Source organism: Dama dama, chromosome 27 (assembly GCF_033118175.1).
Source record: "Dama dama isolate Ldn47 chromosome 27, ASM3311817v1, whole genome shotgun sequence".
Lineage (NCBI taxonomy): Eukaryota > Metazoa > Chordata > Mammalia > Artiodactyla > Cervidae > Dama > Dama dama.
This window is the reverse complement of record NC_083707.1, coordinates 7,407,287-7,551,465: the sequence shown is the minus strand read 5'-3', so window position 1 is coordinate 7,551,465 and position 144,179 is coordinate 7,407,287. Positions and strand designations below refer to the sequence as shown.

The 144,179-nt window shown below is 39.8% G+C and overlaps 1 protein-coding gene across 1 annotated transcript; it reads right to left on the bottom strand.

The window, feature by feature from the left end:
- Window positions 1–42,781: 42,781 nt before the first annotated feature.
- Window positions 42,782–143,592, bottom strand: NETO1 (neuropilin and tolloid like 1). The gene is made up of 11 exons (XM_061130796.1): window positions 143,350–143,592; window positions 141,296–141,349; window positions 140,921–141,058; window positions 136,363–136,611; window positions 85,362–85,403; window positions 85,116–85,243; window positions 73,950–74,178; window positions 48,753–48,866; window positions 45,463–46,021; window positions 44,419–44,493; window positions 42,782–43,560 (listed from the first exon to the last, which is right to left on the bottom strand). The coding sequence occupies exons 1-10, from the start codon at window positions 143,375–143,377 to the stop codon at window positions 44,433–44,435; spliced, it is 1,602 nt and encodes a 533-aa protein (XP_060986779.1). The 5' UTR covers window positions 143,378–143,592; the 3' UTR covers window positions 42,782–43,560; window positions 44,419–44,432.
- Window positions 143,593–144,179: the final 587 nt, after the last annotated feature.

Below are 144,179 nucleotides of genomic sequence, written 5' to 3'. Positions count from 1 at the left end.
AATTCTTCCAGAAAATTGCAGAAGAAGGTAAACTTCCAAACTCATTCTATGAGGCCACCATCACCCTAATACCAAAACTTAACAAAGATGCCACAAAAAAAGAAAACTACAGGCCAATATCACTGATGAACATAGATGCAAAAATCCTTAACAAAATTCTAGCAAACAGAATCCAACAACATATTAAAAAGATCATACATCATGACCAAGTGGGCTTTATCCCAGGGATGCAAGGATTCTTCAATATCTGCAAATTAATCAATATAATACACCACATGAACAAATTGAAAAATAAAAACTATATGATTATCTCAATAGATGCAGAGAAAGCCTTTGACAAAATCCAACATCCATTTATTATAAAAACCCTCCAGAAAGCAGGAATAGAAGGAACATACCTCAACATAATAAGAGCTATATATGACAAACCCTCAGCAAACATTATCCTCAATGGCGAAAAACTGAAAGCATTTCCCCTAAAGTCAGGAACAAGACAAGGGTGCCCACTCTCACCACTACTATTCAACGTAGTTTTGGAAGTTTTGGCCACAGCAATCATAGCAGAAAAGGAAATAAAAGGAGTCCAGATTGGAAAAGAAGAAGTGAAACTCTCACTGTTTGCAGATGACATGATCCTCTACATAGAAAACCCTAAAGACTCCACCAGAAAATTGCTAGAGCTAAGCAATGAATATAGTAAAGTTTCAGTATATAAAATTAATACACAGAAATTCCTTGCATTCCTATATACTAACAATGAGAAAACAGAGAAATTAAGGAAACAATTCCATTCACCATTGCAACAAAAAGAATAAAATACTTAGGAATATATCTACCTAAATAAACAAAAGACCTATATATAGAAAACTATAAAACACTTGTGAAAGAAATCAAAGAGGACACAAATAGATGGAGAAATATATCTTGTTCATGGATAGGAAGAATCAATATATTGAAAATGAGTATACTACCCAAAGCAATCTATAGATTCAATACAATCCCTATCAAGCTACCTACAGTATTTTTCACAGAACTAGAACAAATAATTTCACAATTTGTATGGAAATACAAAAAAAAACTCAAATAGCCAAAGCAATCTTGAGAAAGAAGAATGGAACTGGAGGAATCAACCTGCCTGACTTCAGGCTGTACTACAAAGCCACCGTCATCAAGACAATATGGTACTGGCACAAAGACAAAAATATAGATCAATGGAACAAAATAGAAAGCCCAGAGACAAATCCATGCACCTATGGACACCTTATTTTTGACAAAGGAGGCAAGAATATACAACGGAGAAAAGACAACTTCTTTAACAAATGGTGCTGGGGAAACTGGTCAACCACTTGTAAAAGAATGAAACCAGAACACTTTCTAACACCATACACAAAAATAAACTCAAAATGGATTAACGATGTAAACGTAAGACCAGAAACTATTAAACTCCTAGAGGAGAACATAGGCAAAACACTCTCCGACATAAATCACAGCAAGATCCTCTATGACCCACCTCCCAGAATATTGGAAATAAAAGCAAAACTAAATAAATGGGACCTAATGAAACTTAAAAGCTTTTGCACTACAAAGGAAACTATAATTAAGGTGAAAAGACAGCCCTCAGATTGGGAGAAAATAATAGCAAATGAAGAAACAGACAAAGGATTAATCTCAAAAATATACAAGCAACTCCTGAAGCTCAATTCCAGAAAAATAAATGACCCAATCAAAAAATGGGCCAAAGAACTAAACAGACATTTCTCCAAAGAAGACATACAGATGGCTAACAAACACATGAAAAGATGCTCAACATCACTCATTATTAGAGAAATGCAAATCAAAACCACAATGAGGTACCATTACACGCCAGTCAGGATGGCTGCTATCCAAAAGTCTACAAGCAATAAATGCTGGAGAGGGTGTGGAGAAAAGGGAACCCTCTTACACTGTTGGTGGGAATGCAAACTAGTACAGTCACTATGGAGAACAGTGTGGAGATTATTTTAAAAACTGGAAATAGAACTGCCATATGACCCAGCAATCCCACTCCTGGGCATACATACTGAGGAAACCAGAATCGAAAGAGACACATGCACCCCAATGTTCATCGCAGCACTGTTTATAAAAGCCAGGACATGGAAGCAACCTAGATGTCCATCAGCAGATGAATGGATAAGAAAGCTGTGGTACATATACACAGAGGAATATTACTCAGCCATTAAAAAGGATACATTTGAATCAGTTCTAATGAGGTGGATGAAACTGGAGCCTATTATACAGAGTGAAGTAAGCCAGAAAGAAAAACACCAATATAGTATACTAACACATATATATGGAATTTAGAAAGAAGGTAATGATAACCCTGTATTTGAGATAGCAAAAGAGACACAGATGTATTGAACAGTCTTTTAAGCTCTGGGGGAGAGGGCGAGGGTGGGATAATGTGGGAGAATGGCATTGAAACATGAAGATTATCATAGGTGAAACAGATTGCCAGTCCAGGTTCGATGCATGAGACAGGGTGCTCAGGGCTGGTGCCCTGGGATGACCCAGAGGGATGGGATGGGGAGGAAGGTGGGAGGGGGGTTCAGGATGCAGAACACATGTACACTCATGGTGGATTCAAGTCAATATATGGCAAAACCAATACAATATTGTAAAGTAAAATAAATAAATTAATTAATTTTAAAAAGAGAGATGTAGGTTTGACCCCTGGGTTGGGAAGATCCCTGAATAATTGAATGGCTACCTGCTTCAGTAGTTTTGCCTGGAGAATCCCAGGGTCAGAGTAGCCTGATGGGCTACAGGTCATGGGGTCACAAAGAGTTGGACACAACTGATGTGCCTTAGCACATCCCCATTTTATAGGAACGGCAACAAACTTGATAGAGGTTTAGTAAGAGAACTGAAATTAAACATCTGTGACTAGAAATGTAAAGTCAAGCCTGTATCACTCCCAAGTAAAACTCATTCTATTCTTTCTGCTACAGAGTAAAACTCTGCTTTAAAGCCTAAAATGTAGCAGATTGTCATATCTGAGTTTTTTACAGCTTTGTATTAGTATTCATCATGCATATTTGAGCTCAGAGATCAAATAATCTGTATGACAATCACATAACTATCTTGGGTTTAATAAACCTTTTTTTACTATTAAATTTTGAACTAATCTCCTCAGGAAATGAATATAAAAATAGGAGCTGACAATCTACCTTATCTTAGAGAAAGAGTTCAGATCCCATAAGAGCCCCTCAGCTCTAAAGCATAAAAAGCTTTATGATTTTACTTACTAAATGGCTTTCAAATCAGGTAAATAGAGTAGCATTTCTTTGAAAGTGTTCATCAGTTGTCAATTCTGCCCACTAATAAACCTTTATCAGTTCAGTTCAGTTGCTCAGTCATGTCCAACTCTTTGCAACCCCATGGACTGCAGCATGCCAGGCTTCCCTGTCCATCACCAAATCCTGTAATAAACCTTCATTAACAGTGTTAAAAAAGGAGCAGCAGGCACCAGGAACCACACATCTCTAGATAATGGCTATTGAATGGTAATGCACTAAAGCTAAATATTTGATTATTTTGTATGAAGCCAGTCTTCCTCTAGTATAAGATAATATTGATGCTAGCTATTTCAATGATGAAGATTCCAAGCTATATCAAACTTTCTTTGGTAAAGAGGTGCATGTGCATGCTTAATTGTTCAGTTGTGTATGACTCTTTGCAACCCCAAGGACTGTGGCCCTCCAGGCTCCTCTGTCCATGGGATTCTCCAGGCAAGAATACTGGAGTGGGTAGCCATGCCCTTCTCCCAGGGATCTTCCTGACTCAGGGATTGAATCCAGGTCTCCTGCATTGCAGGCAGATTCTTTACTGTCTGAACCACCAGGGAAGCCTGAATAAAAGAAGTGAGCTGAAACTGTTATGGTAAACACATTGTATGCTTCTGCTTTAAAGTGTGAAACAACATGCATTAAATCATTATCCAGAGAGAACAGCACAACAGAGTGTGATTCAGAGTGACTGTGGAAGCTGGATGTGTCATATGTAGACATACAGTTTTTGTTTGGTGCTGTTACTCAAAGTTACTCAAGGAAGTTACTTTGAAGTTACTCAAAGGAGTTCCAGAGACAAGTGGGAAATAGTCACAATATGATAACCAATCATGTCTTGATCAAAAAAGAATTATCCTCTACTAACCTTTTTAATTTTACTTGGGTCAGGTATATGTTCATGAAAGATTAGAATATTTGCAAGAGTGATATGAGTTTATTATTTTACATGTAACAGATCCCCAACTCATTTCCTCTGTGACTCAATTACTATCAATTCTTGTTGTTTCTTAGAAACATTACAAACTCAGGCTCTATAGGGCCTCACGCCCTGAGGTGGCGGGGGTGGGGGAGTGCCTCCATGATTTTTTTGGATTGTCAATGGCTAGGACTTTCTAATAAATTAATGGGGTGCCATACTTTGTATATACCTTTTAAAGGATCATATAGAGGACTCCTGTTTTGGTAAAGACGGGAGCAGAAGTACTGTTTCCCCCCTTTTCTTCCTGCTCATTATTAATAAAGCTCTGAACATTACGTGTAAAGCAAACATAAGAAGATTCTTAAAGGTGGAAAGAAAAGGCAGACCCAACAGTGACCTTGAAACCCAAAAAGGAGTTAATGGAGTTCCTAGGTTTTCTTTTGCCTCATACAGTCCAGACTTAGAGCTGAAGAATTCTGCTGGCAACCCAGAAACATGAATGAACACCGTCCAGAAAGTCCCAGCAAGGCCTGTTCTCTCTGGCTAAAAAATCTAGAAAGGTGCATCCTGGGAAAAAAGGATTATTTATTTATTTGAAGGATAATCGCTTTACAACGTTCTTCTGGTTTCCGCTGTAAAACAGTGTGGATGACCTGTCCCCTCAGGTCATGTCCCTGTCCCCTCACACATGTCCCCTCAGCTCGACCCTCCCACCCCATCCCTCCAGTCATCACAGAGCCAAGAGGCGCTCCCTGTGCTACCAGCAGCTTCCCAGCAGCTAGCTTGTCGTACACATGGTGGTGTCTATGTGCCCCCTCCCTCCTTTCCCCGCTGTGTCCACAGTCCTTTGTGTACCTCTGCATCTCTATTCCTGCCCTGCAAATAGGCTCATCAGTACCACTTTTCTAGATTCTGTATCTATGCACTAACATATGATGGTGGTCTTTTTTTCTTTCTGACATACTTCACTCCGTATAACAGGCTGTAGGTTCATCTCACAAATGACCCGATTTCATTCCAACCCCTCCGCTCCATCAGCAGAGAACAGCGGAGGAGCTGAAGCAAGACACCCTCGCCCCTCCAAGCCCCTGAGGGTCAAACAGGAACCAGGGCAAGGGGCATCCCCCTGCTCCGTGTTGACAGAGACTGAGTAGAAAACCTGGACCGCTCCCCACCCCCCAGCCGGCAGCAAGAAACCACTGTTCCCTCCTCTTGTCCAAGGCGGATAAGAGGGTGTGGACCAAAGCGAAGACTAAAATAGAGCCCTGGTTCAGCTGGAAGTCATTTGTCATGACAATAATTAAGAAAAAAAAATTATTAAAATGAGAAAATTAAAACAACAGACTCCAAACAGCAAAATGATACTGATACTAGAATTATCTGATAAGGGCTTTAAAGAAGCCACAAGAAAAATGCTTCAACATTATAAGCACAAACAAGTTTCAAGAAAGAAAATGGAGATATAAAGAACCAAATGGAGGTATTAGAACTATGAAATATAATAAGTGAAATAAAAAACCCACTGGATGTGGTCAACAAAAGAATACAGAAAGAGAAGAAAACAAGTGAACCTGCAGTTAGAATAGTATGTATCAGTGACTATGTGTCACAAGAAGCCAACACCTAGGTGGCTCAGTGATAAAGATGCCATCTGCCAAGCAGGAGATACGGGTTCAACCCCTGAGTTGGGAAGAGCCCTTGGAGGAGGGCACGGCAAGATTTCCCAGTGTTCTTGCCTGGAAAATCCCATGGACAGAGGAGCCTGGCAGACTGCAGTTCATGGGGTTGCAGAGTCAGACACGACTTAGCGACTAAACAGCAATAAATATGTAGAAAGGAGAGAAACGGACTGGAAAAGATGTACAGATCAGCAGAGGCCTGTGTGATTATAACACAAGATCTAAAATATGTGTCATGGGAGTCCTGGGTGAGGATGAGAACGAAGGCAGGACTGAAAACGGAGGCTAATAGTTACATAGTCCCCAAATTTGGCAAAAGACATGAATGCTTTTCAAGTGCAGGTGGCATATTTACCAAGATAGACTTTACCCTGGCTCAGAAAACGTATCTCCATAAATTTAAAACAAGTGAAGTCGTAAAGAATGTGTTCCTCAGCCACAGTGGAATTGAATTAGAAATCAATAACAGAAAGACAGGAGAAGTCCAGGCGCTAGGAAACTAACCAGTATGTTCCAAATAATCCTGAGGTCAAAGAGGAATTCTCCAGGGAAATAAAAGAAACAGTGAAGTGAATGAAAATACACTGAACTGAATATATTCATAGAATTTATGGATTAATTCCTAGAGGATTAAACAAAAGCCAATAATCTAGGATTTATAAGAGCAAGCTGAGGTTGAATTATTATCTCAGTCACATAATACCAGTTTCTTAGAATTATGATGTGATGGTACAATGTTTTAAATAATATTTTTTTCAGTAATTAGTAATAATAATCACCATTCAGTACTAGTATCTGTGGTGACATAAATTATTATCTGCATAAATAAGCTTGTAAATGGAAAGTCAATAAATATCTACTGTATTTAGAGAAGCGATTCAAATTGCAAAGTCCTTGTTAGATATTCTCAGTACCTAAGCTACTAAACGTGTTTACTTTCTGTAGCTTCAGAAATGGCTTTGCACACTTTGTGTGTGTGTGTGAAGAGCTTTATTGTTTAGAAAACCAACAGGGATTAATTCCACAATGTTGGTTTCAATAAGGACAATTTAGCTTCAAAGAGGAAAGGAAGACAGTTGATATACTTTCTCAACATCTGGCAGACCATTTTAAAGCACTGAGTTAACTGGTTGGGAAGGTTTTATAGAAGGTGTCTTTGTTGCATTTAATATCAGACGGGATAAATATGAGGTTGTCATTTTAAAGACAAAGTTCTGGCAAATTGCTGTGACGGTATGATCCAAACAGCTGCCACTGACCCACTGTAATAATATATTAGTTTGCATAATGGGTACCTTAAAACAAATAATTGTTACATAAGAAAAAAGAATGAATGTACCATCTGCTACTTTGAATGGCAGATGAACACCATGAGCTCTACTTAATGCTGTTGATGTAAAGTACAAGGCAGATGTTATAAAACTCACTGACAGGTATAAACACACTTCAAAACATGTACAAGATCAATCAATGCGATGCACAACTTTCACCAGCCAGCTGCTCCATGCAGATAAGACAACTGCAGAGTGCGGGCAGGAGCCATGCCAATAAAACACCTTCTCCAAGGACCCCTCTGCCAGGGGGTGACATTTCCTTCCCTAGCCTGCATCCTCAGTCCTCCAGTGAAGGTGCACCTTAATTCAGGTGAGAAAGTAGGGGAAGCGGAGAATGACTTTGAGTTATGTGAGCAATCAAGTCAGAAGTCGGTGCAGCAGATAAAATAATTAGTGCACACTTCGTGTGTCATTAATCTGAAGTGAGGGAATGGCAGAGAGAGGGGGGAAAGAGACCAAGAGAGAAAGGGACTGTTATTCAAGTGGCCTTAGGCAGTTTATTTACTGAAAAGTAGTTTATTGGAAAACTATAAACAATGTGATAATGCCTTCAGGCAGATATTTTTCCATTTGAAATATAAACTGAATTTTAGAGCTGGAAGGCGCCTTGGAAATCACTTCGTTGTTTATTTTACACATGGGGAAACCACAGAATTCAGCGCTTTACTCAAGGTTACCGCAAGTCAGAAACAGAGCTGATAATAGAAACTGCTTTTTCTAATTCTCTATTTATTTCTGACCAGATTGTTTTTATCCTCTTCTCAATTGCAAGTGTCAGAGTTTCAATTTTTTTTTCCTCAATTTTTATGCACAGGGCTACACTTCTGGGTGTGCTGCAGTCCATGGAGTCACAAAGCGCTGGACACAACTTAGCAGCTGAACACCACCACCAGAGCCCGGGCCTGCCCCACAAGCCAGGTCAGGATGTGCTGAGATGCGGATGCTGGGGAGAGACTGCGGGGCGGCGGGCGGTGGATGCTTGACCCTGGAGACCCTGGAGCCTCATTGTGCACTGAGGGAGCTCACCATCGTGTTGGAAACAGATTGTGCACTTGGGCCTTCCCTCTCCTATCAGCACGCGTGTCCGGGGAGAGAGACTGCGACAAAGCAGGTGGATGTCGTCATGGTTGCTGTTTGGTTGCTCAGTCGTGTCCGACTCTGCGACCCCATGGGCTGTAGCCCACCGCTCTCCTCTGTCCATGGGATTCTCCAGGCAAGAACACTGGAGTGGGTTGCCGTGCCCTTCGCCAGGGGCTCTTCCTGAACCAGGGATTGAACCTGGGTCTCCCACATTGCAGGCAGATTCTTTACTGTCTGAGTCACCAGTCTTTAGCTCTAAGGTCTTAGGTCTTTAGCTCTAAGCTTTAAACTGCTTCCCTATTCTGCCATCAAATCAGGTGGGGATACTCTGCAGGCTTTAGAGCCCCGTCACTGTAACAGGTATCTTGCAGAAGAAGCAAATCACTGAGTAGAATTTGGAGCCCTGGTTCTCAGGCTCATATTCTAATCCCAGAGCAGCCACTGACTAACTGCTTCCTCTTGTAGGTGTTTTAGGCTTCCCTGGTCCTCTGTGTTCCCAGGGGTAAATACTGTTAAGGATGTAATTCTGTAATATGTGAAAATGTATCCTAAACAGCTAAGTATGAAAACTCGCAGTTGCTGTTACCCTCATAGCACTTTCTGATTGGTTCCCACATATCCAAACTTTTCCAATTAAAAAAAATTTTTTTTAATTATTTGACAGCGCCATGCAGCATGGGAAATCTTAGTTCCCCAACCAGAGATCGAACCTGCGCCTCCTTCATTGAAAGTGCAGTGTCCTAACCACTGCACCACCAGGAAAGTCTCTGTGCTTTTCCAGGTCTTGACAGCACTATGAAGAGTTGGCAGAACCAGCATCACAGTCCACAGCCCTGCCTCTCTGATCTCTTACCACATTACTTCTCCTGCACCATCTTGCTTTTTCCCCCAACTGCCCACAAAGTCTAAAATCCCTTTGCATGGCTGCCAAGACCCTTCCCTGTCTGGAATGTGATGGGTGTGGTGGCCTCAACACAGTCACCCCCTTATCAACCGCATAACTTCCTGCACATTTTTTTTCCCCTCTACTGATCAGATCAGCCATTCCTTCCCTGTCCATCTGTGGAAAACCTCCACCTTTTGGTCTGTTCCCTGAAGCCTCGCTGACCTGATTGCCGAAACATTGTTGAACAGTGACATAGAAGCATCACTGACAATATTACACTCAGGGACCATGTTTGGGAACTACTTTGTAATTAAAATACATTAAACAGTGTTTTTTTTTTTTTTTTTTTACCATTTAAAAAATAATCTAGGACTTCCCTGGTGGTCCAGTGGGTAAGACTCCTCGCTCTCAATGCATGGGGCACAGGTTCAATCCCTGGTCAGGGAACTGAGATCCAGCATGGTGCAGGGTGCAGCCAAAATAAAATAAAATAATCTAATATAGTTTTCAAGATGGTTTCATTGAATAAATTCTGGAGAGTGGTAGCAACCAGCCTTCTTCTGATTAATATCATAAGTGTTTTGAGTTTTAGTGATAGGAAACTCAAGATTTAATAAAATTTAAATTTAACCAAAGACAAATCAGAAAATAGTTAGTCGAAATACAATAAAATTGGTCATTTGGTTCTTGTAAAAACTATTTTCTGGATTGCCTTTAAAATATTGTTTGATGTATATTGAATATTTGGGGGGCATGCCATTGCAGAAAGCAATGTATAGATGGTTGACTTAACATTATCAAGAGAGGTTCAGGTTCTGAAGCTGTCATGATACAACTAAATTTATTAGAAACTATAGTGATCAGTTTGAATTGATATTTCAGGGGGAAAAATTACACTTTGCCAAAAGTTTGGCACAGTTCTTATCTTTGAAAGAGAAGGCTTAATTTTGCATTGTGGGTGGTTCAACTAAATTAACATAAACCCAGTAATTCTCTTAAATATTAAAGCGATATCTGTATTATTATAGTAGTACTTTAAAAACTAAACATGAAATAATTAGTAAATATATCTGGAATAATAAGAATTATGACTTTAGCTTTTATGGATTATAAAAAATATTATAGATAGATGGATATGGATAGATATATCCCAGTGTCTCTTTTAGATTCAGCTCAGTCCTGTCCGACTCTTTGCAACCCCATGGACTGCAGCACTCCAGGCTTCCCTGTCCATCACCAACTCCTGGAGCTTACTTAAGTCCATCAAGTCAGTGATGCCATCCAACCATCTCTGTCCTCCCCTCTCCTCCTGCCTTCAATCTTTCCCAGAATCAGGATCTTTTCCAATGAGTCAGCTCTTCGCATCAGGTGGCCAAAGTATTGGAGTTTCATCTTCAGCATCAGTCCTTCCCATGAACACCCAGGACTGATCTCCTTTAGGATGGACTGGTTGGATCTCCTTGCAGTCCAAGGGACTCTCAAAAGTCTTCTACAACACCACAGTTCAAAAGCATCAATTCTTCAGCTCTCAGCTTTCTTTATAGTCCAACTCTCACATCCTTACATGACTACTGGAAAAACCATACCTTTGACTAGATGGACCTTTGTCAGCAAAGTAATGTCTCTGCTTTTTAATATTTTTTCAATTTAATTTATTTATTTTCAGCTGTGCTGGGTTATTGTTGCTGCTCGTGGGCTTTCTCTAGTTACATCAAGGGAGGGCTGCTCTCTAGTTGTGGTGTGACAGCTTCTCATTGTGGTGGCCTCTTGTTGCAGAGCATGGGCTCTAGGCATGCTGGATTTAGTAGTTGTGAAGGGGCTTATTTGCTCCTTGGCATGCGGGATCTTCCCAGATCAGGGATAGAACCTGTGCCCCAGTGCATTGGAAGGTGGATTCTTAACCACTGGACCACCAGGGAAGTCCCCATGGACAGAGGAGACTGGTGGTCTACAAACCAGCCTTTAAATGTAAATAATTTCGTTGTTGTTTAGTCACTAAGTCCTGTCTCTGTCCATGGATTTCCCAGACAAGAATACTGGAGCAGGCTGCCATTTCCTTCTCCAGGGGATCTTCCTGACCCAGGGATCAAACCTATATCTCTTCTGTCTCCCACATTGCAGGTGAATTATTTACCCAATGAGCCATAGGGGAAGCCCTGTGTGCTACAATCCCTCCACTTTTCCACTAAGCAAATATTCTTCTGGGACTTCCTTGGTGGTCCAGTGGTTAAAACTCTGCACTGACACTGCAGGAGGGCACAGGTTCGATCCCTGGTCAGGGAACAGAGATCCTGCAGGCTGTACTGCAAAGCAAACAAATGTACTTCCTGGAGCAGCCAGAGTGACCTTTCAAAGACAGCAATCTGATTATGTTGCCATATAGCTCGCCGTATCTTCTCACAGTTGTGTAGCAATGAGAAAAATTCTAATCTTTTTTTAAGTAAATGTTTTTATTTGGAAACAGTCTGAAGCTTTCAGAAAAAAAAAACTATAAATACAATATAAAGGAGTTTCTTTCCCACAATGCTTTTCAGAGAAATTGTCAATGTGTTGTCCATCATACTCAATATTAGAGTGTATATTTCCTATAAATAAGGACCTTCTCCTATATTGGGCTTCCTCAGTGGCTCAGATGGTAAAGAATCTGCTTGCAATTCAGGAGACCTGGGTTTGATCCCTGGTTCATGAAGATACCCTGGAGAAGGGAATGGCAACTCTCTCAGGTATTCTTGCCTGGAGAATTCCACGGACAGAAGAGCCTGATGGGCTACAGGCCACAGGGCCACAAAGAGTCAGACACGACTGAGCAACTATTAATTTTCACTTCACTTTTTTTATCTCCTATGTAATTGCAATAAGACCAACAGACATAAGAAATAAAAATGGGTACAGTTCTACAGTATCATCCTCAGATACCATTCAAGTTCTGCCAGTTTTCCCAGCAGCATTTTGTATAACAAAATGACCCACATCAAAACCATGCTTTAAAATTGGTTATGTCTTCTCAACCTTTCCTTGGCTTCATAACTTTGACACTTTTGAAGATTACAAGCCAGACATTTTCTAGAATGTGGTTTCATTTTGGTTTTTCTGATGTTTTTATAGGATTTGATTCAGGTTACACATCTTTGAAGCAAATATCACGAAAGTGACGATGTGTTCTTTTCATTACATCCTATCAAGTTTGATGTGTCTCGTTTCTCTGATGTTAACTTTGATTCCCTAATTAAAGTAGCACCCGCCAGACTTTTCTGGAAAGTTACACATCCGTGTAACCATCACCACACTTGAGAGTGAGAACATCACTGTCGCCCTATTCTTTTTCTCGATTGTTGCTACCGTGTTACCTAGAAACCAATCACCGGGTTTGTCTTCTCCCTTCTCCTCCTTCTTGCCATCCAATCCCAAACATTTAAGTACAGCAAGAAGAACAGTTTCACTGGGGGGACATGATAGTCTCCTGTTCAGTTCTATTAGAGGCGTCGGATTGGAGCCATGAGGGTGCAGGGTGAGTGTGGGGGCCTGATCTTAGAGGACAGAGCTGGCCTGGGAGCCGTTAGCATATAGATCTTAAAAAAAGGAAGAGAATGAGTGAAACCACTTGGGGGAAAATTATGGGACAAGGAGAGTGATGGGACAGGAGCAGAATCCTTAGAGACACTAGTATGGATGATATTGTCAGATGACAGGCAATTCAAGAGCAAATAAAGACGTTATAATTGCAAAGGTCCAGAGAGAGCCACAAGAATGAGAAGGTAGGTGGAAGTCTTTCAGAGCTTGATCAACAGCAGATGTACCCATGAAGCATTCAGTGGTGACTAGTCTTCGAAAGAAGTGAAAATAGAAATTTGACACATTTTCCTGGTTTTTTGGATAAAAATTTATGTTTTGCTTTGATAGAAAGGAACACACATTGGATACCTAATGTACATCAGTCATTAATTTCCTAGATGATGTAATCTTAAAATCGTCTTATTTAATAAACTCTTATGAGAAAAAAATATAAATAAGTATTATTATTCCATAATTTATAGTTCAAGCAATACTTGGTTGGCAAATGGTTTATTCAGACTGGAACTCAGGTACATATGAACCTCAGATCTACACTAGATCATGTATGCCAAGGAGAGTTTAAAATAAATTCAGATTTATATATATAGATAGATGAGAAAACTGATATTAGATCAGAGACAAGTGTTTCTGTTACCTTCTCTTCAGATGTTTACACAGCAAATTAAAAATTTTATTTTTGTGAGTTACAATTGTTTTGCAAGACTTTCTGAAGGACAGACCTTTCTGTACCTCATGTGCATGCATGGATACTGTCGTGTTCAGCTCTTTCCCACCCTGTGGACTGTAGGCCACCAGGTTCCTCTGCTAATGGAATTTTCCAGGCAGCAATACAGGAGCACATTGCCATTTCCTACTCCAGGGGATCCTCCTGATCCAGGGATCAAACCCACATCTGTTGCATCTCCTGCATTGGCAGGTGGATTCTTTACCACTTCTCCACCTAGTAAGCCCTTTATGTTGCTTATTAATGTCAAAAATCTAATGCAGACCCCATCAATGATTACTGGAAACAGACACTTAAGAAGAAGAATGTATACAGCAGAAATACCACATTTAATCAGCATATATTCAGTGAATGCTCGAATTGTTCCAAGCCCGCTTTTGGTTTTGAGAAGATGCCAAGGAGCCCCGTGTACACATTCCCTGATCTCACAGTTTCCCTTTACAGAGTGGATGAGAGATAACACACAAGCAAACACGATGTGCTGAGGGATCCTGATCACTCAGGAAAAATAAAGCAGGACAAAGGGATAAAGAGCGCCTGTGTGGGCAGAAAAGAACGGAGGTGGCTCTTCGGGATGGAGAGGTGGTGGATGTCATCTCTCAGGTGACAGCTGAGCAGAGAGCTGAAGTCTGTGAGCCATCCATGCGGCTGTGACAGGGAAGAGGTGATCAGGAAGGACAGAAGTGCTTTGTCAGTGGATTAATAGCCAGCAGCCTATTCCAAGATGGATTGTTAGGAATCTGGGGAAAGACCGAGTAGGAACTAGTAATAATGATGGCAAAATACACACAAATAACATTCAAGAGTAAATGGTCTGTTTTGGACCAATTAGCCCATTTTCTCTGGGTATTATGTTTCATTCTACTTGATTTCTACCAGAAAGCAGGGGCTAGTGCAGGTGTTCAAACTCGGTAAAGATCATGTCCTTAGAATGGAAGCAAACAGACCCATTAGCTCATGCCCTCCGCCCCTTCGGCAGTGCAGAGCAGAGGTTAAAGGATCCTCAGTAATAATCTACGACTTCAATAAGCTAAACCCATATGGTTAATCATTCACAACCTCCCACTACGGTATGTCTACATTACATACCTATGTATGTCTATGTTACAATTTCCATTTTCAGGATGGAGAACTGGAGTTGGTGATGAAGCAGAAGTCTCCTGAGAAAGTTATTTTCAAGCCTAGTTTAAATTTTCGGCTCACTAATTTTGTGATGATGTTATTAGACTGGAAAATCCCAAATCATTACTTGGAATAAATATGAAATCCACACGGCTTCTTCCACACAACAGCGCTTCACAGCTTCTAAGTCATGGAAGAGAGTTACTACCAGGACTCCTCTCCTGAGACTTTTCTATTCAACCAGACATGCAAGGATTTAAAGCAGAAAGGTCAGCCTCGTCACCTCACAAAGTCTGTGGTGGCATTTCTACAAAGCATATCATTTTGAATACAAAGTCAATGACGTGCCTCTATTGGGATTACATTATTAGAATCAAGGAGAAGTATTTTCAAATGTCATGCTCTTATCATATAAATTTCAGCACCTACTTTAAACATCATAAAGAAGAGTATTAGCCAGAAGCAGTTAGATAAAAGTCTTGTGTGATGAAAGAAATAAGGAAATAAAACCCTGGCAGGGTATTGTCAGAGAGCAACCATATTGTTAAGAATCTGAGCTGTTTAAATCTGAGCTGTTTATTCACAGATAAACAGCTGTGAATCTAATCCCAACCAAGTAACCTGTGGCAAGATTCTTCATCTTTCTAGGTTTCAGAGCTCTTATTTTTAAAATGGGCAAAGTATTAATACTTATTTCATTGGGCTGCTGTGGGTGTTAGAGAAGATAATGCCTTTAAACTGTTAAGCACAATTCCTGGCATATAGTAAGGAGTTAATAAATAATAGCTATTGGAAAAATATTTGAATAATTGTATTATTTTGTACATATCAGTATCACATTTATTAAATGTAATATGTTTTATTAATATTTAGTAAAATACATTAAAATCTAATAAAGTTATTAGATTTCTAATAGATTAGAAATATTAGATTTATAATAAATTAGAAAGTATTAGATTTATAATAAATTAGATTTGTAATAAAATGAAATCTAATATTGTAAAATTTGATACATTTTATTAAATGTATTAGACTCAATTTCAAACTTATTTAAAATTCTAAGACCTATAAAAGTCTCACATTTAGTTTTTTAAAAAGATCAATAAAATCATTCAATGTATTTTTTATGGTAGAAAATATACAGTGTCAGTTTTATACACACTAAAATTATTTTTAGTAAAACTTATTTCAAGAGGAATTCCTGGTTGCAAAAGTGGTCGATTATATCTGCACAATGTTGAATTATTTGCTTCCATCTAATGTTCAACCATCAAATATGCTTTTAAGAAATGTGATTTTAACATTTTAAGCAATTTTTTTTCTGTATGTTGTTTCAGCATTTTTCACCAGGATGAGAAAAAGACATTCTGCCTAGTGAAAGAACATTGATATAACCACAGAAATATGTGTTATTAATATTTATGTAAGGATATTTTAAATTCAAAATGGTTTCCTAAAAGATATACACCCTTTAAATAAAGGTAATCTGTATTTCAAGCCAAAATAATCAGGTAGTAAAGGAAAAAAAGGGAACTTACCTAATCAGAAGAGTACATAAGAATTTCAGGATGAAATTGGCATTTCCTTTTTTGCAAAAATTAGACATCATGAGAAACACCTGTGTGTGTGTGTGTGTGTCTGTGTGTGTGTGAGTTGCTCAGTTGTGTCTGACTCTTTGTGATCCCATGGACTGTAGCCAACCAGGCTCCTCTGTCCATAGAATTTTCCAGGCAAGAATACTGGAGCGGGTTACCATTCCCTTCTCCAGGGGATCTTCCTGACCCAGGTATCAAACCCATGTCTCCTGAGTCTTCTGTTTTGCAGGTGGATTATTTTACTGCTGAGCCATTGGGAAAGCCCTTCTCTCACTTTATCTACAGATAATTTCACTTGCCAAAAAATAAGGCCAGGGGCGTGTTTTAAAATGAGTCACCCTGAAGCCACACTTTAGTCAGGGTGCTGCTGCTACTGCTGCTAAGTCGCTTCAGTCATGTCCAACTCTTCGTCCCAAGGACTGCAGCCCGCCAGGCTCCTCTGTCCATGGGATTCTCCAGGCATGAGTACTGGATTGGGGTGCCTTTGCCTTCTCCGTAGTCAGGGTGCTAGTGGCCATGAATTAGTTGAGGAGTTTCCACATAAGATAATTCTATTTGAGTCTGTTTGAGAGTCTGTCTTACATTTTGCTTTATAATTTAGCTATAATCATCTTATAGAAACATGCTACTGAAAGGTGAAATTATCATTACCTGGAATAACAAGCTCATCTCCTGAATTAACTCTCAATATAACATATACTGAGAGGTAAAATTTTAAGGCAAACCACAATTATCAAGATTCAGAAGTCCTTTGGGTTTAAAAAAACATATGGACTTGACCTAAAACTAAGATTCATCATCTTTCTCAAAAGAAAACTATGGGATTTCCCTGCTAGTTCAGTGGTTGGGACACCTTGCTTCCACTGCAGGGGGTGTGGGTTCAATCTCTGTTTGGGGATCTAAGATTCCTCATGCCATATAGATAGGCCAAAACATAGAGGAAAAAAAGAAGGAAAATCAACTCTAGAATTTTACAACATTTCCTTGTTGTCTCAGGCAGGCTATGACAGAAGCTATATAATGACTGCAGTGTTACTATTTGTGTTTAACACATAAAATGTCAGAGAAATGCAGAAACAGCAATGGTTTACACAACAAAGAACAAGCAAATGTGGTCTGAGGTCCCACTCAATGCTTTTTCACAGTCTTCTGCAATTCTGTAGATATTTTAGGAGCCATTTATAAAGGCTGCATCTGCCCTTGGATGTAGAAATGTAGAAATGTAACTACTAAGGTCAACATAAATTGATATTTTTTGAAATGTAAAGCTAGGCATAAAACCATACTAGTATGTACACATAAACTGTTCCTTTATTTGTGAAACAATCCTTATGTTTTCACAACAGATACTGATATTCTACTTAGCAAAAGAATGAGATTTTTTCCTAAGAAATGTAAACAAGTAATATTTTAAGATAGTTTCAGTAGAAAGCCAGGCTTTCTGTTGGTATAATGACTTCAAAAATGAGGTCAAAATATTGCTCATGAGGTAAAGAGCAGGAATTGCTTTCAGGCTTTCAAAGAAAATGAAGTTACATAGAAACATCAAAGTGAAAACAGGGATGCAGAGAAGATCCCAGGGAGAAGAGGACTCTGGTCATTCTCAAGAAAATCTCCACTTTGTGGGATCCCAAAAGACAAAAACCTCTGCTGTGGATTTTTGAGTGTGTATTGGGGTTCAGCAATGTGAAATACTTCCTGGGATCTTTAGTTGAAATGTACTTGATTATTTAGTAAATTCTTCCTTACTCACAATTGCTTTGTGTGAGTTGATCTTGGATAGGCTTTCCAGGTGGCTCGGTGATAAAGAATCTGCCTACCCAATGCAGGAGGTGCACGAGATGCAAGTTCAATCCCTGGATTGGGAAGATCCCTGGAGAAGGAAATGGCAACCCACTCCAATATTCTTGCCTGTAAAATCCCATGGACAGAAGAGTTGGCAGGCCACAGTTCATGAGGATCACAAAGAATCAAACATGACTGAGCACACACTATTGTATTATATTATGCTGTGCTATGAGAAAGGTGAGAGGCTGATTTTTCATCTATATTTTCATGACAATGTGCAAACTCATGATCACATGCAAGGAAAAGTGATCCATAAAATATAAGACTTCTTTCTATTTAATTCACAAGAATATTCTAGGGAGATCTTAGGCACCATGGGGTTCAGGGTATGAACAAGTAGCTAATTTGCCAAACGAGGATCTGGTCCTTAGACACAGTGCCAGGCTAGAGAGGAGCCTGGATGCAGGAGGCCACCCCGTCTTGGACTCTGTCCACTTTTCTGCTCTGCTACTCTTTTTGTAGAGACTTTGTCCTTATCAAGGGGCTTCTCTGGTGGCTCAGACAGTAAAGAATCTGTCTGCAATAGGGGAGACCTGGGTTCAATCCCTGGATCAGGAAGATCCCCTGGAGAAGGGCATGGCTTCCCACTCCAGTATTCTTGCCTGGAGAATTTCATGGACAGAGGAGCCTGGCCGGCTACAGTCCACAGGGTCACAAATAGTCAGACGTGACTGAGCAACTATTACTTTCACTTTGCCCTTATGAAACCAAGATAACTACTTCAATTCATGTACCATGTATAGAATCCAAGTGGGAAGAGGAGGTAAAAGTTACGGGTCACCTGAGTTCTATTCTTTTGGGTCAGAAACAATCCATTTGCAGAATCCCCACGCAAAGACTTCTGTTGACACATCACCACCTTGAACTGGATCACAGGGCCACGTCTGGCCAGGGAGGTGGACGTGAAGCTGGGCACATCACTGGGTGAAACAGGGGCCACACTTCAAAGGCTGAGGAACTCTAGATGGTTTGGGGACATCATTCTTCTCTTAAAAACCAATGCTTGAAGAGCCAAAAGAGTCATAGAACTGCGAATCTGTCACTCTTCTTGCAATTTTAACAGCCCTCTAAATGCACCCCCATTCCTATCATAGAGTTAATTAATGCAAATGGTAGTTTCCTGGAATAGACTCATTAGGTAAATCCCAAATGGATCTCAGGCTGCCAGTTAGGAATAAAAAGAAGTAGGCTTGTGTACGGCTTCTGCATTAATTAGAACCCATCTGGTTTCATGAACGGACTCCAAACTCTCCACAAGCCAAAAGGATGTGTTTCATCTGCTGTGACAATAGCAACACCTAAGGCTCCATGTCGTCCCATCCGATAATTAGGACCGAAACTGGCCTGGCTGCAGGGTCCACTTTCAGCGGGGCCTCCCCAGGCCCCCCCACCCCCAGCCTGTGTCAAGAAATCACTGAATTCCAGAACGTGGTGACTACAGAGACCTAGTAAGTCATTTTCCTTGTTTAAAGAGACAGCATTTTCCCCTTTGAGGTTTTGTTAGTATCGAAGATGGTCTTGGAACATGGAGTCTACTTTCAGATATGGTGGGGTCTAGCTTGTTTCCTCCTGACGTAGTTCACCTCCGAGAGGAGTGGGCGTAGTTACGTTGGCAGCACCCAGGTGGCAGGGGAAGAGCAGGTCTGTGTTTTCAGATCTGTTGGGAGGCCTTAGGGAAGTCACTCATCCTCTCTGGTCCTCAGTTTGTCAACTATGGAAGAGTGGTTCACCCTGGATGACTCTGAAACCTTTCAGCTTGCACTCTCTCCCTCCACAGGGCGAGACCTTGATGATCCATTCTTCACTGTGTCTTTTAAAAAGCTCACATGTGCAGTAGTTAGATGATTTGATATGGTTTCCTTTACTTAGAGGGCAAAACAATGCATCCCCATCATTTTCTATCATCATCATTTGCAAAGAAGATGGAGAAGTTAGTGAGAATATACCTACTACCTACTACTATAGTTACTATAATTAATATTTGTTAACAATTTAGTTATTTAGGGAAACATTTTTTATGTAAATTCACTCTGTTATTCCTTCTGAAGGGTACAGCTTCAAACCCCAAATTCCAAAAGGGATAAAAATTCCACACCATCTACATCATCCTTGAGGAACTAACTCTTAAGACAGAAAAACCCATACTCCTGATCACTCCCACCCAAACAGTGGTGCAGTTCAGGTGGGTTAATTGACTTTTTAAAGTCTATTCATACATAATGCACACTAATTATTAATAAATGAAGAGTCATGTTTGAAGAATAATATAGGGAATCGTGACTAGAATACTTAGTAAAATGTTTTTTAAGACTAAAGTGAAGCAAGTTTTGTCGCTCTTAATACATAATAATTCGCTCATAAATTCTATAGACACTTGTTGGACATTCTCTACATCAGATGTTTTGCTGGATTCTAGTAAAAATGTGGGCTTCCCTGATGGTTCAGCAGTAAAGAATCCCCTTGCAATGCAGGAGATGAAGGAGACATGGGTTCGACCCCTGGGTCAGGAAGATCCCCTGGAAGAGGGCATGGTGACCCACTCTAGTATTCTTGCCTGGATAATTCCATGGACAGAGGAGCCCAGTGGGCTACAGTCCATAGGGCTGCAAAAAGTCAGACACAACTGAGCACACACACGTAGAGTGATAAAAATGTTAATAGGACCATGTGTGCCTGTTGCTCAGTCATGTCCAACTCTTTGCAGCCCAGTGGACTGTAGCCCACCCAGGCTCCTCTGTCCATGAGATGCTCCAAGCAAGAATACTGGAGCAGGTAGCCATTCCCTTCTCCAGGGCTCTTCCTGACATAGGGATTGAATCCAGGTCTCCTGTATGCAGACTCTTTACCACCTGAGCCACCAGGGAAGCCCGTGAAATCCCTTGTCTCAAATTCAAATACAATGAGGAGAAATAACCAAGAAAATCCATCATTGCAAGAACAGACTATTGTATCTGAATTCAAGTCTATGGGAGCAGGGACTAGAGGGGTCACGACAACAGACTAAGAAAGTCACGTGTGTCCTGGAATGCAAGGAAGACACCGAATCTCTTACAGGGTTGCCAAGAGGCAATCTGGAAGGAAAAGAGATAAGATGATGCTGAAGCCCTCAGGTAAAAACAGAAGTTATTGTAATGCAGACTGGTTCTCCAAAATGCCAATTTGGCACCAAAGAAATACTCAGACCAGTGAAAGTGAAAGTTGCTCAGTCGTGTCTGACCCATGGAATTCTCCAGGCCTGAATACTGGAGTGGGTAGCCTTTCCCTTCTGCAGGGGATCTTCCCAACCCAGGGATCAAACCCAAGTCTTCTGCATTGCATTTGGATTCGTTACCAGTTGAGCCACAAAGGAAGCCACTCAGACCAAAATTTCTTCATCAAAAGTAAAGTGACTTTGTCTAGAATGTCCGATTAGAAAATTTAGGTGTCTGGACGTCTAATGGTGATGGATGAGAAGTAATATATGTGGTGACTGAAAGAGAAAAGACCAGAGAAATGTCAATGATACTTAAAGCAGAGCTTATTTTGTTGAAAGTCGAACAACAGCAGTCTGAACTTATGGAAGCCAAAAGAAACATCAGAAAACCCTTAAAAGCATCACAACAAGAGATGAGCTTTAACTTTAACATGAACAGCATATGGACAACTTAAAAATGGATCCAGAAAGCCACAGTGTAGACAAAAGTGACAGAAATTTAGCTAATTTCCTGATTCAGAAGCCAAGATATTTGACTGACTCAGACTAACTAGGCTTCTGCTTTCTGCTCTAATGGGCATTTCTCTCCCACCAGGTTCCAAGTATCTGATTCTGTTCTCCCCACGATCTTGCAGTGGCTTATGTGAATACTCAATAACTTTCTTCTCCTCTGCTAGTCACTAAGTGTTTCAGAGTTGGAGAATCACTCTCTTCTTGTTCATCACTATCTCTTTTGAGTTCTGGCATGGAGTTCAGCAAAAGTTGAACAGCAAGAGTGAATGGCAATTGGTTATATTAATTTGTGTGTGCATGAGTGCTCAGTCATGTCTGACCCTTTTCGGGCTTTTAGAATGAAGCTTGCCAGGGTTCTCTGTCCATGGGATTCTCCAGGCAAGAATTCTGGAGTGGGTTGCCTTCTTCTCTGTCCACGGGATTCTCCAGGCAAGAATTCTGGAGATCTGAAGATCAGGAGATCTTCCCAACCTAGGGATTGAACCCGTGTCTCTTTGGTCTCCTGTGTTGGCAGGTGGATTATTTACACTGCACCACCTGGGATTTACAAGAAGCTAAACTAGTAGTTCTGATGGTAAAAAATCTGCCTGCAGTGCAGGAGATCTGGGTTTGATCCCTGAGTCGGGAAGATCCCCTGGAGAAAGGAATGGCTACTCACACCTGTCCATTCTTCCATGGACAGAGGAGCCTGGTAGGCTACAGTCCATAGATTGCAAAGAGTTGGACATGACTGAGCAAACATCACTTTTTTCAAACTGAGCAAGAAGCAACGTGGAAAATTGACAACCTGACTTCTATTCACTGACTGTCACTACTCTTGGGCACAGCATCTGAAACACTTCCATTTTTCAGCCACCAGCCACAGCTCTCCTTCTTGAAAAACCCTTGACAAGCCTTCTCACCTGGAAAACTCCAAATTTTCCTTTGATGCCCAGCTTAAGAGTCATTTGAGTGGCTTCATGGCCAGGCTTCATGGCCAGAAAAACTGCATTTGGTCTCTGCCTTGGCTGGAGAACAAGGCTGTCTCTGTGAGTTCGTAAGATGGTTGTTATGTATAACAACCAGACCAATATCAAAGATGTAGGAAATAGCTTTCTGATTTTTCAAGAGCATTACCTATTTTCGGGATACTCAATCTCTATTCATATTATACAAATATAAATAGACCTTATATCTCTACATAGCTAAGTCTATGGCACTGCAATTATCTATTTACTTATCATCTTCATGAGAACATGGATGCTTATACTTAAATTTTTAGGTCACAAATAGGTATCTGGCACAGAGTATGTACTTTACAAATATTAATTTAATGTATGAAGCCATGATTGAAATATTAACTGAACTTGCAAATATTTTTTGAAATGTAAAATGGTAAAACTCACAAAAGCACAATCAAGTTACTTTATTGCTTTATTATATATGTATAATGTGTACATATATAATTGTACATACACTATAATTTTATAAGCTTTACTATGCATGTATAATATGTGCATATGTAATTGCACATACCCTATAATACTTCAAATATTTATCACATTTATTTTTTGTTGCTGCTAGTCAGAAGTCAAACTAATAAACACTTTTTTTTTACCAAGAATGTGAGAAGCAGTATAACGGAGTCAAATTGTCATGAAACTATGAAATCTATGAGTACGGCATTACTTCAATTTGTTAACTAAAGTTTTATATTTTGTTTAAGTTTAGATTCACTTCAGAAGCAATCTGAATCTGTCAAATTATTTCAGGTTGGCAGACAGTACAAACAGTCACTTTATTCTGCAACGTTTTGAAAGAATGTGGGCGAGAGAAGATTTTTCTTCAGGAATGGAATTGGAAAGTTGATTTTCTTGCTGCCAGTAACTATGGTCTCATATATTTCTGAATATATGTACTGAATATATATACTTCTTTCTTAAGAAGAAGGATCCAGGAAAAGACTGAAGGGATGACAGTGCCCTATTGGATCTCTAGAGTTTAAAAGAAAAAGCAAAATCACTTCTTGATTTATATCAAATAGCGTAGGTTGAGAGAATATGTTGCCAGCGGGAAGATGTGAAAATCGAGTGAAACCCCAGGACCGGAAGTGGAGAACAAACCCCCAGCTTTCAATGTCAAAGGTAGTTGGTGAGAAGTAGGTGAGATATTAAAAATGTTAAGAGAAGATAGATTTCAGGAAACCAAAGTTACTGAGCAAGGCAATGAAACTGCTTGCTGTTGTTCAGTCACAAAGTCGTGTCCAACTCTTTGCCAGCCCATGGACTACAGCCCACCAGGCTCCTCTGTCCACTATCTCCCAGAGTTTGCTCAAATTCATGTCTACTGAGTTGGTGATGCTATCTAACCATCTCATCCTTTGCCACCCCCTTCCTCTTTTGTCTTCAATATTTCACAGCACCAGGGTCTTTTTCAATGAGTCAGCTCTTCGCATTAGGTGACCAAAGTATTGGAGTTTCAGCTTCAGCATCAGTCCTTCCAATAAATATTCAGAATTGATTTCTTTTAGGACTGGCTGGTTTGATCTCCTTGCAGTCCAAGGGACTCTCAAGAGTCTTCCCCAGCACTATAATTTGAAAGCATCAATTCTTTGGTGTTCAGCCATTTTTTGTGATCCAACTCTTTATTTATATATGATATATTTATCTGTATCATTTGATGAATAATATAATGAATATATGTATATATATATACATATATATATATATACACACACACACACACATTGATAGCCTGCTGTGTCCCTGGGGCAATGTTAGATACAATATGTATACAGGGAGGTAACAAAACACACAGTAAATAGTGCCTGCCCTCAGTGGGATTTTCAGTCTATAGGGATGACTGTTTTCTTTACTAATTGTTGGCATATTGGAGTAACATTATCTTGTCAGGGAAGTGGATCAAGGGACATGGGGTGAGCACCACCCAACAGAAACACAAGGAATATGGATACTGAGGACTAAAGACCAGTAACAGTGTTTTATCAAAAATCCAGGTTAAAAAACAATGGTAAACAGGAAGTGTGGATCTTATAGAAGTTGCAAACACCACCATGTAGGTTTCCTCTTGAACATTCATGCAGTTCATCACAGTCATGGTGATGATTGTAAAGGATTCAGAATTTCAAGCAAAAGAGACAGAAGCTAGGTGTTTTTGCTGTCATCTTAAGGGATATTCTTAATTGTAAATGTGCCATAGATACATTCTCCATAATACCATATTTACCATATGGTAAAGAAAAAGACCCAGTTCTTTTTCATGCTGTCTTTGGAAATACTATACTCAATTATGTTGCATTTTGAACAAAAAAAATCAGTATTCACTTATGTCTTCAAACCATTGTCCAGAATCTGTTTCAGTCACAGGTAAGCTGCAAGGTATATAACTGTTTGACTAGATTATTGAGTCAAATTACATATTAGTGTATACATTGATAGTAACTCCATTTGATAATAAATTTGCAGCAGTATTATGGATAAAGATTACTTTATTCCTCAGAGACACAGATAGAATAGGAATAAGTAACACCTGTAAAACAGAGAAGGCTGTTAATCTTTATTTAGTGGATCCTGATAGGTGGGCCTGAATCCCCTGATGGTAATTGCATTGAACATTTAATAGCAGGTTTTGTTTTCAAAGGCCTTCCTCTGCATTAATCTTTATGACAGCATTGGTGACAGTGCTATCATTTCGTGTGTTTAGGTTTGTATACTCTGCACAAAAGAAGGTGGGTTCTCTTTTTTGCATTATGTATAATTCAATATGCTGCCACTTGGTATATAGGAAGACCTCATCTTTACCATTTATGATTTAAAATATACAGGTTTTTTAAAGATATGCTTACCTGGAAGCGTTATTTTCGTTTTATGGCACTACATTACCTATTAAAAAATATATGGAATTTCTTATAAACTCAGGGGGCTCAAATATTGTATATTCTCAATAAATGGTAGCCATTGTTGTTCAGTTGCCCAGTCATGTCCATCTCTTCACGACCTCATGGACTTCACCACCCTAGGCCCCCCTGTCCATCACCATCTCCCAGAGTTTGCCCAAGTTCACATCCATGGCATCAGTGACGCCATTTGGCCACCACATCCCCTGATGCCCTCTTCCCCTTCTACCCTCAGTCTTTCCCAGGATCAAGGGCTTTTCCAATGAGTCGGTTGTTCACATCAGGTGACCAAAATGTTGGCTGTTTGCATCAGGTGACCAAAATAATGATAGCAATATTAATAATAAAGAATGAAATACATTCTCTAGAGAATAAACTTTAAAAATAGTCAATATGTAATATGCCAATATCTTGTCAGCATACTTAAACCATTAGTCTCATTCCTAGATGTCGGTAAGAATACTATTGCTATTTCTATGAGGTCAAAATCCTTTTGCAATTTCCAAAATAATCTGCCAAAGCCAAAAGCAGTAGCTGATCACAAAAAGCAATTAGGGAAATTGTTCCTTTTAGACACACAGGCTTCTTTGTATATGCTGACTATTTCTATAATACTTTCTATTTTTTCCCCCACAGTTAACACTGGTTGGAATATATGGGGCTTTCCAGGTGGCACTAGTGGTAAAGAACCTACCTGAAAATGTACGAGAGGTCAGAGACACAGGTTCAATTCCCGGATCAGGATGATCCCCTGAAGGAGGGCATGGCAACCCCAACCCACTCCATCATTCTTGCCTGGAGAATCCCATGGACAGAGGAGCCTGATGGGCTACAGTCCATTGGGTTGCACAGAATTGGACATGGCTGAAGTGACTTAGCACAGATGCACAGTGAAATATACATATATAATTTGAAAAATTTCAAGTGTGTTCTTCCCAATGACCATTTTTTTTTTTTTCCTTTCAGAAAAGAATCACTGCACCCCTACTATTGGCAATACCACTATTTGGATTAAGCCGCAGGACAAATCTTCCACCTGTAATTAGTTTAGGTCAGGTCAGGAAAGTAGAATTTCCATGGTATTATAAGGCTCAGACAATAAAGAATCTGCCTGCAATGCAGGAGATCTGGGTTCAATCCCTGGATGGGGAAGATCCCCTGGAGGAGGAAATGGCACCCACTCCAGTATTCTTTCCTGGAGAATCCCATGGACAGAGAAGCTTGGCGGGCTACAGTCCACGGGTCGAAAAGAGTCGGACACGACTGCGTGACTAACACACCCTCACACACACTGTAAGAGTAAGGAGTTTAATACGGGAACTGAGGATTCCACAGATGTAAGAGGAGAAGGGTAACGCAGGGCTGAGGACTGCGGACATGTTCCGTAAGGACTTATGAGCAAAGCACAGGGGACAGAGAACACAGAACTCGGGAGCTGCCGGAGCCGCCATTTCCGGTCACCACAGGGGGGGACCGGAAGCTTGGAGACGTAGCCTCGAAGGTGCTGTGTCTGCCCCCATGACTTCCTGGAAACGACGTCCACCTGGTTCCCCCTTCCAAGTACCGTGTGAGGGCCTCTCATCACCAACACTACCCCGGAGTCAGAGACGGAGGGAATACCGTGGAACCTAGTTTCCGATCCTACTACAGTGTTGGTGGTGCTTCACGAAAACCAGACAATCCAGTTGAATTCCTGTAAAGAGAAACCAAATAAACAACTCACCATTGATGGGAAAATTAGTTTTCCTAGAGATGAAGATGCATGCATATTATTATTTTTTGTTTTGTTTTTCTTTCTAACCCGCCAAATGGTTTTAAATCCTTTCTTTGGTGTTAGTCATATAATAACACTGAGCATCAATTCCCCAAGGAAAACCATGGGGCTACTTATACCCATCTTATAATGAGGTTCTGAGGATTGAATTAGATAGTGCATATCAAACCACAGCACATCTCAGGAGCCTGATAAAGGCAGACATCATTTAGAATACGTTCATCAATGAAAAACCTAGATTAATGTCTGGGAGTCCCTGTATTTATTGACTCTGTGAACTGGATAAATCAGGTGACATCTTTAAGACTCATCTTATTCACCTGTAAAATGGCGAACATAATAATATCTTCCTTCAGAATTACTGGCAGGATACAATTAAACAAAATAATGTATATTCAAGAATCACTTTATAATTAACTTTAAATGGTTTCACAGTAACTTGTCATTTTCAGTACAAATGCTTATGCTGACACGAGAAAACTCATATCTATTGTTGAGAAACCAAACCTTCCTAATAGATGCATAAGTTGTTTGTCTTTGCTGTGACCAAGCTCCAGCTTCTGCCATAATCTGACTTTTGCATGACCATCAGGTAAATTGAGAATACTCTATGGAAAGCAATGAATTGAGTCTGGTTCTAAAATGGGTTTTGTGTGTGTGTGTGTGTGTGTGCGCGCGCGCGCGCGTGTGTGCAGACACACTAAAACCATAACCACAGAAAACTAGCCAATCTGATCACAGGACCACAGTCTTGTCTAACTCAATGAAACTAAGCCATGCCGTGTAGGGCCACCCAAGACAGTCGGGTCATGGTGGAGAGATCTGACAGAATTTGGTCCACTGGAGAAGGGAATGGCAAACCACTTCAGTATTCTTGCTTGAGAACCCCATAAACAGTATGAGAAGGCAAAATGATAGGATACTGAAAGAGGAACTCCCCAGGTCGGTAGGTGCCCAATATGCTACTGGAGATCAGTGGAGAAATAACTCCAGAAAGAATGAAGGGATGGAGCCAAAGCAAAAACAGTACCCAGTTGTGGATGTGACTGGTGATAGAAGCAAGGTCCGATGCTGTAAAGAGAAATGTTGCATAGGAACCTGGAATGTTAGGTCCATGAATCAAGGCAAATTGGAAGTGGTCAAACAGGAGATGGCAAGAGTGAATGTCAACATTCTAGGAATCAGCGAACTAAAATGGATTGGAATGGGTGAATTTAACGCAGATGACCATTATATCTACTGTTGTGGGCAGGAATCCCTTAGAAGAAATGGAGCAACCATCATAGTCAACAAAAGAGTCCAAAATGCAGTACTTGGATGCAATCTCAAAAACGACAGAATAATCTCTGTTCGTTTCCAAGGCAAACCATTCAATATCACGGTAGTCCAAGCCGATGTCCCAACCAGTAACACTGAAGAAGAAGAAGTTGAATGGTTCTATGAAGACCTACAAGATCTTTCACAACTAACACCCAAAAATGATGTCCTTTTCATTATAGGGGACTGGAATGCAAAAGTAGGAAGTCAAGAAACACCTGGAGTAACAGGCAAATTTGGCCTTGGTGTACAGAATGAAGCAGGGCAAAGGCTAATTGAGTTTTGCCAAGAGAACGCACTGGTCATAGCAAACACCCTCTTCCAACAACACAAGTGAAGACTCTACACATGGACATCACCACATGGTCAACACCGAAATCAGATTGATTATATTCTTTGCAGCCAAAGATGGAGAAGCTCTATACAGTCAGCAAAAACAAGACCGGGAGCTGACTGTGGGTCAGATCATGAACTCTTTATTGCCAAATTCAGACTTAAACTGAAGAAAGTAGGGAAAACCACTATACCATTCAAGTATGACCTAAATCAAATCCCTTATGACTATACAGTGGAAGTGAGAAATAGATTTAAGGGACTAGATCTGATAGACAGAGAGCCTGAAGAACTATGGATGGAGGTTTGTGACATTGTACAGGAGACAGGGATCAAGACCATCCCCATGGAAAAGAAATGCAAAAAGGCAAAATGGTTGTCTGAGGAGGCCTTACAAATATCTCTGAAACGAAGAGAAGTGAAAAGCAAAGGAAAAAAGGAAAGATATTCCCATTTGAATGCAGGGTTCCAAAGAATAGCCAGGAGAGATAAGAAAGCTTCCTCAGTGATCAGTGCAAAGAAATAGAGGAAAACAACAGAATGGGAAAGACTAGAGATCTCTTCAAGAAAATTAGAGATACCAAGGGAACATTTCATGCAAAAATGGGCTCAATAAAGGACAGAAAGAGTATGGACCTGACAGAAACAGAAGCTATTAAGAAAAGGTGGCAAGAATACACAGAAGAACTGTACAAAAAAGATCTTCACTACCCAGATAATCACAATGGTGTGATCACTAACCTAGAGCCAGACATCCTGGAATGTGAAGTCAGGTGGGACTTAGGAAACATCACTACGAACAAATCTAGTGGATGTGATGGGATTCCAGTTGAGCCATTTCAAATCCTGAAAGATGATGCTGTGAAAGTGCTGCACTCAATATGCCAGCAAATTTGGAGAACTCAGCAGTGGCCACAGGACTGGAAAAGATCCGTTTTCATTCCAATCCCTAAGAAAGGCAATCCCAAAGAAGGCTCAAACTACCGCACAATTGCACTCGCCTCACACGCTAGTAAAGTAATATTCAAAATTCTCCAAGCCAGGCTTCAGCAATACGTGAACTGAGAACTTCCAGATGTTCAAGCTGGTTTAGAAAAGGCAGAGGAACCAGAGGTCAAATTGCCAATATCTGCTGGATCATTGAAAAAGCAAGAGAGTTCCAGAAAAACATCTATTTCTGCTTTATTGACTATGCCAAAGCCTTCGACTGTGTGGATCACAGTAAACTGTGGAAAATTCTGAAGGAGATGGGAATACCAGACCACCTGACCTGCCTCATGAAAAACCTGTATGCAGGTCAGAAAGCAACAGTTAGAACTGGACATGGAACAACGGACTGGGTCCAAATAGGAAAAAGAGTACATCAAGGTTGTATATTGTCACCCTGCTTATTTAACTTACATGCAGAGTACACCATGAGAAACACTGGGCTGGAAGAAGCACAAGCTGGAATCAAGATTGCTGAGAGAAATATCAATAACCTCAGATATGCAGATGACACCACCCTTATGGCAGAAAGTGAAGAGGAACCTAAAAGCCTCTTGATGAAAGTGAAAGAGGAGAGTGAAAAAGTTGGCTTAAAGTTTAACATTCAGAAAACAAAGATCATGGCATCTGGTCCCATCACCTCATGGGAAATAGACGGGGAGACAGTGGAAACAGTGTCAGACTTTATTTTTGGGGGCTCCAAAATCACTGCAGATGGTGACTGCAGCCATGAAATTAAAAGACACTTACTCCTTGGAAGGAAAGTTATGACCAAACTAGATACTATGTTAAAAAGCAGAGACATTACTTTGCCAACAAAAATCCTTCTGGTCAAAGCTATGGTTTTTCCAGTGGTCATGTATGGGTGTGAGTGTTGGACTGTGAAGAAAGCTAAGTGCTAAAAATTTGATGCTTTTGAACTATGGTGTTGGAGAAGACTCTTGAGAGTCCCTTGGACTGCAAGGAGATCCAACCAGTCCATCCTGAAGGAGATCAGTCCTGGGTGTTCATTGGAAGGACTGATGCTGAAGCTGAAACTCCAATACTTTGGCCACCTCATGTGAAGAGTTAACTCATTGGAAAAGACCCTGATGCTGGGAGGGATTGGGGGCAGGAGGAGAAGGGGACGACAGATGATGAGATGGCTGGATGGCATCACTGACTCGATGGGCATGAGTTTGAGTAAACTCCGGGAGTTTGTGATAGACAGGGAGGCCTGGCATGCTGCGATTCATGGGGTCACAAAGAGTCAGACACAACTGAGCAACTGAACTTAACTGAACTGTGTGTGTGTGTGTGTGTGATTGCATTTTTGCTTTTTGACAAGTACAATTTCCAAAATAATTTCTTGGATAGTCTTTAGATATATCCTTTCAGAGCTTGACAGGATTAAGCTGTCAATTTACAAAGAATTGCACCAAGAAATGTAATAGTATCTGAAAAAAATATGTAAGCATATCAAAGTAATCATTCTTGGTAAACCTTGAGGAGAATGTAAATCTCTAATTTTTTTTTATCAAGTCCATCATGAATAGTTGAAAGATTTTTGTGATTAAAAAAAAGCTAATAGAAAAAAATGGAAAATGTTTGCAATTCTGCTAAGCCTGGCTTGTGCCTAGCACACATTTTTTGAAAAATTTTACTTACGTATTTTTCTGCTCTTCATGCTATGCTCTTTTGATCCAATAGGTTCTTTACACACCCACTCAAATTCAAATCAGAGGGACTTCCCTGGTGGATAAGATTTGGCCTTCCAGGGCAAGGGGTACAGGTTCCATCCTTGGTGAGGAGGTAAGATCCCATATGCCTTGTGGCCAAAAATTCCAAAACATAAAACAGAAGCAACATTGTAGCAAATTCAATACAGACTTTAAAAATGGTACATAGCAGAAAAGTCTTTAAAAAATTGAATCTAATTTCATATCCATACTTTCTCTTAGTGTAGGTCACCCTAATATACACTCTTCTTGCTCATCCTGTTTCTCTCAGCCTACGGGCATTAGCTTGCCCTATGATTATTCCTCTCATTATGGAAAAGCTTTTCATTCAACCAAAAACTGTTTACTGTCCGTCCAGCACATCTTCTGGGGTTACAAAAAAATGAAAAGGATTTCTTCTTTCCCTCAAAAAGCTGGCACCCTGGTGGGAAGAAAAGATACAAACATAAGCAATTTAATTTTATTTAACGAAATATGCTGGGCATCGACTTCTCCTCCCAGAGGCCAAATATTGAACTTCCCTGTCTACCAAGCCACTAAATAGTGAATGACACAGGAAAAGACAATGACACCAAAACTAGACGACCAGCAGGGAATAATTCCTGTCTGAAGAATTCTAGAAAGCACAAGTTACGGAGACGCTTTGTCGGTGATCAGCGCTCACGCAAGATCTGCCGCATGGAAGAGGCTCCTCCAGGGCCAGGCACACTCGGCCGGAGATGAGGGCATGCACGCGGCTCCCCACATGCTGGCATGTTCTCGAGAGCTCGCCACCTCACTCCGCTCTGCAGACTCCAGCAGTTGTGTGGGGTTACCCAGGGAATCGCGAGAACGGCAGAATCGTGTAGGCATCAGAGCTCCTTTGGTGCCTCCAGCTGAGATCTTTGGTGAAACATCCCTGAACCCTTCAGGCTTCCCAAGATTTACTTAACAGCTCTTACTTCCTAGATGTGTCTCCCATGCCATGACTATCTCAGGCGGCTTTGATTTTCCTGGCGGCCCCATGTCAGGCAAGTCTATCCTGTCTCACCTGCGCTGTTGATGCCCCAGTGGTTCCCAGCGGTTCTCAGGGACCTCGGCCCTTGCTCTTGTATGGGCTCTTCTCAGGACAGCAACAGGAAGCACCGGGGACAGCTGGGCCACAGTCAGCCACTGCTCTGCTAAACCCCTGCAGCGGCTTCTCAGTTCAGTCAGAATAAAATCTGATTTTTTAAGCATGGCTTGATCATCCCTAATCTGATGCCATCCCCAGCTGCTCCTCCCTTTATCTCTTGATGCTTACACCCTCCCCATCCCTCCCAGAATCTTCTCATTCCAAACTCCAGGAAATCTCTTCCCGCAGATATTCACATTTCCCTATTTTACTTGACTAAGTCTTTGGTCAAGCATGAGGCTATCAGAAGTGCTCTTGTCTTTTCCTCATAGAGTAACAATTCTGCATCTCAACTCTCTCTATTCCTCCAGTATGCCTAATTTTTTGGTCAAGACACATTCAAAAGATGACATGTGATTGTTATTGCGGTTGTTTGTTCTCTTTTGTATGGTTCCTTTAACTAGATTTCATGACACAAAACAGGGAATATTTTCATCTGTTTTATGACTAAAACAGACCGTGTACCTTTGTTTAGTTGCTCAGTTGAGTCCAACTCCGCAATCCTATGGACTGTAGCCCACCAGGTTCCTCTGTCCATGGGATTTTCCAGGCAAGAATACTGGAGAGCATTGCCATTTCCTTCTGTGGGGGATCTTCCTAACACAGCGATCGAACCCTAGTCTCCCACATTGGTAGGCAGGTTCTTCACCAATTGCTTGCAATAAATATTTATTGATGAATTGCTATTGTTTGTTTTATTTGTTGAATAAATTGGCGATGACCCTGATAACTACCAAGACAAGCCAAAGGTGCATACATTTATGGCACTGAACTTCTTGGAATGCCAGAATGTTTAACTGTAGGAAACTCATGGATATAGAAAGAAGAGTCAGACTCTCAATTCAGACACACATGAATCATGTGTTACACAGGATCAAAATTCACCAATATGTCAAAGGATACAGGTCATTATGAATCTCAGGTGAAGTGTGTGAAGTACAGTGGTGCACACTCAACACTCCCGGTCCTTTATAGCTGCCGTGGGACCACCAGACACAATTTCAGCGTAGGGTCCCTCTAAGTGGATTGTGTACGACTTCCCTTACTGAGAGAGACATTTCAGTGATGAAATATTGTCGTTTATTACTTAGATAGTTGCATGCTGATTTGGACAGTTTTTAGCAGATTTTGTGCCATAAATCCATGAATTGTAATTTCATTTATCACAAGCAGCTTAGACAGCCCAGTACATCATGCTATAATGAATCCACAGAGGAAGATTCTCCACCATCTTGCTCCAGTGATCCCCATCAAAAATTCCTAAAACATCCTTTCAAGGACAATTGACTGTTATTTCTGTCTTTTGTTCCTTGTCTCTATCGGCTCTCATTAGATCAGAAAGAGTGGTTTTAAGTTAGTGGCTAACATTTTCTTCCCCATTTTTTTTTTTTTAATTAAGAAGTGGGTTATCAAAAAGCAGCAAAATCATGCATGGTTAAGACTATAGATTCTATACCTAGACTTCCAAAATTAAGTCCAGGCCATACAATGTATTAGTTACAAGAGGTTGGATATGTTATGGAACTTCTTCGAACTGCATTTTCAAGTCTTTACAATAAAGCTAACAATACCTACCTTCTAAGGTTGTTATGAGGATTGACTGGGAAATACGTGTAAAATATTTAGAACAGTGATTCACAAAAGTTTGAACCTTCAATCATGGTTTCTGACTAAATACTTTAGTGCAGGGCTACTGTTAAGGGAGTCATCACCCTTTTGAGATAAAACTCCTTTTTGTGCCTTCAGAAATGGCTAAGTGGGCTAAACTTACTAGGAAAAGAGGAATATGTACAGGTGGGTGTTCTGGTAAAAATTCAAATTTAAGTACTATCAAGAATATTTTTTGGGTGAAATGAATTTATCATTAACAATCTATAGCTTCATCCAATTAAGCCAGGAAAATGGATATTCCCCTCTGTGTAATCACAAACTGCAGGGAATCACAATTGAACAGACCCCAACTGAGTCAAATTACTCAGTGCGTCTATCAGTCACATTTCGTTGTCTCCCTGTTCCCTTGAGATAAAAGTTTGATGGTGGTTGACTTTAGAAAGATTAAAATTCTTATCACTGGGTGATTAGATTTGAAGTCATTCCCTGTGAAAAATTGAAGTTATAAAATTTTAACTTTCTATGTTCCATGGCTGATTAGTTAGAATTTAAGTTATTAACCCTCCTAAGAAATGCTCTAAAATGTCTAATAGACCCGGGTAGAGTCTCCATGCTCTCCTGAAGGTACTGACCAACCATTTTTAAAAAGGGAGTTTATTCCCTGAGAATAAAGAAAAAATTTAGAGATCCCTAAGAATTGATTCTGGTCCACATGAATGAATTAAGGAGAGTTGACTAGAGCTGTTTGCGTGCATGCTCAGTCACTTCAGTCATGTCCAAGTCTTTTGCAATCCCATGGACTGCAGTCCACCAGGCTTATTTGTCCATGGGATTAACCAGGCAAGAATACTGGAGCGGGTTGCCATTTCCTCCTCCAGGGGATCTTCCCGGCCCAGGAATCAAACCTGCATCTCCTGCATTGGCAGGCAGAGTCTTTACCACTAGCATCACCTGGGAAGCCACAGAGTTGTTTACGTCAGGAATATAAATCAGAAAGAGAACACGTGATGCTTTTTCATTTCAATGCCATTTTAATATAGATGATAGTCTCCCTTTTAATCCCCATGAGAAATGAGAGATACCCATGAAAGGGAGGGCTTCTCTGGTGGCTCAGTGGTAAGGAATCACCTGCAATACAGGAGACACCAGTTCAATTCCTGGGTTGGGAAGATCCCCTGGAGAAGGAAATGGGAACCCAACCAGTATTCTTGCCTAGAGAATCCCACGGACAGAGGAGCCTAGTGGGCTATAGTCCATGGGGTGGCAAAGAGCTGGACATGCCTGAGGCAGCAAACAACGAAACAACATGAAAGGGAACACCTGCTCATTAGAAACCTACGCCTTGTTCTCATACCTAATCTAATGTCTCATGACTAAAGAACCAATATCTCAGAAACAATCGAGTCAAATACTTCATCCTTGTGTGAAATTTAATTAGGCAACGTTGTCAGAAGTTAAGCCAAACAATCTCAGGGAAGGATTTCGAAAATGCCCTGAGCAAGGGAAAACATGCCAGTTAAAACCCATCAACATCTTTGGGTCAGGAAAACAGAAAACATACATCCACATACATCAACAGAGAGACTGTGCTCAAGGAAATTCTGTTACACAGGTTGGAAGTCAGGAAACATGAAACGGGGATAGGAGGTCACAGGTATTAAGCCTCTCAAAGCCTGGCCAGCTCTGGGACTGAGGAAACACAGAAATGAACCGAAGTTTTCAGAATTTAGAATCTCGGAGTCCTTCAGAGGCAGGGCTGAGCGCTTTGAGGGAGACATGTAGGCTGGTTCATCTGTCCCTGAGGGAGCTTCGAGCCTTGGTCCCCAGGTGCTGAAGGAGGCTGGAGGCTGCGCTGAGTGCAAGTGAACACCGGACGGAATTCAGTCCCTGGAATGCCAACGGAAACAGAAGAAAACCCAGACGTCCTCTGGGTCCTCGTCGGTCACTCCATCTTCCTCTCCTCACCTCTATGAGGAGGTCTGAGCAGGGATCAGCTGGCAAAGGAGATGATTCATTTGCAGCGTGTCAGCCCTACTAATTCAGAGTCGATTTGAAGGTGAGATATAACATCTCACCAACGAGAACAGTCTTTCAAAAAAGGATGCCTGCTTACAGGTGGCTGAAGGACAACATAGGGCCAGAGAATATCTGTATATCATAGAAAAATCTCAACAAAATTGGGAGAAGGAACTTGGCCTTAGAAAAGGGGTAGAGAAGGTGTGTGTTCTCACAAGTGCAAGAATATTTATAAAATCATAATTCTTTAATATTATCAATTAATACGAGTCTGTTAATATTTTTTTGACACATAAAGAATGTCCTTTCAGACAGTTGGGCAAGTGTATTATATGAAACTATGTTCGTAGTAGTATACATCCTTAACAATAATGATCTACTAGGAAGAGCTGCCTTTCAAAGAGGGATTTTTTAAAAAGATACTTTTATTCATAGTTAGCATATGTAAGAATATAAAAATCTAGAGAAACTTTTATTAAAAGCTATTAAGTAGTACTCCCTCTACAGTATTTTGAATCTGGCTTAATTCTACAGTGTTTAGAAAAGTGAAAGTGTTATCGTTCAGTCGTGTCCTACTCTTTGTGACCCCATGGACTGTAGCCTACCAGGCTCCTCTGTTCATGGGTCTCCAGGCAAGAATACTGGAGTGGGTAGCCATTCCCTTCTTCAGGGGATCTTCCCAACCCAGGATCAAAACCGGGTCTCCTGTATTCCAGGCAGATTCTTTACCATCTGAGCCACCAGGGAAGGACCATAGTTTCTAGAAGGAAAGGCTAATAAATAGAAGCCAAGTGACAGGTCAGGACAGTGCTTCTGTGACAAGTGAAGAAATGATTAATTTAAATGTAACTTTTGTACTCATCTGCTCATTCAAACAGAGTCATATTGACTGTGCACTTAACAGCTATTTTGAGGGATACCCAAATTGCCCATTCCCGATACCTACATTCAAATCCTTATGTTCTAGAAATAACAATTCTCAATTACACATCATTAGTAGCACACCTGTGCTATGCCTTTTTCAGCACCAACCTCAGTTATGACAGATGGTGGCAAATTAATGGCTAAGAGGTAAAGGCTGACCTCCTTCTCCCCCAGCTACTCACCCCTACAGTCCTTCCGTTTGGTCCTGTCCTAAGAAGCCCTCCCAAACTGATGAAAGGTGAGGTCTACTCCTGAGTTGTCTAAATCCCAGGCTGATCACAATGCTGGAGAGCTCCTTTGTCAGCAATGCCTGGTTCACAGGTGGATAAACATGGGATATACAGTCGACATTTTCTCCACTCTGCAGTACAAACTGGTTAGACACACATGTGAAAACTAGAGGTCTCATACTGGTACCACCAATTTCACAGTTTATTTATAGACAGTGTCATCTCTAACTTTTGTAGCAAATTTCTTCATTAGGTACAGACTTCCTATTTTACAGATAAAGAAAGTGAAGCTCAGAGAATTCCAACGACATAAAAGTGCATGAAAAATACGCAGTGAAACTAATATTTGAATTTGAATTCATTCTGTTGAAAAGCTATTTTCATTGCATCATACCACATTTGTATACCATGATTTGGCCACCTGATGCAAAGAGATGACTCAGTGGAAAAGACCCTGGTGCTGGGAAAGATCAAAGGCAAGAGGAGAAGGGGGTGACAGAGGATGACTTAATTGGATGGTATCACTGACTCAACGGACATGAGTTTGACCAAACTCTGGGAGATGGTGAAGGACAGGGAAGCCTGGTGTGCGGCAGTTCATGGAGTTGCAAAGAGTTGGACATGACTTAGCGACTGAACAACAATAATAATGGTTATGAGACTGAAGTTATCTAGTTAGCTATATGCTTACTTATCCTGCTCTCAAGCTATCATGCAAATGTATACCAAACTATTCTGTGGGACTGAAAACCAGAATTTTCTGTCAAGAGTTGGTGTTTCTGTTTGTACTTGTTAAGCTCTGGAGTTCAATGTTGTTCAGTAAGATGATGCAATAATATAAACACTGGAGAAAAATCTCATTTGGGTGAAATAAAAATTGGTGGTTCCAGAAGTCATACATTTCACTGTGGACAAGAGGAGGCTGGGAGTTATTTTTCATAACTGCTCCATATAGATGATACATTTGTTCCATGTTGACTACAAAATGAGGTTTACACATAATTTAGGAAAAATGATTTATTTATAATGTATTATAGGGTATAAAAAGTATCTTCCAATGCATTGTCATTTGGTCCTCAAGAGCAATAGGATGGAGACAAGTTCCTATAATACATATTTTTATAGCTGAGAAAACACAAAAGCATGGGATTTTTTGAATAAGCATCAACTTATTTCATTGAAACATACTATATTGAATATTAAAGAGTTGTATTCATATCGGTGAGGACTGATGGCTGATTCTGGGGTTAATCAGCTTGAGTTCAGACCTGGATATTTCTCTCCTTATTGTGTAATCCCAGAAAAGCCACCAAAACTCTCTGCAGTTTCTTCATATGTACCACGGAATTTATGACAGCAACAAGAATGATAACAAATATTATTAGTAGTAATCATAGAATTGCTAAGATGACTAAAGGAATACACACATGGAAAACTTTCAGAATGCTGCTTAGCATGTGACACTAAGTATCTTGACTAGTTACCCAACCATAATTTTGAAATAATAAAAAATGGTAGAAAACAAACAGAAAGTGAGACAGATATTTCTAGGTATCTAACAGTCCACCAGTTGTTCTATTTAATATCTTGTCTCTGTACTGTTTTGATTTCCTCTATTTATTCCAGTTTTGTTCAGTTTAGGTAATACAGTGCTGTCAGAGGATTCTACTTCAAGTACAATTTTTCAGCCAAACTTTGCTGAGATATTGAAATCCTGAGAATGAAATGTGAAATCCCTTGGATGGCATTACCTGCACTCAGAAATCATGATGTAAATGCAAATCTGCTCTTCCAACTGTATTGACTATTATTCCTTTAGTCTAATCCTCTGCTCTAGCCAACTCAAATCCATGGCCTTGGGAGACTGTCTCTACTCTGATTTCTCTGGGTAGAAATCTCCCTGATATACTACTTGGCCACAGTCAATCTTGAAGATCTGCTTAGAAAAGCAACTATTCATTAAGCCTCTCTTCTCTCCTTGAGGATATATCCTACCTCCATATCTGTGCTAATAATGTCTTTCTTATGAAACACTCTTTGTGTCTTGTATAAAACACTCCTGACAGTTGAATCTATTTCATCTTCCATGCTAAATTAGCAGGAAGTAACTAATTAGCTTTTCTAATGGAAAGCTTAGTAAATAATTCTGAACTTCATTTTCCTTACTGACCTCCTCTAAGAACACTTTTCTCTATAAGGCTCCATAATTATGCCCCTTGTCAGCTCGCCACCTTTTATTGTCATCCCCAAAGCCCTTAGGAAGGGTCCTGGCACACAGTTTGTACAGGCTCAAAAAACGCTGGCTGTACTGATGTTAAACTTAGCCCATGAGAAAATGAATGGAAAGCGCTAATTTTATAATGTGATATAATAAGGAAATTTTATTTTAAATAATTTATATGTTGTGTTTTCCGGCCACTTTTACATTTTGTGTCTAGATCTGTGTCCACTAAGAGGAGGGTAAAATTTTTTTTATTTTTCCAAAGAATGAGCCAATGTAAAATGACAATGCCTTAGAGTATGGGGAGGTGGTAGAAACTGGGGATAAACAAGAACACGTTGGCTGCACAACTGTGGATAAAAATAAGTGGTTTAACTTTACAATCACGCTGGTGCAGTAACAAGAACCTTCTGGGAACCAACCCTTGTAAGTTTGAAGTCTGAAGCAGGTTGAGTTTATTATTCTTACCTCTCTAATTAGGTTTATAGCTACACTTTAATTCTCTAATCAAATGGAATTTAATTATGGCAAATCAAACATTACATATGATTATTCTCCAATATGATATGTAAAAATGGCATATGTATAAAATCAAGTGCAAAAAATTGTATTTCCGAATCAGCACACTAGACTTGAATTAGGCAACTAAAATGCATTTGGACAGAAGTAAAAAAACCTTCATTGAGGGTTTCAGAGGTGTTGTACATAACCATGATATGCCTCCCAGATGTTGAAAGTGAATTCAAACATAGAGAATTGAAACCGAAACAGCTATTTTCAAATGAATGAATGTGCTGTGTAACTATGCTATCAGAAAACATCTATGGGATTAATAAAGCAGTTATGCAAGTAATATTTGAATTCACTTTATCAAAAATGTATCTTTATTAAAATAACTTGATTTGAAACATCTTGAAAGTCTCAAAATATCCTTTTCTTATCTACATATGTCTCCCTACTTGAATTTAAATCAAAGGTTGATATTCAGGTGACATGGTCTGATATAGCCAATACATGTGCTGGCAAATTTTAATGCTGACTTTTAAAGATCTTCCCGCAGGGGACTCTCAGGCATTGTGGAGCTGCCACACTCTCAGGACCCAGCATCTAGAGTCACAGCAGGGACAACAGGTGCCTCCAGGTCCCTTCCTCAGACTCATCACTACCTTCTTGGATGATCAGGCAATGCCCGTACTTAGACATTTTCAGTGTTACAACTGAAGAGGCCTATCTTCATCTGAAATGTTTTTGTTTTCCACAGAGCTGTTGTGTGTTAAATATATGTAAGCCATCTATCTTTGTCATTAGACCTAATGCAGCTGGATTTGTTTTCTAAGTCCCTGATTTATGGTGTAAGTCTCCTTTCAGCACTGAACCAGCAGAGCAGAAGCATCCTGCTTCTTTAGGAAGAACTAGAGAGAAAAGTCCTGTGGATATTTCAAGGGACAGTGAAAAGTAAGTGGTTCACATGTACGTCATCCTTTTTGAGATTATTCATTCAAAGTGTATAGGATCTTATGACAATTTCTAAATAGAGACAATATTTCTAAATAGAGATTTTTAAGTAGGCTTAATGGGCATGAGTTTGAGCAAACTCCAGGAGATGGTGAAGGACAGGGAGGCCTAGCGTGCTGCAGGCCATGGGGTCGCAAAGAAGTCAGACATGACTTAGGAACTGATCATCAACAACAGAGAGAATAGCCAAGCACTTAAAAACAGATCTCTGGATGCATCAACTTTGAAATAAAAAGGGCATGAAAACAAGCATGATAATAAAAGAATTAGTCAAGTCAAATTAAAAAAGACTAAATTTTAACATAATGTATATAAAATATGTAGCAAAATAATAAAAATAATCTTTCTTTATACTGTTCTACACAGCTTTTCTATTCACCAGTTTATCAAATTCATGAAGTAATTATTTCTGTGGACTGATATTTTTTAAATACAGACTACTCAGAATTGCTATCATAATCAATTTTCTTTTCATAATTTTTTTCTTTCACATTTATTTGTTTCTGTAACACAGGTGAAGTTGAATTCCCAACAGGGATGTATGTGAGTAAATTCATCTACTGAGTTTGTAGAGCTTGCTTGCGTTACCAGGTTGGAAATGTGATAGACTAGACAGCTTTGCCATTTGAAGGACAAAATTCTGTAGAATTCAGCAGTTTTGGAAATGCTATTAAGCAGATTTATAGTAATCTGTTTTTTATAAATTATTTTCTAAGAATACACATTCAATATTTTAAAATTATCCACTCACTAAATCAAACTTTATAGAATGTGTATATAATTCAAAAGCAATTAAATATATTATAATATTTTAATTTATGTATGTTAAACATCATAATTAGCAAGTTTTCAGGAATTATATATGTGCCTTGAGTATAAGGACAACTCAGAACTGTGTAATTTGGGTCATATAGGGCTTGTGATTTTACAGTATTAAGAAAAAAAAAGGTTCTTTTCTAAAAGGGGACCATATTCCATAAAGTTTTCAAAGTCAAATTTGGAAGAAGCATGCCTTAATTCTTAAGGACCTCCTGTAGTCTACAATGTAGGACGGATTGATATAAACAGTATACTTAACGTAAGTCAGTTTTTATCACTCTAATAGAAGAAAGCATTTCTCTTAACTCAAGTTAGGAAATTATTATACATTTTTATATATCTTTATATAAAAAGTTACAAGAGCAAGCATGTGACACAGGAAATGGAAGAGTAACAGCGGTATTAGAGAATGCATGCTTTTTACAATGTGTCTAATTAAAAGAATATTTTTCCAACTCAAATATCCAGTACTGACATGCAGGGTATTTTCTTAAACTGTCAGTCATATTGCTAAATGCTTAATCAAAAATCATTTCTATTAAAGGGTATGAATGGTAAAATACCTGACCTCAAAACTATTTCTGAAACTTGGAATCTTCTTTTGATTAAAAAAAAAAAGGAAATGGGGGTATATAGGAGAGACAAAAAAAAATGAGATTTTTTCTTATTGCAATCTAGTAATTTTACTTAGTACTTTTGGCTGCATTTAATGATATTACAACAACAGATGTTTATAGTCCATAAAGCCTCTAGCTGGTGTTTCCATGGTCCATATTTTCACTTTTCACTGTAGCATGTTCAAAATCACTCAGGAACGCACTATTCTCAAGCAGTCTATATAATGAAAACAATGTACATGTAACACAAAGTTCATCCAAAAGTGTGGGTTTTTTTTTTCACATATCACACAATGTACAATTATCTAACAAAGACATAAAGCAACATAGAAACAAAGTGAAACCGACAGGAAAAATAAAGCTGGGATAGTCTCAATCAGGAACTAATTTCTTCTTCAAGTTTCCAGTAAATCTCAAAATGTATTTAAAAACTAAGGAGCACTTGGTGGCCTGCAACCAAATTACGAAATGAACATATCATTGTGCAGCGGGGAAGTCTTGCCGAAGTAATAACAAATGTCTGTAATTCTTAAGTTTGGATAAAGGCAGTGGAATGAATTTAGAAATATGTCCACTTTTCACAATTCACTACAGAATTTCCTTTTCACAGTCCCCATGTTTGTATAAATAGTTCTTCTCTGAAAATAAAACACAGTTAAAACATTTTCTCCCAATGAAATATGCACACAAATCCACCAATTTATCAGGTTAACATAGAGCACAGAAAAGCATTCACCTAATTCAAGAATAGTTGATAGGTCTGAAGAGCTTTGAATAGATTAACTGTCAAGTAAATGTAACTGGAGACAAATTAGTCTAATAGAGACACAGACTATTAAATGCTAAAAATAAAGCCATTATGTTACCTGATAACAAAAATAGATGTACACATAGACAACTGATATTTATGGAAAGTTTTACATTATCAAGCATTCAAATTTTATATTATAAAATTTGACATAACATGCTGCATTTAATTTAGATGAAATAAGCTACATATTCATGCAAAAATAAAGAGTGTGCAAATTGTATCAGTACCACCAAATAGTGTATGCGTTTTGAGTAGATATTGCCAAATTAATACAATTATTGCCAGTTTTATATGTTGACTTCAGTTATATTGAGACAGTAATCAATTTTTTAACTATGAGAACCTTGGATTTCTTTTGGTATTTCTTTTAAGAGTTCACTAATTTTTGTATCTTTACCTTAAAGCATATAAAGTTTAATTTATTGACTTAACATCCTTTTAAATTACATTGTAGTATAATGCTTGATGGTAAGAATATTAACATGTATTTTAAAGTTACGTCTACTAAGAATCATCCATCCATCAGCATTGAATCCAGTATGTTTCTAATCATGAAATGTTATGAAACACATATCTCAAGAAATAATGCGTAAAGAGCACATTTCCTAAAAAACTGCAAGACGACTGCAACAAAACAAAACAGAATACAATGAAGCGGGAGGAGGGGCCAAGGGCACGTGCTTACCTTGAATTTTCTGTTTAGACCCTAGTTGTGTTGTATTCAGATTCATGTTTGCTTAGAGACCCAATGAGGCAGAACCTGGAATGTTACGGCTATTTCATTCAACAAAGTAATATTTTCACAAAAAAATAAATATGCACACAAATATTTACTTAAAAGCATTCCTAAAAATTCATAAAAGTGTGGAAATAGATTTTTTTTTCCATCAGCATGCAAAAATATCTAATCAACTAAAAATAGGTTTCTGAGGTTCTGAATTGAGGAAGTGTGAACTTTTATAAAATAAACTAAATGCTAGTAAACATGCAAAGCAAAACAAAAGTAAATTGGATTTGGGGATTTAAAATCACTTTTTTTTTTTCTAAGTTTAAATTTTCTTTCCTCAAGACTTTTATTAATTTGAGGGCTAATAATACAATATAGATAATATTGCCTTCATATCAAAAGGAAAATGTTTTTACTAATGCTTGCCACAATTAAATATAAATGTTTAAGGTTTTCAGCATACCACGCTATCAAACACAATCTGTAATATAAGTATTATGTGGTATGTGGGAAAAAGTATTTTAATGTTCATACCAAAAATATAATGCATTATATCGCAAAATATGTTATTTTTACATTAAAATTGTTCAGCAAGATGGGTTAACCACCTTGGTAAGGCAATTAATTCCAAATATCGTCTCACATCTTAAAATATAGAAATATTGATGAGAGCAACCTTTATCATCACATGGAAGAAAATGAGCCATATAAATCTGCAATATAAGTTAACACCAGATCTTTTATAGAAATAAATATTATATATGTATAGAAATAAACGAAATCTCTTTGGTCTGTGTAAGCACACCTGTATGTACCTAAACGGGATTTAGGAAAAATATAGATAGCAGGGAAACAAGGAAAAGAAGAGGCAAACTCTGTAACACTACGGTTTGTCATTAATGAAAGAGAAACTGAAATGGGAAGACAAACTAGAACACAATATGCTGGAAGCAGCTCAGTCTTCAGGTTATACTTGTCATCAAAAAATCTATAGATACTGACCGCTGGACGGCTTTCTCGTGGCGGGACAGCCTGTGACTCGTGGTGGGCACCTCCTCGATCTCGTCGATGTCACAGGCGTCGGCAGCCTCCTGGGAGTAGTTGTGTTTCATGACGAGGATGTTCCTCCTGTTCACGGGTGGGATGAGGGGCTTGACGGGCTGTGTGGGCATCTCGGTCAAGACGGAAGCGTCTCTCGTGCTGAGGTTGCTGCGGCTGCCTTTCGCACTGGACAGTTGGGAACCACAGTGATGGTCGTGAATGCATTTGGAAGAGGACCTCCTCAGTTTATGGTAGTTTTCAAAGTCGTCGGCCACATCGGCAAAGTCAGCTGTGGCTCCCGTCCCTCTGAGGGTGCACAGCTCATAGTGAGGAGGCTCAAACACCTCCTGGAAAACTGTCTGGTCAAAGTCCGATTTCCTTTGGACATATTTTTTACGAGGCTGTTTGATCTGCACAATGACAGAAATGATAATAAGGATGATCACAATGCAGGAAGTCACGCCAATGACCGTCCCGCTGGTGTTGGTCAGCTGGTCCAGCAGCCCGGCCTTCCTCTTTTCTACAGGTCCAGGGAGCGAAAACAACAAACAAACAAAACAAGAAACAACCCACCACGCATTAATACAGCAGTTAAAGTGTACACTGAGAACTTCAAGATGAAACAGGCTGAGCATAAAAATTTTCATTGCCTTAAACATAAAATGAGTCTTTAAAAGACACAAAGAATTTCACAAGAGCCCTATCTGCTAGCATCAGAAGCAGCCACCACCATCCACCCCCGCCACTGCACAGCATCGCTCCCTTAAATGTAATATATGTTCTGGAGAAGGTCTTATAAAACCTTCAGGATGACATCTGGAAATCAACTGGCCATGTTAAAAACAGTAAATTCTTTTTCTCATTGGTATAAGAAAACTCACACTTGCCACCAATGGGAATATGAACATACCTATATTGTTTTGAATTTATTCTTGATGTGGATAACTGAAGTCACAGTTTTCTGATGTCAAAAGGTTATGATTATACTTTAAGACAGACACTTCTGGAATGCTGGCATGAGGATTTCTGTGGGTCTTTTCCCCAATGAAACAGTTTTGGCAAAAATTTTAAAAGTAACATTTAAAGTTTCCAGAAATTGAATGGCATACAGCAAACAGAGGTACATACATTCAAGAAAATCTACTAAATTTCCTTAAGAACAGGAATAGCCTGTGGCCTTTGAACTCCTCCACCCTCAGTTCATCCTGATGGTTTCTCTCCCTATGGGCCCCAGTTTGGAGCTACAGCACCCACCCCACCAGCAAGGGCAAGCCGCCAGCATTTCTCTGGGCCCTTTCCACCCCCAGATCCATCCTGCAGACTCTCCATCCCAGGCAGGACTGGGGGGCCAATGCTGGGCCCTCCTCTCCTCCCTCCAGGCCCCACTGGTAGGATAGAAGGTCTACACCTGGACAGCAGGATGACCACACCAGGCTTCGATCACACGCGCCCCAGCTCACTCCGAGCACGGAACTATCTGAAGGGGCAAGCTGAGAAGACCAGAGGTTACCGTCCTCAGCCAGGGCCTGATTCATAAAGCGCGAGTGTTCCTCCCAGAGAAGTGAGCTGCTGTCCCTGCCTCCTCCATCCCCCCATCAGCGCATAGAGAGTTGTGGTGACAGGTGTTGCCCATGGAGAGAGGTGGGCCACAAGAACCACAGCAACAAATCCGCTTGAAGCAAGTAAAGCCAATCTCTAACAGTGCTGTATGAGGTTCTTCACAAAACATTTAATTCCCCGTCCATTCCAAAGTGGTTCCTTGGACACAACACGGATCATCGCCCACATCCTCTAAATAACTGTTGCCAGGTCTGCTTTTCCTGATGATTCTGTGACCAATAGGTACTGTGGTAATGTCTCTCTGCTTTAATATTTTAATAGAAAATATTTGACTTTAGGGCTGCCCAGGTGGCACAGTAGTAAAGAATCCGCCTCCCATTGCAGGAGATGCAAGAGATGCAGGTTCGATCCCTGGGTTGGGAAGATCTCTTGTGGAGGAAGTGGCAACCTGCTCCAGTATTTTTGCCTGGGAAATGCCATGGACAGAGAAGCCTGGTGGGCTACAGTGCAGAGTTGAAAAAGAGTCAGCCACAGTTGAGCAACTGAGCATGCACACACACTGGACTTTAAGTATGGAGCGTTATTAGCCCCCCCCCTTTTTTTTTCTTTGCAAACTGGTGAACATAAGATCTGAACAGAAGAGGGTATGTGGTACTTTGAACTTAACCAAAACCTGCATCATTCATAACCAAGCCAAGAGTTTTGTTATTCAGTTGCTAAGTTGTGTCTGACTCCAAGACCGCATGGACTGCAGCATGCCAGGCTTCCCTGTCCTTCACCACCGCATGGACTGCAGCATGCCAGGCTTCCCTGTCCTTCACCATCTCCTGGAGTTTGCGCAAACTCATGGCTATTGAGTCGGTGATGCCATCCAACCATCTCATCTTCGGTCACCCCCTTCTTCTCCTGCCCTCAATTTTTCCCAGTATCAGGGTCTTTTCCAATGAGTCAGCTCCTCACATCAGGTGGCCAAAATACTGGAGCTTCAGTCTCAGCTCTCTATGTAAACAAATCTTTGTGTACAGGCCACAGAAGGAAGCTGGATCAAAGGAAGATATTCTCATTGGAAAGGAAAAAAAGCATTTCGGTAAGGAAAACTGAAGTCGAGGTAAGCGCCTTTAGGTACCTGAGAGCCCTAAGGTTCCCTGCATACACCTTCATCTCTAGACTATGTGCACAATGTTCCATGAAGACAGACTGGGACTGACGGAGAGGTGCAGACACTGACGAAGGAGCTTCTGATAGGAAAGCCGACTTTGCTTGAGAAGATCCAGTGGCCAATCCACGGTGCTGCAGCTCCAGAAGGGAGATCAGCCAATAAGCATTTCTGTCCATGGGAGTCTCCAGGCAAGAATACTGGAGAGGGTAGCCATTCCCTTCTCCAGGGGGATCTTCCCTTCCCAGGGATTGAACCTGGGTCTCCCACATTGAAGGCAGATTCTTTACCATCTGAGCCACCAGGGAAACCCACTCAAGTGTAAAAGATAGTTCATTGTGTGTTAAGGAATGCAGAAACAACATGAATAAGAGCCAAGAAAAAGGCCTACCAATCAATTCTAAAACATATAGGAAGTTCATAAAGCCAATATACAATCTATTTTTAAGATGGGCTGATGCATACGAACGCTGGATAAGCTTCTTCCCACACTACAGATAGAGAGATTTTGCCAAGTCCAGGGACTCATGATTACCTTTACAATGATTTTCATCCCAAGGGTACACACAGTTCTGGAGTCCATTGCATACCAGCGTATTGTTAATACACATGTTACTGTGGCAGAAGAAAGTATTGCCTTCACAGGGAGCTAAAAGGGGAGAAGAAAAAGATGAAGAAAACAGTTTTAACTGATGTTCACAATTGTAAATCACTCACATCACAAACCTAGAAACAAAAAAGATTAGTATGATAATTCGCCATCAAGTTGAGATAAATGATAAGACAGACATTCCATCCCCAGAAGTGTTGCCATAGTGGTAATTATTTCTTGTGCTACTAACAGAGCTGGCATTCTTCTAGATGTGTTCAGCTTAAAAAACTGGCACAGGAGGTTTTCCATCATAAAAATGAAGCACTCTATCAATGCGAGTTCTTCTTTTATTTTTTTAACTTTTAGCGAAACTTCAGTGCTGACCACATGCAGAACATCATGCTTTACACTGAAATTCTGTATGTATAAATTTAACTGTCCTGTTCAAAAAATTTTTAGTTTAATGGAAATATTGAAATACTTTGGAAAGTGTATGCTTACAAAATACTAATGAAGAGACTATATACTAAACCAAACCCTATGATCTCATTTAAGCACATGAAAGAAGCAAGGAATATCATGGAAATTCAGAACAAGGGAAAATTTATCTTGAACAACATAAGAAAAATACATATCATTCTCATTGACTTTTAATATGTAATATGGTAATAAAATTAGCCTACTTGGCATATATTTCACACATTCTACTAACTTTAGGTATGATGGCCTAGGATCTCCAGATTATAATTCATGTTGGGTAAAGTAAGAATTACATAACTTGGTTATAAAAATACAAGAACTACTGATGAGTCTAATAAAGCAAATTCTAACGTTAGATATGACTTCATATCTGTCATGGAAGTTTCTGTTATCCTGTCTTTCAGCTCATGTATTCTTTCCTCGACTGTGTCCCATGTACTAATGAGCACAGGAGGTTTTTTTTTTTTTTTTACAAAAATATTACATCATTTTCCATATTACAAAAATAATTTCTTTCATTATCAGAATAATTGGTTATTTATAGCGAATCTCCAGAGTAATACTGCACAATGAATTACAGACTCTAGTGCTTTAAAGTAATTTTTGTTTTTGCCTTTTTAATCATCCACATCTCATAAAATGTAATTCTAGTGTTTATCTTTGTCAATAATAGTTCCATAACCCCTTTCAGGACAGGTATCCCCAGAAAAACCCATTAGAAACAAAACACAAAATTTACAGTGGTTCATCAATCAGTAAAGTTTTTATCAGTGATCAGTATTATCTAACAGTGCAGTCATGTTATAATTTTCACCTTCAAAACCATATATTGTGCTTGTTTTTTTTAAGGAAAGTTATCTTTTTAAAATGTATTTTCTATATTAATCAAAATTGTTAGGAAAATGCTTTACATGAGGTATTTTAACATTCCCAGAGGAATAATTTTTTAAATGATCAAGTTTTGAAAACGAAAAGCAACATAACTTGAACCAGGCACTCCTCTGACTTTCCAAGCCCTTCCCCCTGCTGTCTCCCTCATCCCAATTCCCAGGAGAGTTTCTCCTCACTTTTGCTTGGTTTGCCTTTAAGTTCCTTGTTAAATAATAAAAAAGATGTAATTGTCATTTTGAAAAACAGAATTAAATGTAGATGCAGCAGTCATTTTGAAAAGTATCAGGCTTAACATTTTATTTGACTCCTGCTTTCAACATGGTGTAAAGCTTTTATAATGTAAAATGTAATGATCCAATCTATTACTGCAAAAATCTGCTTTTCAGTACGGAAACTACATTTGAATTTCTGCAGTCAACCATTTTGCAGAACTAATATGGTCTGTTTAGCAGATAATGAATGTTGTCAAAATGTGTAAGTAGAACAAAAAAGGAGTTTTCTGCAAATAGATTAGAGCGGCCTAAAAATGTAGAAAACACTTACTACCTGATAAACTGCAGTGGTTTTGAAAGTACAGCTAATCCATCAAGTAAAGAATACCTTTAAAAGATCATAAATATGCTTTGACCTTGTAGAAAGAGGTGGAAAAATTATTACAATTACTATTAAGTAGGATGGGCTTGCTTTTAAAATTTTAAATCTCTAGGTAAAGATAGCATTGCATTCTGTAACAGTGAGGTAGAACAGGAGCTTAGTAAAGGCACTAAAGATTTGGATTCCAAATTCTCCAAAAGTGATTTTGTTTCTGTTTCTGCTACTTAACGAGTCTCAAAAATGTCTTAGAAAACACCAATGTGTCAGTCAGTTATCATTAAATACTGGTGGTTTGACTGGGAATGGAACAGGGCATTTAGGACTGTCAGTAAATCATATTCCTGACACATTACATCAGATAATTATGCAAATATTCCAGTTAATTGAAACCATCCTCACTTGCAAAAAAAATTACTATTCCTCTACTATTTCATTTTTCCTTCCTCACCTTTGCTAACATTTATACAATTGCCAGGCAAACAACAAACAAACAAATAAGCACACTGTGCTGTGGCTAAGACACAAATCATCACAGCTTCTGCTCCTTGAACAGAAATGAATCCTGTCTCATAGACACCAGAAACAAAGTAGGATTGGATTCCGAATTGTCTTTATATTGTACATTTGAATATTTCTCTCATCTAAAATGTGAACGCACAGTAGTTCATTAAAGATTCTTGTTTTTACCTCCTGCTAAAAAAAACTAAATGGCACCTTCCTGCCTCCCAAATCAAGGTATGTTCTCACAGTTCCTTCAAGGATGTCTGAGGACATACATACATTCAGCCCATAAGCACTTCCCATTGCTTCCCACATGCTCCTGAGATCTTTGGTTCATTGGCCACTCTATTCCCTTCCTCTCTCTGTGTCCTAGAAAAACTCCATCTCTACTCTGCTATCCAAATCCTATCAGAATTAAATTATCTATAGAGTTTTGAAATATCATTCCAATCTATCAGAAAGTTATCTTTGCCTTAAATCCTATTCTACTTTTAATTTTTAAAAGAGTTTAACACTTAGTATAAGTTTTTCATCTTTCCCCATGAGTTCTTTAAGGCTAGGGACATGCTTTTTTTTTTTTAAACAAAAAAAAGTATTTTTAATTTCTTAGTGGGCTAATATTTCTAGGGTTGTAGTAAAGAGTCAACAGATACTTTAATTAATTTAATATCAGGGAACAAAAGTTTAGCTGACCAATTTAGCTCTGAACAATCCCAGAAAGAGAAGATTCTTGCAACTGTGTTTATTGGTGGAGAATTAACCCTCCAGGTCAAGTCTTCAAATACAATAGAAATTGTGATATTCTCAGCAACTAAATCTCATTCATTTATTTGGTTCTCTGACTACTGCTGAAAAAACACACATTCTATCAATTTTTAGAGGACTTATTCTACTTGGAAATTCAATATACACTGTCAAAAGTGATTGTCTCTTAAAAAACCAACCCCCTTATTACGTAAAATTATCTGGAAGAAATCAAGGTTTACTTGTGTTAGGTAGTTAGAATAGGAAAAAGGAGTACAAAATGGCAGTGGCTAAAAGACAAAGAAGGGAAAAGCCCACGAAAATAGAACAAAGGAAGGTCTGAGGACCAGAGTGAGGACCTCAGGTAAACCAAACAGCCCTCCTGGATAGCCCAATTTACAAACAGCAGGCTCAGGGGGAGGGTAAAAAATATAAAAAGAGGAGCCAAAACTGAGCCGGGGGCTTCTCTTTGCATCTTTTGCGTCGGCCCGCCCTCATGGCCCGAGGATGTATTTTCCTTTGCTTTCTAAATAAAACTGAGCTGTAACACCGATTCATCCATCACTTCAAATTTTTGCTGCAGTGAGACAGAACCGAAGAAATTACATGCTCCCCTGACACATAATAAAGTGGCAGCTAATAAAGTAATCCTCAAAATTCAAAGTATTTCACCCAGGCAGTTTCTACAGTCAGAAATCTACTTATTTCCAAGGATCAGGCCAATGAAAACTGTGAGCACAGGTCAGGTATTTAGCAGATTTACTGGCAGGTTATGAAGCATGTTTTCCCCACTGCTTTCTCCTCCTATCCTTCAGCTCCTCTCTCCATCTTTGCCACTGTTTACAAAGTATTGGGCAGGTCATCATCTTTCCATTTCTGAAAGTTGTGCCTGAAACCATTTAGCTAAGATTGGGACTCAAACTCTCGTGGCAGGGACTCTATGCTATGCTTAGTCACTTAGTCATGTCCGACTGGGACTTGAGCCTGGCCTAAAGCCACGGTGCCTGGCTTCAGGACCTAATGAAGCTCAGGCTCTTGATGCCTTATTGAAAAAAAATCTCAGTGAGAGACACAGGGATAGGTAAGACGTGGATTTGTTTGGATTCAGAGAGAAGCACGCTCAGGATGTGGGCCATCACAGAGGGGAGCAGCCGTGGAATGTGATGTGGTTAGTTTTTGTGGGCTGGGTGATTTCACATACTAACGAGTGGGAGGATCATTCCAACAGTTGGGGAACCACCCACTCCTCCGTCTTCTGACAGTGCCTTGGAACTGAGCTGGCGCCTCTGGGTATGTCATTTAGCTTGCAGATTGAGGATCAAGGCTTAGTTGAATTTGACTAGTCATCTTGGACCCATATGATTTTAATCATATTATGTTATGCCCTTGGGCTATGTCATTTTTTCAAAAGTTGGGCCCTGCCCCTTTCTCTCCTGTTGCATGCCCTTTTCCTGAGCCCCCTCTGGGCTTACAATGTTGCCTTTACAATCTTCTGCAGGGACAACTAGAAAATAGCTGGCCCTTGGGAGAGAAATACTGTATAATATCCAATCTCTCTAGATAGTCAGGCCTTCATCTTCCATGTTTCTTACAACATGTGCATCAACAGCGTTACTCAGTAAACCCACTAGGGCCGATGACAGGCACATAATGCCTGCTAAAAGTCCATCTATTGGTGGCATCTCTTCAAGGGCAATTGGGCTTACAGGGATAATGTTTGCCATTTTGCGAGTTAGCCCTGCAGGTCCGTTTGGACCCAAATCCTTACCACCCTTCTCCTAAAGTTACATAGGAGACATACCCCTGGATCAAACCTCCATTCCACTTTTATGGAACAGCTAGTTTGTTGCCTCTTATCAATTTGTTCTTAAGCCACTTCCTAACTCCTACAACCAGGACACTGCCCCCATGTAGGCAATATCACTACACTCCGCTTATTATTAAAATACTCTTAATGCCCCATAGCAGGACCAGATAACCCACTCCTTTGTCACTACTTCTGTTATTACCTAAAGTGGGTCTATGACAATAAAATATTTACCATTGGAAACACCCTAAGCTGCTCTTATGGAGGACTAGGGGAGGAAATCAGTGACTTACATTTCCTCAGAGCAATGAGAGGATAAGGCTTATGGTTGTTTTACCAGGTTCCCAGTCTCAGGGCACAGGCTAGGAAAGCTTTATATCATGGTACCTATTCCCATCCACAGTGGACAAACCAGCAAAGAGTTAAGATTGCAACCCCTTAATCCTTCCTGAGTGACTGAACTGACCGAATCCTTCCCAGCACTAGTGGTGCTGGAGACCTTCGAGACGCCCAACTCCAGCCTAGGGATCCCAGGAGGTCAACCTGCCTCGACCTGCCTAGGGATCTGATCCCTGGGAAGTTGGCACACTTCAGCCTGCTCGGGGATCCACCAGCTTGGGGTCCCAGAGGTCAACGTGCCCCGACCTGCCCAGGGACACAATTCTCTGGAGGCCGACATGCCTCAACCTGCCTGGGGATCTGCACCCTGACTCGGGTCGCCCGGCTCTCAGGTTGCAACAATACTGGGTAGGATAAGCTTCAGAAAGACTCACTCCTAAGGAAGTCCACCCATAAAATAGAAGGAGGCCTATTAGTTGGGACTGTGCCTGGTCTCAGCAATAATTGAGGAGTCCAAGGAGAACCCTATTGTTTTTCTGGAAAGTCTAAAAGAGGCCCTCCAAAAGTTTACCAATCTGGACTTAGACTCTTATAAGGGACAGGTGATTTTAAAGGACAAATTTCTGTCCCTATGTGCATCAGCTATCAGGATAAAGTTACAACAGCCCCAGTAGCAGGACCCCGCTGCCTCTTTAGATGAGATGGTCCAGGCAGCCACCAGTACTTTTTATAACAGAGAACAGGAGAGAGAGTCCAAGGCCCAGGAGAGGGAGAGAAAGAAAGAGACAAGGCATGCCCAGATGCTGGCCGCCCTCCAGGGAAGCCCTACGGCAAACCCCGAGTCCTTGAAGGACAAGGCATAGGGCAAATGCCTAATCTATAGACAGGTGGGACATTGGGCCAAAGAGTGTCCAAACCATGACAAGTCTCATAAAATGGCTTGCTACAGTAAATGCCATTAATTGGAACATTGGGTGGCACTCTGCCCTCAGGACTCAAGAATCTCAAGGTCAAATGCCAAGCCTTCCCTCAAGATGGTTCAACAGGATTGAAGCGGCCCACTCCAGCCAGCCCGCCTGTCACAGATAACCATCAACAGGGCTGGAGCCAAGGGTGCAACTGGAGGTGGCAGGTAGGTCTGAGAATTTCTTGGTTGACACAAGGGCTACCTACTCTGTCCTGACCTCCTGCTCCACAGCCTTCTCCCCCCAGACCTGTACCTTTTTGGGTGCTACAGGAAAAACAATTACAAAAAGATTCACCTGCGCACTTCTTTGTTGCTGGGATGGACAACTATTTTCCCATCAGTTTGTGGTGGTCCCTGAGTGTCCTACTCCCTTATTGGGAAGAGATCTTTCCCTGCCTTCGAAATCTTGCAGCTATTGCAGACCTGATAGAAGACACTTTAAAACTCTATTTTGGGGGCAAACTAACTATTTTTACCAGCAACCAAGTGAAACAACTCCTGATGGGTGAGGCCATTTATGGATGTGTGATCAAAGGTGCCTCAGATATCAAGTCGAGCTGATGGAAACTCCAGGACTGACCATATCCCCTTGTGAGGTTCTTAACCCAGCCACCTCCTGCCTACCCCTGAGGGCTCTCTCCCCTTTCACTCTTGCCTAGAAATCTTGGACCATCTGACAAAACCTCAAGAGGGATTGTTGGAAGATCCTCTGACCAATCCTGAGGAAATCTGGTACACTGATGAAAGCAGCTTTGTCTTAGATGGAAAAGAGAGCCGGATAAGCAGTAGTCTCCAATTTTGAGACCATAGAGGCTAAACCTTTGCCACCAGGTACTTCAGCCCAATTAGCTGAGCTCATAGCCCTGATTCAAGCTTTAGAGCTGGGAAAAGGAAAAAGAGTAGCCATTTACACTGACTCCAAGTATGCCTTTCTGGTGCTACATGCATATGCTGCTATTTGGAAAGACAGAGGCCACTTGACCACCCAATTGTCCCTAATCAAATGTGGTGATCAAATCCTCAGGCTCTTAACAGGCAGTCCATCTGCCCACTGAGGTTTCAGTCTTCCAACAGGGAGACACGTCAGGTTTCAGTCAGGACACCAACAGGGAGCACGGAAGTGGCATGAGAGAGCCAAGCAGCTGATCAGGCAGCTAAGGGAACAGCGTTACAGAACCATGACCTAATAGGGGTTGCCACCCTAGTTCCACAGACTAATTTGCCAGAAACTCCTTCATATACTGAAGGTGAGACTTTTAAATCTAAGAGTGAAGGCTTTCAAGAAGATCATATGGGTTGGTTCCAAAGGGAAGGGCTCCTTTTTCTGCCTGGGAACCTCCAATGGAAGTTGGTTAACTCCTTACATGCCACCACTCATTTAGGAGAAAAGGCCCTCCAAAGATTACTAGAAAGGTCCTCCAGAGGAACAGGTCTCCAAACGACTATAAGGCAAGTGGTCTCCTCTTGTCCCACTTGCCAATTAAACAATCCCCCCAAGGAGCTCAAAGACCCCAGCTGGCCCAGCCCGTCCAATGATGTGGCACCTACCCAGGAGAGGACTGGCTGATGGACTTTACCCAGATGCCAGTTTCTTAAGGGTATAAATACCTATTAGTCATGATAGATACATTCGCAGGATGGATTGAAGACTTTCACACCCAGACTGAGAAGCCTGAGGAGGGTGTAAAAAAAAAAAAAAATTGCTCCATGAAACCATTACAAGATTTGGTCTGCTTGGGTCATTACAAAGTGACAATGGGACATCATTTACTTCTATGATCACCCAAGGGGTCTCTAAAGCATTGGGCATTACTTATTATTTCCATTGTGCCTGGAGGCCTCAGTCTTCAGGAAAAGTAGAAAGAGCCGACCAGTTCTTAAAATCAGCGATAAAAAAGATAACTGGGGAGACCTCCCTGGGATGGAAGGAGGCTCTACCAATAGCTCTCCTCTGCACCCGTATTGCCCCTAAGGAACAGGTTGGTCTTAGTCATTATGAGATGCTATATGGGAGACCTTTTGTTTATATCAATAACCTCTTCCTAAATCCAGAGGTTCGGATCCTCTGGTCTTATACCATGGCCGTTGGACAATCCCAACAATTTATATGCTTGTGGGGTGTCAACCAGCACCCTAAAGATTCTAAAGAGCCACCATTATATGCTCCAGGGACTCAAGTCCTAATTAATATCTGGAAAGATGGGTCCCCAACAGCTCCACTCCAGCCCACATGGAACGGCCCCTACCCTGTAATACTTTCTACCCCCACAGCAGTCAAGGTACCAGGACACGACTCCTGGATTCACTACTCATGAGTCAAGCCATGGAAAAAAAACAGAAGAGGACACTCAGTCCACCTGTGAGCCCCTGGGAGATCTCAGATTCCTATTCAGAACTACAAATGAGTGCCATTCCAATGAACACCCCAAAATTAAGTTTCTGGGGACAGCTCTAAAGAGCCAATGCAGCTTGGAAGGTGTTGTACTCCAAAATAGAGAGGAGATAGATCTCCTGATCCCTGAACAAGGACGGACTTGAGCCATCTTGAATGAGACGTGTTGTTTCTGGGTAAATACCTCCAGCTAAGTTAAAAAAGTCTCACAGTCCTCAAGAAAAACATTCTAGATCCTACAGGACCTCAGAGAACAAGCTGGAGAGTTCTTGGGGTGGCTACAGTCTCTTTTTGGGGGATCCTTCTCCTGACATGGAGGGAATTTGGAGGTGGTTAATGCCCCTACTAATCCTTGTTATCACCATATTGATGCTGTTTATGATTACTCCATATATTATCAATTGTCTAACCCATTTCGTCTCTGTCCAGGCCAACAGGCTACAATGTGCACTGCCAGTTTAACAAGGATATATAAAACTACAGCCGACCACAGAAAATATCACTCACCCTAAGATGGACACCGCTATAAGGACTCTGAGGTTTGAGACTAGCAAGAGGGGGAGGCCCAATGTCCCTTGCCATCCCAGTTCATCAGGAAGTAGCCAGAGAGACCTTGACGCCCCTATTCCCAAAGAATTGGGCCTCCCATCTCTTGAGGGGTGAATGTTAGGTAGTTAGAATAGGAAAAAGGGGTCCAACATGGTGGTAGCTAAAACACAAAGGAGGGAAAAGCCAGTGAAAATAGAACAAAGGAAGGTCTGAGGACCAGAGTGAGGACCTCAGGTAGAACAAACAGCCCTCCTGGCTAGCCCAGTTTACACAGGGCAGGCTCAAAGGGAGGAGAAAAACATAAGAAGAGGAGCCAAAAGTGAGCCGGGGGCTTCTCTTCTCTTCGCATCTTTTGGGTCGGCCTGCCCTCATGGCCCAAGGATGTATTTTCCTTTGCTTTCTAAATAAAACTGAGCTATAACACCGATTCATCCATCGCTTCAAATTTTTGCTGCAGCGAGACAGAACCAAGGAAATTACATGCTCCCCTGACACATAATAAAGTGGCAGCTAATAAAGTAAACCTCAAAATTCAAAGTATTTCACCCAGGCAGTTTCTACGATCAGAAATCTACTTATTTCTGGGACTAGGTCTTCTGTTGCTTTCAGAATAGCAAACATAGCCTCATATTGGTGGCTAAAACCCAAGTACATAGAAGAAAGAATTTGCACTGCATCTGGTCTCTGAATTACTTAAAAGCATATTTAGACATAATGAGTGTAGCGATTGCACTTCATCAGAAGGATTTATCGACCGTCATTATTTTATCATCCAATCTAACGCTAAGTATTTCTTTTTGAGAAAAACCAGAAACTGAATATATTGAAATATTCCATGAGCTAAAGGATGCCTTATGTGTAAGCACAGTAGTGCTCTGGATTTAATCATTCATAGAATGATATTTCTACACATAGACGATGGCTATTTTAACACTGAGTCTTTCCAAACTGTTCCCTCTTCTCTCCGGCATGGACAGATAAAGACGATTGTGTAAAACACCGTTTTTGGACCAGATTACTTGTCCATGAACTTGAAGCTTAGAGAGTGCTTCTTCAGGCACTTGGTCATGGGGTTGTAGAGTATTAAACACTACAGAGGGTAGAGCAGCAACTAAGACTTAAGCAGTGGTAATCCCTAAGGAGAAATCACTTTTTTTCAACAATACTCACTCAGCTACCACATCTATAGAACAGGGAGACAGGTTGTTGTTTAGTCGCTAAATTGTTTTGTGACCTCATGGACTGTAGTCCGCCAGGCTCCTCTGTCCATGGGATTTCCCAGGCAAGAATACTGGAGTGGGTTGCCATTTCCTTCTCCAGGGGACCTTCCTGATCTGGGGGTCCAACAGCAGTCTCCTGCCTCGGTAGGAGCCACCAAGGAAGCCCCGTATATTCTGTTACCTGCAGACAAAATGCTCCTTGATGTTCAAGACAAATGAAGCTATGTGACTGACTTATGGCCAGCTGCCTGCTGGCTGCATGTGAGACCCTGGTTTCCCTGGTTTTAGGATCCACCCCAGCACCATATCCCAAGATGACCTCCTGGCATTACCCTTCTATGATCCTCCGTGCAGAAAAAGTGTATGTTTAACCTTGTTTAATCCAACTATCTCCAACTTTATTTGTATACCTCTTAAGAGACAACACACACACACAAAAACTCAAAAACAAAAGTTTGGCAAGTGTTGCGCCAATGTGCAAAAATCATTATAGTGGTAGGATTCTTAATTCTTAAGGTGTCATGGAGTAGTAGGGAAACTATGGAGGTATAAAGTTGGGTGGAAAATAAGGATACAAATTGCTTTAAATTATAAAGTCTCACATGCAAATATATATATGAAAACCTTTACTGGAAATATTAAGCTGAAATGTTAGCAATGACTATCTCTAGGATATTTACAAGTTATATTTAGGTTTTGTTGGGAAACTTTTTCATATATACATATACGCACAAATAGTTACTTTTATGATTGGGAAAATCTGGATTTTCCATGAAAAAAAGTCAAATGTTAATCCAAACAAGTCTATTGTATCTTTCAAATTTTAAGAAGTAAAAGAGTAACTTTCAAATAACATTTATACTTTATTATATTCAAAGATAATGAACTCCATATTTCACTGAATTCATTTCTTTCTTTTGGAAATTTTTTTTTGTTGATATTTTTAAAACCTCTCATGTTCCCATTCTTACCATTAGGTGGCAAGCATTTACCATTCTTTGGTGAAATAGTGATTCAGTCCTCCCAGATGCTTATATTATGAATGCATCTGAGACAAATAACATTTACATCTACACATGGCTGATTCTAAAGGAATAAAAACTTGATCAGGAGACAACAAAATGAATTTTTGACATATCTAAATTAGGTAAAGGAGGACAAAAGGAAGAAGGGCAGCCAAACACCCAAAATTAAATTTATTTAAAAATATGATAATCACAAAACATATATTTTATAGTGTTAATCATAGATCTATCATCATTTTTCAGTATCATGTCACATGTTTTAAGTATTGTTCCAATTCTATAATTAGGTGCATGCTAAGTCGCTTCAGTCGTTTCCAATTCTTAGAGACCCCATGGACTGTAGCCCACCAGACTCCTCTGTCCATGAGATTCTCCAGGCAAGAACACTGGAGTGGGTTGCCATTTCTTTCTCCAGGGCATCTTCCTGGACCTAAGGACTGAACCTGTATCTCTTATGCCTCCTGCACTGGCAGGCAGGTTCTTTACCACTAGCACGACCTGGAGATATTTAATTCATAACTGCTGTTTTAATGCACCAACACTAAAGTTAATTCTATTCAGGTTATTTCTTTCTTCACCCATTACACTTCTTTTTAAGCCCAGAAAGCCACTAAATACTACTCAGAGAATATTAAAACAAAATGGAAATAAAAACTGTCAGATATCTCTCTGAAACATTGATATTTCAAATACCTGTGCTTTCTGATTAATAAAACTATCATTTGGAAGATGAGTTCAAAATCAAAATTACATTGTATTTCATCAAGAAAATTTGGAAATAGAAGTGATGCTTGATCCTGTTTTTCTTTTAAAATTATTTTTATCATCTGGGGCTTCCCTGGTGGCTCAGTGGTAAAAGAATCTACCTGCCAATGCAGAAGGCATGGGTTCAGTCCCTGATCCAGGAAGATCCCACATGCAAGGAGCAATTAAGCCTGTGTTCCTAGGCCTGTGCTTGCAAAAACAGGTCAGTACAATGAGAAGCGTGGGCACCACAACTAGGGAAAAGCCCTCGAGGTAACAAAGATCCCGCAGAGCCAAAAATAAATAAATAACTTAAAAAAAAAAAAAACTAACTCAAAAAAATCATTTTATCATCTAAAAACTGGGGTTTACAGTCCCCCATTTCTGGATTATAGGAAACAGGCTCCATTCAGCCTCCAGGACCTTCCCTGAGTTCCCAGGAGCAGGTTTAAACAGATGCTAATTAGGGAAGACAGGAACAGTCAGAGGAAACAATGGTGCAACCTAGGGGCAGAATCCAGGTTCCCCCTCCAGGGATATACTTAACAGTTTCCCAGATACTAAAACCCCCACCAGGTGGGAGAAATTAACAGCAGGATGCCCCACGCCCACCAGCATGTCGACTCCAGACTGATTGGAACCAGAAGGTCAATGATGTTGATATTCACTTACCTCCCCACCAGCCCATTAGAACAATGTTCATAAGCTGATCACACCCTTTTTGAATCAAACTTCTCTCTTGCCCCTCCAGGTCAGGACACATTTTGAAGGCATTAGCCTGCTGTGGCCCACTTGCCTGGCAAAGCAGTAAAGCTGTTTCCTACTTCACCCAAAGCTCTCCGTCTCTGAGACTTAGTGAGTATCTGGGTTTGTGTGTGTTAGTCACTCAGTTATGTCTGACTCTTTGTGATTCCACGCACTCTAGCCCACCAGGCTCCTCTGTCCATGAAATTCTCCAGGCAAGAATATTGCAGTGGGTTGCAATTTTCTTCTCCAAAGAGCCTGAATTTGCCTTCATTCTCAGGGGCTCATTCTTCTGGCTCTGACTCATATAAGAGATAAGGGTTTATTGTGTGCATCCAGACCCCAGGTGACTTCCCCACTTTGCATCTTAATTACCTTCTCAAATTGTACATGGCTGGAAGGGCTCACAGAACACGTTACCACCCCACTCCTCTTAATCACTCCCTGCCTCAATTCTGTCTTCACACACCCTCCTGACGTGAATAATGGCACCTCCTCAGCTCCAGGCTAAAGGTTCAGGGTCATATTTGGATCCCCTCTGCCCTGATGCCCTCAGCAGACTGTCCTGTAGGTCTGCCAGCTCTCTCTCGACTCCAGTAATGTCTCCACTGGTATGACAGAACCAGCTTTCACTGATGGGCTCCTACTTGGATCCATGGAGACAGTGAACAGAGAAGCCTTGGACATTTAAGTGTAAATCAGGTGGAGGTTCACTCCCTTTTCAGTTCACTTCAGTTGCTCAGTCATGTCTGACTCTTTGCGACCCCATGGACTGCAGCATGCCAGGCTTCCCTGTCCATTACCAAATCCTGGAGTTTACTCAAACTCATGTCCATTGAGTCAGTGATGCTATCCAACCATCTCATCCTCTGTTGTCCCCTTTTCCTCCTGCCTTCAATCTTTCCCAGCATCAGGGTCTTTTCCAATGAGTTGGTTCTTCACATCAGACAGCCAAAATACTGGAGTTTCAGTTTCAGCATCAGTACTTCCAATGAATATTCAGGACTGATTTCCTCTACAATGAACTGGATTGATCTCTCTGCAGTCCAAGGGACTCTCAAGAGTCCCAACACCACAGTTCAAAAGCATCAATTCTTTGGTGCTCAGCTTTCTTTATAGTCCAAATCTCACATCCATACACAACTACTGGAAAAACCATAGCTTTGACTAGACGGACCTTTGTTGGCAATGTCTCTGCTTTTTAATATGCTGTCTAGGTAGGTTATAGCTTTTCTTCCAAGGAGCAAGTGTCTTTTAATTTCATGGCTGCAGTCACCACCTCCAATGATTTTGGAACCTGAAACAATAAAGTCTGTCACTGTTTCCATTGTTTCCCATCTATTTGCCATGAAGTGATGGGACCAGATGCCATGATCTTAGTTTTCTGAATGTTGAGTTTTAAGCCAACTTTTTCACTCTCCTCTTTCACTTTCATCAAGAGGCTCTTTAGTTCTTCTTTGCTTTCTGCCATAAGGGTTGTGTCATCTGCATATCTGAGGTTATTGATATTTCTCCTGGCAATCTTGATTCCTGCTTGTACTTCATCCAGCTCAGCATTTCTCATGATATACTCTGCATATAAGTTAAACAAGCAGGGGGACAATATACAGCCTTGACGTACTCCTTTCCTGATTTGGAACCAGTCTGTTGTTCTATGTCCAGTTCTAACTGTTGCTTCTTGACCTGCATACAGATTTCTCAGGAGCCAGGTCAGGTGGCCTGGTATTCCAATCTCTTTCAGAATTTTCCACAGTTTGTTGTGATCCACACAGTCAAAGGCTTTGGCATGATCAATAAAGCAGAAGATTTTCTAGAACTCTCTTGCTTTTTTGATGATCCAGTGGATATTGGCAATTTGACCTCTGGTTCCTCTGCCTTTTCTAAATCCAGCTTGAACATCTAGAAGTTCACAGTTCAAGGACTGTTAAAGCCTGGCTTGGAGAATTTTGAGCATTACTTGGCTAGCATGTGAGATGAGTGTAATTGTGCAATAGTTTGGGCATTCTTTGGCATTGCCCTTCTTTGGGATTGGAATGAAAACTAACCTCCAGTCCTGTGGCCACTGCTGAGTTTTCCAGATTTGCTGGGATACTGAATGCAGCACTTTCATAACATCATTTTTTAGGATTTGAAATAGCTCAACTCAAATTCTATCACCTCCGCTAGCCACAGGATGAAAAAGCAAAAAGGTATGACACTGAAAGATGAACTCCCCAGGTCGGTAGGTGCCCAATATGCTACTGGAGATCAGTGGAGAAGTAACTCCAGAAAGAATGAAGAGATGGAGCCAAAGCATAAACAATACCCAGTTATGGATGTGATGGGTGATAGAAGTAAAGTCTGATGCTGTAAAGAGCAATATTGCATAGGAACCTAGACTGTTAGGTCCATGAATCAAGGCAAATTGGAAGTGGTCAAACAACAGATAGCAAGAATGGACAATGACATTTCAGGAATCAGTGAACTAAAATGGACTGGAATGGCTATCTGAACTTAACTCAGATGACCATTATATCTACTACTGTGGGCAAGAATCCCTTAGAAGAAATGGAGTAGCCATCATAGTAAACAAAAGACTCTAAAAATGCAGTACTTGGATGCAATCTCAAAAATGATAGTATGATCTCTGTTTGTTTCCAAAGCAAACCATTCGATATCACAGTAATCCAATGTCCTGACCAGTAATGCTGAAGTTGAATGGTTTTATGAAAACCTACAAGACCTTCTAGAACTAACACCAAAAAAAAGATGTTGTTTTCATCATAGCGGACTGGAATGCAAAAGTAGGAAGTCAAGAGCCCCCTGGAGTAACAGGCAAATTTGGCCTTGGAGTACAGAATGAAGCAGGGCAAAGGCGAATAGAGTTTTGCCAAGAGAACACACTGGTCATAGCAAATACCCTCTTCCAACAACATAAGAGAAGATTCTACACATGGACATCACCAGATGGTCAATACCGAAATCAGGTTGATCATATTCTTTGCAGCCAAAGATGGAGAAGCTCTATACAGTCAGCACAAACAAGACTGGGAGCTGACTGTGGGTCAGATCATGAACTCCTTATTGCCAAATTCAGACTTAAATTGAAGAAAGTAGGGAAAATCACTAGATCATTCAGGCATAACCTAAATCAAATCCATTACGATGATACAGTGGAAGTGAGAAATAGATTTAAGGGCCTAGATCTGATAGACAGAGTGCCTAAAGAACTATGGACAGAGGTTCATGACATTGTACAGAAGGCAGTGATCAAGACCATCCCCAAGAAAAATAAATGCAAAAAGGCAAAATGGTTGTCTGACAAGGCCTTACAAATAGCTGAGTAAAGAAGAGAAGCAAAAGAGAAGGAGAAAAGGAAAGATATACCCATTTGAATGCAGAGTTCCAAAGAATAGCAAGGAGAGATAAGAAAGCCTTCCTCAGTGATCAGTGCAAAGAAATAGAGGAAAACAATAGAATGGGAAAGACTAGATACCTCTTCAAGAAAATTAAAGATACCAAGGGAACATTTCTTACAAAGATGGGCACAATAAAGGACAGAAATGGTATGGACCTAACAGAAGCAGAAGATATTAAGGAGAGGTGGCAAGAATACACAGAACTATACAAAAAAGATCTTCACAACCCAGATAATCACGATGGTGTGATCACGCACCTACAGCCAGACATCCTGGAATGCGAAGTCAAGTGGGCCTTAGGAAGCATCACTCCCTTTTAAAACACTCCAAAACCTTCCCAGTAAAGTGAGATCAAATCCCAAACTCCTTAGCACCGACTGTGTGTTTTGGGGTTTCTTCCGGCACACGGATGCATGCTCAGTCTCTAAACTGTGTCTGACTCTTTGGGACCCCTGGATGGTAGCCCGCCAGACTCCTCTGTCCATGGGCTTTCTAGGCAAGAATACTGGAGTGGTTGCCATTTCCTCCTCTAGGGGATCTTCCCAACGGAGGGACTGAACCCGTGTCTCCTGCATCGCAGGCAGATTATTTCCCACTGAGCCATCTGGGAAGCTCCTTTTCCTTACCCCAGGTCTTTACCCAGCTTCTTCCTGAGCTCCAAGGTTGCAACCCAAACAACCCAGGGCACTCATGTCCACATTGTTCTCCAGCACGTTACCTTATATTGTGTTTTTCCACAATTCGTATTAGGGTTTATCTTTTTAAATTAACTCACTCGCACATCATTAGCTTCCTTTTATAAGAATGAGAAGCAAGGGACTTGTTCTCCTCACTGCCTTATCACTGGGGCTCAGAACAACAGGTTCTTATATGGTAGGTCTTTAAATACTTGCTAACTAGATATCAGAGTAAAACTCCTTTAAGTAGTAAAATGGATATGAAGTGCCATCTTCTCATTAAATTCTAACAATGCTTTTAATTTCTAAGGAATAGCTAAATTTTTCTTATGCACTTGATGGAAGAAAATATCTAAAACATCAGAGATCCCAATTATGAGTAAGCATCTGAGTCAGCGTTCAAGACTCAAAAACTATATTAAAAATGTATAACTTGCTGCTCAGTATGATTTTTAACGGTGAGATCAGAATTATAGAAAAAGAAAAGGAAATACATGCATATATACATATACATATAGGCATTAGAATTGCCTCCTAAAACAAATGCTTTGTTTTTCCCAAAATGAATGGAATAATTTCCCTGCCACCATACTTTAAACATGAAACGTATCTTGGACTATGCCATTAGAGGAAATGCCATTTTACTTGAAAAATGCTGACTAGATTTGAGGCCAGAAATAGATTTGTGCATCTTTTCTTCATCTCTTTTATCATCTTCATATATTTTTTTTGAAAAATCAATATCTGTTTCCAAAACTCTATGTTCCAATGTGACTTAGTTATCAGTCAAGATATTCAGTATTTTTATTAAGCTATAGCTTAATCTTTTCTTTTCTAATACAAGGAGTTCTATCCACAATCTAATCCCACTAACATTTATTAGATCCCCCAATGTTTCCTCTAAAATTACATATTCCTACAGTTCTAAGAAATATGCTACTACAAAAAGAGAAGCATCTTCATGAGAATATTATAATGCATGGATAGAGACTACCTCCTTCCTCACAGAGGGCACTGACCACTTCATGATTTATCCATTCCATTTGATGCCAAGAAATCATTACATAGTTTTATACTCTGATTATGTCTTCATTGGGTCAAGTATCTGATGATTTATACATTGTGTGCAATCAGATATCACTCTAGTTACAATAACTAGGATATTATATTTCTCTGGGGTCTGCACTCTGATTATTATTAGGACTTGGGTGTGGGCCTCAGGGCTTGTTTCCACAGGTGATGACCACACGTCTGCAACAGTTGTTAGTATAGACCCAGCATTCTGTTCAAGGTGTTAATGCATATTTAGTTTCATTATTGAACATGCCAACTCCCAAAGGTGGACTTGCAGTGTAGTTGTTGTTTAGTCACTCAGTCGCGACAGACTCTTTGCCAAGCTCTGTCAAGGAGCCTGCCAGGCTCCCCCGTCCATGGGATTTCCCAGGCAAGAATTGGGTAGGTTGCCATTTTCTTCTCCAGGAGATCTTCCCAACCCAGAGATAGAACCCAAGTCTCCTGTGTCTCCTACATTGGCAAGCAGGTTCTTTACCAGTGAGCCTCCAGGGAAGCCCAGGACTTGCAGTAAATAATTAAAGCCATGCATCAAAGGATGAGATGGTTGGATTGCATCACTGACTCTATGGACATGAGTTTGAGCAAGCTCTGGGAGTTGGTGATGGACAGGAGGGCCCAGTGTGCTGCAGTCCATGGGGCTGCAGAGAGTCAGACATGACTGAGTGACTGAACTGAAGATAATGACTTTTGATCTCAGCACATGACCCAAACTTGTAAATGTGTTTGGCCTAGACTTTCCTAGAAGGAAAATTAAATGCTACAGTTTTGATTTGATTACTATCAAATTTTTTTTGGTGTATTTTTCCAGAATGTTACTGAACTCTATGCACTTTTAGAGTAATAATCAAATTATAATCTACACACTTTTTTTTAACTTTAGGATGCATTAAATTTAGCTTATTGAGGTGATATGGTAATTTTACTTGTGCATTACAAAATGGAGAATTTGTACTACCTAGGACAGAATGCAGACTGGGTACAAGAAGCAGCTGGCAGGCCAAACCGTGTTCCAGACAAGACAGGATAGGGCGATAAAACTGAACAGTGAAATAATCACCAATTACCATGACAGAAGAGTAAGGATCCTACTAGTATAAACAAAAGCTGGAGGGGAGAAAAAAAACTATATAAGAAGAGAATTTGGTTTCTTAGAATGCAGGGTTTAAGTGGATAATATACTGAAGTACTTGAGGAAGTGTGTGGTGGGAGGAACAGAGTTCCAGATACAAGGGAATGTCTGCTGAAATGAGTCACACATTTGAATTCAATTTGAATGAGTGAGGCTGCACCTTGAGAGGAGCAACCCTCTTATTCATCTTTGTGCCATCAGTGCCTGGTGCTTCCGTGTTTACCGAAGGAACGAGAGAATGAATGGAGGAACACAAAGGAGTAGAAAACCAGACCCTTGTCAAGGACGAGAACTTTCAAACTTCTCTCAAAAGGGCATAACGATTGTTATCAATATTTGTAGTATATAGTCAGACCAACCAGGATGTCCAGTGCACTTCTATATACTGATAACAAACTATCCAAAAGAGAAATTAAGAAAACAATCCCATTTACAATTACATCAAAATGAATAAGATAACCTAGGAATGAATTTAACCAAGGACGTGAAGGACATAAACTTAAGACACTGGTGAAGGAAGTCTCTTATGATCAAAATCCATTGACTAAGGATCTTATTTATAGTTGCAAAATAATTTCTACCATATAATGTACTTTAATTACAAAATCATATCTCAAGCTACAGAGGTTCTGCTTATCTCAAGGGGAGAAAGGTTGTAAGACTCCAATACCTTGGTCACTGACTCATTAGAAAAAGACCCTGATGCTGGGAAAGGTTGAAGGCAGGAGGAGAAGGGGATGACAGAAGATGAGATGGTTGGATGGCATCACCGACTCAATGCACATGAGTTTGAGCAAACTCCATGAGATGGTGAAGGACAGGGAAGTCTGGCGTGCTGCAGTCCATGGGGTCGCAAAGAGTCAGACACAACTTAGTGACTGAACAACAACAAATACTGAGAGGTGGAAATCTTTTGGATCATCTCATAATTCTGCCTTCCTCAGAACGCTTCAACTCAACTCACTGAAATTAAAAGTTACTGTATATATATGTGTGTGTGTGTGTGTGTATATATATATATTTCTTTACTGTAAATAAACCTGTAGTTTAGATTCTATTATCTTTTGCCATAAATTAATATGAAACTAAATATATAATCTCATTTTAGCAAAGTATTGTAACCATTATTCCCACATCCTTAAAGTGAATAATTTTCTTTTCATCTCTTTTTAGTTGCATGTCTGTTTTTGTCAGAAATATGCTGCACATTAATCAAGCATTAAGTGACTGAAATTTTATTGTGGTCTAAATAAGAGTAGAACAGTTGAAGGTGGAACTTGAGAAGTCACCATGAGATATTACTCAGGGTATTCTCTCATTCTAGTTGCTGCAAATTCTCGGAACACAGAAAAAGACCGGCTCAGAAAGTCTGACTTGTGCCTCACTGTGAAGAGGTACACTTCACTAATGTCTCCATTTTGCATATCCAATACTTAACCTACAGTTCTATCATAATTGATCATGCATTTTCATACATAAGTATGCTCAAAGTTGAAATTATACTAATTCTAATCAATTTTTTAAAAATCTGGATGATTATTCAGAGCAAGACAATGTCTTTATATAAAGTGATGCAAATGTATAAAATTCTATCCTTATAGGCAATCTTAAGTTGAGTTACCAAAATAAAATATAACACACTTTCAATATCACTGTAAGAATTATTCAAAGTGATCTATGTTTATGTCAAGTTGGATTCATTCTTCTTTATCCTCAACTGTGTTTCTAACCTGATGTTTTCCTCCTATTTGTTGATTTTTGACCCAAGAAAGCAAATTAGTCATAATGGTTAATACATTTTCTTCTTCATTTCAGAATATATTTAAAGTTTAAATAAGTCATCTTTCTTAGAGAACACTAGCCAAGGTTATTAATACTTTAAAATTTGAGATCTTTTTTGGGTACCTATATGTGCTTTTCACCTCCATTAGATGAATTGTTTGAGTGGACTGAGGTTGTGAGTAATCTGAGTACAAAATGCCAGTATTAAAAAGATTATAATCAAGTAAGACAGTGCCTCTTTGGCGATAATATTGTTTTTTTTCTCTAGTTGCTGGGTTTCAAAGTTGCTCTGTGGGGTAAAGTCTGGATACTATTCGTCTGAAGCCAATGTCTTTGAGCAGCAGCCAGCAGCAGTGTGATACTATTAATCAAGGCAGCCATCTCAGGTAGAGCTGAGAAAAGGCTGAGTTGAACAGTTAGCAAGACAGTGCAGGCAGGAGTATGCTATTTATGGGAGCGATCCAGTGAAGACATCACATTATTCCTCAAGACACAGTTGAAGGCAAATACTTCTCCATTCAGTGGTCTTATAGTCCTCCCATTATACTAGACGGTATTTGTTGTTGTTGCAAATGCTGGCATTTAACCCAGACTTTTAAAATGCCTCTAATGTGCATGGGAAACCTCAACATCTGATGACTCATAGTAAGAATGTCTGTGCCTCTCTCTTACATACTCATTGTTTGTCTTTTCTGTGATTTATTCAGACACAATGGACATGAGTTTGAGTAAACCCTGAGAGATAGTGAAGGACAGGGAAGCCTGGTGTCCATGGGGTTGAAAGAGTTGGACACAACTTAGCAACTGAACAAAAACAATGAACAACAACAGATTCAAATGCAAAAATAAAAATGATTTGAAAATATATTCCCACTGGCATCCGTTAGTTCCTGGGTTCATATTTTGAGAGCAGAAGCCCCTTGTCATGATTCTACTTTAGTCTGATGTTTATGGTAATGTACGATGCTGTACAATGTATGATTACAGAATGTAACTATGAAACATAAATGTAAGATGCATTAGGTAAGACAGAAGAGTGAAAATTCAGTTTGTAAAGCAAGTAAAACTATGCTGACAAATATGTTTCATGAGTGATGTACATAAGTGCGATCTGCTTTTAACATCATCATTATCTTTAGAAAGTGGGAGCTCTGCTCGTTCCTTAAAGATGACAAAGGTATCCATGGAGACCTGCCAATATCAGGATTCAGGTCTTACATTCTAGCCTCAGTGTTTTTAACAAATCATTGAGCATGGGGTTGGCGGTATTCAGGTGAAGTCAGTTAACCTTCCCTGGGTCTTTTCTTTTTCTGTTTGAATTCCTAAAGTGTTTGGGATTGAAATACATGACTTCTAAGCTCTTATCTAACCTCTAAAATATCTTATGGCCCTAATATAAGACATTTTGACAGACATTAGAATATTATTGAATATGCCCTAAAGCACCTCTCAACACTGAACTGGGGATACCATCTAAGAAATGTGGGAGCTAAGAAAAATATCAAGGTGCTTTCTCATTATTAGAGTAAGAAAGGGCTGGTCACTGATTCACATCTCTAATCTTTATCGCATATGCGTGTTCTGTGCTCACTCATGTCTGACACTTTGCGGCCCCATGGACTGTGGCCCCACAGGGTCCTCTGTCCATGGGATTCTCCAGGCAGGAATGCTGGAGTGGGTTGCCATTTCCTTCTCCCGGGGATCTTCCTGACCCAGGGACTGAACCTGCATTTCTTACATTCCAGCATTGGCAGCTGGGTTTTTTTTTAACTCTAGTATCATCTGGGAAGCACAATACATACACACTATGATACAATCCCATCATTCTTATATAAGTAGAACTTTAAAGACTCACAGATCTTCACCTTTGAATTGAAAGGCACTCTGTCCTCCACACCCCCCGCCCCCCCTGTCCAGCCTAGACACTTGCCCTACACCATTCACACCTGATGAGAACCCATTTCTCACACATTCTTCATTAAAGTTCATTGAATGTTGTAATATCACACTTTCTATGAGCTAGACACTTTTCCCTGAATCACAGTCAAATGGCTTCATATAATTAATTTGACATTAATCTTACTTCTCAGACATTAATCCATACCACCACTCCCCCAAGTTTAAGGTAGTTGTCACATTTTGGACAAAAGAAATCTCTAGGATAGGGATACCTACCCCTTTAGCCTTTTCTAAATGCTTCTGCATCCAAATCAGTTGCTCCTAGCTAATTATTCTGCTCTCATTAATAATACTCAGAAAAGAACAGGCTGTGCAATTTGCATTTTGACCACTGCAGCTTCCTGTGAGCTGCTTACTGCACATTTGTTAACACAAGCTAAGACTGCATTAGAAATTGTTGTCAATTATTTTTAAAAAGTATTGGCTTCTATTGAGTTTAAATGAAATAAAATCTTAGGAAATCCTGGAGCCGGAGTTCCTTTGCTTGACATATGAAACATAAGAAGACATTTTGTAATTTATCCTTACTAAATTATCATGCAGTTTTGATAAAAATTGCATATTTTGTAATATTTTAGTAACTTTATTATATCACTTAATGCATTAACTAGACCTTCCATATATGTTAAACTAGAAAGAAGTTCTTAGTCTATGATTATCCAAGGCTGATAAAAATACTGAATAAAGTATAACTGACCCTCACCAAAGGTACAACCGATTGGATTTAGAAGAGTACTCATTGATGAAAACACCACATGTGCTATCTTCTAACCTGAATTGATTCAAATTCTAAGCAAAAAAATGACAAGATTTTTTTTTCTTTAGATACCCTGCTGAAATAAAGATGTGCTAGCTCTAACATTTTGATCAATTCCTGAAAGGAAGACCAAGATAACAACTTGCTGTTTAAATTTGCAATAATCCAGGATGGGAGACTTAACATTACTCTGTGATGGTATCAAGATTCAGAAAGACTGAGGCACATTCCCTACTTTTGGTGCCATAGAATTCTCCAACTGGGTAAGTAGAGAACAATTTAAAGTCAAAACCATTCATTCATGGTGCAAGGAAATCATCTACTACATTTAACATTTTTGGATCAAAAAAAAAAAAAAAAAAAAAAAGATAGTGGCTGCTGCAGCTAACTTTGAGAAATCCTTGACATTTCAAAAACATTTTGTCTTTTTTTTTTTAATGTACAGTTTCAAATGACAAGGTACTGATTCCTTAAAGCTGAATTTCTTAGGGTTATTTTTCCTTTGCACAAATTTATCAAGCATAAATTACTCAGGGTTTCTGAAGAACATTCCAAATATATGTCTATTCATATGACTCATTATTTGTAAGAACATGATTTTTTAAATGTGCTGTGCTTTTGCCCCTAACTCTGGGTATCATTCATTGTGCCATTTAAACTATTTCCTGGAACTTTTTCTGTTTACTCTCTTCCCAATCAATTCTTCCTCTTTGTCTAGTTTACCTGGAACTCTGCAGCCACAGACCTATTTAAAATCAATGGGACTGCAAGAGCAGTTTACTAAAGAGAACCTACCAAATATTTTTACGCAGGTTTTTAAGATTTAAACTCAAACATCATCGGAAACTGCTGCCTCAGCTCCCTGGCTTCCTAAGATCTAACCCAAAGACAAACAGAATTCGTCATACCCCAGTTTAGTGGTGTGAAATGTCTTAAGTAAGGCTACGGTGCATATGCTGATACTGTGTTGTTGTGTTAGTCCCTAAATCCTGTCTGTCTCTGCGACCCCATGGATTGTAGCCCACCAGGCTCCTCTGTCCATGAGATTTTCCAGGCAAGAACACTGGAGTGGGTTGCCATTTCCTAATCCAGGGGATCTTCCCAACCCAGGGATCCAACCTCTTGCATTGCAAGCAGAGTCTTTAGCATCTGCGTCACCAGGGAAGCCCTGCATATGCTGATATAAGTAATCAGAAGATAATATGTAACTCTCCTGTTTCTGGATCAAAGTGAAGGAAAGGGAATCCAAGCAGTTTGAACAACTTATTAAGGCTCAAACTGCACGAAGGAAACACCATTCACAGAGCATGCGCTCTGCACCCTCCGACCCTCGGGAAGGCCGAGCAGCGAAGAGCGGAGACGCTTACGTTCTTGGAAGGACGTGAAGAGCATCTGGAAGCGGCTGTTACGGCTGCCCTCGTCGGCCCACATGCGGACGACCCCGAGGCCCGTGCGGAGCATCACGTCGTTGGCCACCGTGCTGCAGAACTTGGCTTTCAGGTCCTCCACCGAGCTGCTTCCGTCATACACTGCCACGAAGTTCCTCTTGCATTCGTTGGAATTCTGCATCTCATAGTCCAAGAACCGTAAGTAGATCTGTAAAACAACGAAGATGTGATAATTTCCCTGGAAAGAGGGAAGTAGCTCAGTAAGCACCGGCGCATCCGGTCTCTTTCTCAGTCTCACAAGACCAGCTTGATTGCACTCAATCTTATCATTTTGTCCCTGTGGGTGGTAGAAAGTAAAGACTTCTATCACGCAGATCAACTTGTGCTTAATACTTTTTTCAAATGCTATTAACCTTTCTTTTAGGTAGAAGTACCATTTCCCATCACTGAGTATTTTTACCCAGATAATCTTTATGTCTTCTCTTAACTTTTCTGGAATCAGTTATTAGTTTTCATACTCACTGCTTTATTTTAATCAGCATAAATGTGTTTTAAATATTGCTGATATATTCTTGTTAGAGTTCCATGACTTCAATTTACTTCCAAAAATGTGTGGAAATGCAACATTTGTACTAATAGCAAACAAAACCAGAAATGGCATCAAAAGATAGTCTCTGCTTTTACTTTGCTTAAATTATTTCCCATAACCACACTGCTTAATTTTTAAGATAGAGTATATATTTTTAAAATACAGCTAAATCTGTGGTCATTCTAACCATAATATAGAGTCAAGCCATTTAGTTAAGTCCATGTAAATAAAAATTAAATTAACACTTACTGGGTAAAATGGACTGTACAACCTACTTTAGAGATTATTGTTAAATGCTCCCCCAAACTCTATAAAGCGGCACATTTATTATTATATTCAGGAAATGCAGACTTGGATGATATAAATTGCAAAGTAGACACAGGGTCCCTCAAGCCAGTCTGTAGTTCTTTCACCATAATACACTGCTTCAGACATATTGTTTTAAGAGCAACAGATATTACATGACTCTCTATGAATGTGTATTAAAAACTGAAAGCAATTAATTCAACCAATAATAAATATATATAATGGACTACTACCCAGCCATAAAAAAGAATGAAATCCTGCCATTTGAAGCAACATGGATGGACCCCAAAGGTATCATGCTGTATGAAGTTAGGTGGAGAAAGACAAACATTATTTCATACATATGTGGAATCTAAAAACCAAACCAAACACAGTTTAAAAAAATCAATCTGTTAGATAGAAAAAAACAAGATAAAACCAGAATAGTTGTTACCAAAGGGGAAGTGAGTTGAGGGTGAGCAAAATAGGTAAAGGGGGTCAACCATATGGTGATGGATGGTAACTCGTCTTGGGGTGGTGATGACCTTGCAGAGTATGTAGGTGGTGAATTATAGTGCTCTATGCAAGGAGATCCAACCAGTCCATCCTAAAGGAGATCAGTCCTGGGTGTTCACTGGAAGGACTGATGCTGAAGCTGAAACTTCAGTACTTCAGCCACCTCATGTGAAGAGTCGACTCATTGGAAAAGACCCTGATGCTGGGAGGGATTGAGGGAAGGAGGAGAAGGGGACGACAAAGGATGAGATGGCTGGATGGCATCACCGACTTGATGGGCATGAGTTTGAGTAAACTCCGGGAGTTGGTGATGGACAGGGAGGCCTGGCGTGCTGCAATTCATGGGGTCGCAAAGAGTCGGACATGACTGAGCGACCGAACTGAACTGAACTGATGCATGTAACTTATGTAACAATAATATTTAAAAATGACTTCTTCCATTCTCCAACCACAGGGGCATTATTCTCCCTTTGTGTTACAATATTATTTTGGACATATTTTAAGCTTTAGTTACAGGTCATATGTAACTTTTGTTGAACTGTGTGCTCCTAAAAAGCTGGGACACTGGTGTACTTATTTTATTTTCAGTGTTTGACCATGTGTTATGTATGTTAAGCACTCACCATAAAATTTAATGGATGTACATTTAATGACTAAAATTTTGTTTTCTTTATTGACTTCATTTTTTTCAGCATCCATCACATATCTCTTGGGCACCTACTTATACACCAGATTTTGAGTGCTATAAATCATGATAATTGTATATATAGAATAAATGACAGTTTATTATTTGTAGTAGAAAATGGTATGCAATAATTCTCAAGACAAGTTATTTATAATATAACTCTAAATTATGACATAAAAGCATATATGTAGTATGATGCAGACTTATAAGGAATTGACTGAGTAAAATGTGAATCTTAAGTCAGGAAATCTTCATATAGTTCTCAGGAGGAAGAACAAAACAGAAAAATAGGGAGAAATAGGCAAAATTGAGACACAATGGGAAAGCACCATAGTTTTATTATGCTTTGTATGGTGAGAAGGTTTTCATGTATATCGATCTGTAAAATTTCAGTTGGAAACTATACCAAAATTCCCAAATACTTTAATACTGATTTTAAATTAACTGACGTTTTTGTTGTTGTTTAGTTGCTCAGTCATGTCCAACTCTCTGCAAGCCCATGGACTGTAGCCCACCAGGCTCCTCTGTCCTTGGGATTTCCCAGGCAAGAATGCTGGAGTCATTCCCTTCTCCAGGAGATCTTCCTGACCCAGGGACCGAGCCTGTGTCTCCTGAACTGGCAGGAGGATTCTTTACCACTGAGCCACCATTACTCAGCCTTATAAAACCTATAGCCTAAGAAAACCTCCTGTTTATCATTACCAGATTATTGCTTTGTTTTATTCTTTCAAAAGTTCAAATATTACTCATGTAATATTTTAGATCTTAGATCTACTCTCTATCTTATCTTAGATCTACTCTTCCCAACCAAATATTGCATTTCAGAAAATTACCCAGACAATTCTATCGTTCATCCTAAGAAGGTATATCTGAAAATGTTAAACCTTTCAAGTTTCTACTAAGTAGTTTGCTTTTCAAATTTTCACATGGATTTGTACAAAGGAATTGTATCTGTCATTCAGATGATCTCAAAGGAATTGTATGTGTCATTCAGATGATCTTTGCCAGAAGTGAAGGAGACAAAATAGCTTACTTAAGGAAAATAAATCAATATGAGAGCCTTAAACAGGATTAAAATCCCAAACTCTTATTTTAAAGATCTTTTCATTAGGCCCATCCTGATTAAAAGTAAACAAATTGAAAACTGTATAAAAATATAAATAACTGTAAACTCTATGTATTCTTGGAAAGTAGAAGAACTTAAATGCAACAAAAATCAAATATATATTTATATTCTCAAGTAGTACACAATGATTCCAACATATTTAATTAGCCCTCAAAGTAATATACAGTTAGAATTGTAAACACACATAGTTCCTAACAGGAGAAGACACTCAGCAAAGTAGCAGAAAATCCCTCCCTCCAGCGTCCTTGCAAAGTTACAAGAAACAAACACGATGCCCACAGAAAGAAAAATAACTAGAGGGATTGTTCAACTAATTCAAGAAAAAAGATTTTTGATTATGTAATATTTTCAGGTTGATTCAGGGGTGAATATGTCTGGACAATTATTTCAGGTTTCTTTCTGACTCTGAATAAAGAAACACAACTTAAAATGCTAACTTTTTGCATCATATACTGACAATAACTCAACACTGTGCAAAGGCATTATCTCACTCAAATCTCTCCAACAGCGATGCACACTATTATCACAACTATTTTAAAATAACATGATGTTTGAAAAAGCAAAGTGATGTTCTTAAAGCAACACAGGACCTTTAAGTAATAGATCAATATTCAACTCAGTTCTGCCTGACACTTTTCTCCTTGGTATCAAACTTTGCAGACTCAGATAAATTTTTTGAAAATTTTCAGACTGACAGTCCAGAAAGAAAGTTATAGTCCTAAACAAGAATAAACTAGAACAAAATTGACAAGTAAGCAAGCAAAACAAACCCATTTCTATTTTTCTAAAGGGACTAAGAAACATACCGATGGCTGACATATTAATGAAATTTACAGAAAATAAATGTGTCCCTCTGAAATAAATGGCTGTTTTAAATTTTCTTCAAAAATAAGATTATCTTATGAAAGAACATTGATATAGTTAAAAAGGTGATTTGCATATTTGGCCCTTATTTTTTCATTTGACATTTTCCATGGGAGGTGAATGGTGTGCACTCTTACAAGAACCAGCATGGCTGAAGTGGAAGAACCTTCTATATTTAAAGACCATTCTTATTAGAGCTATTTCAAATCCTAAAAGATGATACTGTGAAAGTACTGCACTCAATATGCCAGGAAATTTGAAAAACTCAGTAGTGGTCACAGGACTGGAAAAGGTCCGTTTTCATTCCAATCCTAAAGAAAAGCAATGCCAAAGAATGCTCAGACTACCACACAATTGCACTCATCTCACACGCTAGTAAAGTAATGCTCAAAATTCTCCAAGCCAGGCTTCAACAGAATGTGAACCGTGAACTTCCAGATGTTCAAGCTGGATTTAGAAAAGGCAGAGGAACCAGAGATCAAATTGCCAACATCTACTGGATCATCAAAAAAGGAAGAGAGTTTCAGAAAAACATCTACTTCTGCTTTATTGACTATGCCAAAGTCTTTGACTGTGTGGATCACAATAAACTGTGGAAAATTCTTCAAGATATGGGAATACCAGACCACCTAACCTGCCTTCTGAGAAATCTGTATGCAGGTCAAGTAGGAACAGAACTGGACATGGAACAACAGACTGGTTCCAAATAGGGAAAGGAGTACGTCAAGGCTGCATACTGTCACCCTGCTTATTTAACTTATATGCAGAGTACATCATGAGAAACGCTGGGCTGGAGGAAGCACAAGCTGGAATCAAGATTGCCAGGAGAAATATCAGTAGCCTCAGATATGCAAATGACACCACCCTATGGCAGAAAGTGAAGAACTAAAGAGTCTCTAGATGAAAGTGAAAGAGGAGAGTGAAAAAGTTGGCTTAAAACTCAACATTCAGAAAACTAAGATCATGGCATCTGGTCCCATCACTTCATGGCAAATAGATGGGGAAACAATGGAAACAGTGAGAAACTTTTTTTTTTTGGCTCCAAAATCACTGCAGATGATGACTGCATCCATGAAATTAAAAGACGCCTGCTCCTTGCAAGAAGAGTTATGAGTAACCTAGACAACATATTAAGAAGCAGAGACGTTACTTTGTCAACAAAGGTCTGTCTAGTCAAAGCTTTGGTTTTTCCAGTAGTCATGTATGGATATGACAGCTGGACTATAAAGAAAGCTGAGCACGGAAGAATGGATGCTTTTGAACTGTGGTATTGGAGAAGACTCTTGAGAGTCCCTTGGATTGCAGGGAGATCCAACCAGTCCATCCTAAAGGAAATCAGTCCTGATATTCATTGAAAGGACTGATGCTGAAGCTGAAACTCCAATACTTTGGCCACCTGATGTGAAGAAATGACTCACTAGAAAAGACCCCGATGCTGGGAAAGATTGAAGGCAGGAAGAGAAGGGGGCAACAGAGGATGAGATGGTTGGATGGCATGACTGACTCAATGGACATGAATTTGAGTAAACTCTGGGAGTTGGTGATGGACAGGGAGGCCTGGTGTGCTGCAGTCCATGGGGTTGCAAAGAGTCAGACATGACTGAGCAACTGATCTAAACTTATTAGAATACTTTTTTTAACAATTACTGGATATTATATAGTCACTGGATATTATATATTCACTTTTGAAGCATTCAATCATTTTAAAACTTTTAAAAGTAGTTTTAAAAAATAAATAAAATATTCCAGTGATAATTAGCTTTACTGAGTACAGAGCTGTTACTGCACAAACCAAATCCATTAACCAGACCAGTGATCAAATTTTCCCACTCTAGATATAGTATATAGCATTAAAAAACCCTCCCTACATTAGGATTTAAATGATATTTTGTCAGCTTAAAGCTCATGTCATAATATTACTAAGGGGAAAAATGCCATGTGCCAGTGTTTTTACTTAAAGTCGAAAACTACAGAAAGCTTGCTTGTCTGCTGCAAAAAGAGAAAGTGATAAACAGAATCATATATAACTTCAGTAAAATAGTCAGATTACAATCTCGTCTCAGTGCATCATTTTGATGCATTCTTCTTTCTAATCAATCACAAAGAGTTTGAGCTGACAAAATGATTTATGGAAAAGGACGTGGGAGGCTTCAGAACATATAAGCAATTTCTAGTAATGTCTGTCTTCCAAGTCACACTAATAGGAGAGTAGAATCCCTTTTGCATATTTAAACCAAGGATATCTGGCTAACAATTTACTAAGTTAATTTACTTGCAAACATTTAATACCAATCATTCAACCTGCTTCCATCATCTGTCTCCCAGTGATGTGCGAAAAACAAACACTGTTTGGGGTCACTTTTAAGACTTGCCAGAACAGTTTTCTCCATGATAAATACAAATTAAATACACAACAGTCTGAGAAACACTGACCACAGTGTCAATATTACTTTACACTTTGACAGATAAAGCTACATTCTAAAAAGCGTGTTCCCAGGACTTCTCTGGCTGCTGGACTTGCAGGGCCTTCTAGTCTTAAGTAGTATAGCCCATGAATTTGGAGGAGAACAGTGTGCACTTTATTCAGAGGAGAAAACCAGAACATCATACTGTGTTCTGAAGTGTTGGAAAAACACACACTCCACACAACAAACCCGGATAAAACAACATTAACGTGATTTTCTGGCCTGCACAGACAAGCATCTCCGTAACTTTCCAAAATCTGATGCTACAAACTGAGATTTCATTTAAAAACAAAGTTGAACCATAACACTGTCATAGGTAGTTCTCTAGTCAGTTAAATTTTTCATGTTGTTTATCCAATTTTTATTTTCATTTTTGGAGATAATAAGGGCAGGCTCAGTCTTTAGAGTCCCTAATCTTACCACTGTCATCAATTTTTGCTGCTACCCTTTGCTTAGGCATTCATTTTCTCCTTGTTCCCATAACAAATCCCCACAAACTGAGCAGCTTTAAACAATGTTGTTATGTGGTTGTGCTCAGTCGTTCAGTCATGTCTGACTCTTCTTCGTGACCCCACGGATTATAACCTGCCAGGCTCCTCTGTCCATGGGATTCTCTAGGTAGGAATACTGGAGTGGATTACCATTTCCTTCTCCAGGGGATCTTCCCAACCCAGGGATCGAACCCACGTGTCTTGCATCTCCTGCATTGGCTGGTGGATTCTTTACCACCGCCCCCGCCCGGGAAGTCTGCTTTAAATAATGCCCATGTATTATCTCCAAGTTCTGTAGGTCAGAAGTTTGGTGAGCTGCATTGTGTTCTTTGCTAAGGTCACATGAGTCTGAAAACTCAACTTCACTATAAAATATTAATTTATTGTATTTGTCAATTTGTTCTTTTTTGTCTTAATATTATTCACAACATTTTGAATTAAGTAACATTTAAAAAATTATTTTGAAGCTTTAAATGATGGAGAGTTAATAAAAGTTATAGTTTTACTCTCCCCAAACCTTAATTATTAAATAAATAATCTTAAATTTATATACTTTTATAAGTCTTTTGACTTTTTAATTTTCCTATCTTAACAAATTTGTTGATTTCCCCAAACACTGTGGTTTTGTGACATCACACTGGATTGGGGGTCAAGAGAGAGACTTGCTTCAGTCCTTCTACTAACTAATCAAATATTTGAGCAGTTACTTATCATAGATTCATCAGGTTTTGGTCTTAAAAGGAGTTTAGTATTATCTATGCCAGAAAATAACTTGATGTTTTAATTATTATATAAAATCCCAGCCAAACTTTAGTTGGATTCCTCCCGTGAATTCTCTTTTGATCCTTGGACATCTCCATTATGAAAATAAAAACCAAAAACCTTCTTTATAATGAATATTTCTCTAGATCCAAGCATTTAAATAAATTGCAGTACTTAAAAAAACATGTGAATTAAGTCTTATCCTCTTAATTCTATTTCCTGACAGTTCTTCAAATGTTTATAGATTGTTACTATGTCCTTTCATATATATATATATATACATATATATATATATAATATAAAATATCAGTTTATTTTTCTCATGAGTGTTAATTGAATGATACATTTTTCCTGGCACTGGGGACCTACAGAGAAGGGCCTTCCCAGATGGCACTAGTGGTCAAGAACCCACCTGCTAATGCAGGTGGACGTAAGACACACAGGTCCCATCCCTGGGTCGGAAAGATGCCCTGGAGGAGGGCACAGCCACCCACTCCAGTGTTCTTGCCTGGAGAATCCCATGGACAGAGGAGCCTGGCGGGCTGCAGTCCATAGGGTTGCAGAGTTGGACACGACTGCAGTGACTTCACACACACACACACATGCACGAACCTAGAGAGAAATAAGCTCCAACCTTCAGGAAATTAACATTGTTACCATAATTGGCTCATCCAATATCCTTCTCTAGTGGTTCTTTACTGAACCAGACCCAGAACTAGACACCATTAATATGCTCCCATCTCACTTGCTCAAGAATCTATATGAAAGCCAAAGAGTTGCTTACAGAAGCATATTTCAACATCTCATTGTTAACCAGCTTCACTATCCTGACTCTGCTTATTCATCTGTTAGACGCACTTATCAGTAATTTCCAACTTTCTTTCAGGCTCTGATATTCCAATTTCTAAGAAATCTGGGTTAATCACATTCTAATTAAAGGCAATCATCTGTATTACAATTCTCAAACAAAGGTGATATCAGATAGTGTATTTTCTATTTATGAAAGGGCTGAGAAGCGACATACACTTGATGTAAATTTTAATGGAACCCCAGTAAGCTATTTAGCACTTTCAATGTGGCAATCACCAGCTATCATTCACATATTCACAGGAGCCATTTCAAGTTTAACTTGTGCTTTGATAGTCTGTTCTCCTAGGCTGCGAGGACGGACCTCCGTATAAATAGAAAGCCCAAGTAAAGCGTCATCTCCACTTCTTGCTTTTTTCGACAGTTATTCAAAGCCACTTCCTATTCCCTAACCTTTAATTTAACAGAGAAGGCCTGTCACAATAGAGTCATCTTTGTCCAGCTCTGCAGGCGGCTTCCTCCTTGGGTCACAGACTGCCAGATTCTGTAACAGGCAGGTATACCTGGCATTGTTCTGGGATTGTACAAAAGACGGTCTATTTACCAGCTGGAAGGAAACGGTGTGGGTTCGCACTTTCATTGACACCCTCTCTTTGACACTGTGGTGACAGAGATGCCAGTTATGACCATGAGGTGGGGCTCAGATACTTCCTGTTGAAAAAAAAATCTAAAATAGCTTTCACTCATAGAGTTGAAGGAAAATGAATAGCACATGTGAATCCACAAATTATGTAAGAACATAATAAACTGCAATCGAATTCCTGCATAATCTTTGTAGGAGGTGGGGTTTTATGTCACCAGTAGCCTTGGATTTTTTTAATGGAAGTAGTAACTATGTCTTTCTTCATAAATCATAATTTTAACAAAGTTAATTAACCTTTTAAAAGATTTGTTCTGATGCACAGAGACCTGTAGTGGTAAAGCTGGAAACTGGGCCACGGTCTGAATCTCCATCACCAGAAGTTTGGGGAAAATATGTCACACTTCCAAATGAGATGCAAACCCCAAAGACATATTCATGGGAAATCAAGAGAAGAAAGATAAAAATATTTCCTGAAATACCAATTCACTTGGAGATGAGTCTTATTTTTCCCTTATTTGGAATATCCAGTCACCAAATTCTTTCATATCTAGCTTGGAATGACAACTCTGTCCTTTCTAGACAAGGAAAATCTGTTTTTTTGAAAATACACACTCTGACCACATCACTTTGCTGTTTCACACTCTTGTATGTATCACTAAGCGGAGGGCATGGCAAGACACTCCAGTATTCTTGCCTGGAGAATCCCGTGGATGGAGGAGCCTGGCAGGCTACAGTCCGTGAGGTCTCAGAGTCAGATATGATGGAAGGGACTTAGCACACACACACGCACATGCATCACTAATGCACTCAGGATGAATCTGGGCTCTTGAAGGGCACTAACAGAATCCTTCAGCTTAACCATTCACCTCCAGAATCCTGCTTTCATGTGGTCACATGCAATTAATTCCTGAGAGGGGGGATCTCTTATGATCCCATGACCTTAAGGAAGCTATTTACTCTACCTAAGAGGGCAAGTCCCACCCTGTCTACCCAAGAGCATCATTTCTCATCAAAGCTCAGAAGACGCCTTGCAATCCAACTTGATAGTGCCTTTGATTCCCCTCACCAGGGGCAAGTGGTCTTCTCCCTCACTCTACCACATCTTATAAATACCTCAATGATCTTGTCTTATTTCATGGATTATTTTGATACATAGTTGTCTAAAAATCAAATTGGAAATGTGACAGCATAATTTTCATTTCTTCAGCATAGTCCTTGAGAGGTTATAGACACACTAGGTCAATTAATTAAATAACAAACTGTTCAACCTCAATAAATCGGCAACTCCAAATCTAATAAATCAGTAAAGCTTTATTGTAACTATATTCTACTTCTAAAGGATGACAATAAAGGGAGAATAAGCAAATAATCAACATGCTAAACCAGTGATTGCTACTGGTACAAAATTCTCATCCCAGCGTTTCTTAAGATGCATCCATAATAGAATGAATAGAGTTGTTCTAAACAAGTGTTTCCAAAACAGAGATCTGAGTCTGAATTTGGACCACAATGTTACACACCAGAAATACATGACTTTGTGAGCCCTGGACAATTTCTTTCACAGATTTTAAGTTAAAAAGCAAGCAAACTGCAGATACTGACAATACGGGCATAAGTTAATTAAACCATAGCTTGCTTACAACATTTCATTCCATTTTTTAGAGGTAGATTTACCCTAGAGTCTATTGTCCAGATTATCCAAGGATCTCTTAAGCATTCTTTCCATATTATTGTGACCTTGAAAGTTACATTAAACAGAGGAAAACACACTACATTTCAAAACAAAAATAAAATGATCTCTTATGATTGCACTCTGTAATGGACTGAGCATGTCTGGTTGGTTCAAAGCAATGCAATGCTGGAGACACTTTTCAAGTTGTCTGTCAAACCTGCATTCCACCTTGAGACTGACCTTGGATCGCGGGGGTGCTCGGATGTACCACTTGCAATCAACAGCCTCGCTAGCAGAAGCTTTGCCTTCCTTCATAATTTGTATAGACTCCACAATGCCTTCAGGGCCGCCCATCTCAAACTCACACACTAAATAACGAGATGCCAGACAAACATACAAAAATGGAACTTGAGTAATAAACCAAAAGTATATATCACAGCAGAAAACAAAGGTCTCTGAACAGTATTAAATATCTGTTTTACCAACCTGGTAATGGTTTCAAAACTCCAAGGTCCTTAAAGTCAGGATCTTAAAAATTGAGAAAAAGACAATTAGTCTTATTCTGTATTTATGACTTAAAATGATACTGAGTAAGATATCATTGAATTATTCAGGATTCTCCCTTATAACCCTATTAAGGGAAATTAAATGGTTAAATAAAAGCTGCATAATAATGTTAAGACTATAATGTTATTTATATAATATTACTACTACAAGATTTTTATCAATTAAAAGAGCCACTTCAAAAAACCTTACAATGTCATTCCTTCATCTAATCAAGTAAAAATCATATAAAGACAATGGTCTTTATAATCAGACAACAGTTGTTATTTTTTTTTTGCAAAATGAATCCATAGATAGGGCTTCCCAGGTGGTGCAGTGGTAAAGAATACGCCTGCCAATGCAGGTGACGCAGGAGACATGGGTTCGATCCCTAGGTTGGGATGACCCCCTGGAGGAGGAAATGAAAACCCACTCCAGTAGTCTTGCCTGGAGAATCCCCATGGACAGAGGAGCCTGGCAGGTTACGGTCCATGGAGCCACAAAAGAGTCTGACACCACTGAGCGACTAACCAACAACAAAATCCATAAGTAAGTCAAGGTTTGAGTAAACGTCCACCTATTCTAGATGCGACTGCTACGTGTGATTTAAAAGAGTCTTTAAACCGCTGAGACAGCATTGAAAGTGCAGCACCGTAAATCATGAAGCCCTCTCCTCCGGCTGACTGCACTGCGTTGCCCCTTCATCGTTGTGGTTTTGGCTGGGCCGTGCACTTTGCAGGATCTTACATCCCTGGACGGGGATTGAACCCAGACGCTCGGGAGTAAAAGTGAGGAGTCCTAACCACTGGACCACCAGGGAGTTCCCGATCCTGTTTTCCTCTTCATCCCATGCTAGTTTTCAAAGTGCTCCTCGGGATTCTGTCTACTCAACATCCAGTCTCCCCCCAGTCTTCTCAGTCTCCCCCAGTCCAGGGGTCTGTTCTTCCCTGCTCACTTAGGCGTTTTCCTGCTTGGTCACCCAGTTGTATCTGACTCTTTGTGACCCCATGGACTGCAGCCTGCCAGGCTCCTCTGTCCACGGGATTCTCCAGGTAAGAATACTGATGTGGGTTACCACTGCCTTCTCCAGGGGATCATCCTGACCCAGGTATTGAACTTGCGTCTCCTGCCTTGGCAGGTGGATTCTTCACCACTGAGCCACCTGGGAAGCCCCGTATGTGTTTTCAGGGAAGCCTGATTTATCATGAGCCTCTGCAGCATCTTAGTTGTTATAAACCACAAGTGGTAGTCTCGTTTCCATTTCCCGGAATTGATTCTGAAGTGAGTATGCAGCCAGGATCACGTACCACTGAACCTATTGGAGGGCTTCTGAGAATGTTTCATTTGATAACATGTAGAGACAAGGCGTATAGCTTTCCCAGCTCCGATTGTCGTCATGTTGGTGTTGGCCCCTCTGGGATCATGTGTGGTGGCAACATGATGTTGGCAGAGGCTAAAGAAAGAAAATGCTGACTCTTATGATGAGCAGAGACTTCCCAAGTGTCTTAGTGGTAAAAAAAAAAAAATCTGCCTGCATTGCAGGAGGTGTGGGTTTGATCCCTGGGTCAGGAAGATCCCCTGGAGAAGGAAATGGCAACCCACTCCAGTGTTCTTGACTAGAGAATTCCATGGACAGAGGAGTCTGGTGGGCTACAGTCCATGGGGTCACACAAGAGTCAGAAATGACTTAGTGACTAAACAACCACAACAAATGATGAGCAGAATGGAACCATGGAGAACTGTGAGTCCTTAAGGATATCACCGGGCATTGTATTCACCTTGTCTGGACCTGCAACTCTGAGCTTCTCACTTTTTGAAACAATACACGTCCTATAGTCTCAGTTACTTTGAATTGATTTTCTCTTATTTATGGGCAAAGGCATCAAAGGCTATGATTTATCTTGGAGACACATGGTATTCAATTTAAAAGATGATTGTGAAACTTAATTTGTCTTTGCTACTATGGTATTAGTGATAAATCAAAAGTCGTACAAAGTTAGAAATGTTTTGTAAGGCAACACTTAATAATGGTCTGGGGCTGAAATATTAACGGCTAGCACTCTTTCTGGATAGAATTAGTTCTGGGTATTAAGACCACGTGTGCATGTATGTCTGTGTGTATCTGAGGATGCTTCTTAGTGCATCTCTGGATGTGAATGCACAAGCCCATAACTGCAGACTGATGTCACTAGTTCTACAAAGTAAAGGAAATATTTAATTTTTTGTGGGTTTTTTAACTAGTAAATTGCACTGATCTGTTGAAGCTGAAAGGATTGTAGGATTGTTCTCCTACAATTTAGAGGCATTCTCTACTTAGACTCACTTTATTGCAGGACACTGTTAGAATAACAATAACAATAAATTTAGAATTAACAAAGAAATTCTTTTGCATAAGTGTTTTGAAAACAGTTCTTTTGCCTTTTTGGAAAAGAAAAACAGAAAGAAATACCTGCATGGAATTTCCATTAAAGAAACAGAAATGAAGAAAAAGAGTTTATTTGGATCAGGTCTCCTCCTAGCAGAGACTTTTTTCCTTCATCTAAGTCAATAGGTATTTGATCAATTTTTCAAGAAATGCATATGTTAATACCTACTGTGTACAAGAAAAGAATAATTCTCTTTTGTAGAGAATTATGCAAACTGCCTATCATTATTTAGCAGTTTTACTGGTATTGAAAAGATCCAGCCATTAAGCTTGCCTACTTCAGTTATTTTTGTTGTTATTCAGTTGCTAAGTTGTGTCCAATTCTTTGGGATGCCATGGACTGCAGCACGCCAGGTTTCCCTGTCCTTCACCATCTCCCAGAGCTACTCAAACTCAAGTCCATTGAGTCGGTGATGGGCTCTAACCATCTCATCCTCAGTTATCTGGATTCTTTATTATTCATTACATTCTTTTTACTGTTTTGCATAATACTTAACAATAGTCATTAGTGCTACTCACTATCTCCTTTTTGATGAGAATGTTTCAACCTTGCAGAGCTGTTCCTATAATTCCTGTGAGAATGTAGTTGGTATTCTGTTCCCTAGTTTGAAGGCTAACATTTGTCATTTTTATAACTCATGCCAGACAACGTTGAGAGAAATTCCAGTTCTGAGAATTGAAAAAAATGTATTTTTGTCGTTGTATTAATGGTGAGAGCACTGATTGCTTAAAAAAAAATTCTTTGGGGAAAATAATCATTTGTGAATTAGACACCAGTAATATGACCAGCACAGTAATACATGGCCCCTGTGAGCTGCAAAAACAAACAAAAAGTAAACAACACAGTGATTTGTAAAAACAGCCTACACTGAATTTAAGGATATTGAGATTGATTTATTGCTTCAGGTTGTCTAGGGCAATGACATAAATTATTATGCAGAAGCACAGTGACCTTGGACTTACAGCTCCCCAAGTCTATGCTCCACTAAACAATCTGAATCAACTTTTAGAAACACAAATCAAATCATGATACACACCTGGCTTCCCATTGCCCTGAGGTTAAAGCCACAACTCTCTGTAATGGAACACAACATCTTGGGTGTTCATTTCCCAGACCACCTGCCCAGCATACCCCAGGCTGCTAACCTCACTCTCCTCTCAAAACACATGGACACTTTCTGTTTCTCCAGCACCCTAGGCTGTTCTCATGCTGAGCACTTGGAACTTGCTCTTTTCTAGGTCTGCAGTCTCTCCCCCAGGGCTCTGCACCCATAAATCTTTCTTATTCTTCAGTTCTTCACTCAAATATCTTTGAGGAAAGACCTTTCTGAATGACCCACTCTAAGGCAGCATTGACTCCCACTTTCTTTTGTCTCTTCATTTTTTTTTAATATAACAATTCACTATTATTTCATATTTATTATCTTTTTATTGACCACCTACTCCCACTAGACTATAAGGAAGTACACAAGGGCCTTTATGTCTATTCTTCCTCCCCTTACCCACGACCCAGGACACTGCTTGGACATTAACAGGTGCACAATAAATGTTACTGAATATAACACATGTTTTTGTCTTTGTGTATAAAAATAATTGCAAATCAGTCAACAATACAAGATAATCAAGTTATATGTATAACTTGTATGAGTTCTATGAACTGATATAACTTGATCATCTTGTATTGTTGACTGATTTGCAATGCTTTATATCAACACCCAATCCAGAGGCACTTACAGGAAATCATTAATGTTGTATTTAAGTGTACTTAGGTGTTGTATTTAAGACTGCCCTCCTATTTACTGAACCACAATTTTTTCTTCCTGGGCACACAGCTGACTACGTTTCCAGGCTTCCTTGCAACTCTGGGTACCGTGTCCAGTGAAATGTGGGCAAAACAGCAATGTTTACTTGAAGGCTGAGCTCACAAGTATTTCTTGAAAAAATTATCCACTCCCTTTCTCTCTCCCAGGGTCAACATCAGGAGGCGGACCTCAAAGACGTAGAACTCCAGCTCCAATTCCGAAATGGAAGTGGAGCACAGCCTTTTCCTGATAAGGCTACATGAGCAAGAAGTAAATTTCAATTACCTGAAATTACTGAGGTTTTAGGATTTTGTTGTTGTTATCACAAATTATTCTCCTAACCCAACACTGTTCAAGTTATGGTCAGAGGCCTCTAGGGTTCAGGAGACTCTTTCATGATATCCAACGGTTAACCTGTTTCACGATTTTACTAAAATGTTGTCTTTTGCTATCCTCATTTCTCAGGAATGTAGGGCAGAGGTTTTCAGATCCTACATGACACGTGATGACATCACAAGTGTGGTTAAAGAAGGATTCGCTTATGATTTCAAGAGCAGTCTCAGGCAGTGAGTTTAGGGTAGAGATGACATACGGTTTCAGAGATGAACCTACTTTATTTTCAATGATTTAATAGGGCACTGACCTGTTATCTTTAATTTCCCCTGCTATAATCTCTGTAACTCCATTTTTGTCTAATACATTCTAATTTAGAAATCTTGAATTTTGTCTTGAGTCCACATGGAAGCACAACTAGAATTAGTACGTTTTTCCTGTCCTGTTTTATAAATATACACACACAAACACACACACATATATAGATAGATATAGATAAAGTATAAGCATTATGAAATCTAACAGTATTTCCTCTGAAATGAAATAAATGTATTTATATTTTTCTTACTGTGAAGGATGGACATTTTGTCAGAGATGGAGGAGACTAAAATTCACTTTCTCCATCACCATTACAATGTCTATATCTAAAGTTTGAGAAAAGAATGAAACTCGTATTTCAAAGAGGTCTCTTATTTATGGAAAGGAGAAATGTACTCCAAATAAAATGAAAGAGCTTTACATAAGAAATGAAAAGATGGGGAAAAAAATATCTTTCCTTCAGCTTTATTGATGTTAATAATTTGCCCTATTGTGATTTAGGAAGAAATATATTTTATAGTAGTTTTACTGTGACAGTTTGATTGCAGCATTATTTTGAGACAGTTAATAGTTTGGGAAGTCTTGAATATTTTAAACATAAACATAATACGCTCTTTAAAAGCTGAAACTCTCTTTTAGAGAGAGTATTGTGTGTGCCTCTCCAACCAATGTGAGAACCTAACATTTTATGATGCTTTGCTGTCTTTTGCATTTCTAGTTTGAAAGCTGTAACAGCTAGTTTTTTGATTTTAAAGAGTTCATCACATTTTCAGTTGAAAAATTCAGTTCTTTTTCTTTAATGACCTCAAAATTATGCCACAACTGAACTAATGCAGTAATACCATTCAAAAATGTCCTGCTGCATAACACACAGTCAGTTAAATTTTAACATCTATGAAGCCTGGGGAAGTACAGATTTCATTATACTTTCATTTCTTATTTAGAGTTTAGTTCATTTTTTTTGAAGGAGATCTTTCACTTCCATGAGTCAGAGAACTCTGTTATTTCAGTTTCTTTTTCAGCATCGTTAGGTGTTAAAACATGCACTTAGGTTAAGAAAGCAAGTTTTCTAATTTTCCTTACAAACGTCTACAATGCCTCTTTAAATATAATAAAATTCACATATTTTAATTTTATGGTGAAATAATGCATGTTAATAATTGTATTAGTATATGAGATAATGTTATATAATTACATAGTTATTACATATTACTTTTTATTTGGGAAAATTTTGAATAAACAAAAAATGATATTGCAAAACCAAAAAAAGCAAAAATTCATGTTTCACTTTTCAAACTAAAAATAACAGCCACTGAGATATCTTACAAAGCAAGTTATTGTGTTGACTAGAGAAGCACAGACAAGACCAGAAAAACTAATCAAGCAATGTTTTCGTCAGCTGACACTGCTGAATGTCTACTGGCTGAAAAGTGTTTTTTAAAAAAAAACAACAAAACCCAAGAAAGACACTGCCACTTTCCAACTATATAGAAACTTGCAGATGTAAAATTTTAGCTTTAAACAAGAAGACAGAGTTAACATCTTGTCTACGGAACCTTATGTTTGTCTAACAGATTGACAGATGTACAGACATGGCTGAGCTTGCTTATTTTTCTCAAATTCAGCATGGCCCAGTCATCATAGATCTTCGTTTATATGAATGCTTGGCAACAAACACAAGGAGTATTGAAATATTCAAATTGTTGGATAACTTTTAAATCTCAGGACTTACACTGAAACATCTGTGTTGACAGTTGCATTGATGGTGCAAAAGTAATAAGTGAATAAAACTGCTGAATCAGAACAATGGCACCAAACCTTAGCTGTTAGGTTCCCTTACATAATTCATTCCCATGCATTCTTGAGGGTACAAAAGCCTTACTTTAAAATCTCCTTGATGAGGCATTCAAAATTACTAATTTTTCAAAATGTAAAATTTTGATTACATATATTTTCTGCAGAAAGAACAGAATAAATCTGCTGACTTTTCAAGGAAAACAAACTGAAAATATTTGCTGCCAATGGAGAGATTCAAGCAAACTGAAACGTATCCATCAGCGTGTATTTGATAGATCCTCAATACCGAAGTAATTTTTCAATGTGACTGTTGTTTATGTGAACAAGTGTGATTTTTGATATTGAGTAATGAAATATGTTCATATTTGGAAGATCTGCTTAACAGTGATCCAATAACTGTTATCTAGTAATTTTGGTGTTAAATAATTATGCATGGGTAAGAGAGGCATTTGAAGAGAAAAATACATTAGCAGATGTTAATGTAATAGAATATGAACACTGATAAAGTTTCACATTCCCCATTGCAACTAAGCTTTGTGAAACTATCACTTTATGAGGTTTGGGCTAGTATCCATGTGAAAAGGCTGTGAAACACTCTTCCTTTTTTCCCTCTACATTCTCTGTGAGGCTGAATTTTCTTCATATACTTCCATCATAAGAGCACATTAGAAATTTGTAATACAGAAGCAGATCTGAGCATCTAGCTATGTCCTATTAAGCCAGGGTTAGATTCACAAAATTGTGAAACAACGTAATCACCCTAATTATTCTTATTTTAATATTTATTAATGGATATGTTAATATTAACCAATGTTTTAAAATATGCTTTTATGTTAACACATAATTGTTTTTCAGTGTGGTTTTTCTATGAATTCATAGTTATTTAAAATTTTATCAGTTGAAATGTCTAATATGACAAATATTGAATGATATAGCTAATAAGCTGCAGCACTTTGAGGTCTTCAGTATTTGTTAAGAGAAGATAAGGCTTTTGAGACAAAATATTTCAGAACTTCTGCCTTAACGAACCTCATCTTTGAATTATGGGGAAATGTCTAATCCCAACAAAACTTCTTATGGCAAGTTATTAAACTCAGGACTGTACAATTCATTTATTTTACATTCCAAGGAAATTTCCACAAAGTGAGCAATGTCACCACATTGTTGTTAGATTCTTTACTGCCCAAGCCACCAGGGAAGCCCCAGCTTATAGTTGGACTTTCAGTAAATTATTGTTTATTGGACTAGATTATGACTAAATCAAAATCAGAAGCATCTTCCTTTTACAGATGAACAAAATAGAGCTTCGACAACTTTGGAAAAATAAACTTGTTCTGACCCAAAGGCTAAACCTAAAACTTTGCACAAATCACTGCATAGTTCGGAAACGTATTTTTCTTAACTAACATCAAGATGTTGTTGGTTTAGGCTTTTAAATGTACAAGTGAGCCATTATACCACAGAGCACAGCGGTGTTTCTAGAAGAACATTTATGGGAAAATGTAACTGCTTGACAAGGCCATGTGAAACCCCCTGATTATAGAAATCAACTTTGATACTGTAGTATGTTTGCAATGCACAGTTCAACCAGGGAAAGCTGACTGGTATTTTCGTCAAATTTTCACCATCTCACACAGCCTGAATTATGTCATGAGCTCCATAATGCGTCCACTTCTCATCTCTACTTACTTTTGAAAACCTGTAATGTCTGTATCTTTATTAAATCAGCCTTTGCCTCGAAACTAACTGCCCATGTCAATAAGCACTTTCCTGTCTTTTTTTACCTGTCTGCAGCCCATCAGCCTTGCTTCCTACTCAAGATTGAAAAGTACTGTTTGTGGTTTTTGAAACCGGTTAACTGAATTTAGCATGCCATTTTAAAACCTGACTGCAAAAGCACTTGACGGCACAGTGCTAAGATAGCTTGCAGCATCATAGTATTTTAATGATCTGATTTATCTCTTCTCCAGAAGCAACATCATCCCAGCATAAAATGCACTGTGTAATATGCATTTAAGCCTCTTTTAAAGGTTTACTGTTATCCATGACAACAGTGGCTTCACTATGAGTTTGCCTTCATAAGGGCAACGTGAATATGAATGTCAAAGTGTTAGTCACTCACTCGTGTCCCACTATTTGTGACCCCATGGATTGTAGCCCGCAGTGCAGAGTTTACACATCATGATTTTTTCTTTATAGATTAACATAAAATTTATGCATATATGAATTTTAGAAATCAAAACATACAAGAATTTTTGGAAGGAAGTTTGCGAGTCCTGTAAAATATTATTGATATTTGCACGGTTTTTATAGATGTATTGCTTCCTTATTTATTTAGCTGTAATATATTCTGTGTCCTCATGATGCTCATATTCTTAATTTTAAATATATTGAGAGAATATAGTCTTTCTTATACGATGAATGCACAGATGCTGGATTTTGCTTGTGTTCACATGAAGTAGGCTTTTGCAATGTTTGTTTTTGATAATCACAAGGCAATAGTAATATTCCAGGCAGAAAATATGCATTTCTCTATAGAATAGAGACAAACCTTGAGGAAAGAAGAGAAGAAGAAATCATCAGAAGGTTAAAAGAATAAGAAAGACAATTTAAAAAAAAAAAAACTAGATTGTCCAAAACCAGAGTTTGGTATTTGAATCAGATATTATAGAACATATTAAATTTTCTGTCCAAGGGAAACCAGGAAAGCCCTTGACTGATTATTGGCAAACCACTCCCCTGCCAACAGTTTCTCTCAGAATTCCCTAATTCACTCATCCAGTAAGTGGATGATCACGGTGTCAGGCCAGACCGTGTGGGGCTCCTGGGCACAAAAGGCTTCCTGTGTCCCCCATTTCTGGATTACCAAAAACAGTCTTCATTCAGCCTCCAGGAACCTCCCTGAGTTGTAACAACCAGGTCCAAATAACTGCTAAGTAGGGAATGGGGGAGATGCAGAGATAAAGAGGGGCAGTCAGGAAACAATAGTGCAGGCCTGGCCCAGAGTCCTGGTTTCCCCTCAAGGGATACACAGCACGATGCTGTTACTTAATCAATAGCTCTTTGCCATCCCATGGACTGTAGCCCACCAGGCCCCTCTGTCCATAGGATTCTGCAGGCAAGAATACTGAAGTGGGTTGCCATTCCTTCTCCAGGGGATCTTCCTGACCCGGGGATGGAACCTGAGTCTCCTGCATCGGCAGATGGATTCCTTACTGCTGAGCCACCGGGGAAGCCCATTCAGCACAGCACCTTTGAAGTGTTTTGCAGATGCCGAAACCCCCACCAGGTGAGACAGATTACCTGTATGCTGCCCACAAACACACAGACCCCAGACCCACTGGAACCAGAAGGCCGATGACTGACTCCAGATTACTTCACCACCACCAAGTCAGGAGAATGTCCACGAGCTGATCATGCCCTCTTTGGACCACCCAAAACTACAAGCCCAAGGACGAAACTACTCACTACCACCTCCAAGTTGGGACACACAGTTTTGAGGACATCAGCCCACTGTGGCCCCCTTCGCCCAGCAAAGCAACAGAGCTAATCTTTTCTACGTGATCCAGAACTCTGTCTCCTAGAATTAATTCAGTGTCGGGGCACAGAGGCTGGATTTGGCTTCCTAAGTAGGTCCCAAATCACATGAAGCCACAAATAACTGAATCCATCTTCCGAACTGTCTTTTTCCACTGGAACTGGTTTAGTAGGACATTTCTTGCTGGCACAACTGTGGTGTCAGCACTGTCAGTGATTAAAATACCTCCAATGCCCACCTTTCTTCATCCATTACTTCTCATCGCTCCTTTCCCAATACCCATTCATGTCTTTTGACATGCACAGCGAGTATTGTTTAGTAATCAGGAGGAAGATTGGAAGGCTGACCATAGGAGAGTTTAGAGTAAATATTTTGGCAGGTAGTGTGGAGGCCTATTTCAAGGTCCCAGGTGTAGAGCCTTGTACTAAGGTCACAGGGCAAAAATTTCCGGGATTAACCAAGCCCAAAAGGCTTCTCAGGTGGTGCCAGAGGTAAAGAACTCAACTGCCAATGCAGGAGACTAAGAAACACAGGTTCTCTCCCTGGAAAGATCCCCTGGAGAAGGACATGGCAACTTGCTCCAGTGTTCTTGCCTGGAGAATCCCATGGATAGAGGAGCCGGCAGACTACAGTCCATGGGGTTGCAGAGAGTTAGACATGACTGAAGTGACTTAGCACACACACATAGCAACTGTTACCATGAGTCTCCCGATCGTAACCAGCCAGTTTTCCTGGTCCCATATTTGGTAAAATACCCATTTTATTACCCGCCCTAAAGCATCCTAACCAATCACCTCAAGCCACCCTTCCAGTAAGGATTTTCTCTGCCTTCAGGCTATAAACATTGGCTGCGCTTAGTCGCTCAGTTGTGTCTGACTCTTTGCGACCCCATGGACTGTAGGGGGTCCACAGGCTCCTCTGTCCATGGGATTCTCCAGGCAAGAATAATGGAGTGGGTTGCCATGCCCTCCTCCAAGGGAATCTTCCCAACCCAGGTCTTCCGCATTGCAGGCAGAGTCTTTACTGTCTGAGGCACCAGGGAAGCCCAAGAATACTGGAGTGGGTAGCCTATCCCTTCTCCAGGGGGTCTTTCTGACCCAGGAATGGAACCGAGGTCCCCTGCATTGCAGGCGGATTCTTACCAGCTGAGCTGCCAGGGAAGCCCATAACGATTGGCTACTAGTCCACAAAAGGGGCTGACTCTCCCTTGAGCCAGCCCACTGTTCTAACAGCATCTCTGATTCTAATAAACTCTATACTCCTATCATTCAGCCTCACGTCTGGAAATTCTTTTACAGCCAGTGCGCAGACCATGGCAGGTAGTAGAGACTGGATCTGAGGTTTTATGCTTAGATGAGTCAGAACAGGAAATGACTTCTTGAGAGCAACTGAAAGTCTGGGAATAACTAATTGCTTTGGAACCTGCCCAGCACGTGTGTACATGGCTGCAGAGGAATAGAATCCCCCTGGCTCTGAACATGCAGAATTGAAAGCAGGGGTGGCTCCCCAAGTTGTGTGTGTGTGTTGGGGCAGGTGCAGTGAGGAATGGCTCACCCTTACATCAGTATCCTTCAGCCCATTTAGGTCATGTCACGCTAAATAAATCACATCACCGATGACTAAGAAAATCACATATTTTATTAAAATGCTATGTTTTTCATTTCACATAAAAATATAAATGCAAGTATGCTGAAGAAGTCTTATAAGTTATAGCTGATGCAAAGAGCTGACTCATTGGAAAAGACCCTGATGATTGAGGGCAGGAGGAGAAGGGGGTGACGGAGGATGAGATGGTTGGATGGCATCATCGACTCAATGGACATGAGTTTGAGCAAACTCTGGGAGATGGTGAAGGACAGGGAAGTCTGGCGTGCTGCAGTCCGTGGGGTCACAAACAGTCAGATACAACTTAGTAATTGAACAACAACAATAATAGCAAAGTTGTACAAGCCAAGCATATTTAGCTTCAATGCAAGATGATTTTTTTTTTAAGGCAAGATTTTTTTTTTTTAACTTCCTGTCAATTTGATGAGCTTAGCCCCTTCTAAATAGAACTGGAACAGCCTCTAATTGGAAACGTGGGGAATGTTCTCTGTTGGTACCCTTGGCAAGGACACGAGACTGTGTATTTCAGGCACTAGCAGTGCACATGGACAAAGCCAGCCACAACGGGACCAGAAAAAAAGAGCAAATCCAATAAGCCAAGCTCTGGCACTGGCAATTGATTTGTGTGGAAGCACGCAGGAGGCTCCTGCTGAAAAATCCTCCTGAAGTCCATGGAAGGACTTCCCAGTCCACACAAGACAGTGAAGTGACTTTGTTCTGTCTTTATATGTAAGTGTGATCTTACATAAGTCACAACTCCCACCTCCCTTCATCAAGGACAGAATCTTTGAGTTCTGGCTAGTCTTCTGCTCTTCGAAAACCCAAACTTGGCCATGAGCAACCCTTTATTACAGCCACAAGCAATGCATGGAGATGTGGAAGGATTGAGATTAGAAGGGCAAAATGATATGCCAGTGAAATCATGTTAATAACAATAATAAATGAAAAAAATGACAATATATTCTACTAAACAAAATGGACTTGAAATTAAAGCCAAAATATATCATCAAAAAGTAAATTACATATTAATTTCATCAAGAAGAATCCACCAGAAAGCTTTAATGATGTTGAACTTGTATTATGTAACAACAATAAGGCTTCTTTCTAAAAGATTAGGATAAAAATATCAGCTGGGCTTGGTACAAAGTAGAAGACTTGCCAATATCAACTACTGATAGATCATAGATAGGATACATACTTCCTGACGTATAAAGCAACACCTAAGTACAAATTATATCCATGTAAAATTTAGAATTTTCACTCTTGGGTGAAAAATGGATGAAAAATACCTGAAATATTATTTTACATTCCTGAAATATTATTTGTGGTTTTAAAATTATTTACAAACTAAATACAATTGCTGTAGTCTCACTATCTTCTTCACATTGCAGTTATTTCTATTAGAGAGCCTTCAGTTTGGGGAAGTGCATCTCACTTCCTCAAATGCCTGAGATGAGTTGGAGAATTCCTGCATAAAAGTCATAACATAGTTCTTACTGAATGTTTATAAATATCCAAATGTAAGCTAGATACCTGGTAAATTTCCAGATATCCGTTTTTCCTTTAGTGTATAACAGCATAGACTAGGTACAAAAGGATCTTTTATGTCATTTAGCTCAAAAATTATATCCGAATTTTAGAGTGAAACAGAGCTAATCTAAATATGTATGAAGCCATGTAACAGAGCGCTGTATCTAACATCGCAATTGGCAATTTCAGAGGTCTTCTCCTAGGTTTACAAAACTATCTGAAAACTGAAAAGATCATCACTTTTTTGTATTCTCCACTAGCGAGTAATCTTTATCCATTTTAAATCCAGGGGAATTAAACAATTACAAAAAAAGGTATCATCTTTCCATTTCCATTTTTCACAGCGATTTTCATCCCCCTCTACTCAGGTCCCCCAGATCACAGCGATTCTGCAGGTTCGATTGAGTGTGTAAACCAGTATTTTTCATGAGTGTTTCACTTGAGAATACAAGTGATCGCAATCGGGAACCTAGTTTTGAACATGTTAGCCATATCAGACTAGAGCTCCCCAAACCCATCCAACTCTGAAAAAGAGTTAACTCTCAAAAGTGTAACTTCCATCTTGGGGAGAATGATTGATGCCAGAATATCCATTTGACGCCCAAATCTATCATTTCCTAAAGATTTAAAGAATCAAGCTCATTTTCAACCTACATCAAACACAATTTGAAATGTTCATTGGAATATGCCTTAGAATTTTAAATAGCACTATACTGACATTTCTTCCCACTGGTATTTAAAAAAATACTTGTGTAACTCTGAAAACACTATTGCATTACCAAAACTCTGAAATTGTTCATTTGCCCTTAGACTATAGTGTAAGACCCAGTTATTTATTGAGACATTTGTTAAATCTGCATTCCCTTTGCTTATTTTTCTGTCTTTCAAATATAACAGCACTTCAGGTTATTTCATTAAGAGGTGTAAAAATAATCCATGGTTTCCCCAAAGTAATGGTCTACAGCAGTATAAATCAACATCATACATTCTAGGTTGGAAGGAGAAAATGAGGTCCCTCCTGTTTAGTCAGAGAGTAAGATTGATGAGATCCCATTAATTTTATTCCCTTAGACTTTTCATTTTATCAATCATTAGCCTTCTCATGATTCCCCGAGCTGAAAACTTCAAAAACAAAATTAACTTTGCACCGGTCTTTCATCAGCAAGATACCAAGAGCTTTCAATTATTTTTGTAAAACCTCTCACTACCAAGCTCCTTTTCCAGTCTGCTAAGATCCTGGTCCCACCTTCTCACCTTAGGGCATCAGAATTCTAACCAGTCTCTTTGCCTTAGTCCCCCCTTTCTTCAGTACCTTGTATATAATTTTTTTAGCTGAATTGACATAAAAAGGAAAAGTAAGTCCTCCCATATGTGGTCAAATGATTTTTAACAAGGGTGCCAAAACATTCAATGGCAAAAAGACCTTCTTTTCAATAAATGATGCTGGGAAAATTGTGACACTTTTCATTCCAACAATGTATATATACTTCTAAAAAATCTTAGTTTATTTATATATTTGATACTGTTTTCTTTAAAGAAAATGATAAACTTCTAAAAAACTATAATTGCTGAAATTTTGAGAACTGATTAACACTTCACAATTAAGTAATGCTATGATTACAAACATATTTAACATCAATATAGGGTTTATTTCAAAATGAGATATTTTCATAACATTCCTAAGTTCTGTTCTGACAATAAAGCCTTAATTAATCTTAAGACTGCCAACACTAAAATATATAAATCTGAATTTTAAAAGACTTGAAATATTAAAAACATTAAAACTTTTGATATAATTTTAGTTTCACTTCTTAATTTGCCTACCTTAAAATTTACTTCCTTAAATACTGAAATTTCTTATTGTCAACTATCATGAAACTTTCCTCACAAGGAGACAAACAATAATAATATTAAGCATAAAAAACAATGTTAAATGTTGAGAAATTTCAAAATAAAATATGTTAGAAGTAAAAAAGTTTATTTTTTAATTGACATATTTGTACAACATAATAATTCGATATTTTTATAGACTATACTCCATTTAAAGTTATTACAAGATAATGGCTATATTTCCCTGTGCTGTACAATATATCCTGTCGCTAATTTATTTTATCTCTTAATCTTATACCCCATCTTGCCCCCTACTTTTTCTTTAAATACATAAAATTAATTTTGAATTATACTTGATATGAAAGGACTGTCATTTCAGGATATTAAATTTATATATTATTAATATATCAGGACTTAATTTTTCTCAGCTAATTCTTTTTAATGAAACTATTTCCAGAATCTATTTCAAAATGTACTTGTTGGCGTAAAATGCATACTATAAAAACTAAAACATATAGATAGCATATTTCTGGCACCAGAAAAAAATAAAATGGTTCTGTTTCTGCTTTTGCACTAGAAGGAAATGAAGAATATGTTTCACATTAAAGCTACATAAGTGAGAAAATTCAAATTTCTAAACTACTCTAAAAAATTCAGAAGTCTTTGAAAGATGGACAGTCCATTGATGTTCACTTAATCTATATATAGAAAACAAGAGACAGGTAAATGATTTTTTACTTTTTACGTTTCAGGAAAGACCGACAAAAAATGTGTGAGAAATAGATTTTATAAGCTTTTATTTCTAAAGTTTCAACTCGTCACAATTTACCTCCATGTAGAGCAGTTAAACATCAAGATTATTGTGTTGGAACCATCCAGACTGGAAGGCAGAATCAAGGACAGATTATGCTGGTTGCAGTATCCTTTGCCATCTTTACCTAACCAGGCAATAGAATTCTGTCCCTCTTCCCACCGGCCCACTTGCTCGTATTGGTGGTACCATTTGTTCAGCAGACATCTGCTCTCCTTGGGAAACACAGGGTGATGCGACAATTAATTGTCAACTTGACTGGGCCCAGGGGTGCCCAGACATTTGACCAAACATTGTATGGGTGTTACTGAATGAGATTACCCTTTTAATTGGTAAAGAGTAAAGAAGGTGGCCCTCCTTAGCATATGGAGGGCAATGTGAACTCAGTTCAGTTCAGTCGCTCAGTCGTGTCCGACTCTGCGACGCCATGAATCACAGCACGCCAGGCCTCCCTGTCCGTCACCAGCTCCTGGAGTTTACTCAAACTCATGCCCGTTGAGTCAGTGATGCCATCCAGCCATCTCATCCTCTGTCATCCCCTTCTCTTCCTGCCCCCAATCCCTCCCAGCATCAGAGTCTTTTCCAATGAGTCAACTCTTTGCATGAGGTGGCCAAAGTGCTGGAGTTTCAGCTTCAGCATCAGTCCTTCCAATGAACACCCAGGACTTATCTCCTTTAGGATGGACTGGTTGGATCTCCTTGCAGTCTAAGGGACTCTCAAGAGTCTTCTCCAACACCACAGTTCAAAAGCATCAGTTTTTCTGCACTCAGCTTTCTTCACAGTCCAACTCTCACATCCATACATGACTACTGGAAAAACCATAGCCTTGACTAGACGGACCTTTGTTGGCAAAGTAATGTCTCTGCTTTTTAATATGCTATCTATGTTGGTCATAACTTTCCTTCCAAGGAGTAAGCGTCTTTTAACTTCATGGCTGCAATCACCATCTGCAGTGATTGTGGAGCCCAAGAAAATAAAGTTAGCCACTGTTTCCCCATCTATTTGCCATGAAGTGATGGGACTGGATGCCATGATCTTAGTTTTCTGAATGTTATTTAAGCCAACTTTTTCACTCTCTTTCACTTTCATCAAGAAGCTCCTTATTTCCTCTTCACTTTCTGCCATAAGGGTGGTGTCATCTGCATATCTGAGGTTATTGATATTGCTCCTGGCAATCTTGATTCCAGCTTGTGCTTCTTCCAGCCCAGCGTTTCTCATGATGTACTCTGCATATAAGTTAAATAAGCAGGGTGACAATATACAACCTTGACATACTCCTTTTCCTATTTGGAACCAGTCTGTTGTTCCATGTCCAGTTCTAACTGTTGCTTCCTGACCTGCATAGAGGTTTCTCAAGAGGCAGGTCAGGTGGTCTGGTATTCCCATCTCTTTCAGAATTTTCCACAGTTTATTGTGATCCACACAGTCGAAGGCTTTGGCGTAGTCAATAAAGCAGAAAACATCCATAGATGTTTTTCTGGAACTCTCTTGCTTTTTCGATGATCCAGCAGATATTGGCAACTTGATCTCTGGTTCCTCTGCCTTTTCTAAAACCAGCTTGAAGATCTGGAAGTTCACTGTTCACGTATTGCTGAAGCCTGGCTTGGAGAATTTTGAGCATTACTTTACTAGCGTGTGAGATGAGTACGATTATGCGGTAGTTTGAGCATTCTTTCGGATTGCCTTTCTTAGCGATTGGAATGAAAACGGACCTTTTCCAGTCCTGTGGCCAATGTTGAGTTTTCCAAATTTGCTGGCATATTGAGTGCAGCACTTTCACAGCATCATCTTTCAGGATTTGAAATAGCTCAACTGGAATTCCATCACATCCACTAGCTTTACTCGTAGGGATGCTTTCTAAGGCCCACTTGACTTCACATTCCAGGACGTCTGGCTCTAGGTGAGTGATCAAACCATCATGGTTATCTGGGTCATGAAGATCTTTTTTGTACAGTTCTTCTGTGTATTCTTGCCACCTCTTCTTAATATCTTCTGCTTCTGTTAGGTCCATACCATTTCTGTCCTTTATCGAACCCATCTTTGCCTGAAATTTTCTCTTGATGTCTCTAATTTTCTTGAAGTGATCTCTAGTCTTTCCCATTCTACAGTTTTCCTCTATTTCTTTGCAGTGATTACTGAGGAAGGCTTTCTTATCTCTCCTTGCTATTCTTTGGAACCCTGCATTCAAATGGGGATATCTTTCCTTTTCTCCTTTGCTTTTTGCTTCTCTTCTTTTCACAGCTATTTGTAAGGCCTCCTCAGACAACCATTTTGCCTTTAGCATTTCTTTTCCATGGGGATGGTCTTGATCCCTGTCTCCTGTACAATGTCACGAACCTCCATCCATAGTTCATCAGGCTCTCTGTCCATCATATTTAGTCCCTTGAATCTATTTCTCACTTCCACTGTATAGTCATAAGGGATTTGATTTAGGTCATACCTGAATCACCTAGTGGTTTTCCCTACTTTCTTCAGTTTAAGTCTGAATTTGGCAATAAGGAGTTCATGATCTGAGCCACAGTCAGCTCCTGGTCTTGTTTTTGCTGACTGTATAGAGCTTCTCCATCTTTGGCTGCAAAGAATATAATCAATCTGACTTTGGTGTTGACCATCTGGTGATATCCATGTGTAGAGTCTTCTCTTGTGTTGTTGGAAGAGGGTCTTTGCTATGACCAGTCCTTTCTTTTGGCAAAACTCTGTTAGCCTTTGCCCTGCTTCATTCTGTACTCCAAGGTCAAATTTGCCTGTTATTCCAGGTGTTTCTTGACTTCCTACTTTTGCATTCCAGTCCCCTGTAATGAAAAGGACATCTTTTTTGGGTGTTAGTTGTAAAAGGTCTTATAGGAAAAAAAAAAAAAAAGGTCTTGTAGGTCTTCATAGAACCGTTCAACTTCAGCTTCTTCAGTGTTACTGGTTGGGGCATAGGCTTGGATTACCTTGATATTGAATGGTTTGCCTTGGAAGTGAACAGAAATCATTCTGTCGTTTTTGAGATTGCATCCAAGTACTGCATTTCGTATTCTTTTGTTGACCATGATGGCTACTCCATGTCTTCTAAGGGATTCCTGCCCACAGTAGTAGTTATAATGTCCAATTCTTTGTGACTCCATGGACCATATAGCCTGCTAGGCTCCTCTGCCCATAAGATCTTCCAGGCAAGAATCCTGGAATGGGTTATCATTCCCTTCTCTAGGGATCTTTCCCACCCAGGGATCACATCCGCATCTTCTGTGTCTCCTGCTTTGGCAGGCAGAGTCTGCCCACTGAGCCAACCAGGAAGCCCCCCTTAATGTGGATGGACCTTATCTATGGAATAGTTAAAGACGGCAATACAACAACAGTGATGCTGGAGGAAGAGGAAAGACCTCCTGCCTGACTGCTTAAATAAGACATCAGTTTTCTCCTGCCTTTGGACTCAAACTGATCTGGGTCTGGAGTTTTTCCACTGATACTGTTCAGTTCAGTTCAGTCACTCAATCATGTCCAACTCTTTGCGACCCCAAGGACCGCACCATGCCAGGCCTCTCTGTCCATCACCAACTCCCAGAGTTTACCCAAACCCATGTCCATCGAGTCTGTGATGCCATCCAACCATCTCATCCTCTGCCGTCCCCTCCTCCTCCTGCCCTGAATCTTTCCCAGCATCAGGGTCTTTTCAAGTGAGTCAGCTCTTCGCATCAGGTGGCCAAAGTACTGGAGTTTCAGCTTCAACATCAGTCCTTCCAATGAACACTCAGGACTTATCTCCTTTAGGATGGACTGGTTGGATCTCCTTGCAGTCTAAGGGACTCTCAGGAGTCTTCTCCAACACCACAGTTCAAAAGCATAAATTCTTCAGCTCTCAGCTTTCTTTACAGTCTAACTCTCACATCCATAGATGACCAATGGAAAAACCATAGCCTTGACCAGACGGACCTTTGTTGGCAAAGTAATGTCTCTGCTTTTTAATATGCTGTCTAGGTTGGTCATAACTTTCCTTCCAAGGAGTCAGTGTCTTTTAATTTCATGGCTGAAATCACCATCTGCAGTGATTTTGGAGCCCAAAAATATAAAGTCTACACTGTTTCTGCTGTTTCCCCATCTATTTGCCATAAAGTGATGGGATGAGATGCCATGATCTTAGTTGTCTGAATGTTGAGCTTTAAGCCAACATTTTCACTTTCCTCTTTCACTTTCATCAAGAGGCTCTTTAGTTCTTCTTCACTTTCTGCCACAAGGGTGTTGTCATCTGCATATCTGAGGTTGTTGATATTTCTCAATCTTGATTCCAGCTTGTACTTCATCCAGCCCAGTGTTTCTCATGATGTACTCTGCATATAAGTTAAACAGTACTGGCTGTCCTGGTTCTCAGACTTCTGGATTTGACCTGAAAGTAAACCATCAGCTTTCTTTGGTCCCCATCTGTTGATCTTTGTACTTCTAAGCCTCCATAATCATGGAGCCAGTTCCTCATAATAAATTCCATATTTATGATTGATGTAATTGATTCCCTACATAAACAATTCCATTTCTCTGAAGAACCCTGACCAATATAGATGACACACAGGCCCCCATATCTCTCCTGCCCACCTCTTGCCCAGATACAGCCCTAAAACTGGCTAACACACTACTTATTATTGATGCCTTGATGCCTATATTTTGATTTCTAGAGCTGAGCTTTCTTGCCCTTTCTGACCTCCACTTTATATAAATAAATAAAATTATGGAAATTATCTCATAAGAATCCTGAAACATTTAGTGAGCCCTCACAATTTGAAGACACTTCAACACTGGTGACTTCATTAATTCTCAAAGTTAGTTGTCAGAGGACAGTGATCAAGACCATCACCAAGAAAAAGAAATGCAAAAAGGCAAAATGGTTGTCTGACAAGGCCTTACAAATAGCTCAGAAAAGGAGAGATGCTGAAAGCAAAGGAGAAAAGAAAAGATATACCCATCTGAATGCAGAGTACCAGGGAATAGCAAGGAGAGATAAGAAAGCCTTCCTCAGTGATCAATGCAAAGAAATAGAGGAAAACTATAGAATGGGAAAGACTAGAGATCTCTTCAAGAAAATTAAAGATAACAAGGGAACATTTCATGCAAAGATGGGCACAATAAGGGACAGAAATGGTATGGACCTAACAGAAGCAGAAGATATTAAGAAGAGGTGGCAAGAATACACAGAGGAACTATAAAAAAAAGATCTTCATGACCCAGATAACCATGATGGTGTGATCACTCACCTAGAGCCAGACATCATGGAATGTGAAGTCAAGTGGGCCGTAGAAAGCATCACTACGAATAAAGCTAGTGGATATGATGGGATTCCAGTTGAGCTATTTCACATCCTAAAGGATGATGCTATGAAAGTACTGCACTCAATATGCCAGCAAATTTGGAAAACTCAGCAGTGGCCACAGCACTGGAAAAGTGGACACAGGATTGGAAAAAGATTCTGATACTCTGCAGTTTTTATTCCAATACCAAAGAAAGGCAATGCCAAAGAACTAACACACAATTGCACTCATCTCACATGCTAACAGAGTAAAGCTCAAAATTCTCCAAGCCAGGCTTTAACAGTACATGAACCATGAACTTCCAGATGTTCAAGTTGGATTTAGAAAAGGCAGAGGAACAAGAGATCAAATTGCCGACATCTGCTGGAGCATCGAAACAGCAAGAGAGTTCCAGAAAAACATCTACTTCTGCTTTATTGACTATGCCAAAGCCTTTAACTGTGTGGATCACACCAAACTGGAAAATTCATAAAGAGATGGGAACACCAGACCATCTGACCTGTCTCTTGAAAAACCTGTATGCAGGTCAAGAAGCAACAGTTAGAACGAGACATGGAACAACAGACTGGTTCCACATCAGGAAAGGAGTACATCAAGGCTGTATACTGTCACCCTGCTTATTTAATTTCTATGCAGAGTACATCATGCGAAATGCCAGGCTGAATAATGCACAAGCTGGAATCAAGTTGCCGGGAGAAATACCAATAACCTCAGATATGCAGATGACACCACCCTTATGGTAGAAAGTGAAGAAGAACTAAACAGCCTCTTGATGGAAGTGAAAGAGGAGAGTGAAAAAGCTGGTTAATACTCAACATTCAAAAAACAAAGATCACAGCATCTGATCATATCACTTCATGGCAAATAGATGGGGAAACAATGGAAACAGTGATAGACTTTATTTTTTTGGCTCCAAAATCACTGCAGATGGTGACTACAGCCATGAAATCAAAAGATGCTTGCTCCTTGGAAGCAAAGCTGTGACCAACCTAGGCAGCATTTTAAAAAGAAGAGACATTACTTTGCTGATAAATCTAGGCAAACTATGATTTTACTGTCTAGTAAAACTATGCCATCTAGTCAAAACTACTGTTTTTTCCAGTAGTCATGTATGGATGTGTATTTGGACTATAACACTGAGCTCAGAAGAATTGATAATTTTGGACTTTGGCGTTGGAGAAGACTCTTTTAGAGTCCCTTGGACTTCAGGGAGATCAAACCAATCAGTCCTAAGTAAATTAGTCCTTTGAATATTCATTGGAAGGACTGATGCTGAAGATGAATCTTCAATACTTTGCCCACCTGATGTGAAGAACTGACTCATTGGAAAATACCCTGATGCTGGGAAAGATTGAAGGCAGGAGGAGAAGGGGACGACAGAGGATCAGATGGTTGGATGGCATCACCGACTCGATGAACATGAGTTTGAGCAAGCTCTGGGAGTTGGTGATGGGCAGGGAAGCCTGGCGTGCTACGGTCCATGGGGTCACAAAGAGTTGGACATGACTGAGAGACTGAACTGAACTCAATGAATTCTCATAGTAACATCTTCTGTCAAGGTAGTTATCATCCCAATTTTTAAAGTTGAAGGAAGTAAGACGACGGAGAAAAATGGTGAAGATCATGCTTCAAACAAGTGGAAAAAGTGGAATTTAAATGAAGGTAATTTTGCTAGTGGCAACCCACTCCAGTACTCTCACCTGGAAAATCCCGTGGACAGAGGAGCCTGGTAGGCTACAGTCCTTGTGGTTCCAAAGAGTCGGACACGACTGAGCGACTTCACTTTCTTTCTTTCTTTCTTAATCTTGCTCTAGAGCCCATACTCTTACCTGCTACATGACTGAAGTGTCCTTCTACGATTTAAAGGAGCTGCGAGGGGAAAGGTGTGAGGCTGTCATGATACATTGTGCTCACGGTCATCCAGGTTACATGCTGACCTCCACCTGCTAGTTTCCTGTTAGTCTTCTAGGTTTTCCCAATGCCCTCTCAACAGAAGAGGAGAGACGCTGAAGACCTGCTGGGCTCTGATGAGTGAAGGGCATTCCCTAGACACCTCTGTGCCCATGTGCGTGCTCAGTCATGTCTAACTCTGCAACCCCATGGACTGCAGCCCGCCAGGCTCCTCTGTCCTTGGAATCCCCAGGCAAGAGTACTGGAGTGGGTTGCCATTTCCTCTTCCAGCTGATCTTCCTGACCCAGGGATCGAACCCGTCTGTGACCACAGTTTTCCTAATACCAGATTCAGCGGGGAGGAGCCTGTGAGAACAGCAGAGGTCCTGCAGCATCTCTGACTCCTCACAGCTAGAGGGGGATCTGTGTGTGACCCACAGGTACAGAGAGGATGTTAGGAGTCATGCGGGAGCTTGACAGGGACTCCAGTCTCCCGAGGCTGGAGGAAGTGGCCCCAGAGAGACAACTGATCGTGAAACAGGCCGGTGGACCATTCAAGAGCGTCAGCTCACATGGGCTTATGACACCAGGAAGCTACTGACGGACCAATGCCCACGTGGACAGTGCCCACTGGTCACAGCCCGAGCCACAGATCAGACTGCAAGTGTAGCAGCTTCCGTTTCCTGCCACCACCAGCGAAAGATAATGAGGAACGCTGCCCCACTCTTGGGTCCCATGGCAGGACTTGGGAAGTAGAGCAGAGAATAGAGCCATTTGCAGAGGAGGCGTCAAAAGAATTGAGGGGAATTTTGACTATGACCAAAAAGAAAAAATGTACCGCAGAAGATGAAGTTGTTTACACCAAGCAAATCTGTGAGCTCAGAGTCAAGAACATCATTTTGGTGATGAAACAAGAGTGACACTTTTCTAGCCCTGAGTTTCATGCATCTTATAACTACGGAATAGATAGTAATTGTGCTACTATTATCAGAACAGCATGAGTTGTCATAGGAATAAAAGCTGAAGACTTAACTCCCGGCAGACATTGTTCTCTAAGCTTTTTTTAAAAAGTAAATTATTAAACCTGCATGTACAATCCAGCTTCTGGGAAAACAAGAACAAAAGAAGCTACTGTGATAAATTCTCCAACCTCCTTCCCTCCAAAAAAAAAAGATACTCAAAAATTCTTATTGTCCACCCACAAGATTTATTGGAACACATCCACGCCCACTCTTTTATGCATTGTCTGGGGCTGCTCTCCCCCCACAATGGCAGAACTGAGTGAATTTCACAGAGGTTGTGTGGCCCCAAAATATTTACTTTCTGGTCCTTTCCTGAAGGCGATCTTGGCAATGGAAGGATTCAGATGGAAAAGAAAAATGGTAGGCGGTTGCACAGAGGGATGATTTTGTGAGTGTATTTTTAAAAGAACACTTTGACTGCCATGTGGAAAATATTCTGTTGGGAATAGAACTTGACTTTATTATACAATTTTATGTCTGTATTACACTATTTTGTTCTATGGCAATAATGTTTACTCATCCAAAACTTTTAATGGAGTAGACAAGTACTTTAGAGAGTAGGCAGAGGTTTTTGGTTTGTTTTCATCTCAGTAAACACAGTTCTCAAAAATTCCTAACATTTAATGGCTACTCATGAAATAACTGTTGAAGAAGTAATGGGACTTGGTCATATCGTGACTCAAGTCACATATAGGACTTGACTGAAGGGAGCTTTATTTCTAATTTTATTTCCATGGCATTATACCTTGAGTATGTTTCTCTTCTCATAAAGTTTTTGTGAGCCTCAGTTGTAGAGTTATGATCTCAAATTGAATTTACAGTTACCTGGCTCTGAGTACTTGGTATAGATGAATTAAGAGTCTTCTTTGGACAATAGAAAAGGTCTGGGAAATATTCATTAACTACTGAGAACATGATCGGATGAGAATAGTTTCCAAATAGTCACTTCATTTCTTGAGACTAGAAAAGTTACTTAAATTACACTCAAAGGGATTTGGACTAAGTGTAAAATTATACATTGCTTTTAGTATGATAGAACAAGAAGGGCTGTCACGTATTCTTGTGAAAGTTCTAGTACAATCAGAAATTTCCAGTCATGGATGGTTCAGGGAGCCATACTAAACATGGGAAGAGGTCAGAAATGGTGGCTTTCTTCCAGTTAATACCTCTCTATCTTTTTATATTTCTTAATCTTCTATATTCTTGTATGTGTATATGTATATTTTAATTAATTTCAGATGTGTTTCTTATGAGTATTATATAGCTGATTCTTTTCTTTAATCCACTTCTCAGGTTTTTTTTTAAATTGGTAAACTTACTTTGTTTATATTTTATATTGATTAGTATAAACTATAAACAAATACGTGGATTTATTTTTGCCACCAAATTTTGTATTTTCTTAAACCTCCTTTTTCTTCACATTTCCTTTTTCCTGCCTTTCTGCCTTCCATTTGATTTATAAGCTTTCTGTATTCCCTTCTAACTCTTTGATGGCTTGGAAACTACAGACAGTAAGACAGTATTTCTATACACATAGTGGTTGTTCTCAAATTTGTAAGTTATTTGTTTAATATGGTAACCTTCCAATATTTTAAAGGCTTAGAAGTGGGTTTGCAGAATTTTATATTTAGTCTATTTTTTCTTGATGTTTAATATATTCATAGTAAAATTATTGTTTGGAAATGGCCCTGAAGACTTCTATTTCTTGTCACATTAATTGACTAGAAGTTCTAAGAAGCACTACACTTAAACACACACACATACACATGCACACATATGTACACACTCTTCGTCAAGGACAGTCCCATGACAGTCACACTCATGGAGACCTCACTGGTTCACCAACCACAAAATGACTCTCAGACTCAAACAGTCCTACAAGCCTGAACTGAGCTCTTGCTGGGCTTAAGTGACCTGGTCCAGAGGAGGAGAAAATGTGGGGAAAAGAAATGCAAACATAAATGGGTCTGAATGTTTGAGCATACATACAGGAGGGTACTGAATTTTCCCAGGAGTGGCTCAGTGGTAAAGAATCTGCCTGCGGTGCAGCAGATGTGAGTTCAATCCCTGGGTTGGAAAGATCCCCAGGAGAATGAAATGGCAACCCACTCCAGTATTCTTGCCTGGGAAACCCCATGGACAGAGAAGCCTGGCAGGCTACAGTCCAGGGCATCTTAAAAGAGTCAGACACAACTGAGCAACTAAACAACAAAACAACAAAGGAGCGTACTGCTGATATGTGATTCCTATATGAACATTTCTATGTGGGTTGTGAACTTTGAAAACCACTTTTGAGGGTGCTGAAGTGGTACTGGTCAGGTGTTAGCCCTTTGCTACTGGCAGAAACAAAGCAGAAGCAGAACAAACCATCTTAAGAGGAAAGTTTCCCCAGATTAGTCCACATATGGCAATAGATTAAAAGAGAATATAAAAAGTTCACAAAAGGAGAAGGGTCATCATTCCACATGACATCCAGCAGAAATAACATACAGTAGATTCTAGAGAGCGAAATCATCAAATATAGAATATACTTTCTATAGACATAGACATAACGATTTGAAAGAGGCATTTGCAAAAAGAAGTATACAAAAAGAAATTATTTTTAAAAAGACACTGAAAATGGAATTTCCGTATATGAACTTGTTAAAGAACACAATTGAAATTGGCAGTGTTTTAAAAAATAATAGCTAAACATTTTGGAGAGCTGATGAAAATATGACACCACCGATCTAGAGGGTGTATTACCTTCCCGCAAAGTAAATAAATAAAAGGAAATCCTTGCAGACACGTGGCAGGAGAATCACTAAACAGAAGATGAAGATAAAACCTTGAAGGAGCAGAAAGAAAGGCCACGTCAATTAAGGGCAATGACAGTTAGAGTGATGGCAGACATTTCAATAGCAAAAACAGAAGCCAAGAGACAGTCAAATAATATCTACAGAGAGCTGGGAGAAAATACCTGTCAACCTAGAAATTGTCAGCCAGCCAAAGGATCTTTCAAGGATGAAGGGGAAATAAAGACATTTAGACAGTAAGTAAACATGGGAAGATTTTTATCTCCAAGAGACTGGTTCTAAAGGAAAATTTGAGGCTGTAATTCTCAGAGAAATATGACCCCAGAACAGTTTCAAATGTAGGAAAGATCAGGGAAAAAAAAAAAAAAAGGAAAAAAATGGTAATAAGGAACATCCCACATTTTCTAATCACAATACAACTTAAATTAGAAGTTAGTAACAAAAATAAATTAACTTCATATAGAAATTGAAAAACCACAATTGCTGCACCAAAAGAATGGGTCAAAGAAGATATTTTGAAAGACACAGGACTGAATGACACTGAAAGGGATTTGATAAGACCTAGGTAAGACAAGGGTTATAGTGTGCATCATGGTCATGAAATTTTACAAGACTCAACATATTAAAAATGCTGGCTTTCCTCAAGTTGATCTACAGACCAACCAAAATGCCAGCAGTGGTCTTCTTTAGTGGATCATGACAAGCTGATTCCGCTTCTTTGATGGAAGAATAAAGATCCAGAAACATCCAAGACCCTATGACTAGTTATTAAATCTTATTATAATACAACTTATTATCATCATTCTTATATTTTCACAGTTAGTCCCAGCACATTCCTGACACACCTGACATGATTCAAACCTGAGAAATTTAAATGTGTATTTCAACATCCAGTATCTACTTTAGCTGTTAAAATAGATCTATGTTTGTTTTACCCTAACATATGTTTACATTTTGGAACCCAAGCAAATTATTTTCTCCTTTGCCAAAAAGTAGATTGAAAAAAATAAATGGAATAACAAGAGCAGAATAGAAACCCTAGGTAACAAAACAATGTTTGCCCAGCTTCTCTGAAACCGAGGCAGCACACCCACTGTTCTTTAGTCAGGATCATAAGTTAGTCCTGCTAGTACTTCTAGTGACAGCATGGTTCTATCACATCAGTGGAGCTATAAAGACAGCGTGCCCATGTGTAGGGCTGAACACTGCTGTATAGTTAGAGGGTAAAATGCAGTATCCCAGGACTGACCCAGGCAGGTTAAGATACATCTGAATATATAGGGAGTGTATCCACAGGGGTGGGGGTGGAATTAACCTCAGCCCAAGAAAAGAGAAACTCTTGGTTGTACAAATAGAGAAGGGCACTTGGGAAGAACTCATGGTGTATGTCTCTGAGAGTGCCTCAGTCCGGTCCCCCGAGCTACATGTGTGGATGAAATCAAAGAGGAAGTACTGAAATATCTATTGCTTTGTCATCCTATCGCATGGCATATATGTCATCTGCAGAATTACGGAAGCAGGGAGCAGCCCCCACATGAGAGAGGAACAGCAGTGCCGTATTGGCTCGGGCTTGAGAGTGGGAACCGTGCTGCTGAAATTGGCAAAAGCTGTGGCATGTGCGGCCACATGTTCAGCACCATGGACAGTATCCAGACACCGGAAACCGAGGCTGGCATCGGAGTGTGAACTTCAGCAGCGTAGGTAACACCACATATGCCTTCAGAAAACCATTGTCGTATCACTTATACTGGGCACCGGAAAGGACTGGAATATCTAAACAAGGACCCCAAGAAAGAAGTAGAAAAATGGCAAAAATAACAAAGGCCTAGGGGCTGCAACTTGGCTAGTGACTCCTCATTGAGCAGATGTAATAAAGAAGCTTGCCAGAATTTGGCGGAGCAGACTTCATTTGGGGGATAGGACAGGCAGGAAGGAGATGGATTTCACCAGGTAGAAGCAAGGCATAAGAAAAGCCTGTGTTAAAGTGAATTCCTAGTGAAGCCAAGTCTTGCATAAAGAAGTGACAAGAGATGGACTTTAACCATCCCCCTCCCTTGTCTCTGCATTGACCCTCAGATTCAATCACCAACCCATTCTTCACCCTCCCATCCCATTATTTCTTTCACTGACTAGGTCCTTGAAAGGTTATTCTATACTTATTTGGTTGCCCAAATTTATTCACTGCTTATTTATCTGCAAGTTTGAATTCTACCTTAACCACTCAGGAAAACTGTATTTGATAAACAAAAAAAAAATCAGATTGATAATTATATTTCAGCTTATACACTGGAAACCAACTTACTTGAAATGGTTTCTTCCCCTTGGTTTCTGACATCCTCACTCCAGCACTTGAAGCACTGACACTAGTTAGCCACCTATCAGAGCATTTATTTTAGGTGTGTCAAATAGCACCCTCTCTGTTTTCTTGCCAATACACCTACTCAAATGTTGTCTTTATCTTTCTTGGTATTTCTTTGCTGAGCAATACACTCTACACCCATGATTTCTACTACCGCCCCCAAGCTGATGACTAACACAATTGATTTCACTGATCAGATCTCTCCTATAATTTAAAATTCTATTCAACAAGTGGAGCTACAACAATGAATTAAAAATGATCTACTTCACAGAATTACTGTCTGGCACAACAGATAATAAAAAACACTATGTTGCTTCACTTCTGTATTTCACCTCAAACCAAAGATGTTTCAATGTAACTCACTGTCTTTCCCCCTCACATATAATCAGAGAACATACGCTATAAATTTTAACATCTCCATAACTCTTGCTGCTATATCTTCCTGTTCATCTCTAGTGCTACCACTGGAACTCATATTAATTCACCTGGACATATTTTACAGGTTTCCAGTTCATAAACAAGTCCACCTTCTCTCAAATTACTTTCTGTCTTGTGATCCAATGATATTTCTATGTTTCAACAATGATCATCTCCATACATGAAATCTTTTGGTAGTGGTTTCCATTGTTTAAAGATTGAACAAATACACTGGCATAACAAATACTGACTTGATCTTGGATACCTTTTCCAAATGCATCGTTTATTATACTTTTGTGCATAGCCTTTATTTCAACCAAGTCAAATCATTTGCTGCATATTTTTTTAAATGGAAAAGCAATAGCAATATTTCTGTCTTTGGACATCGTGGTGCAAGAGTCTGGAAAGTCTGTTCATACCTTCCTCCTTCTAAGTACTTGGAGGTTGGATTTAGATTTATCCCTTGAGAATGCTTTTCTGTTGACTAGTCTTGTCTGAGTTGTAGGCATCTTCTTCCTTAAAACCATGTTATCTTTATTATGACATGTATCATATTGTACCCTTTGTCTCCTAAAGTAGAATATGAACACTATAAGCTTTATTTATTTATCTCCAATTCCTATCACAAAATAAATAAATAATGGGAAAACTTGGTGATAATCTTTAAAATTCCTGCTAGGTCTACCATGTGTTTACTCTTAAATTTTGCTGCAATGTAAAATGTTTTCTAATTCTTAGAACAAAGAATACAAAAAAGTAGGCCCTGAACTTTATTTACAGAAATATTTCATAACACCCTAGACATTTCAGTAAGACTCAAAGTAGTTTTAGGAAAATTATTATTATTTGCAAGAGTTGATAAGTCTAAGGTTTGAAATTTGTGTAGTTCGCATCACTCTCTTAAAGATCAAATTTCTTTCAGGGAGAAATAAACCCTTCAAGTTTTATTTGCTCACATTTACTCTTCAGGAAGAGCCACTTCTGAATTATATTGCATAAGAATTAAGAAATAGCCAAGTCATCTTCTTTAGGCTTTTATTAACCCATACACTGCAAGGCTTATAATTCTGTCTCCTGAGCTCACAGGTAGCATTGGGCAGTTGACGTTTATCATCCCTGTTACAACATCTTCTAGTTTATTAGGATGATCCAAGGGACTGATCTGCGACTAGACGAGCCTAGTATACTCTGCTGGCTGCCCTGATGTTTAGACAGACTAACAGGAATGAACAGAGCAATGTATCATGTATTATAATTCAGCTTTCTGTTTAATATTTTACAGCTTTGGTGTTTATATTTTGCTTATATAGGAGTGTAATAAAACACTGTTCGTGATTGATATATTTTTATTAGAAAGTGATACTGACATGGAGCAGGGCCCTGTGGTCCTTGCCCCCTCCAGGTCCTCAGCCTGCCTTCTCTCTGGGGAACATCAGTCAAAGAACAAGTGTAATCAGAGAAGTAAGAAATGCTGAGACAAAGGAAGACAGTCAGAGGAGACCAAATAATAATAATGTAGTCACTAGGCACAGTCAAGGACTTGTAGTTCCTTCTCAAGGATTAGAGATAATATTCTGAGCCGTATCCTGTGAGCTGTCTCACAGATACTGAAAACCCAGGTGGAAGAAGTTGACTATGACGACCAGACTGTATCCAGAACATAAGTGGCCACAATTCCGAGAACCAGTCTCAAAGAAATAGGAACAAATGGACCCTGGAACTGAGGCAATTGTACCTAAAACAATCAAGATGACACTGGTCGGACCACTGATGACCAATGTGAAGGCCGTCAGAGCTGACCTTGCTGTTTCTGCATGGAGCCTCCCCGCCCCACTCTGTCTGTAAAAGGTCTCACCCCTGCCTGTCCAGGGGAGGGGGAGTAGGGGGTGAAGGGAGGGGACCTTTGAGTAGATGTTGGCCACCCTCCCCCCTCTAGTTGCAGGCCTCTGAAATAAAGCAAACTTTCCTTTCACCCACCTGGCCTGTTTATAAGGCTTTTGAATGGCAAGCAGCTAGAACCCCCTACACACACACTGTTTCCTTAACAATACTACCTTATTCAATTTTTCAATATGTGGCTCGTTATGTGGATAACTTGAAAAATATAATGAGCAAAAGTTAGGAATACTCTTCGGTAGTCTGAACACTGTTCAATGGAAATGTCTTATTAATTTAAAGATTTTAAAAGTATTTATCCTACTTTATATTCTCTGATCATCAATCTATACTCATTACTTACATACTGATTTTAAAAGAACCTCAGTAGATACTGAATAATATACAGAATCAGGTCAAGGAAAGTAAAACCTACCTAGGAAAATGTAACATATTAACATGAAACTTACAGAATAACACACAGCAGTTAAAAATAACTACTGCCAAATCTGGGGATATAGTCTAGAAAGGGCATGCTATAGGAATTCAAAGAAAAGTCACCAAGGTAGGAAAGAAGATTTTTTTCTCAAAGGGTAAAACGCCCAGAGAGTTCTACTTAAAACAATTAATGGTGAGGAATCTAATAAGAACACAGCAAAAGGTGGTAAAGAACTTTTCAGAGAAAACAAAAAGTGGCAATCACTACTTCCCTTCCCTAGTTTTGTCTCTTCAATGACTCTGACCAACATTAGGTAGATTTTGACATACAAAATTAAAAGAGGGGGAAATAAGCATGAAAACTATTTAATTAAATAGCTCATGCAATCCAAACAGAAAATCTACAGGTTGCATTTAGCTTATGACTAAAAGTACGCACTAGAAATTTTTTTTCCTGCCCTGGAGACAGATTTAACCACGTTTCTTGCTCAAATAGTCACTGAAGATTCTAGGGTGTATGTGCGATCTAGAGAAAAGTAACAAATGCAATAAATGCTTATTAAGCAATATATTCTGAGAAATGGAATATTTCCTGCCATATCAACAAAGGAGGTAACAGTCATCTGAGATTGCCAGCACCACGGATGGTGAGCTGGTGAGCCTAGAGAGGCTCGGGAAGGAAAGAATTCCTGCCATCCAGCAGCCATCAGCCTGCAGCCCCTCCCCCATGGGGCTGGGAGTGAAAACACAGGATGCTGGCCCCAGATGGCTGAGGTGCACATCAAAGGACGGATTTCAGTGAGCCCAGACTCTTGCATCTTTCCATACATATTAATAGGAAAGCGCTAAATTCCTTAACTTGAGGTATCTGCTTTCCCTTTAACAATAATCATTTGACGTTCAGATTACCTGCCCTTTGTTGCATGACTTCCATACAACCTGGCTCCCCCACCAACCTCCAGAGAGCAGTTCTCTCTGGGTTACTTGAGATGCTGCCTCCCAGGCTTGAAGTTCTAACATAACTCTCAACTTTTAGGCTGTGAAATTTTCTAAGTCAATAATTCCATACAATGTACCAAAACCTTTGCATGCCTTATATTTTAAACGTCTCAGTAACCCAATGAATTTGGTGCTGTTCCCACTTTCTAGGTGAGAGATCTGAAGGGTATCAAAGGCCACATGACTACAAAGTGATGGAGCAGGATTTAACTGAACTCCTTTAAAGTGAGATACTTCCCTTTGAATCACAGGTTCTATTTTGCTGTAGCAAAATCTTTTCAACACCAGTTAAAAGGATCTGAATATGTGTAACTTTATGCTAGATTGCTAATATTTAATGCAAACCATTTCCATAGAAATAGAGTTTATACCAGACAATATAACACAGAAAAAACTACTTGTGCCCCAGCTCCAAATCCACTTTTAAGTTACGTGATATTTTAAAAAGCTAATCAATTATTCTAAACAATATTAATTTCTTTTTGAGTAACAGAAGTAATGAAAATAATTTAGTTGTCAACTTCATAACATTTTTATTCAGATCATAATGAGCTGAGCTGAAGAAAATTTGTATTTTGTAATTCACTCATTATATGCATTTATTTTTGGCCCTGAAGTCATCTCCAAATCTCTCACTTTTTAGAGAAATAAACTACTATCTTGAGTTTTTATTGACAACATTGTTTGGGCTAAAATGTGTTAAACATACAGTAATTTCTAGGATTATGTCACTGGTGATTTTTAAAGACCTAGAGCATAATATCTGGGCTGAAGAACTCACAGTATGCTAGTGAGAGAGGGGTAAGTCACAACTAAGATTGTAATAGGAAGCCCATGGATGCCAGCAGGGAAATGCAGGAGATGGAACTCACAGAGCAGATAGTCTTCATCGGAGATTAACCTGGGACTTGGAATTTGCTAAGTGGAAGAGGCAACTAGATGGACAGCATTTCCAGTGGCACAAGCAGTGATGCCTTGGATGCTCTGAGTGTGGTTCAAGATGTTTAAACCAGAGTTCTGAGCACTGGAGCATCCAGGCACCAGACTGGAGAAGCAAGATCACAAAATGCCCTGTGTGCCCTGCTGCAGAGTTTAGATTTTATCCTGGGGCAAAGAATCACCAGTAAAGGAGTTCAATTAGGCCAGCATCATGAGCTGCTGTGAATTTTAGAAAACCATTTCAGTAGATGTTTGGGTTTTACAGGAGGAACAATCCTGAAGCAGGAACATACATTACAACTCCTTTCTGGCAACTCAGTTAAGAAATGAGGAGGGTGCAAAATCAGTGCCAAGGCAGGAAGGGACGGCAAAGATTCAACAAATAATTAGAAAGCACTTCTGAAGGATGTGGTGTTTGAATGAGGTGGAAGAGTGAACGATAATGCACAGCTTGTTGTTTGAAGGCCAAGGAATTGGTGGTGTCACTACTCAAAACATGAAATATGGAAGGAAGACATAATTTTCTGGGGAGGAAATATTGATACTCTTGAATTTGAAGTGGACATGCAAGTAAAAATAGGAGTTGGTTGAGAAATAGACGGATGAGAAGGAGGAATACTTGAAGGGTATTCTTCTATATGTTAATACCATGGCTAATGTTTGAAGCTCAAATATGACTCACAGTTACTTCCTTATGAATCTCATGGTTTAGTGGGAGGAAAATGATGTAAACAGTTAATTACAATACCATGCGGAAGAGCAATAAGAGAGAGATATAATACAGTCATCCCAAGGATCCATGAGGGATTGGTTCCAGAACTTGGTGTAACTAATTAATCCTTTAAAATATGTTATTTAATATCTGTAACCAGATATTTAAGACCTTGAAGATGAAGATACATATTTGTCAGGATCATCAGTGGATCCCAAGGCCCACGACGCTCAGAACAAGTACACAATATAGTCTTGATTAATAAATGCAGAAATAAAGACGCCAACATAGTGAATGGACATGTGGGCCTGGTGAGGTGGGTGGGGAAAGAGGGTGGGATGAATCGGGAGACTGGGATTAATGTGTACACACTACCACGTGTAAAACAGCTAGTGGGAAGCTGATGCAGAGGTGGGCAGCTCAGCTCGGTGCATGGGGTGACCTAGGTGGGTGGGGGAGCGAGCGGAGGAGGGGGCACATGCGTACCTGCGGCTGAGTCTCCTCGTTGTGCAGCAGAAACCAGCACGGCACTGTAAAGCAATTACACTCCAATTTAAAAAAAATGCCTACATAAATGAATGAGTAGAAGGACATTCTAGGCAGGAGAAACGTGCAGAAGCACAGAAGAGTGTAGTTGCAAATAGCTTTTTATAAATGGAAGACGTGAGTCAAAAGTAGAATGGTGGAGGAAGGCTAGACAGACGTCACGTTGTTAAGGCCCACGACTGTCCTGCTAAGAAATGGGATACTCAGCCACTCAATGGTTTTAACCAGGGGGTGAATACAATTAGATTTTTCTGTCATATAACTCTGGCAGGAGTGGGTTAGAGAGATGGGAAAATGTGTCTGAATAAAAGGACACAGGATATTACACTCGGCCAGATGAGGCATCCTGGGGGCCAGAATGAACATAATGTGAGTAGGAATGGGGGAGATTAAAAGCAGAGGAGAACTTTCAGGATGTAGATTCAGGAGAACTTAGTGAATGATGAGGACTTAGGGAGTAGGAGAAAGAAAATTAAATATGGTTCTCTAATTAAATATGGTTCATCTAATTTGGATTTGAATTTCTGGATGGACCATGGTGCTCTTGAATAACAACAAATAGAACACAGGAGAAGACTTAAGCCTGGGGGAATTTTTAGCGTGTGGTGCTCACTTGGCATGCAAAATTAAAGAGCTCAAGTTTGAACATCATAAATATAACAGTGGACATCTAGGGGATCTCTATTAAGCAGCTCTCTGCAGAACTGACTCCCCAATCGACTCCAGAGAAAGTACAATAAGATAAATGTTGGAAGAGCAAAGGCGTGGGTTGAAGATTAGACAATCATTGCATTGGTCGGCAAAATAAAAATTGAGTTAAAATGTTGTTCTTCCTTACTGTGAAGGTATCTAGGACCACTGTTAGTTTATCAATTTAACTTTCTTAGGAAGTATTGCATAGGAGTTAAAAGCAAGAGTTAGGGTCAAACTTCAAGGGATTTTAAATTTTCTACTGTAACTTGTAAACTGGGTGAGCCTGGGTAAGTTTTTAAACATTTCTAAGTTTTTGTTTTTTTCTAATATAGGAAAATAGTTTTATTAGATTTGTTTACTAGGATTTACTAGGTCTATTCCTATGGAGGTCAAAGAGGAATAATCCTACTTTATTTTACTTCCAACTATAACCTTTGACTGATGTAGAAATTTCTTTCCCTGTCAGTGAATGAAAGCTTGAGAGGATTCTATAGCTCTTCAATTTCTAAGAAAGTTCTTCTTATGATCATTAGGACTCACTTTCTGACATTTCAGCTTCTCAAACTCCACCAGCGTCACATCACCCGAACACTCTCCCTTGGGACTGCCCAGCGGTCCAGTGGCTGTGACTCCGCCCTTCCGCTGCAGGGGCCTGGGCTGGATCCCTGGTCAGAGAGCTAGATGCCGCGTGCCTCAACTAAAGATCCCACATACCGCAACTAAGACCCAGCACAGCCAAAAAGTTCATATTAAACATTTTAAAATAAATGAATAATTAATTTAAAATACTTTAAAAATAAAATGCAGATTTTTGTGGCTGGCGGGTGAATGAAATTCCCCATCAGGTAATATCTCTTATCAATAGAGATTGGCTTATAGGATCACTCGCCAACCAATATTAAAAGTAATTTATTATAATTAAGGTTTTAAAAATCCAGGGGAATTTATACTTATTTATTTGCTTGATTATGACATAGAGACAAAACTTGCTGTTATCTGAAAGATGGCAAAATATACAGAAAGGATAAACGCTAGAATGAATGAAAACATCTCAATGCTCTATGATAAAATCACAAAGGGTGAAAAGAAGTCAAAGTTTCTGAGAAGTTTAGCCCTGAAGGAAACAGATGGCTGTTAACAACAGGACATAATGCCTAAATATATACATCTCTTATGTTCAAATCTCAGCTTTGGTTAGGGAGATAACCTTAAGCACAACATGCAAAATTATAAATATTTGTTTTTTCAAGAATTTAAAACGAGAATGACAATGATACAATACCCCACAGGTGGGCTATAAAAATCAAATGAGATAGTGTATGCAGTGTGCTTAGAACAACCTCTGGCATAGAATAAGAACTCAACAATGCTTTAGCTTTATTAAGATGAATATCTTATAATCAGACAGGGGAAGGCAAGAATCACTGCCTAATCACACCATTATTTCACATAAATTAATTTTGAATGACTACATTTATCACACATTGTTCTGCTGGACAATAACAGAGAAATTTGGGAAGGAGATATTTTATCTAATAAATCCAAATACTTTTGGTAAGAAAGCAGCTTTTTATAAATATGTAGGATATATGTATCAGAATATTTTCCAAACTCACTTCCCCTTTCTTATCCCTACCATCTAAATTGTAGCCAATAGTGAATACCGTTGCTCTTTTACCATGTTACAGCTTGCAACGGCAATCAGCGTAAATTCAATAGAGACAAGCAAGCAACAGATAAAGTAGTAAAATAAATATTGTCTGAATTACAGGGAAATAATGAACACAGAAAAGGAACTTTTCTTTCCTCCCTCCCACCCCTGCCCTCTTCATTAAATTAGACCAAATGTGTTTCTTCAAATCTTGAAAGACACCTGAAATTATCCTGATAATTGAGATATTATATTTTCAAAAGTAAGTATAAATAAATGATGTCATTACTAAAAGGAAGAATGGCAAAGCCATACAGAAAGAAAATGAAAATATTACTAAATGATCTGTCATTCAATATGCAGTATAGCTCATGTCTACCCTTGAACCTTTCAAAACCATCCCAGGGAAGCTCATCTTTTGTAACCTGTCTCATGGAAGTAGTTCTCTCCATAACTCGGGAAAAAGCCCCTAATCATTAGAACTCTCCAAGCATGGGACTATGTCCTGGCGTGCGTGCTCAGTCGTGTCTGACTCTTTGCAACCCCGGGACTGCAGCCCGCCAGGCTCCTCTGTTCATGGAATTTTTCAGGCAAGAATACTGACGTGGGTTGGTATTTCCTCCTCTGGAGGATCTTCCTGGCCCAGGGATCAAATCCACGTCTCCTGTATCTCCTGCATTGGCAGGTGGATTCTTTACTGCTGGGCCACCTGGAAAGCCCCTAAAATTCACCTACACTCAAAGAAAAACTGATGCCAATTGATTATCAGCTAAGATTGTCCATAAGGAAGAAGCCAAGACCAAACCGAATGTAAAATTCCAAAATATACAATTTCGTGTTCTAATTTAGTTAGACAAGAGTATTGGCTCCAACTCATACAATGTTCTATTCTAATTTGTGGATGGCATAATTAGTTGTGCTCAGCCCTCTAATTCAATCACTTCTTCACCTTCCCTAGCTGCTCCTCCGGCTTCAGCTCTGAATTGCTAACAGGCTTGCAATGTGCCCCCAGAGCTATCACACTGGCATTTCCCTTTCGACATCTTTAAAAACAAACACAGCACTTGCTATTCTTTTATTCTCCAACGTAAGTTATGACATAATCATCAAATCATTAAGGATGAAAACTTCAGTCATTTCTACTCTTCTTTCTCGACACGCACACCTAATGTGTCACTAAATCTTACTGATGTCAAATTTGTTCTTTCAGTACACTGCCGCACACACTACGCTCATCTTGGCTCTTAACAATTTCTTACCTGCATGATTTTAATTGTTTATCTTTGTTTCCTGCATTTCTCTTCTTTCTCTATTCAATCCACCCTCCACATTCTAATAAATCAGAGGCAGGACTACAATAAATGTCTCAAATATTGCAATTCAATTTAAAATACTAGTCTATTTCCCACTTCTCCTAAAATTATATATCATTACCAAGGCTTATGAAACATTATTTATCTAATCAGTCTCATCTCAACTTTTTTCAGAGTCACAAATCTGCTTTCCAAATGGTCTTGACTGGAACTTCCTTGAGGGTCCAATGACTAAGACTCCATGCTCCCAAAGCAGGGAGCCCAAGTTCAATCTCTGGTCAGGGAAGTAGATCCCACATGCTGCAACTGAGAATCCCACATGTGGCAACTAAAACTCCCACATGCCAAATGGTCTTGACTTCCTGCTATATATTTTACCAATTTTTCCTTGCCTGCTATCTCACTCTTTCTACCTTCTTTGGGTACTTAGCTGCATTCATTTCTTTTTTAACTCATGTAGGTGTTCATTCATGTAAATTTCAGTAACTATCAGCTAATGCCAAACACTGAAGAGGCTCTAGAAACTTAAAGATATAAACCAAAGTTCCTTCCTTTTGAGAAGTCTGGTGTCAATGGAGAGAAAGAAAGTTTTTTATAATGTGCGTCAGTAGGGCATGATGGAGCTGGCTGGGTGAGCCTGTGAGGACACAGGGTCCATCCTGAGGATGCAGGGAAATGTCACCGAGTGACACGCCTCTTGTCCTCAGGCGATGTCCCCACTTACCCTTTAGGGGCCAGCGCTCTGTGCTCTTGCCATGGCACTCACTATAGGGGCATAAATATTCATGCCCTCAAACATAATATTAAACATAAATATTCATGCCCTTAGTTCCTCAAGAGGGGATTCTGCATCTCAGCCATGTTCACATCTCAGCGTTTACTGCACAGTTTGGACCAACTATGGGTCAAAACTCTTCTACTGCTGTTGAACGACTCTAAGAAATAATCAGAGGTTTAGATGTGATCTCAGGGAATATCACGTCACATACAACAACATATGTTCATATTTTGGCTATATTGTTAGTAGCAAAATCCATGAGGATAATGGGCCAAGTACTGGTCTCATGAGGAAACTGAAACTCTAAGAGATTAAGTAAACTGCTGTTGCCAAAAGTCACATAATAAGGAAGTTTCTTTAGTCAAAACTTAGACAGTCTAGCACTATGGCCCATATTTGACCACATTTAACAAAATAGTATGTGTATGTGTACACCTACATATAATATGAAATCATTAGAAAACCATGAAAATGAGAAAAATAGTTTTATGCAGACATGAAAAACCGAAGACTCATCCAGGTAAACTGCAACAAAGACCTAGCATAGTGTCGACATTCTCTGAAAGGAACTGAGCATTCCCCTGCACATTTCACAGCAAATACCTAAACAACTCTTTTCACTTAAATATGTACTATAAGTTACAGCCTCAACTTAATTCTTCCTGATGAGGGCAGAGATGTTACACTGAAAATAACTTGAAACTGCTGAGGAATTTTTCTAAAACAAGGGTACCTTTTAGGCATAAAAGAACATGTCATCCATAGATAATGAGAAAACACAACAAATCACATCCTTAGAAGCAATTTGCCTTAAGTTAACAAAAAGCTGGGCTTTACTGTGGATTCCTTTATGATCTAGAATGGAACATATAAGTTGTTAATGGAGGAAAAACCGATACACAACTCAAGCTAGACATGAAAAGTGTAGTCCAAAGAACATACATGCCAACAACTGACATTTGAACAGGAAACTAAATTCCGTATTTATTCATAGAATCATTACATTTTTCCTATATCAGGGCTCAAAAACAAGATCTGAATTTTTTTCTAGAAAATGTGGGATCAGACCAAAAAATGGGGCTGGTACAGTGAGGAGGCATAATGAAGAGCCTAGGGACCCAGCAACTTGTGAGTAGAAGGCAGTAAGGAGTTAGCAGAAGCCAGTGGGAGACACACTGCCTGTAGCTGTCAAGGAAAGAGGTATGTGGCCACCACTCAGGTACAGGAAAGAAGGAATGGGGAAGCAGAAGCAAGAGCAAGAACCAAGAGGATAATGAATGGGATGGACAGAAGAAATGATACAAATGATAAAACAGTGCTCAACAAAACATAAGCATGGTTGTATTACTTTTTGATGACAATTTTCTTTGCATTTAAATTTGGGATAAACCATATTTATCCCAAGTATTATTTGAAAATCTAAATAAAATAATGAGACTGCTAATATTATTTGAAAATACTTATTAAAGGAAAGTAATATGCACATGCAAAAGAACTAAGAATAATTTTCTCACCAGTTAACCAATTATCTTCCACAGCAGATCTCTGTAAACCTGACTCATTTTCATGCGGTGGAAACCCTCTATGTCAGACTTCACCTATCATTGCCATGACAACCCTCATCTCTGCTTTCCTAGCTCATTAGCACTGCCACTGACCAGTCTACAAATTCGAGTTTGTTTGCCCGCCAACTCGGCTAAAGGTAATACACTTTCAGACTGCACCAGCAAGCAGAATAGAGTCTGGGAATGTTTTAAGATAATACGGATCTCTGCATCTCATTTCTCTTTGAATCACTTAGAGAAATTCCTTGGAGCTTTGAAGTGCAAATTTCAAAAGGAAAGTTCCAAGGGAATTTTTGGATTCTGATTTGGGTTACGATCAACAGACAACAGAATAGAAGTGACACAGGTACGACTCATACGTCTTTCTGCTTAAAAGTCAAGTTTAGCTCTTCTGTGGCACATGGCTTGCTGATTGTGAATAATCCTTCTGTATCATAATCACTCTGTAATCCTTGTGGTCGTCTGGGTGAAGTGAGGGTGTCTGAAATGAGTTGGAGAGGGAAAATGCCATCAGGATGTACTGAAGCAGAATTTCAAGCAAGTCAGCATAGCTGTGGAATGGTGGGAAGCTAGCCAAGTGAGCAAGCAGCAACAGACAGCATAGCTCTTTTGAAGCAAAGGCATCAGGGAGATATGCCATGGAGAGGCAGAGCCTTAAAGAGTGCCAGGTTCTACAAATAGCTATTATTGCCGCAAACAAAAATGCCACCATCCCATGCACAGCTCTGGAAAGGATTGTGAGTTGCTATTTTGTTGGAGTTGCTGCCATATTTATGTATAAAGATGGCATTCACATAAAATCAAATGATATAGAGAGATAGGTACATACATACATACATATAGAAGGGGGAAGGGCATCACTCTACTACACAATATCTTCCTCTTCTCATAGAATATGGACTCATTGTAGGGAAGACAGGATGTTTTACACACCGTATATCTACAGTATTAGAACAGTAAATCAATAAATATTTGTTGAATGAGTGTAAGTGTCAAATACAAGCGGAGATTAAGTCATTCTGCAAGTTCACTTTGTATAGTTACATGAGCTGTACTTAAGTAGCTATGATGGAAGACAAATTATAAAATAGACAGACATTTTTGGTCAACAAAATAACAGTGGGGGTGTTTTCCTGATAACTCTTTGATTCTGCACATAAATAAATAATAAGTATTAAACTATGGGCAAATTGTCGTGAAAATTTTTTGAAAATAAAAAAATTTAGACTATAATGTTTTCTTAGTCAAAACACATAGATATAGGATGTTATAATCTGAAAAGCATACTTCTTGAATATGCTATAAGTCAAATGTTAGCATTTGCTAGGAGATTTTACCAAAAAGCCTGGTAACTATGGACACTTAGAAAAAAACAAGAATGCAAAATGGAGATAAAACATATGCTTTTTTTTGTTGTTCTTTTATTTTATTTCTTGGATGTTTCTCTGACTCAAATGATACCATTTTAGGACAATTTTAGTGGAAGGTGGATGGTGGTCTTTGGATGTTGGGACATCCAAAGGTGTGATTGGGTCCAGAGGTGATGGGTTCAGAGATGATGTTGTGAGTGATCAATGCATGATCCTAGCTAGTCCATAAGACGCATTTGTGGAAATTAGTAAACAGCACCCGTTTCCGGATATGGGTCTGCTCGGGGCACCTGAGCGGGAACAGAATCAGCTCCCCTTCCCTCAGCCTAGGGGCCTGACCATCACAGCTGTGCAGAGCAGCCCTGAGAGAGGAAAGCTGCTGGTGACTGCCAGCAACTCGTCTCTGAAAAAAGTCAGAGACACATGTGTTAGGAAGAAGGAATCACTGCAGGAGAAAGAAATTCAAGGTTTTTCCTTGAGTATTTAGCACATCAGGCACAGGTTCCAAGTCATGAGAGTGCTTTACACACACCTAACTGGCCAGGTCAGTGACAGGAGACGTTTGAGAAGAACAGGAAGTGAGTCACACACTTCCGGCTGGGGGGCGGGGGCTGAAAAGGCAGGTGTTTATAACAGAGGTAGAGGGAAGGAAGACAAATCACTGCCTTTTTCATCACTGTCAGCTGAAAGGCATTTCAGGCAACATGGGGAAAGTGAATTTTAAAATCCATAACCAGTAATGGTGAAATGTGGGTGATACAGTTTTATCCCTTAATTAAATTTCTTAATATAACTAAACTGAAAGCATTACAATATGTGATGTAATTAAAGTCATGATCTCTACCTTTGTGAAAGGTGTATCAGCCCAGGGGTTATGTAACTGATGAACAAGCAGTCACGTAACTTCTACACAGAGCTCACGAACCTGGGCAACACCTTTTCTCTAGATCACTGGCTTCTTTATCTTTAAAATAAAAAGGCTGAATGAGATGAACTTCAAGGTCTCTTTCAGATCTACAGAAAACACCTGCCTACAATGTAAATATACCTGAGACTCCACATGGACCAGTCTCAAATGTACCATATTCAAAAACATGCAGTCCAACAATTAATCATTAAAACACACACACACACACACACACACACACACACACACACCCCTAAACACTTTTCTCTACCTTTCCAGGAAAGAGCAAGATGAGGAAAGGTATTCTGTCTGTACAGGAAACTTCTTTAAAAATCTTTCTTCTCTTCTGCTACAGCTTTCAATATTCTCTGTACAGATGGGAGCTAATCCTGGAAATTCTCTCCCACTCTCAACTTCTCTCCTGAACACCCACCTAGACCAAACAGCCTCTCTCCCTCTCTCTCTTTACTTATTCCTCAACCTTCCCCTTGAGCCCTCTTTTATACACATCAGATCAACCAAATCACAGGCTGGGGGGATGAGAGTTGAGGCACAGAGAAACTGCCCTTACATGAATATCTTTGGTAATTATTACATGTCCCTACTGTGACTCTCAAGTTTTCAGTTTCATTTCTTGAAAAATAAAAGCCTCGAGAAGAAATGTAATTTCGTTTCATACGTTTTCCATTTGACAGTATTTGTTGGGGCTGAAATTAGAATACTGGGAGCCTACAGTGTAAAGATAATAGAAAGACAACATAATGCTATCTGACCTAAACTTGTTCAATCTTTTATTTCTAGGTGAAAAAAATAATCAGATAAAGTCCTTGTCCTTGTTTTAACATTAACCTGAAACTCTTTTATTCTTTCATCTTTTAGTATAAAATGCAAATTAAAGTTTAGTTACTGAAAAACTGGTACAGATAGATGAAATATAGCTTTTCTTTCTTACCACCAAAGCATATATCTAAACTCTGATTATCTAGACAAGAAAAATCAGGAATTTTCAACATGTTTTAATATTCACACATTTCAGATAGAAAAAGCACTGCAATGGATAATTAAAATAACACTGAGTCTATGACAGTATTTTACCTAATTAATATATATCATTTAATATGCACAGAAATCTTTTTTAAACATTCAATTGAAATCACTGTGCTGCAGTGTATCTCTTCCATTGCCTTTGGATTCAATCAGTATGGAGTTTTCCAAGGAGTCTAGGAATTGTGCAGAATGTTCCTAAAACACTTTAAGCTGCTCAGATGAAACTTGTTATTTCATATCAGATGAAATGTGATACAAAGTATCCTGATAATTTCAATAAATTGACAACGCCACTCATCTCATGACAACACCTAACTCCACATCACTTACTTGATACTTTGAGGCATAATCCTTAAACTAAACTTCTCTAATAGGATATTTGTAACTTTGATACAAACAACAACTTCAGGAAAATATCATCAAAAGAGGAAGATTCCAAAAACATTACATTCTATGTCTGGAAAGATGAGAATAAAAAGCTGGCTGAAAACTCAACATTCATAAAAAGAAGACCATGGCATCCAGTCCCATCACTTCATGGCAAATAGATGGGGAAACAGTGGAAACAGTGACAGACTTTATGTTCTTGGGCTCCAAAAGCACTGCAGGTGGTGATTGCAGCCAATGAAATTAAGATGCTTGCTCCTTGGAAGAAAAGCTATGACCAACCTAGACAGCATATTAAAAAGCAGAGACATTACATTACCAACAAAAGGTCCATCTAGTCAAAGCTATGGTATTTCTGGTAGTCACGTATGGATGTGACAGTTGGACTATAAAGAAAGCTGAGCACTGAAGAATTAATGCTTTTGAACTGTGGTGTTGGAGGAGACTCTTGAGAGTCCCTTGGACAACAATAAGATCAAACCAGTCAATCCTAAAGGAAATCAGTCCTAAATATTCACTGGAAGGACTGATGGTGAAGCTGAAGCTCCAATACTTTGACCACTTGATGTGAAGAACTGACTCACTGGAAAAGATCCTGATGCTGGGAAGGATTGAGGGTAGGGAGAGAAGGGGATGATCAAGGATGAGATGGTCAGATGGCATCAATGACTGGATAAACATGAGTTTGAACAAGCTCCAGGAGTTGGTGATGGACTGGGAAGCCTGGTGTGCTGCAGTCCCTGTGGCTGCAAAGAGTCAGATAAGACTGAGTGACTGAACTGAACTGAAAGAGGAGAAAGTCTCCCCATTAGGAAGGAAAGCACAAGACTAATTGGGCTTCCCTGGTGGCTCAGCTGATAAAGAATACGCCTGCAATGCAGAAGATGGGGTTTGATCCCTGGGATGGGGAGATCCCCTGGAGAAGGGATTGACTTCCTACTCCAGTATTCTTTCCCAGAGAATTCCATGAACAGAGGAGCCTGACCGGCCACAGTCCATGAGGTCACAAAAGATTTGGACTCCACTTTAGAGACTAAAGAACAACAAGAAGAGATATTTGTTCCCAAAGAGATTGAAAGGGTTACATTCCCCAAGAGTAGAATATCTGGGATGTTCTTCTTTCTTATTATCACACAGAGTCCCTGATAATGCCTCTGAACTGGTAGAACAGCAAATATGGTTATATATTTTCTCTTTAGTTTATATTTTCAAGTGGCAAAGAAAATTGAGGCCTAGGGAAGCTGGCTGCAGGGGGAGTTATTCTCTACTTGAAAGGCATTTTCTGTTTAAGTAAAAAAAATGCGGGTTGTGGAGAAGTGGTATCCACTCTTCTAAAAATTCATTTTTATTTAAAAATACATTTTAAATTTGAATAAAATTCATTTTAAAATGACCAACTATGGTATGTTCCCTTTTTGATTCATCTTCAGTTTTATTTACATAAGTGATATCAAAAATAATATAGTATCCTTTGCAAAAATTAAAAAATAACTGATAATACTGATAAATTTTCACTATATGTCTATATTGGTTTCTTCAATTCCTTCTCAACCATCCTACTCCCAAAATCATCTAAGGTAATCATCGTTACAAGTTTGGTGAATATTGTTCCAGTATTCTTAAAGTAATTTTATTATAAAATATTTTCTCATGTGAGAAAATATTTCCCAATAAACGTTATTAAGATGAGAAAACCTTATTAAGATGAGAAAATAATGTCAGTCTATTGCAATGAACACTTTTATATGTTTTCTTTTTCAATTATCTGTGGGTTATCAAATTTTCCATCATGTATCTTGTAACATCCTCAGTAACTCTGACTTCATTTCTCGTCTCAGGAGTGGGAGAGTGTACGTCACAACACAACTGTGATTACACCGGAAGAAGAGAGATTTTCCCAAGAGGGATCATCCTGGAACCTCCCCGCAAGGCGCTGGGGTCCTCAGCCCTGCTTTTCAGACCTCACCCCATCCTTCATTTCCGCAGACTTCAGAGTTTGACTGGCTGAGTTTTCTCTGACTGTCACTCAATCTCACAATCCTTCTCATGCATGCTAGACTGTAATCCTAGGTGATTCATCATTGCACTGTGTAAAGGTACAGCATCCAGAAATAGTCACAGTCCATAAAATAAAAACTGCAGGGTCATCAGAATGTGTCAGAAGATGGGAAATCCCTGTAAGAGTGAATTGGTGGCATCTTCTCTGGCTCTGCTTCTCACCCTCCAGGTCCACACATGACCTCCATCCACCACTGTCTACCACCAGGTCACAAGTGGCTCCCAGGAACACAGGAGCCAGGGATTGAAGGGCTATGTTTAAAGGTGCCTAGGAAAGATGGTCAAAGACACTCAGATATTAAGAGACAAAAACAAGTTTTGAGATAAGAGTTGATACAAATTAGTGTCCTGGTCAGGCAAGACCACAGCTCAAGACTAGACAGAGGAAATGACCCATGGCAGTTTGAAACCTACATGTGCGGATGTGAGAGTTGGACAATAAAGGAGGCTGAGTGCCAAAGAACTGATGCTTTCAAATTGTGGTGCTAGAGAAGACTCTTAGAGTCTTCTCTAAGGAGATGAAACCAGTCAGTCCTAAAGGAAATCAACCCTGAATATTCATTGGAAGGACTGATACTGAAGCTGAAGCTCCAATACTTTGGCCACCTGATGCAGAGAGCTGATTCACTGGGAAAACCCTGATGCTGAGAAAGATTTAGGGCAGGAGGAGAAGGGGGCAACAGAGGATGAGATGGTTGGATGGCATCACCAACTCAATGAACATGATTCTGAGCAAATTCTGGGAGATGGTGGAGACAGAGGAGCCTGGTGTGCCACAGCCCATGGAGTCGCAAAGAGCTGGACACAACTGAACAACAACAAAAAGTCTTAAACCTAAATCATCACTGGGAAAAAAAATGATCCATTTTTATAGGGATGAATCATCATGTACCTTAGCTGGATGCAAGTTACAAAGTTAAGCTTCAATATTTGGATTTCACACTCATTGTGTAATCTTCTGATTATAATCTGGATGTCCATGCATGATTGCTTAAAAGAAACACTGAGTTGAGTGAGTCTAAGAACTCTTAACTGAAAACGTATATATGTTTTTATATGTGTGCATATATGTATGTGTATAGATGTTTACATGTATATGTGTATATTCAGTCTTTTTAGCTTGGTCAATGGAACTCATTACTAAGAGTGGGTAAATTTTCATGTGCCCACCTCAAGTTTCTGAGACTACAAATTAAGATCCAGATTCCAGATTGCGATAAATTTTCAAAAATAATTGGTCTTCTCACTGCTGTTTCTGCTCTAATGTATTTTATGACTGCTATCAGAAATAACTATAACCCTCCTGTGGAGACTTAGACCCACTAAAATAAACCCAGTAAGGAAAAGTGACATCAGGAAGGTATTAGTTTTGCACATCCACCCCCCCCACCAAAGTCAGGGAAACAGCAGCTGTAATTTAAAAAGTGTGGGACACCTGCTCTCCCAATAAACTATGCCAAGCCTTCCTTACTTCTAAAGAACACACGATCAAATTAATAAAATAAGAACTATCAATAGCTGAGATCATTTAGGAAGTGAAAAATCTATAAATATGCATTGGTCAGTAATCAAACAATCTTCAAACAAATCTTTTGAAATAATATTATTTCTATTTTTATTCTGCAAATAAAAATATTGAGGCATAGAACATTAAGAATCATATCCAAAATTTATAGCAAGCAAGAATAAGACAGTCAGAACTGGAAGCCTAATCTGCTTCTAAAACCAGTGTCCTTCACGGCCATGCTGGAGGCCAGCAGAGAAGATCCCCTTGCAGGGGGCATCCCACTTGGGGGCCCTCGGAATGTCAGCACTGCTTTATCCCTTAAATGATAAAGCGAACTTGAAGAACTCTGCTCAACTTCCACAAATCACCACTGGAAGCACACTACCAAACAAAAATAAAGCCCAAATTAAAGTGAAGTCTCTGCAACTCCCTGCTCTCCATATGTTGCATGTTCCGTGGTCGCTCAGTCATGGCTGACTCTTTGCAACCTCATGGGCTGTAGCCCGCCAGGCTCCTCTGTCCACAGACAAATTATCACGAATCTCTGCCTCCTTCATCAACTAAGTGGCCTCCTCAATACTGTCTCTTTATAGACTGAGTTGTGGATTACGGCGCACTCAGGCAATGGCCTCGGGCCATGGATGTCAGCTTCGCAGACTGGGGTTTTGACACATCTCTTCTTAAGGTCCTACATTTCCCTCAGGTGCCAGGAGTAGGCTTCCTGCTACACTTGAGTTTGTCCAAGTGACTAGAGACGCTTAAGTCTATCCTTAATGTATTCTTCATTTCATGAACCACCTCCCTACATTCCGTTCTGACTCAGGTGCTCTTGGTAATAAAATCTCCTTCTACAGGTGAAGTAGCATGACTCTAAAAAAACGAGGAGCAAAGAACAGCACTCGAGAACCAAGAAGGTTCTGAAAATCAAGGGCAGCAGATTGAGCGTCACCATTTATGCATCTCAAGTAGAGCTAGAATCTGGATCACCTTGCTTAAGCTGATGAAGTTGATGAAGTTGACTCTACATTTCTAATGAGACTACAATTTCATATCCCCACATAAAATCATGTTTCCATGATTACCAATCTCAGGATGAAATTGGAACTTACGAAAGCCTAGACATGCCATTGTCTTTCGATTCTGGTTATACTCCAAATTAGCGGTCAAGAAGAAAATATGTATTTCCATTAAAAACTCCAGCACTAATTAAGCAATCACAATGTTTATATGTTTTCAGAACACATCAAGTTTGATTGCCACATATGAAATATCCATGACTTCTGTTAACAATCCAATATTAGCAAAGCATAACAAAAACCACAATCTAGTAATGTTTAAGGTTAACACATATGCCAGAGTTAATATCTCACTTATTTTATCATATTATTTGTCTATAGTATCATAATAAAAGTCATCGTTAATCGCATATTAACTATTTAAAATATTTTAGTGTTTGAATGGAGCATCACAGCCCTACTCTGATGTCGCCTCTGTAACGTGGGATAGAAACTTGAACAAAGTTTACGTACACTCCAATTTAATTTACTGCCTGTTACAACCTGAGTAAAGTGATACACACCAACTTTAAAAAAATATGTAATTATAAGTAAATAATGTACTTTATGTAATTTGAATCATCTTTCTATTAAAAAAAAATGACCTCATCAAATCTCAAATTGCTGCAGCCTGATGTTCACACAGTTTAAAAATGTGGTAACAATTTTCATTGTAACAAATGGTAACTCATCATAAAGTGAGCCAGTCAACATCACAGGCCTTTTTTTAATATTAACAGTTTAAAAGGAAAATTGACATAGAACGGATAATTATATAATAACAGATAATGTGTGCCAGGCCTTGCAAATGAGTACTGGGCTGCTAGGGGGCTCACTTTTCCTTTCATCACAACTCTTAGGGATTTGCATTTCTAAAAAAGAGATTAGATGGCTTTATCCTAAGATCCAATTGCTTTAAAAATGATAATTTTCAGAACAAATGAATATTTTATTCAATTTCTCCAAAGATCATTTTGATGGATACATTTTGCAATATTGCAATTGCCTTTCAAGTTTATTGGGATTCAAAGTATAATTAGTTTCTCTATTACAGACTGCCTCTTGAATTACATGTTTCAGCGTAATGGAAGTCCAACTAATTAACTGTGTTGCTGATGACCATGTAAACCCCTGAGTCACTATGCTTTACCTCTAGAGTAGGCTAAATTTTAAGGAAAAATAATTTCCCTTTCAGAATTTACAATATGAAGAGAGAGAGCACTGTAGGTTTGGTTCCAAATAGAACTGGGAAACTTTAGAAATGATAAAGTTGTCTTACAGAAGTTCTTATACTATGACAGAAAGAGAACTAAGGAAGAAAGCAGAGACAGGAAAAACAAGCCCCCACTTACCAGGTGTGAAATTGTACCGGGCTGAAAATCCCATAGATTCCAGCTCTCCATCAGCAAAAAATTTAATCCATAGAAATCTTCCACTGGATTTTATTACAGGTGGATTCTGTTGTCCACAAAAACGTCCAATTATTGGAGAAAATCCAAAAGGTCCATCTCGAACTTCAATATGATCAAATTTACACTCCCAAGATGGTTCAATAGAGTACTTTTCATCAAAGTAAAGTTCAATGCACTGTCTTGGGGCAGCTAAAAAAAAAGTAAGAAAGATTATGTCTAGAAGGTCCTTTTTAAATCTGTAGTTTGACTTTTCTGATTCTACTTAAGATTTCATCTTGTATAATAACTTCTATCCAACTTTGACCGTGACATACATAGAAACATGAAGGAAGTTTGTTTCAGTTAGCAGTCTAAGGGATAAAATTTCTGTAAGAATGTCTAAGGAATGAGTCTTAAAACTGATGAGGTTGCCCCAAATATTATTCTGATATAAAAAGACCATTTCAATATCTAACACAATGAACAAGTCACGGTATTTTTGTGAGAGGCTCCTAACTCAGGTTTAAAGAGCGGAGAGGCATCTTTCTGTTACTTCTCCTGTATCTTCAGGAGAAGCCAGTTTTAAGGTCAGACACCACTTGAGATCTGCTTCATAGATCTTGAGTTCTACAACCATTCAAGTAGTCCCAATCAGATGTCTTGGTTAGAGCGAACTGTGTGCAGAGGAATATGAAGAGTAACTCTTCTAGAACACAGCCTTATCCTGTCATTCTCAGGGTTAAACTCATTCAGAGACCATCAGCTAAAGGAAACAATCAACACGATGACACACAGGTTTCTTCGAAGTCTCCGACAGCTCACTCCAGCAGGGTCTTTCCAGCTCACAAACAGCCCAAGCTCAGGCCATCCCAGGCGTTCATGTTTTCTAAGACAGCATGCCCTTTCAAGCGTTCATGTGTTTTCCCACTTTGGGGACTACCTGTATACTTCCAATCCAACTCCTGTTTATGTGAGGAAATCTTGCTTAAAAAACAAACAACAACAAAAAACAATCCACACACACCCAAAGAAAACACCTCCTCTCTAAATTTAAATACACAAACTGTATCTGTCTACCTTCTTCCTTCGGGCTTCCCTCATAGCTCTGTTGGTAAAGAATCCGCCGGCAGTGCAGGAGACCCAGGTTCGATTCCTGGGTTGGTAGGATCCTCTGGAGAAGGAAATGGCACCCCACTCCAGTGTTCTTGCCTGGAGAATCTCGTGGACAGAGGAGCCTGGCAGACTACACACCATGGGGTCTCAAGAGTGGGACCTGACTTAGTGACTAAACCACCACCAACCGCCTTCTTCCTTCAGCACTCAAGCACAGTACTTGTCCTTGAGGGTATGTCCAAAAAAGAAAGCTTTTTTTGAGTGAATCGCAGTAAATGAGCTTATCTTTATAAATGTGCTTACAGCTCTCATCACAGAAGAGCAAGATCAGGTGAGTAGCTCTGTAAACCTCTGCATGGATGCATCTGCTGAAGCCTTTCCACTCTTGCCTTGTCATGGCCAAAACAGTTCAAAACTCTGGCATTCTAGACTGATACTCAGTCAGGGTACCCCCAGTATAGCCATTTCAGCTGCTGAAGTATCCAGACTTTTATCCTAGTTAGCAAACAGCTGTCTTGAATCCTTTGAGTGCTTTCCAGCCTCCTGACCCTCTCCAAAGACCAACCCCTCCGTGAAAGTTAAGACCTGGCACAAGAGGGCCCGCTGCCCATGTGATCAGCAATCATTCCGAATGACTACTGTTCCCTCCACAGCAGTTCTTAAATATATATTGAATATCACACTTGAGTGGCTTTAAAACTAAAGCCTTCGGTATACACTTGCATTTAAAATTAAGGCATGGGTATCAAAATGTATATAGAACTGAGATACATAATCACCTGAAAATTAGAGACTTCCTTTTATAACCCAGATACTCCCTGGCTTTTCCTTCATAGTCCACATTGCCTTTCTCTTTACTCTGCCCTCCCTTGCATATTAATTTACAAAAATCTATTCTATGTATTTCTTATCTCCTCTCTTTCCAGACCAATGTACTGGATGCCGTGGACATCCCAAAGGAGGGAGATTATAATATTTGCAGCTCCATCCAAGACCAATTATATCAGAAAATCTGGAGGCTGACCCAGGTATCTGTGTTTTTTGAGAGTTAAAATGCTATGAATGCCCTTTGGATAGTGGTACTCATATTAACAGTCTCAATAGCAATCTCTGTATTTATCACCTGTAAACATATATTTTCATGCCAGGACTATCCACTGAACTAAAGATCCACACATGCAATTTCTTCATGAGACATTCTCCATAAACATGAAATTGAAGACATGGCTTTCCCTTTAATGCCCCTTTCTCCACCCCTATTCCTTACCTGGCATAACAATTGCATCTAACATGTCACCAAGCCAGAACCCATAGAATAGTCCCAGGATGGCCTACTCTCCCCTCCCTATATCCAGTCACTCAAGATTCAGTTTCCCAAATACCTTTCACTGTTTATTGTTTTCCCATCAATGTCACTTCTGTTTCCCTGTGGTTTACCTGGTTTTTCACAACAGTTTCTTCTTTCAGTTCTTTTTTTCCAGTTACTTCATCAAAATCTCAGCTTACTATTTCTCTCCTGAGATTATTTCAGTGGCACCCCACTGTCTACAATATCAAGTCCAAACTGGCCTGGGTGGCAGACGGATACTAAGTTCTCCTTTATCTGAGACCACATGCTTTCCAGCCTCCTCACTTGTCCCTGTCCTCACCCTCTGCAAAAGCCCTCTACATGTGGTTAACCAACCACACCATATCTCTGAACCTCTTGCACATGCTATTTTACACAGAGAATGACTGTGTCCTGAATGGTCTTTAAAACGGAACGCAAGCATCTTTCTCCTTATAGCCTTGTCTTTCTCCCTGTTCCAAACACTGCTCATCTCAGAGCCAGTTTAGACTGTTTAGTGGAAAAGAGCATAGTCCCCAGACCACATTGTAGGTTCCATAAGGCAAGGACCATGTCAATTTTGTTCAATACTCTCTAAACTGTACTAACAAGAGTGGTTCAGTAAGTATTTGTGAAATGTATGAATGAAAAAAGGGCTAGTATGAAGTATTTCAAGAAGAGTTCACAGTGATAGGAGGTTCTCTTTATTTCCCAACTTCAAGTTTTGTCCTTGACATGAAAGACTTATCAAATTAACATGTGCCTTGCTTATAAGTAAATAGTGAGCATAAATACCTTTTATGGTTAACTCTGGTAAGGTAATTATGTGTGTGTGGGGGGGGGGGTGGGGGGGGGTAGGGGGTGCACAGGTGTTTGGGAAGTTGCAAGTTTGGGGCCGTTAGGTACTAACACATAATATTGAAAACTTCTATCACTAAATGAAATGTTCATATATTTAAAAAAAAATTTCCTTAATAGAGAGGTGTCTACAAGGGTAATGGAAATGGAAAATGTTCAAAGAGAAGTGAATCCCTTTTTCAGCACTTTTTATCCTTCGAGCTGGGAAAAAAATTAATGAAAAGAAGCATCATCATTTGGACTGCTGACTTTGGCATAAAAGTATGAAAATGTCACTTTTGAGCACAAACTAAGGCTCAGAGTAATATTCAGATTGATGTTTGGAAAATACGATCATGAATTAAAAAAAAAATTAATTGGAGGATAATTGCTTTAGAGTGTTGTGTTCTGCCTTACAACAATGCAAATCAACCACAGGTATACATATATCTCCTCTCTCTTGACCCTCTCTCCCACCCTCCATGATTACATTTATTTCTGACATGAATACGTTTTGGGTACTTCATATTATTTAAGAGAAAAATAACAAAAGAATAGATTTTCTACTAATTATTTAACCAATAAAAGATGAGCTACCAAAATTGTTACACATTCGGTAATATTATGCCAATCATACATCCATTCCACTAATTTAGAACTCCACATCAATGAAATCAACAGCAAAATAAACTAAGTTGTTGATTTCTTTTTATTTTCCAGAATTTACCTGTTTATAAGTCTTTACTAATCATTTCAATAATTAGCTCGATCCCACATTTGACAGTTGCTGGATTCACTCAAGAGACATTTTTTGTGTAGGGTATCCAGAACCAATTTTTGTAATGTCTCTATGTATACTGGGCTTCCCCAGTGGCTAAGTGGTAAAGAATCCTGCCTGCCAACACAAGAGACACAGGTTCGATCCCTAGACATGTGAAGATCCCCTAGAGGAGGAAATGGCAGCCCACCCCAGGATTCTTGCCTGGGAAATCCCATGGACAGAGGGGCCCAGTGGGCTACAGTCCATGGGGTTGCGAAGATTCGGACACAACTTAGCAACTAAACAACAACAACAAAGCCTTTACTAATCATTTCAATAATTAGCTTGATTCCAGATTTTATGGCTATTGGCTTCACTCAGAGATATTTACATGTGCGGTCTCCAGAAGCAATCTCTGTAATGTCTATATGCACATTGTCCATCCCAAGCTCAGGGATGGCCAGCTGACTTGGCTCCCTCACCTTCTATGATGTAGATGCATTCCCGGTCAGGGGGGTACTTGCTAGGATAGTTCGGGGAAGTGAAGATACCTCCCTCTGCATGTTTTGTCCAAGTTCCACACTGCACAGACTTCTGTGTTTCTGAGGTGGTTTGCTTTTCTGCAAAATAAAATTTTTGAAAGCCCCATTATCCAATTTTCTATACAACTAAAAATAGAGAGGACATCCTTACAATATCCATTAGTAAATTAACTTCTAAATGCTGTCTTAGTCAAAACCAATCAATTATACACACTATAAAATGCTCAGATATTCTGGAATATTAAGAATATGGAGAATACAGGAAAAGGCAAGTGAGCAGAGGCCTCCCACTTGAATTTTTCCAAAGAAACACACCTGTTCCTTTCTTGGTTGCTCCAGACAAATGGAGGATGATTAAACTTGCTACAACTGAAACAAAACAGAAAAATTGGGAAGATTAATGTACACTGAAATGACCAAATTCTATTAATATAACAGTTTAAAGATAAAATGATATCAGAGAAGATTATTACTGTCAACCCCTCTCAGATAACTAAGAACTTGCAAAAACTGAATCAAAATGTACAAATCAGAAGAATTTAGGAACCTCCTCAGGAAGTAAAGCCAGTTAAGAATGGTTGAGACTCAAGCTCCTAAGGCAAATTCAGACTTTGAGACTAAGAGTCAACATTGTCACCTACTAATGTCACATCACAGTGGGCTTTCAGGAGTGTGGCCTGGCTGCCCCTTGTAAACGACTTTGCCAGCTTCTCACAAAGAAGACAGAGGGTCAGGAGGTCAAAGGATGAAAAAGAAAAGTATTTTCATCAACAGTGTTACTGTATTTTAGGAAACAAATATTTCACCAAATCTTATGGCAAGTGGGGGAGCAGAACAAGGGAAGAACAGCCTAATGTGGACTAAAGGCATAAGCACCATAATAAAAATGTTTCTTTTACAAGACTGACCTACCAAGTAACCCCAGTCCTCAGCATGCTTAGGCTGGGAAATGAATCTCTCCTAACCTTAACTTTGATGCAATCGTTTGTTTTATCCCGGAATATTTTATAATTTTGAAAAAGGTTTTTTCTATAAACATTTTATTAAGGCAGATATTCAGTATCAGAAAAAGACTCTGATCTAAAACTTAACAGTAAATCTACAAAGACCATTAAAACGCATCTTGTTTTACTTCCACATCCTTGACTTACTTAATATTTTGACAAAGTCTAAAACTGAGAGAAGTATTAAAGTAATCTAGTCTTCATAATTTCTGATTTTGCCTTCTGTATTTCTCTTTTATCATTTATTTTCCTGTCAATTATCTACAAGCTCTCAGTTTCATTAGGTGTCTAATCATAAGTCCACTTAAAATGGACTTTAGATAAGGGCAGGTATAATCCACAATGACTTCCTAAACGAAAGTTCAGGACAGGATCTTAAAAACGCATCCATGAAGACTGTTCCAGGAAAAGTATATGTGAGCCCTGACATTAGTGTTCGAGAAAGGATGTCAATTATTTTACTTGTACCCTAACCTGGTCTTCTGCTTTCAGATTAAAACACTGGTTGTTATTGTCTGTGTTCAGGTAGAAAAAAAGTCTTACTTTTAACTTGCCATGTCCACGCACACACACACACGTTTACAGCCAGCAACGCCAAGCTGCTGGTTTGGGGTCCCTACTGGGATGGAACCGCACTGTGGAATGTGTCCTGTGATGAACACGCCGGTCTCCTGACTGCGCGGCCCCGGCAGCCTCACCCTCCCTCTATCCCGTGAGATTCCCACCACGGCTCTTATCCTGCCTTTTACTCGATGACTTCTGACGCTATTTGCCTCCATTCCTCGCCCTCCCCTGGACCGCACGCGAACCGCACACTCGTGAAGCGACACTCGCGGTCTGTCTCCGGAAGAGTTGAGGCTGGCCCTCGCGCCGCCCTCGAGCGTGGCGTTCAGGTGGTTCACACACTACCCACCGGAGGGGCGACACGGGCCCGCTGGGCTCCAGAAGCCCCTGAAAGGACCGTTCCTTCTCCTCCCCGGAGCTGTCGGACCCGCGACAGCTGGAGCTCTCTCCCCCCTTCCACTTGCGACCTCCGTGGGACCCGCCGCCAGTCCTCTGCCGCACGTGCGCGTCCCCACCGGGCGCTCGGCACCCTCCACCCCCCGACGCCCCGGCGCACGGCAGGGCTGTTTTTCTCGGCCAACTCTCAGCCCCAGGGACCACCGCCGCGCGCCGCCCCCACGCCGGGTCGAGGATGCTGCAATACAGAAAGTTTACATCTGCCCCGACTCGCGGGGACTGCGGGGTCCGGCGAGGGCGCGGCGGGGGCCAGGTTCTCCCTGCGCGCTCGGCCACGAGGGGAGGGAGGCGGGGAGGAGGGTCCCCGGGGCGGCCCGGCGCGGCGCGGCGGGAAGAGGTACTCACTGTGAAACAAACTGCGTCCATAGATCATGTCTGTTCCTTACACCAGAGGCTCCAGGCTCCACTAATTCCATTTAGAGACGGGAAGACTTCCAGTGGTCAGGGAGAGGACGGAGTCGAGAGAGGGTCTAGAGGTGCAAACCGGGAACAGATGAAGAGCGGGGGGAGAGAGGGCGGGGGAAAGCCAGCGATCCGAGCCCACTCAGCAGCAAGATCCGAGTCCGCGCGTCCTCCGCCCCGGGCTCGCGCTCTCACCGCCGCGAAGCCGGCAGCATCCCGGCCGTGACGCTCGCCTCACGCCCGGGCGCCGGGCGCCTCCATCCGCGCCGCTGGCGGCTGCTCCCGCCCCCTCTGCATCACCGCCGCCGCCGCCGCGGCTGGCAGGAGGGCGCGCGGGCGGCGGCGGGCGCGGGGCGAGCCCTGGGGCGCTCCAGCCGGGGCCGGGCAGGGGCTGGGGCCGAGCGGCGCGGCGAGGCGGGGGCCGGTGCCGACCGACGGCAGCGACGGAGCGCGCGGCGGCGGCGGCGGCGGCGGCGGCGGCGGGGGCTCGCTCAGTCCCCGGTTTCATACACCACGAGCAGCAGGTCGGAGCAGCCCTCCTCGGTCCAGCCCTTGGGGATCGTCCGCTGAGGCATTGAAGACAGGAGGAGGAAGGGGTCCGTCATCGGCTCGCCGGGCTCCGCGCCACCTCTGCGATCTTGAGGAGAGAGGAACGGGTGGGTGGGCGTCTGGGAGGAGGGCTGCGGGGTGGTGGCGGGGAGACCGGGGTGGCGGGGGGTGGGGAGGGGGGAGGCGGGGACGGGAACGGGGCGGGGAGGGAGCGGGAAGATGGC

Excerpts from the sequence above, each read along its gene's own strand:
- NETO1 (XM_061130796.1), bottom strand. The coding sequence starts at position 143,377 with ATGATCTATGGACGCAGTTTGTTTCACA. Across the intron at positions 136,612-140,920 it reads ATGCATCTACATCATAGAAG|CTGCCCCAAGACAGTGCATT; the intron begins GTGAGGGAGCCA and ends CTTTTTTTTTAG. Across the intron at positions 46,022-48,752 it reads GGATGAAAATCATTGTAAAG|AAAAGAGGAAGGCCGGGCTG; the intron begins GTAATCATGAGT and ends CTGGACCTGTAG.